Source organism: Schistocerca americana, chromosome 2 (genome assembly GCF_021461395.2).
Source record: "Schistocerca americana isolate TAMUIC-IGC-003095 chromosome 2, iqSchAmer2.1, whole genome shotgun sequence".
Lineage (NCBI taxonomy): Eukaryota > Metazoa > Arthropoda > Insecta > Orthoptera > Acrididae > Schistocerca > Schistocerca americana.
This window is the reverse complement of record NC_060120.1, coordinates 373,036,829-373,181,007: the sequence shown is the minus strand read 5'-3', so window position 1 is coordinate 373,181,007 and position 144,179 is coordinate 373,036,829.

Below are 144,179 nucleotides of genomic sequence, written 5' to 3'. Positions count from 1 at the left end.
CTTAACAGTGCCAGATTTGCACCTGGTGGCCAAAACTGGGACAATTTTATTCCAGCGTAAATCGGTTTCGCATTAAAACGTTCGCATATTTGCCAAGTTCCGTCATACGATAGTAAAAGACCACATTGGACCCCCGTCAGTACCTGCACATCGACTATAACCACCTAGTATATTATTCACTTGACCTTAGAGAATAATACAACTACGTCGCGTACCTTGAGTTTACAAACGGACTTTTTCGCAGAAAGAGGAGTATTTGCACCGCCAGTGGGACGATGTTTGGAGCGGCGCTTGTTGCCATCATAGCGGGTTCCCTAGACGCGGCACCTGTCGGATGTGTACCAACCAACGACAACACTAGCGCAAGAGTGACACCACAGCGTCTTTTCAGTCGTAAGCCGCTTCGGGGTACAGTATCGCGATGGATGTATTCGTCTGCAAAGTTTGAAAAAGAAGTAAAGTTGCCAGATTCAATTCGTCATTGTTATACGGGCCTAGCATCTGCCATGACGGTATGGAGTGATACTGTGTAAACAACACGCATATCCGATAATGTGTGAAGCAGATATTACATTTCTGACGTTGTATCGTATCTTGGAGGTCTCTGTGACGCTATCATTCAACAGAATAAGACAAGACCGTATATACCCTGTGGAGACCTGACCTTCCTGGAAACAGAGAATGTCTGCTCATCAGCTGCCGAGAGAATGGCACGCAACAATTGCGACTTGCTACGTTTGACGTAATCTAGCATATGGCAAACGTAACGTGAAATCACGTGCCAGTATCAGTCCTAAATGGTCAGTTCCTATCGATGGCCAGTCGGGCAAGTTTCTTTTGATGGCATTGCCCTTTTGGTTGTCATCTGCGGCACCCGTACTGCGACGATATTCGAATTCACGTTTTGTTGCCTTCGTGGCAAGCAATCCTGATCCTACAGTTCAGTAAGATAATGCCCGTCGGCACACGGCGACTGCTTGTCTTCGTACTTCCAAACCCCATCTTGACCAACAAGATCGCTGCATCTCTCCCTAATTGAGGATTTTTGTAGCATTATGGGCAGGGCCCTCAAACATCTGGGGATTTTGACGATGTAACACGCAAGTTGGACAGAATTTGGAACTACCGGGTTAACAAAAAGTCGGTATAAATTTGAAAACTGAATAAATCACGGAATAATGTAGATAGAGAGGCAGAAACTGACACACATTCTTTGAATGACATGGGGTTTTATTAGAACCGAAAAAATACAAAAGTTCAAAAGTGTCCGATAGATGGCGCTTCATCTAATCAGAATAACAATAATTTGCATAACAAAGTAAGACAAAGCTAAGATGAAGTTCGTTACAGGAAATGCTCAATATGTCCACCATCATTCCTCAACAATAGCTGTAGTCGAGGAATAATGTTGTGAACAGCACTGTAAAGCATGTCCGGAGTTATGATGAGGCATTGGTGTCGGATCTTGTCTTTCAGCATCCCTAGAGATGTCGGTCGATCACGATACACTTGCGGCTTCAGGTAACCCCAAAGCCAATAATCGCACGGACTGAGGTCTGGGGACCTGGGAGGCCAAGCATGACGAAAGTGGCGGCTGAGCACACGATCATCACCAAACGACGCGCGCTAGAGGTCTCTCACGCGTCTAGCAACATGGGGTGGAGCGCCATCCTGCATAAACATCGTACGTTCCAGCAGGTGTTTATCAGCCAGGCTGGGGATAATACATATCGGCGTGCCTCTCACCCGTCATGGTAGCAGTTGCTGACGTTTTGCTGTGCAGCGCCATCTGTCGGACATCTTGTGAACTTTGTTTTTTTTTTTGTCATTCCAAGCATGTATGTCAATTTTTACCACTCTATCTACATTATTCCGTGGTTTATTAAGTTTTCAAATTTGTACTGACTTTTTGATCACCTTGTGTATCCCTCACAAGGACATCCAACAACTCTGTCAATCAGTTCCAAGTCCATTGACTGTCAGTATAAGGACCAGAGGTGGAACAACGTATTACTGACTTGCTCAGTTTGTGAAGCTCTTTTTGTTGAATAAATAATCCAGTTTCTACGGATTTCCGTCGCAGTCGGGCAATTCCTTCGCCTGGTGAAACGTGCCTTTTTGACGACAGTGCTTTATTGTAGCTTTGGGAGAAAGGACTCTGCATTATCATTCATTTTAGTTCCGGAAGTCTTAAGGCAACAGGATCAAATACGTATCTGCGTAAGTTTGGTGTGTAAGTAAAGTTGCAGATGTGCAATGCATCCTGCCCAGATGCGGATAGAGGATACTTTGCGGCATAACCACTGTGCAGTCTGTGTTCCAGACGATTCCTATTTTGGTAAATGGCAACGCTGGAGAAAGCACAACAGTAGACAACTACTTCTGTTTATGACTATCCTTATTAAAAAAAAAAAGTAAAAAATTGCTGAGTGCACTATTTCTTTCGTTCTTAACGTAAAATGTATCGTGCTTTTCGTTCTTAACGTAAAATGTATCGTGCTTTTCCGTAACAAACATTACCGTCGCTAAACGTCATCACCTTACATCCAAGACTAAATTTTCTCCACACATTCGGAATTTATGCGGAGGCAGGCGTACCTGAATAAAGATACAGTGCCTGGAGCGTCATGCAGTACACTGCCCCTCGCCACCACGCATCATCCAGCTACGGCCCTTCTTGCGTGCACAGCACCATAACGAAGAGCAAAATAAAACGTCTCTAAGACGGGCGTGTCGCCCTAAAATGGCTCTGAGCACTATGGGACTCAACTGCTGAGGTCATTAGTCCCCTAGAACTTAGAACTAGTTAAACCTAACTAACCTAAGGACAACACAAACATCCATGCCCGAGGCAGGATTCGAACCTGCGACCGTAGCGGTCTTGCGGTTCCAAACTGCAGCGCCTTTAACCGCACGGCCACTTCGGCCGGCCGTGTCGCCCTACATCTACATCTACATACATACTCCGCAATCCACCATAAGGTGCGTGGCAGAGGGTACCTCGTACCACAATTAGCATCTTCTCTCCCTGTTCCATTCCGAAACAGAACGAGGGAAAAATGACTGCCTATATGCCTCTGAACGAGCCCTAATCTCTCTTATCTTATCTTTGTGGTCTTTCCGCGAAATATAAGTTGGCACCAGTAAAACAGTACTGCAGTCAGCCTCAAATGCTGGTTCTCTAAATTTCCTCAGTAGCGATTCACGAAAAGAACGCCTCCTTTCCTCTAGAGGCTCCCACCCGAGTTCCTGAAGCATTTCCGTAACACTCGCGTGACGATCAAACCTACCTGTAACAAATCTAGCAGCCCGCCTCTGAATTGCTTCTATGTCCTCCCTCAATCCGACCTGATAGGGATCCTAAACGCTCGAGCAGTACTCAAGAATAGGTCGTATTAGTGTTTTATAAGCGGTCTCCTCTACAGATGAACCGTATCTTCCCAAAATTCTACCAATAAACCGAACACGACTATCCGCCTCCCCCACAACTGCCATTACATGCTTGTCCCACTTCATATCGCTCTGTAATGATACGCCCAAATATTTAATCGATGTGACTGTGTCAAGCGCCACACTACTAATGGAGTATTCAAAAATTACGGGATTCTTTTTCCTATTCATCTGCATTAATTTACATTTATCTATATTTAGAGTTAGCTGCCATTCTTTACACCAATCACAAATCCTGTACAAGTCATCTTGAATCCTCCTACAGTCACTCAACGACGACACCTTCCTGTACACCACAGCATCATCAGCAAACAGCCGCACATTGCTATCCGCCCTATCCAAAAGATCATTTATGTAGATAGAAAACAGCGGACCTACCACACTTCCCTGGGGCACTCCAGATGATACCCTCACCTCCGATAAACACTCACCATCGAGGACAACGTACTAGGTTCAATTACTTAAGAAGTCTTCGAGCCACTCACATATTTGGGAACCAATCCCATATGCTCGTACCTTAGTTAGGAGTCTGCAGTGGGGCATCGAGTCAAACGCTTTCCGGAAGTCAAGGAATATGGCATTCGTCTGATACCCTTCATCCACGGTTCGCAAGATATCATGTGAAAAAAGGGCGAGTTGCGTTTGGCAGGAGCGATGCTTTCTGAAGCCGTGCTCATGCATGGACAGCAACTTCTCTGTCTCTAGGAAATTCATTACATTCGAACTGAGAATATGTTGGAGAATCCTTCAACAAACCTGTTTCGGTCGCCTAGACCGCCTAACTCCTCACCCGGGCGCCTGCGGACAGGCGCGTAGACACAGCAAACAGCGGAGGCCACGCCGGGGGCGCAGGGCGGCGCGGCGCGGCGCGGCGCCAGGGTTAGCCACGCGCACACCTGTTTAATTCGGGGCTGCGGGGCGACACTGCGGCCAGCGCTGTTTGCAGACGTGCCCGGAATGTGGCGGCGGGCAAACACGGTGCCGACACCACAATCAGCCGCCGCAGCCGCCACCGCGCCAAAATAAATACCGACGGCGGCACACGGGGGACCGGCCGCCGGTCCATTTCCTGTCACAAAAGGAGGCTCAACGGTCAGCGCGCCCTGCCACGCACAGAAAACAGGGCTGTTTTCCTGCCCCTGCCACGCACAGTCCACAAAGAAGTGGCTCCGGGACACGTTTGCCCGAGACATCGCTCTGAGCGGCAGCGTACAAAGACATGATAGGAGGTGGGTCCTTAAGGCGTAATCTTGAGGGGAAAGCAGCCCCGAACCACCGCCCGTTACAAGACTCCGTGTGGACTGCAGGAAAGAGCAGCAAAAGTGGAAGTGAACTCTTGGGGTAGCGACGGAAGTACACTAAACAATGCACTGCTTTTTTTAAAAAAAAATTCTTAATTATTTTTTGCCGGCCGCTGTGGACGATCGGTTCTAGGCGCTTCAGTCCGGAAACGCGCTGCTGCTACGGTCGCAGTTTCGAATCATTCCGCGGTCATGGATGTGTGTGATGTCTTTAGGTTAGTTAAGTTTAAGCAGTTCTAAGTCTCGGGGACTGATGACCTCAGATGTTAACTCCCATAGTGCTTAGTGCCATTTGAACCATTTAATGAATTTTTATTTTATATTTGTTCAACTAACGACTATAGTACAAATGCCGAAGTTTCCGGAGTACTCGCACGACTCTTCCGTTTCCTCCAACAGACAGTGTAGCTGCGGCAATGTTTCGAGATGATATCCGTAAAGGAGGTACGTCACAAACCGATGTCAACGAGAAGTACAAGCCATGGCGCGTACTTCACAGCCACACGTCTTACAAGTGCCAGCAGCCATCTCCTGCGGGGAGCTAGTAACTATTTCAGATGTTTAATAATGACTGAACATTTAAATATTTAAATGCATGCAGGCTCTCGATAGTACACGACTAAGTGGAGACCTTTAGTGCGTACCTTTTCAGTGACGTGCCGAGTGTTAGCGAAGTGTGGCGGACAAGCCTACTTGTGTTAGCGTCACAATGGCCCGTAATTCACGTGCGCCCCAGCTACAAGCAGCGTATCGTCGTTGAATTTCTCACTGCGGAGAAAGAAACTTTCGGAAATATATTAATTTTATATATATTATATTCAAATACGTTTGAGTGCACCTTTCGGAGCATCAGCAGTCACCGTAAGTACGGTTAGTCGCTGACGACAAGTCCATTACGAGAAGGCCGTTCGGCAGAAAAATTTGAAAATTTGTGGTAATGTTCTATGGGAGCAAACTGCTGAGTTCATCGCTTCCTAGGCTTACACACTAATTAATGTAACTTAAACGAACTTACGCTAACGACAAACACACACACGCACACACACACACACACACACACACACACACCTATGTCCAAAGGAGAAGTCGAACCCCCGACGGGGTGAGCCGCGTGAACCGTGCAAGAGGTCCTTGTCCGCGCGGCTACCCAGCGCGGCGGTTCGGCAAAGCTCTTAGATTTGCAGCGTTCGGGGAGGCTATCCATGGCTGTCACATGTCGCAAGATTCTGATGTGTTCATTTGCGAGGACCGACGCATAACGATTCTGCAGTCGGCACTGAAGCCGTCAATCAGCAAAGGAAGTATACATACAATCATCCGTGCTCCTGATAACTCAAAAATTGGTGCACGATGTGTACCGCACTGTCTCTCAGAAAATAACTGCATCTGAGCAGCTGCAAAATTTTGAAGCCTAGAGGGAAGCTTTCTTATCCTGGAATGTCACAGGTAATGAAACCAGAGGTCACCATTTTGAGCCCAAAACAGAACGACTATCGACTGAATGGTGCTATCGTCACTCTCCACAGAAGAAAAATTCAAAGCAGTTGCATCCTCCAGTAAGATTATTATCTGCGTATTTTGGCACTGTGGGGGTGCCATACTCATCGATGTGATGCGGAAAGGCAGCACCATTAATTCTGAAGTACATGTGAACACATTTACCAAACTCAAGAACCGCTTCCAGCGACTTCGGCACCACACCAACTCAGGTGATTGTTTGAATCAATATAATAACGCTCAGCTTCACACAAGCTTGATGACTTCGGAACAAATCACTAAACAGGATTTGGCAGCGTTACGTCACCCCGCAGCCCTGACAGAGGTTATTCTCAGACTTCCGCTTGTTTGGGCCATTTAAGGCTGCCATTCATGAACGACATCTTGAGTATGCCGAAGAGGTGATTCGCAGAGTGAAGAAATAGCTTCGTGACCAGAACTAGTAGTGGTAACGATAGAAGCATACACACCCTAGTGTCTATCTGGAAGAAGGTCATAGAGCGTGAAGGAGATTACATCGTCAAGTAGGGAGAGCAGAAGAAACATCAATCTCTCTTCTGTGTTCAATAAATAATTGTTGAAAGAAAAATAAATGCGGTGCATTACTTTCCGGGCGAGCCTCGTATTCCGGGCGATCCATGTATTTCACGCATTATAGCAGCAGTTTCTCTTCCGTGAGAGGTTGAAACTTCACTTTTTTATTCAGTATTTCATTAGTCTTAGTGCCCTAGAGGTAATGTTGCTGACTGCTTCAATGGAGGTATTGAGTTAGATCCCTGGGTTGAATGTGTCTATGAACCACCGCACAGCAATGCGGATGCTGAGTTGGTATTTGTAACGTATGAAACGTCCCCTTTAAACAATTATACGTGACTGTGCTTAAACTGACACCCAATATTTTTAGCGCAACGCAATCTGACTTTCAATAAACCCTACAAAAGAATGGCCCTGACTAACATTAAACTATACCTTTCACAAATCACTTACCTCGCAAAAATCTTTGTTACTCGAACTACTGCAATACAGCGAGTGCCACTACTGCCAGCTAAATAAAAGATTCAAACTACGGAAGGCACTAACTACTGATAGGCATAGTTAGCAAATGAAAGATTTTAATAGAGAACAAACAATGTATTTACCTTAATAGTGTTGAAAGATCATAATATACATAGCAGTTCATGACATCCAGTCTTACAAATTTCAAAACTCCGCCATTTCTCTCCCCACATCCACCACTGCTGGCGGCTCACCTCCAACTGCCCAGCGCTACGCGCTGTTAACATCCAACTGCCCAACACTACAATGGCAGACAAAAATGCAAACTGGCCACAGACTGCACACAGCACAGCCAGTGATTTTCATACAGAGCGCTACGTAACGTTGCCAATAAGAAAACATAAACAGCCTACTTACACGTATAGCGAGCAAGAAGACTATAAACTGAAATTGTTAAACGCAACGATGAAAATTTAGTCACCACAGAAGGCATCACGCTTATAACGTGTACATCCAGTCTAGATTACGGTCTCAAATCAACGATGAAGGTAATCCATAAGTTTCTGCAGGTACGCCATATCTGTCTGAAGCCACTCTCTGATGATTAGATTTCGTAAAGTGGTTACTTTTTAACCCTCTTGCAAACAGACCAACAAATTTTCTATGAGATTAAATCTGTGGTGATTTAGCAGCGCTGGAGGTGAGGTGGGGTACCTAAGTGTTCGTGAAATCAGAATGTATGCTTGCTGCCCTGTGAATACGGCTATTGTCAACGCGGAACACGGGAATGTCCACTGCATACTCGTTATGAAGATGTAAGAGAGAGTTAGACACTGGTTAGACACATTTGAATAAATATTCAGATTCATATTCATAACAAACTGAATAAGCTGATCCATGTCATAAAAGGAAAACATTACCTAAATACCGTCGTTCTGAGCTACGCTTCAACGCAGACTGCAGGGTTAAATGCTTCATTTGGCCATCGATCCACTGGAGGCCTTCCACCGTTTGGAAAGAGACAGCATCACGCACCGTCGGACCGCTCTACAGCCTTCGTGTCATTTACTTTCCAGTTTCTGCGTTGTATGGTCCACTGCAGATCTTGTGACCTCCGAATTTTCATCTAGTCAGCCATCTTTGAGACTTAGATTTATTTTAAAGTATACATAACACTTTTAACTGCTGATTGCCAGTGCACAAATTTTCGCTTTTGTATTCTTCTGTTCTTTGATTCTTCATCTAATCTGGGTCTATAAAGTCCTCATACTGTCTATTTCTGGCAGTGACAAAGCTAATGCACACCGTGCAGAGGCAACAGCTGTGAGGAAGGTGGAAGGCAGTGTAAGAACACAACTCTTGCAGTTGTTTTGTTGGAGAACGGCCCTCAAATGGTCTCCCGTGATTATTCACTATTGTACGAAATTAAAGTAATTTTGGAAGCAAACGATTTTTTGTAGAAGAACCCTTCTCTCAATGAGTTTCTGGGATTTGAATAATAAATGACGTTACAGATTTTGATTTACAAGTGAAAAAAGTAACAACAAAATCCTTCTACTATCTTTCCAGAAGCTTTTTTACTTCGCCAGTGTACTTTTTGATGTCACAGCTTCATCGACAGAGCTTCAGTTGTTATTGAAACGCCTTCAGCTTCCAAAAATAATGTACGTTCAGATCACTGTGTGGGAATTGTTTCATTGTGATGTCATACACAACCAAAATCTGTAGTCTTCACATCGAAATGAAGCCCCTGAAATAACAGCTGAAACCATGATGATGAGGCTGTGCCTTGGAAACCTACCCTGCTCGTTGTAAAAACGTTACTGACAAGTGTGTGGACGGAGTTTGTTCTTAAGTTTCCCATTCATTTCACTGTCTCTCGTTTGGTAAGAATAGCGAACACGACTGCCATGACATTCAGTTAAGGAACATTTGACACTAAGACAAAAGTTTTGTTGTCAGTACTTCTCCACATTCACACAGTGTAGACTCTTGTAAGTACCCCCCACAACACTAGGTTGTCCTTAGATTTGCCATCGTCCATTCTAACCTGTTCCACGATCTTCATGTGGTCAAGACCAAGTTGCATCCGGCTGTTGAACATTCTGCTCGCCTTACCCCTGGTTGGATTTTATTTTTTTCGACTGCCTACAGTTTCTCTGGCTTCCTTGGCTGATGTATTTAGTGGAAATGTTGACCGTAAAAAGCTCTTCCTAGTCTCCCACCTAGGTATTGTCGGAGTACGTCCATGCAATAACTGTAGCTGTCGCTTCACCCATCTTCAAAGCGTTAATGCCAAATTCGAATTATCGTTATTAACTGTTGCCATATATGTCGTTTGGTGGACAGGTATGTCTACCGATTTTCTGCATCTGGCGATTTCTGCGACATAGAACTACCCCTCAGTTACACTGCTGTAAAATTAAACGCAGTAGAGGGTAAACCGAATGACAACAATCTCTCGCCTTGAGCAATGAATTATAGTACCAGATTATTTATATTTTTCCCCACATAGATTAATATAATTAGTAAAAGTGACCAAAAGCATGCTGTCTAATTGAAAAAGTATTAAATTCAAGATAATGACTTATTTATTTCCGAAGGACGTGAATGACATGGGGCACAGATCAATGTGATTACACTCATGCTCCTCTTCATCAAAATGAAATGTCTACCGATGTACAATTGACAAAGGTGGAAAGAGGGTGGAAAATTTTCTCTAACTCTGACTTTAATTGTGGGTAGTGGGAACTCACTGTAATGTATTCATTTAACAATGACTCTGAACTGATAATCAGAAAGCTACTACAATATGCTTAAATCAGACAAAAACTGCCGCTGTTGTAGCAGAAAGCTTCAGTTGGTGAAATTCACCTTGAAGATTCCTACTGCCGATGCTTCGAAATGCTCACCGTATGCTTGTAGGTGTCTCGAATGAGGTGTCCAGTGCGTGCGCCTTTGCTCAAACAGTGGACCTCTGCCTTCTTCAATAGTCCGGATCCACCTTCACGCCCTGAGTCCGAATTGATCTCTTCTTGCTCATGGCCACTACCCGGTTCTACTCTCCGACACTCCTCTCTCCCTCATGGCCGCCGCCTGAAACTCAGCTTCCCCTCTTTTTCACTCAAGCCCTCAAAACTCTGCACGTGGAGTAAGTGTCAAAAAGCTAAGTCATAACACCCCTTGTGTCTCCCCAATAGATACAAAGATGCCGTTTGAGCACTGCATTGCAGGGACAGGGGCTACTTGAATACATCACATTTCATGTTTGTGCTATTTTTTATTACAGACATATGAGGCCATCTTTGGTTTTTTAAATGGAACCCTATGTTAAAATGTAGCGTAACACGATGGGCTTAAAAAGATGGTTTCAAATCTGTGTATATCATAATATTTAGGCGAATAGTTTTTGAGACACAGATATATTCTCGTATCGTGTTCATCCTTCGAAGCAGCGTTGCCCAATGCGACTTTTCCTGTTGTGTAGAGTACATGGTAGACGTCGCGAGTCCGTCACTACACAAACACGCCCATTTAACCGACAATAGTAATACATACTGCGATATTTTGCGCAAAAATTAACTGATGATGTCGCACAAATATTATTCAGCTATTTGACAAGTGTGATACCAAAATAGTAGAAAGCATACAGCATTAAAATACTACAACATGTTAATACATTTTAAGTAACAGAAATGCAAATGTAAATGAGGAGCCCCATATTGGTCACAACTATTTCGTATTTGTTTTATATTTGAAAAGCCCATCATGTTACGCTAAAATTTAACATAGGGTTCAGTTTAAAAAACCAAAGACGGCCTCATATCTCTGTAATAAAAAATAGCACAAACATGAAATGTGATGAATTCAAGTAGCCCCTGTCCCTGCAATTCACTGTCCAAACAGCATCTTTGGATCTATTGCGGTTGGGGAGACACAAGGGGTGTTATGACTTATCTGCCTCACCCTCTATATTTTATGTTTAAGTCAACATAATGGCATACATTTCGAGCATCATCTGCTCGTCTTCGCACGTTTTGACCAATAAATACAAAAAATATGTTATTAAATGTCTTAACTGCACCATATGAACACTTAAATCTTAAAGCTGCAAGTTGTGAATCGCTCTGATGATGGTGTGGGAAGTAGGCAAGGGCATGTGGACGATAAGGAAGGTAGGGTGAGGAGTGGTTACAGACACTCCATCAATAGAACAGGGCACGGACTTGTAGATATAGCAAAAATAATGTTCAAACGTGTGTGAAATCTTACGGGACTTAACTGCTAAGGTCATCAGTCCCTAAACTTACACACTACTTAACCTAAATTATCCTAAGGACAAACGCACACACCCATGCCCGAGGGAGGACTCGAACCTCCGCCGGGACCAGCCACATAGCGCATGCTGCAGCGCCCTAGACCGCTCGGCTAATCCCGTGCGGCCAGATTTAGCATTTATGTGTTAATTTAGATTAGTTAACACATTTTGTCATTTAGTAACATATATGTCTGTATGCATAAAAGACTGAAGATGAGCGGACAATGCCCGAAATGTGTGGATATAAATGTGACTGGTAGCAGCTTAATTAAACGTAATTATCTTATTCGGTTACCTGCTCCGTGCAATGTCTGATCTCGCTGACCCAAAAAGTGTTTCTCTATGTGATAGAAATTTGGTGGCACACTGAAGTCTCTTTCAGGACGGAAGAGAGAGAGAGATGGCGTGGGCTGGGGGATGGGTGAAGTGAATTGCGGGGGGGGGGGGGGGGAGAGCTATGGCTGTGGGAGGAGAGAGGAGCGGCCGGTGTTTGTTTCGCCATTAGGCAGGTGCCGCGACGGGCTCGGTCGTAACAACTGATTCGCACCTAAGGAGATTTCCATACATTAATATCCGCGCCTGCCGTTATTATGGCTGTCTTTAAGCGAGATTTATCGCCGCTCATAAGTTGGGCTATAAATCACGCGCTCCCGTCCTGTGCTGTCCCGTCGCGCGCATACATTCAGCGGCGCTGCGCAGGCCGTGTTTATATTGCACGCGCACGGCCGCGGGCGCCGGCCGGCCGTAATATATGGCGCTACGTGCCACGCCCCCTCGTAATGCGCCGTGCTCCCGCGGGACGCCCTCGTCTTCACGCTGCGCTTCCTGCGCTCCGAGACGGCACTACGGGGCTCCCAACATTAGCGCTGTGCATACCGTTCTAACGTACCATATCCGACCCTATTTCGACAGGCTTTCATGGCAGTGGGCTATCCGGGTTTCTCTTCGGAATGTGGTAATTTCGGGACATTAGCTGCAGCTCGAAATATAGGAACCGTATGGTTTATGTTCTGTTGGCAGAAGAGCCAACACCATGTTACCAATGGAGGCAGAGATGCACGCGTTTTAGCTCACGCAGGCTGGCGTGAGGAAAATGGCTCTGAGCACTATGGTACTTAACATCTGTGGTCATCAGTCCCCTAGAACTTAGAACCACTTAAACCTAACTAACCTAAGGACATCACACACATCCATGCCCGAGGCAGGATTCGAACCTGCGACCGTAGCAGTCGCGCGGTTCCGGACTGAGCGCCTAGAACCGCGAGACCAACGCGGCTGGCCTGGCGTGAGGAGGGAAGAACTATACTGACGTGAGGTCTGGAACATGACAAGGAATTAGAATTCAGAAAGCGGATGCAATTAGTTTGATACTTAACTTTAATCCATTAATGATGAACGTCGCTCTTGACGGTACATGATTCACAATATTGTCTGTTCAGAATACATTCATAGTAACTGAATATGGCGCCTTGCTAGGTCGTAGCAAATGACGTAGCTGAAGGCTATGCTAAACTGTCGTCTCTGCAAATGAGAGCGTATGCAGTCAGTGAACCATCGCTAGCAAAGTCGGCTGTACAACTGGGGCGCGTGCTAGGGAGTCTCCAGACTAGACATGCCGTGTGGCGGCGCTCGGTCTGCAATCACTAATAGTGGCGATACGCGGGTCCGACGTGTACTAACGGACCGGGGCCGATTTAAAGGCTACCACCTAGCAAGTGTGGTGTCTGGCGGTGACACCACAGTTTTATTTTTTTCTCATTTCACGGCAGGCACTCTTTGAGTACCCCACAGAAACCCTTTGCCTTCTCTGCGATCGATTTCGCAAGACATTCTCTAAAATTGGAAGTCTTATTTTTATAATTGCTACATTGTTCTATTAAGTTGTGCAGTAGCCAGAGCCACCCACCTTGAGTTCATTACCACCGCAACTACAGGTAAATTCTTCCTAGGTATGCAAAGATTTGTTAGCATACAATTTACACTGAGGTGACAGTCGTGGGAAAGCGATAAGCACATATACATATGGTGGTAGTATCGCGTACACAAGGTACAAAAAGGTAGAGCGTTAACGGAGGCATCATTTGTAGTCTGTTGGTTAATGTGAAAAGATTCCGACATGATTTCCTGGTTCAAATGCCTCTCAGCACTATGAGATTTAGCATCTGAGGTCGTCAGCCCCCTAGAACTTAGAACTACTTAAAAGTAATTAACCTAAGGACATCACATACACGCATGCCCGAGGCAGGATTCGAAAGTGCGGCCGTAGCGGTCGTGCGGTTCCAGACTGAAGTGCCTAGAACCACTCGGCCACACCGGACGGCACGTGATCTCTCCCGCAATATGGGAATTAACAGACTTTGAAGGCGGAACGATAACTGGAGCTAGAAACATGGGACATTCCAAATCGGGATTCGTTACGCAATTCAGTATTACGAGATCTACAGCGTGAAGAATGCCAAATTTCAGGCATTACCTCTCACCACTGACAACGTAGTCGCCAACGGCTTTCACTTAATGACCGAGTGCAGCTGCTTTTGCGGAAAGTTGTTAGTGCCGACAGACAAGCAAAAGACGGCCGACTCGAGTGCCTTTACTAACACCAGGGGATCGCCTGCAGCTCCTCTCCTGGGCTTGTGACCATATCGATTGCACCAGAGATTACTGCAAGACAGCGTCGTGGTCAGATGAATCCTGATTACGGTTGCTGGGAACTGATGGTAGGTTTCGAGTGTGGCGCAGACCCCACGAATTCATGGACCCGAGTTATCAACAATGCACTGTGCAACCTGTTGGTGGCTCCGTAATGGTGCGGACTGCAGTTATATGGATTGGACTGGGCCCTCTCGTCCGAAAGAATCGATCGTTGACTGAAAATAGTTATGTTCGGCTTCTTGGAGACCAGTTGCAGTCACTCATGGACTTTATGTCCCAAACCAACGATGCGCCATGTCGGTGCCCACAGTCGTTCGCGACTGGTTTGAAGAACATTCTGGACATTTTGAGAGAGTGCTGTGGTCTCCCAGACCACCCGACGTCAAACCTATAGAACATTTAAGAGACATAATCGAGAGGTCAGTTCGTGCGCAAAATCCTGCACCAGCAACACTTCCGCAGTTACGGACGGCTATAGAGGCAACGTGGCTCCATATTCCTGCAGGAGATTTCCAACGACCTGTTGAATCCATGCCACGTCCAACTGCCGCACTACGCCGTTATAAATGAAGTCCGACACGATATTAGGAGGTATCCCATGACTTTTGTCACCATGACTTTTGTGCCCTGACAACGCTAAGACCTTACAGACAGATAACCGAGAATTCTCGGAACTTCCGGCAACCCTTAGGGTTGATCGAGCCCACGGGTATTTCGCCCAAAAATGTATCACCTGAAGTTCATTGCTCAACGTTTAACTTGGTGGGCAATCTGATGGGAGAGATTGGTTGTCTTAGTGAAGCGATGACTTCGCAAAATACTCGGGCAAAGCTGTATGTACAAAGAGAGACATCACACTGTTCTTGTACTTATTGAAGCTGCACTCGATTCGAAATCTGTCTGCAGGCTTATGGCGAAGCGCTCACACTAGCGCACTTTCTGGCAGGAGGAAGACTCACTGCATTACCGAGACGAATCGAGCCCTGAAAGTCAACTGATTTCTTAAGAGAGTTCAAGCGTCAGCAGAAACTATCGGAATTATTCTGGAATCGTTGGAGCAAGGACTACTAACTGCTAATCAGGAGCTTCCATCAAGTTAAGAACATCGGTAGAAGCCAGAAGAACAGAATCAGCGACGACATCGTCCACTAAGATGATGTCTTGCCCCAGCATATCTGGAAAAGAGCGACGGTAGAAGACATGAATTGGCCGGGACGGAATTCATAGGACATCTTTATTACTCCGGATCGAAGAGAGATAACAATACCAAACCAACTGGTTATACCATGGTGGATGACCAGTGTGGAGAGGATTCTGCGGCACATTAAGTACAATTTTGTTTGTATGACTCACTGTGTTGCTCTCTTTTGGAATAAATTGATCTGAAACCAAGCAGCGAGTCTTACTTATTTGCTAGGAGATACATGTAACCTGTTTTACCATCACTGAAATAGTGGGGTGCTGAGAGTAGTGTGGCACTCAGAACAGTGTTGGAAGAATTATGATGGGGACGACATTCAACTTAGGGCGCTAAATAAAACAAACTCTAATTATGTTCTTATAAGCGAAACTGCTGCGGCGATTCATCGAGAACGTATGTTACATTTTATTTAGAATAACTGGCTTTGTAGCTTCATCACTAATACAATAATTTATTGATTATGTTGTCATGCCTAAAAATCCTCCAGTCGTTTGTATAAAACATCTTTGTGATAACACCATTGTTATATGGATGGCTGATCATTTAAGTAAAGAACCTGGACCAAACTATTCGCTTAGAGTTCAATGACCTCCTCGCCCGAACACTTTATGTAGGGGGCTGACATCTCACAAAATTTTAAAATCCGTGATACTATGTTGCCGTTATCAGCTACGACGGTGGACGGGTTAACAGCCAAGCAGGGGATAGCCGTTATGTTGACATATGAAATAACTTGTTAAAATACAGGGTTTTCCAGATATATGTGCAGATATTGTGGTCAGTGGTACCTCAGTATGTACCACTTTCAGCGTTTTTTTTTTATCTCACATAATTTGCTACCTGATGTTTCTTGCATGGAAGTAGCTGTACCACTAAGTGTAATACGCCTGACAGTGCACGAGTAGAATAATCGTTTTGCGTCCGTGCCGTCAAACGTGACCACCTGACCCGCTGCCCACGTGGAAGTCTACTCCTAGTAGTTACAAATGAAGGAAATGCTGGTGTAATGTTGTTCAGTACACCCACCTGTAAAAATATTTCCACATATATCCAACACCCTGTATATTCCACTAAAATTTATATTCCACAAGCTAGGGACGAATATCAATATCTAACAGCCCGTCGACAAAGAGGCCATTAGAGACGAATCAGAAACTGGGGGAGGGGTATGCTAAGTAATCCGTGTGTCTGTTTCAAAAGAACCTTCCCACGTATTTCCTTTCGTGGCTTAAGAAAATCCACCTTAGTCCTTGCTCCACTGAAAGGACGAGGATTTGAATGGACAATCTCTCGAGTATCTTACCACTGTGACAACTCCGCGTGTCATGAAAGTTTATAGGGATGGTAGAATACTCTTTCATTGAATTTATGGGCTCTGTCCGTCAGTGCGAACGTCTGAAGATTTCACGTAAATAACAGCACCATGTAAACTGCTAGTAGATAGAACCAAACACAGGGTTATACTCGTAGTTCGCGAAAGAGAGTGTAGACTCAGGTGGACCCGCCAGGGTAGCCGAGAGCGCTAACGCGCTGCTTCCTGGACTCGGGTAGGCGCGCCGGCCCCGGAATCAATCCGCCCGCCGGATTAACGACGAGGGCCTGTGTGCCGGCCAGCCTGGATGTGGTTTTTAGGTGGTTTTCCACATCCCGCTTGGTGAATACCAGGCTGATCCCCACGTTCTGCCTCAGTTACACGCGTTGCAGACATTTGAAACGCGTCCGCACTATTTCACGATTTACACTAGACACAGACCGTTGGGGTACTCTGATTCCGTCCTAAGGGGGGGGGGGGGGGGTACGGGGTGGGGGCAGGAAGGGCGGCCGGATATCCCTAACGCTAACATTGCCAAATGCGTTGTAACTACGCCGACCCTGCGATCGCTGCGGGACTATGGCGTAAGCGACAGAAAGTGTAGACTCAGTTGGAATACTCGTGATTTATAGAGAAGTTAACCAGTCTGACGGGAGTGCATATTGTTCAGTTACTCTTTTTGGAACAACCCTTCGAAAAATTTGTCGTAGATCCTAAATGAGAATCGAAGGCAGGATTTGTTATCCAGCAGGACATGGGCGTGAAGGAGATAAATGTCGGCGGTTTTTCAGTGCCATAAGATACGAGACGAGATTGGAGGTTCAAAATGATCATCAGACTTGTATTGAATATATGGAGAGTATTATACACACTGGCATAACTTCCATACAAGCCTCATTGTCCATGAGAAACTAGGACTCACTGCTACTGCTAACATCTTTCAAAGTTCCAAATACCAGTGATATACTGCAATGTACCTGTGTAACCGAGTGTAAAATATTGTCTCACCATGCACTGTTCTCCAGTGTCATTTCTGTAGTGTTCGAATGTTTCAAGCAGCAAATTGTCATACTTGCGATTGATGATGCACTGCAAGTCGTTGATAAATAAACTATTATACATCTAATCTCGTTGCCATTTAGTGAAATGTTTGTTATAAACAAGTTTAAAATTAATTATTATTTATAATAGTTCCTCTGTTACATCGGAGACCGCCATTCTCTTACACATCGCTACAGTTACCGGTAGATCATTAAACCTCTTTTAAGTAATTGACGATCGTAAATATATGTTTACTAGTATGAAATTGGTAAACCCAATTGTGTCTGATATAATGCAGAGTTCCATTCTCTTGGTAATGGCCGAATAATACATTACGTTACTTTTTATACGCTCAACATTGTCTACTTATAGATGATTTCGAGGCTGTTTATTTTATTCCTTAGGGAACGTCCTGTTTTAATTTTTCCTTCAACATTTACTAGAATATACTAAATGCTTGGTAAATGGTACATTTGTGATCTAATGTTTTCTTTAATTTTGTACATTTCCCCACAAAAGATGTTCAGAGAGTCCACAGTCAACTGCAATACATTTTGCAGCTCTTGTAGACAGCTCCTGCTGTGTTGCTGATTTGCCCTCGTTCGTACGGCCCTTCGATGAGCACAAGCGAGTAAAATATGAGTGCAAATGAAGTACACGTCGAAATGGTTAGTATAAATAGCATTACGTAGCCTCATGACATTTTGGTTGTATTCATACGTGAGTGCTCGTGCGTAAGGTCACGCAACTAACGCCCGTGATTTTCAAACAGCTGTTTGTCGGACACGGTTAAGAAAAGGGCGTATGTTTGATTGAAGTTTTTTCTTCGCCATCACCAACATCCTCGCCTCTCAAAGCACGTACCTTTCCTTCTGATGTACACTGTATAAGTACCAAACCCTGCGATTTACAGAAATTAGCATCTGATATCAATGCTAAAGGTCTTTAACAGCTGGCGTGACAGATTTGCAGGAAATGAAACTGCCAGGCACGAGCCCGGCTGTTGGAATCTGGAACAATTTCATTTCCCGGAGGCTGTGACACGGGGCATGTTGCCAGCAGGTGCCGTATCTGTCAGCGGTGTCGCATTTAAAGTGCGCCCGCGACAGCCGCAACAAAAGGATGGCAGCATGCATGAATGCCCCAGCAAACTTCCCCTCCGCCACCCCACGCAAGGTAATTAAAATCCTCGCGTCCTCTAAAACACGTTTACACCACGCACTACTGAACATTTCAGGGTGAAAGCAATTCAAAAAGTTTTAGGTTGGAGCATTTTGTAGAGTGAATGGGTGTGAAACGCAGTATGCAGGATTTCAATAGGAATACCAATTTTTGTGTGAGTAGCCTCAAAGATATTGAGCTATGTTTATGACTAGGAAATACCGATTTGTAACACACCTCATCACCAGTGTTCCTATTTTAGATTCTGGACGCTTCAGTCTGGAACCGCGCGACCGCTAAGGTCACAGGTTCGAATCCTGCCTCGGGCATGGATGTGTGTGATGTCCTTAGGTTAGTTTGGTTTTAGTAGTGTTAAGTTCTAGGGGACTGATGACCTCAGATGTTAAGTCCCATAGTGCTCAGAGCCATTTGAACCGTTTTTTTGTTCCTATTTACTGAAGAAGAAATTAATAAATGCGGAAAGTTTGACTAGGGTGGGATGCCATTCTAGCCAAGCTGTAATTGAAAGAACCAGCATGATATCCTGAGTATGTAAATCTATCTGCAGGGTGGTCCATTGATAGTGACCGCGCCAAATATCTCACGAAATAAGCGTCAAACGAAAAAACTACAAAGCACGAAACTCGTCTAGCTTAAAGCGGGAAGCCAGATGGCGCTGTGGTTGGCCCCCTAGATGGCGCTGCCATAGGTCAAACGGATATCAACTGCGTTTTTTTTAAAATAAGAACCCCCATTTTTATTACATATTCGTGTAGTACGTAAAGAAATATGAATGTTTTAGTTGGACCACTTTTATCGCTTTGTGCTAAACGGCGCTGTAATAGTCACAAATGTATAAGTACGTGGTATCACGTAACATTCCGCCAGTGCGGGCGGTCCATATTAACAGTGTGTTAATATGGACCGTTTACCAATTGCGGAAAAGGTCGATATCGTGTTGATGTAAGACTATTGTGGTCACAATGCCAACGGGCGTGTGCTATGTATGCTGCACGGTATCCCGGACGACATCATTCAAGTGTCCGGACCGTTGGCCGGATAGTTACGTTATTTAAGGAAACAGGAAGGGTTCAGCCACATGCGAAACGTCAACCATGACCTGCAACAAATGATGATGCCCAAGTAGGTGTTTTAGCTGCTGTCGCGGCTAATCCGCACATCAGTAGCAGACAAATTCCGCGAGAATCGGGAACCTCTAATACATCGGTGTTGAGGATGCTACATATGGCGTTAATGGGCTATGCCACCAGACGACCGACGCGACTGCCTTTGCTAACACTAGGACGTCGACTGCAGTGCCTCTGTTGAGCTCGCGACCATATCGGGCTATGTTTACATCGAGTGGAATGGATCCTGGTTCTATTCGGCTTCTTGAAGACCATTTCCAGCCATTCATGGACTTCATGTTCCCAAAAAAACGATGGAATTTTTATGGATGACAGTGCATCCTGTAAATTTGCCACAGTTGACCGCGATTTGCTTGAAGAACATTCTGGATAGTTCCAGCGAATGCTTCTACCACCCATATCGCCCGACATGAATCCCTTCGGACGTTCAGGGGACATGACCGAGATATTAGTTCGTGCACAAAATCCTCCACCGGCAACATCTTCGCTGTTATGGACAGGTAAGTATCGCTGCAGGGGCTTTCAACGACATTTTAAGCCCACACCACGTCGAATTACTGCATTAAGTCGGGAAAAAGGAGGTCCGACAAGATATTAGGACGTATCCTAAGACTTTTGCTACCACCGTATGACATTCACGGAAAATATTACTCACGCTCCCGAAACAACATAGCACAGTAACTGCACTAATCAAAGTAACTGAAAATGTTAAAACGCCATGGATAAACGTGAAACGTTTAATTTAACACTGCTTGATTTCAGCTAGGGTTTTGGTGTCGTTGATTTCGGTAAGTTACTTACCAAAATGAAACAGCTGAATGTCTCAAACAGTGCTGTACTGCAACTCGACAGTTACCTCTAAAACGAATGGCAAAGAGTCTTCTGTGGGTCGGAGAAGTCGTCAGGACACACATTTTCTCTCGAGTGCTCCACTGCTCTTCTCGTTGTATACCTCTCATCTCAAGTAATGCTTGTATGCTCAAGATCTTTAGTTTCATTTAAGCATCAGCCCCAAGAGCAATGCTGCCACCTTATCAGATATGAACGACGATCTTTGTTTAGCATAACGATGGGCACAGGACCCGGTCGATAATGAAATACAAAATGGTCACATGACATCCTCATCTCGCACTGACAGTTAATATGCACATTTTCGTGAAACAGTTCCTCCATTACCAGCAAATACGACCCAATTACCGTATTAAAACAAAATTAAAACAGCAAAAGACTTCCGAATAATCTTGTATGAGTACGTCGAATTAGGCAAAAATTAGAGCTGTCTTTAGTATTTCCACATATTTACTACTGTGGTATACATGAAACACAGTCTCAGATGCGAATGTGGACTATCATGGAATTACGACAGTGAAAATTTGTACCGAACCGGGACTCGAACCCGGAATTCCGCTTATCGCGAGAGTTCGCCTTACCGTTAGGTTATCCGCGCACGGCTCACGGCCAGACCCAAATTTCTGTGTGTTGTCATCCACGAGTCTACAATCTGCAGTCGTACATCCATTATGTATGTGGTGACAATTATTGAACTGTATGAAAAAACGTAAATTAGTTTCAAACTACTGCGTGCACACACTTAAAATATATTAAACATCTAAACATCACTACAGATATTCGGATCTAGGTTAAGACATTTTCGATATGCCTGCCATCATTAGCGATAATGTGGCGCAGACGAATAGAAAAATTCTGCATTACCGGCTGAATTATCGGAACATCGATGACCTCCTGAATGGCTGTTTTCAGCTCAGCAATGGTTTTCGTGTTATTGCAGTACACCTCGTCTTCAGTATAGCTTCACAAAAAGGAATCCCATGTGTTCAGATCCGGAGAATATGGCGGCCAATCGAGGCCCATGCCAGTGGCCTCTGGGTAAACCAGAGCAAGATCACAGCCTCCGGAGTGCTCCTCCGAGACATCATACACTCTTCTGCTTCGATGGTGTCGAACTCCGTCTTTCATGAACAACATCTTGTCGAAGTCAGGGTCACTTTCGAAAATTGGGATGAAACCGTCTTCCAAAACCTTTACATGCCGTTCGATTGCCACCGTCCCAACAAGGAATACCGAACCGATTACTCCGTGACTGGACATTGCACGCCACACGTTCACCCGTTGAGGGTGGAGGGACTTCTCGATCGTGAAATACGAATTCTCAGTACCTCAAATGCACCAGTTTTGCCTACTGACAAACCCATCAAAATGAAAGTGTGCTTCGTCGCTAAACCAAACCATAGATGCGCATACTAATTCCCCTCACGCACCGCTGCCACCGTGCTGCTTCAACGTTTTAACGCAAACCGTTCAGAAGTTGTGATGATTTCATTTCATATACACACACATCAGAAAACGTTTTGCACCACCCCGGTTCCCAGAACCCCTGAAGACAGACATTGTCTGTGGGTATTGTATCACAGACACAGTCCCTTTGACTGATCAGAGATGTCACTAAACACGCCCACAGATGTAAACAACCATGCATGAACAGCGCCTATTAGACGGAAGGGATCCGACATCCAATCAATTCCAGTCATTCCACCAGGCAGGAGGTACACGGCTCGTGTGGTCTGTAGTTAAACCATGCCTAGACGGTCGTTACCGCGGTTAGATCGCGTCCGCATTGTTACTTTATGCCAGGAAGGGCTCTCAACAAGGGAAGTGTCCAGGAGTCTCGGAGTGACCCAACGCGATGTTGTTCGGACATGGAGGAGATACAGAGAGGCAGGAACATGCCTCGCTCAGGCCTCCCAAGGGCTACTACTGCAGTGGACGACCGCTACCTATGGATTATGGCTCGGAGGAACCCTGATAGCAATGCCACCAAGTTGAATAATATTTTTTGTCCAGCCACAGGACATCGTGCTACGACTCAAACTGTGCGCAATAGGCTGCATGATGTGCAGCTTCACTCCTGACGTCCATGGCGAGGTACATCTTTGCAACCAGGACAACATGCAGCGCGGTACAGATGGGCCCAACAACATACCGAAGGACCGCTCAGGATTGGCATCACGTTGTCTTCACCGACGCGTGTTGCATATGCCTTCAACGAGACAATCATCGGGGACTTGTTTGGAGGCAACCCGGTCAGGCTGAACATCTTAGACAGACTGTCAAGCGAGTGCAGCAAGGTGGAGGTTCCCTGCTATTTTGGGGTGGCATTATGTGGGGCCGACGTACGCCGCTGGTGGTCATGGAACGCGCCGTAACGGCTGTATGATACGTGAATGCCATCCTCCGACCGATAGTGCAACTATATCGGCGGTATATTGGCGAGGCATACGTCTCCATGGACGGTAATTCGCGACCCCATCGTGAACATCTTGTGAGTGTCTTCCTTCAGGATAGCGACATCGCTCGATTAGAGTGGCGAGCATGTTCTCCAGACAAGAACCCTATCTAACATGTCTGGGATAGATTGGTAAGGTCTGTTTATGGACGACGTGACCCACCAACCACTCTGAGGGATCTATGCCGGATCGCCGTTGAGGAGTGGGACAATATGGACCAACAGTGCCGTGATGAACTTGTGGATAGTATATAACGACGAAGACAGGCATTCATCAATGCAAGAGGACGTGCTAGTGGGTATTAGAGGTACCGGTTGTACAGCGACCGCTACCAATACGCGGGATATACGGGCTCGAGTTTCAGTCCGTCATGAATTTTCATTGTTGTCACCCCATTATACAGTTTATGGTTGTCCATATTTGCAACCACGAATATATTTCATATATTTCATAACGGCTGTAGTCGCCGCAGTGCCTGTTCCTTTGCACTTATATGCATTCAAAAGGAACATAGCATCGTAATGCGGAATAACACCGACACTACAATATTGCATTTACTAACGTGATGTAGATAAAAAAAGCTCAAATATTGAAAACTTCAGATGACTCGAGGTAGCTACCAATACTTGCATAAGATACGTGTGTGTCGTTTATGACCTCAGCGTTTCCTTTACTTAGTTCGCCTGGATGCTACAGGATACATAATGCGATTTTCACACGGTGTTTTTAATTCATCACTTACTGACTGGCGTCCTCAGTACCTCTTTTGACATATCAAGAACCTGTTATGATTTCACAATCGTAACACCAGACCGGATACGTCCAGCGTCTTGGCTGTAGCTCCACATAAAAGTTGGACCATACGAACATCGAATAAACTACTTTGTATCCAAAACCGTTGTGCATTCAAGACTAGATCAATGTTTTGCCTCTTACCATTGGCGTAGATTCCCTCTCGGCATATCCTTTTTCTTTCTGCCCAATAGTGAACCAGTGTCTTTAGAACTAACCATGCTCTTGTCATCCCTATCTATTTCTGTTTTTTCCATCCTACCTGCTAATCAATTTCTCTCTTCCTCTGACCAGTCGGCTTGTTCTAAACGGTGATTCCTTCTCCACCAAAGCCATACATTTCTGTTAGATGTCATTACTCATATATTACAAGAAGGCAACGTAAAAAATGCTTTGCATATTGTAACAATAAAGACTTTTCTTAAATTCTACAAATAATTCACAGTATAAATAGTTATTATTATTATTGTTATTATTATCGTATTCTGATGGTATACTGAACAAATTGTAATGTTGTTTCATTAAATACAAATACGTTTATACACTAATGACCCAAAACATTATGATAACCTGCTTAACAGCTTGTTGATCCATCTTTGGAACGAAATACATCAGTGATTATGCGTATTTGGGATCCGACAGTTTGTTGGTAGATTTGTGTAGGTATGTGGGATTAGATATCTACGTATTGGTCACGTAATTCGCGTAAATGAAGGGCCGCTGATTTGCGTACACGTTGATGGCGCCCGATAGCGACCCAGGTGTCTTCCACAGGATTTACATCAGGAGAATTTGGTCGCCGAGGCATCAAGGCGAGTTCACTATAACGCTTTGCAAACCACTTTAGCACTGTTCTGGCTCCGAGAAATTGACAGTTATACTGCTGAAAGACGACAACGCCCTCGGTTGTCTTCGATTACAACCACAGGTCCTATGCAAGTGCAGGAGAATGTCTCGCATAGCATAAATACTGCTCCCACCAGCCTGCATCCATGACGCGATACACGCTTCGAGCCACCGTTCACGTCGATGAAGACGTTTGTTGCGACGGCCACCGACTTAGTATAGCAAAAAGGTAGTTCTCCCGAAGAGTCGACACGATTCCATTGATGGACGGTGGAATCCCGATGTTCTCGTGGCCACTTCAATCGTAATTGACGATGTCGTTGCGTCAACACGTGAAAACGTATCCAAATTTTTCATCCGTCCGGGTGTCTGCTACGCTTATATACATTTGTTACCGCGTCACGTGTCCACCAGGCGGCATCCACCGACGCAGTGCGCTGCGGTCATAATGTTTTGGCTTGTTAGTTTATTTATTATCATTTGTTCTACTGTAGAAAACAACGGAAGGGTCTAAACAAACCTTCCTTAATGAGTTTATTTTAAGATTACACGACAATTCACCATTGTCGTACCTGTGTGTAAGCCGTAATACTAACACAGGATGATGCAAGGTGGGTGATAAACGAGGGAAAACTCGAAGTTAAGTTACTGTACAACAAGTAACAATAACAATCTATCATCTGAATCATCTTAGCCACTATTCACCAAATTGTTTCAGACTTTAACTACTTAAAAATATTACTTCTCCTCGTTATTATTTCATTTATAGGCCATTTTAACCACTCAGATCTTCCACATTGCTCTCCATGTATATATACTGTCAGTATACACGAGGTATGTCCACAAAGTAAGTTCCGTTTGGTTATATAAAACAAACGTGTACAGATACAGAAAAAAATATTTACTGTACAAAAATCGACAACTGTTAAACTACTTTTCTACATAGCTTCCTAAATTTTGTACGCACTCTTCACAGTGTGGCAGAAGTTTTTGTACGTCTTCTTCATAGAAGGTTGACGTCTGTGTATTCAACCGTGTGGTAACAAGTTCTTTCAGCTCATCATAATCGTTGAAGTGTTGAGCACCAAGGACATATTTTAGGTGTAAGAAGAGATGAAAGTCGCTAGGAGCGCTGTCCGGGCTGTACGGAGGATTATCAAACGCGTCCCAGTCAAATTCCCGTAAGAGTCGTTTGGTCACATTCGCCGTGCGAGGACGGATATTATCGTGGAAAAAAAAACCCTTTTCACAGTAATCCCCAGCGCTTGTTCTGTATTACGCTGCGCAATTTCTTAATGGTCTCGCAGTAACGATGTACATAGATTGTTTGGCCTCGTGGTAAGAAATCAATCCGCGAAATGCCTTTTCTGTCCCAAAAACGGTGCATATGACTTTTCGTGATGTCAAGATTTGCTTTGGCTTAACCTTCGTTGGGGATGAAATGTGCCTCCATTTTACTGATTGCCGTTTCAGGGGTGTCGTACGATACCCAGGTTTCATTCCCCGTGACTATCCGAGAAAGTAGACCATCGTGTTCTTCATTGTAGCGTGTCCAAAACTGAAGTGCACTACCCATCCGTTGTTTTTTGTGTTGTTCAGTAAGAATTTTGGGTGTCCAACTTGAGCAGTTTTCGAAATTTCAGTCTTTCAGTATCGATTTCATGAATTAGTGAGATTTGCGGAACTTCCATAGCAAGGGCAATAAGTGTAAACTTACGGTTGTGCTTAATCTTCTCTTCAATTGTGTGAACTAGTTCATCAGTAACCACAGAAGGGCGTCCACTTCGTTCGTCATCGACATTTCATCACGTCCATCATTGAACAGTCTGATCCATCTTTTAACCACTGAATCACTCACAGCATTTTCTCCGTAAACCTCGCAGATTTGCCGATTAATTTCCTTTGGTTTAACTTTCTTTGCTTCTACAAAACGAATCATAGATCTGATTTCACAAGTGGCGGAATTTTCAATTACGGCTGACGTTATAAAGAAGCACTACAAAGCACACGTCGACAGCAGCAATCTGAAAATGGCATACGTGTCTTCTTGAGTCAGAGTAACTGCCAAGTATGGTCGGGACTGCGATCGTAGCGCTGCTGTGGATGGAAATAGAAACGGAACTTACTTTATGGACGACCGTCGTAAAACGTTCCACAAGGAGAAGGTCATTGGGGGGCATACATTATCTGATCAAAAGTATACACACACCCCTATATAATTCGGAGCTGACCACTAGTCATCACTATAGGCAGACCCGCCTGCATAAAAATAGGCGGAGAGTACTGTATGGTCAGCAGAAAAGAATTAACTGCAGAATGGCTCTGTAAGGAGAGTTAAGTGACTTCGAACGTGGACTAGCTATTGAACGTCACCAGAGTAACAACTGCATCAGAGATATTTCAGCCCTTCGAGAGCTAACCAAGTCACCTGTTGTTGATGTGACTGAAGCGAAAACGTGAAAGCGCAGGCATAAGTAAACCAAGGCCACCGAGGCCTCATGCACTGACTCAGAGACCGTCGAACATTGCGCAGGGTGGTTGCAAAAAATCGCTTGTAACCATCAGAGCTATCACTTGTGAATTCTACAGTACTACCAGTCGTCCAGCTAGCACAATCGCTGTGCGTACGGAGTTAAAATGAATAGGGTACAACGATCGAGCAGCTCCACAAAAGCGGCAAATTTTGTTAGTCCGCGTTAAGTGGAGCTTCAGGTGATGTAGACAGTGACGCCCCTAGACACGCAATGACTGGAAACGCATGAAGTCCAGTGGTGAAACCTGCCGTTCCCTTCGGCACTCCGACAGAAGGATTTGCGTTTCGCCGTGCGGGATTAGCCGAGCGGTCTGGGGCGCTGCAGTCATGGACTGTGCGGCTGGTCCAGGCGGAGGTTCGAGTCCTCCCTTGGGGATGGGTGTGTGTGTTTGTTCTTAGGATAATTTAGGTTAAGTAGGGTGTAAGCTTAGGGACTGATAACCTTAGCAGTTAAGTCCCATAAGATTTCGCACGCATTTGAACATTTGCATTTCTCGAATGCGTGGAGAATGTTACTTGCCCTCATGTGTAGTGTGAGTAGTGAAATTCGTAGAATGTGGGGTTAGTGTTACGGTATAGTGGTGTTTTCCGTGGTTGCGGTGCTGTTCCTTTATTGCGCCTAGGAAAATCCTAAGTGAGGGAGGATATGAATACATTTTACAGCATTGTGTACTGGGTACAGCAGATGAACAGTTTTGAGGCGACGGTTGTGTCAGCATGACAAAGCACCCTGTCACGAAGCAGCTATTGTAAGGCAACGATTTGTGGACAGCAACATTCCTCAAAAGCATTGACCTGCTCAGAGGCCCGACACCATTTTCCTGTGTCAACACCTCCTCAAGTTATAACGACATATTCACAATACATCTACATTGTAATCAAACGAAGTGCGACCCGTGAAGAAATCAAACTGTTGTCGATATAAGAAACGTCTTCTTACGTACGTCTTGACGGCTGTGGTGTTACGCCTGTGGGCAATATAGACAAAGATTGTTCCTCCACGCGTGAAATTGAACACATTTGGACAAACAATAGCGTATGTCATCTTTAATCGTTGTATTTACAGTGCCTCTAGAATAGTTTGCTACACAAATGTGACGTATATAGAAGGCTGACAAATTTGCAGCGGACTTTATGTATTCGCTGCGCTCGTAAGAAGACATGCATGGCTGTTAATCGTATTATAGCGTTGAGTGTTATGGAAACGAGACTTGCACTTTGATTTGTTTACAAGCTGATGTAACAACTGGAGGGCGGCAGACGTAAGTATTTGTCGGTTTGGATTCAAACTAAAAAATTAAACCTTAGAAATCCAGAAGACACTGTGGATGGTAATACCATCGAGTGGATCTCTGTTTTATATTAACAATTTAAAGAACAACGTAAATTGTGTCATGGTGACACTACAGACCATCATTGATTTCTCGTTTGATAATTTTTATTTCAGGGGGTGGAGCTGTCGCTATGAATTATATTGTACAGCAACCTCAAGTCGCTTATAAATGTCCTCAATTCTTGCGTGTGTAGCTCGACTAACCCAAGATTCTTCAGAAATTACGTAGCCAAGGACCGTTATTTACATTAAGATGCATACAGCTCCACCGTCCTACATTACGTATGAGCCGGCCGCTGGTGGCCGAGCGGTTCTGGCGCTACAGTCTGGAACCGCGCGACCGCTACGGTCGTAGGTTCGAATCCTGCCTCGGGCATGGATGTGTGTCTTGTCCTTAGGTTAGTTAGGTTTCAGTAGTTCTAAGTTCTAGGGGACTTATGACCTCAGCAGTTGAGTCCCATAGTGCTCAGAGCCATTTAAACCATTACGTATGACGTTAAGGCTATACACAGCTCGATATATGTGACGTGCGACCCTTGGCTACGTAATCTCCGAAGTCGAGAGAAAAATGCCACAGTAATAGAAGTTAAATGCCAATTGTGGCAGCTCTACAATTTGATTAATTTTTTTTTCTTTCAGGCTTCCACGCTCACTTCTTAGTTGTCCACGATTCCTTTTGAACCGTGCGTTATGTGCAATCACACTTCATGCGCTTGGAATTTTAATAACTATACTAAAAATTCATATGCTTCAGTAGAGATATTATCCAATTCTGACAGCCTGTTAGCACTGTCACCCACCTTGAATTATTTATATTTTTTGGTACTGATTCAAACTGCACCAATTAAACTTATTCTGCATGTCGTCGCGTAAACGATATGTCATTCTAATTTCTACCTTTCCGTATTGTTTGGTACTCGCAATAGTATTGTGCAATAAATATCAAGTATCAGTCCAATGCAACACGTTACTTTGACGTACACGTAAATCATGGGTGTACTAAGCGACAAAGAAAGAAATCTTAATACCGATTAGGAAGTGTAATCTGGAAATAAATCTGCCACTTCAGAGGAGGGGGTATTATGATCTTTGGGTCCTACTGATTCTAATTTACGCCTGTGAGAGTAGTAAATCTAAATTCATTTGATAAAATGCTGTGATTGTCTTCCATTTTAACATTTCGTTTACTGAATATCACGTTTTTCTGTTTCGAATGGATGAACATCGAAGCTCTTGTGGAACGTTTGCTACAAATTTATATCTGAGTTTAGGAAAAGTCTTTCGTTGCTACCGTTATACTAGGTATGATTAACTAATGGTATTGTTACATAGGTTCCTATAAATTAGGAAATATTCCCAAAATTCGAGTAGTACACTGATACGTGCTCCTGAGTAGACAAGACTGGTTGCTGACGCAACAACTTACATCTGAAGATAATCCACAGGGGTTGAAACATCTAATCTAATTAAAAATGTGCGAATGACACGAAACAATAAATGATTATTTTGAAAGTCAAAGAATGTGGTGCCCATATTAGTCACTCCCAGAAATACTCGATCGGTGGAGAGATCGAAGACACTTTGGAAAGAATAATAAATGAAACTATTTTAATCTCCTAGGGTGAATATCTACAAAACTATATGCAATAGAAGTGTCTCTCCTATGCTGTGCGATGTGCCTACACGACGAATACTTGAGATTAGCAACTGCGATAAGACGTGGGACCCTACTGGGCCGTTGTCGCCGGCATGTGACGGCTCGCATGCGCTGATGCTGCCGGCGTGGAGCGCCGCGACGAAACTGCTCGTACTGCCGACTTGAGATGTATGGCGTAACTGATACAGTACGATACGGCGGTGGCCTAAATAGTTGGGGTAGGACGGATATCCACTTGACGCTGCTAGGGCACGTGACCCGGCTTAGCAAAATAGGGCGCTGCCGACAGAACCTCTTGTGCGACACGCTTGCCATCTGTCGGCGATGCTGGCACCCCCAGCCGCTGTGGAGGCTGCGTGCAACCACGGAGTAAACAGCTCTGCCCATACAAGGAAATGTGACAGCCGTTTAGGCACGTCCTCCTGGCGGGGCGGTTGCTAGCAATGCCTGCATGTTGTGACAGGCAGATACCACATGCTCAGTACTGACTGATCAGAGGCCCACGAGAAAGACAGGCCGCGGCGAGAACGTCACAAAGGTAGGTCTCAACTCGCTCACTCGTTCTGCACAGGAGACAAATCGCGTTTCTAAACCGGTTAACTCGAAGCTGGTCGTCTACGTACTAACGGGAATGGCATCTTCTACTGGAATCTGCTGTTATGAAGTCTTACTGATTAACAGCACTACAACAAAATTTAATTTAAGATCAATACTAGACACAAATGGTATAACGGCTTGTTTACAGCACTTAGTCCCTTCTACTTAACAGTGCTCATTTCATACAAGAAGTGATGCCTTACGCAACTGGTAATCATTTTGGTATAGTTTTAATAAATTGTACCCCAGAACAGCCGCAACAAATTTTAAGGAGGCCTGTGGACTTCCGATCATTGTAGGACTAATAACAGTAAGACTCCATAATAGCGGATTCCAGTAGAGGATGCAATTCTCGTTTTTACGTACACACCTATTTCACGAGTTGACAGGTGCAGAAACGTAGTTTGCCTACTGAGTTGAGAGAGCAGGCCTACCTTTCTGACGTACACCCCGCCTGTCTTTCTCGTAGGCCTCGTGACTGATCTTGCTTCCATCAGCTAATAATACACGCCGAACACACACTGCTGACCTTTAAAATTCCAGTGCCGGGAAGGATAGCAAATGAGGAAATTTCACTTACTGTCCGTATACAGTATAGTGAGAATAATTCATAATAAAATTTGTTGATGGTATAAGATAATATCGAATACACAGAGCTGTCACGTCTGTTATCAACAATGCTCTGAACCCAGTTGCGCATTGAGTTCCGTTGAGCTTGGGTGACAGCTGATCAATATAATACCTCAGTTACCACAACGAAACATTGTCTCAAGACCTGGTAGAAAATCCAGAGAGATCTTGGTCTTACGTAAAGTATACTAGCGGCACGACAGTCAATCCTTTCCCTGCGCGAAAGCAACGGAAATACTATCGACGACGGTGCTGCCAAAGCAGAATTACTTAACACCGCCTTCACCAAAGACGACAAAGTAATTACTCCAGAATTCGAATCACGAACAGCTGCCAACACATGTAGACATCCTTGTAGTGGTAAATCAACTTAAATCACTTAATAAATGGAAGTTTTCCGGTCTTGTCAGTATACCAATTAGGTTCCTTTCAGAATATGCTGATGCGATAGTTCCATACTTAACAATCATATACAACCGCTCGTTCGACGGAAGGTCCGCACCCAAAAGCTGGAACTTTCACGAGAGGTAGGAGGAGTAATACACTAAATTACAGGCCCACATCATTAACGGCGATATGCAGCAGGATTTTGGAGCATATGTGGTGTTCGAACATTATGGATTACCTCGAAGAGAACGGCATATTGACGCATACTCAACACGGATCTAGAAAACATCGTTCTTGTCAAACATTGCTAGCTCTCTACACACACGAAGTGTTGAATGCTATTGACAAGGGATTTCAAATTAATTCCGTATTTCTTGTTTTTCAGCAGACTTTTGACACTGTACCACACAAGCGACTTTTGGTGAAATTGAGTGTTTATGGAATGTCTTCGTCAGTTATGTGGCTGGATCCGTGATTTCCTATTAGATAGGTCACACAGTTCGCAGTAATTGACGAAAAGTCATCGAGTAAATCTCTGGAATTCCCCAAGGTTGTGTTATAGGTACTCTGCTCATCCTCATCTATATGAACGATTTAGGAGACAATCTGAGAGCCGTCTTAGCTTGTTTGCGGATGCTTCTGCCGTTTATCGTCTAGTGAAGTCATCAGAAGATCAAAACAAATTGCAAAACGATTTAGAAAAGGTATCTGTATGGTGCGAAGATTGGAAATTGATCCTAAATAATGAAATGTGTGAGGTAATCTACATGAGTGCTAAAATGAATCCGTTAAACTTCGGTTACCCGATAAATCGGCAAAGTCTAAGGGCCGTAAATTCAACTAAATACATAGGAATTACAAGTACGAACAAATTACATAAATTGGAAAGAACACACAGAAAATAATATGTGGCAGGCAAACCAAAGGCTGCGTTTCATTGGGAGAACACTTACAAAATGCAACAGATCTACTAAAGAGAATACCTACACCACGCTTGTCCGTCCTCTTTTGGAGCACAGTTGCGCGTTCTGGGACCCTTACCAAGCAGGACTAACGTAGTACATCGAGAAAGTTCTAAGAACCACAGCCCGTTTTGTATTATCCCGAAATATGGAAGGGAGTGTCACGGACATGATGCTGGATTTGGGGTGGACATCATTAAAACAAAGTCGTTTTTCCTTGCGGCAGAATCTTCTCACCAAATTTTAATCATCATCTTTCTCCTCCGAGTGCTAAAACATTTTGTTGACGCGGACCTACATAGGGAGAGACGATCTCATAGTAAAATAAGGGAAATCAGAGCTCGCACGGAAAGACATAGGTGCTCGTTTTTTCCGCACGCTGTTCGAGATTTGAACAATGGAGAATTATTGTGAAAGTGGTTCTATGAACTCTCTGCCAGGCCCTTAAGGGTGATTTACAGAGTATGCATGTAGATGCGTTCATCAATAGTAGCGGATGGACAGAGGCTGCGTGCCAGTATCTCGGCAACCTGTGACCAGATGTTTTCAGTGGCTGAGAGATCTAGAGAAAAAGCTGCTAAGGGCAACGGTCGAATACCGTCTGTAACAACTTAAGTCGGGATAGCACGAGAATCCTGTGGGCTTGTGTCATCACAAATGGCTCTGAGCACTATGGGACTTAACTTCTTAGGTCATCAGTCCCCTAGAACTTAGAACTACTTAAACCTAACTAACCTAAGGACATCACACACATCCATGTCCCAGGCAGGATTGGAACCTGCCACCGTAGCGGTCGCTCGGTACCAGACTGAAGCGCCTAGAACCACTCGGCCTCTCCGGCTGGCGTGTCATCACAGAAACTTCCAATGTGGCACACAGCCGCAGACGTTAATACCTCCCAATAGTGATGCCTGTCGCTCAAATTAGATATTTTGCGAACCACAGTGTTGCGTAGCCAACAGCAACTCGTAATACCACACCGGGTGCTACACCAGTATGAAAATGGAGAATGCAGACAGACAATGTTCGTTGGCATCGAGCCTCCGCACATGACTGTGCCCAAAGTGATGCTGTACTGCGAACTGAGATCGTATCTGTCTGATTCGATCCTCCACATCAATGTCTGCTAATGTCAATGTTGTTCCACATGGCTACCTTTTACCCTGCGTGCATAATCGGTTGACACGTTAACACACAAGGAACAGAGCTTACAGTGATAGCGCAAATCTTACGATAACTGGTTGTTACATTACCATGAGCTATAGTTCGTCACAGATTAAAATGCAAATAATCACAAAAGCACAGATCACAGATGTTAGCGGACGTAGGTACTAAGAGACAATACCTGTCGGCTTTGTTGTATGACATTCAATATTTATTACTTGTAGTTATTGGTTTAATGTTTGAGCGGAGTGGAGACAAGAATCCCCAGAAACCAAACGAAGAGTCAAAAGTGGACAGATGGGGTACCCAATAGTGTGTGTATGTGTGTGTGTGTGTGTGTGTGTGTGTGTGTGTTTGTGTGTGTGTGTTGTGGTTTTGGGATCTTATGGGCGCCCAACGGCGAGGTTACCAGCGCCCTAACAATGATTAAAATAAACGAATGTGGATAAGAACGAAAACTGTCGTACACACATGCACACGAAATGACCACACAATTACTCTATCGCACAGGCACTCCCACATGCACTAAAACCAATGAGGAGGCAAGATAGCTAATCAAGAAATTAAGACTGAGGGAAAACAAGACACAGAAGAGCTAGAAGACCAGCGTCAGGTCTAGTTATGAAAAGTAATTCTTAATTACTTTAACGTAGTCAGGAAAGTAACATAAACTTCATTAGCCAATTGAGGGATATTTGTGTTTTCAGAACGCTGATAGCGAAACGAACAGTAGAAAGTAGACAAATGTGGCATCAAATTGGCCGGCCAGTGTGGCCGAGCGGTTCTAGGCGCTTCAGTCCATAACCGCGCGACCGCTACGGTGCAGTTGCGAATCCTGCCTCGGGCATTGATGCGTGTGATGTCCTTAGGTTAATTAGGTTTAAGTATATCTAAGTTCTAGAAGACTGATGACCTCCCATAGTCCTCAGAGCCATTTGAACCGTTTTAGCATCAAATTGACGAGCGTGAGCTCAAGCTTCTCAAAAAAAGGATACAATCGCTTAAAAGTAATCAGGATAATTTAGATAACTTTGTGATTTTCAGGGAAAATTGAAATATTTCAGGAACAACTGCTGCTAGCTAGGTAAGCGTTGTATCAAAAATTCATCTCTTCAGGGCCTAGTTACTTTGCACAAAAAGTTATATTGGCATCGATGTGGTGGGATTTTCTTTGTTTCATGCTGAAAAAACGAAATAAATATCAAATTAGAGCATAAATTGAAATTTTATTACTTTCTCTTGATGTACATCCTTTTGGTAATAATAAAATTCCGATCGATATTTAAATATATTATACAGTATTTCATGCTTGCCGACTAAAACTTGAAACTAAAAGAAATTGAAAACAAGTGTCATACGGTTTGTGGATATATTTGTCTAAAAGTAAGACATAAAATAGGTTTGATGACAGTCTTCTGCTGTACATGTTTTTAAGCATCATTCAAAGGTGCGTAAAATGTTCCTCTAATCTATTTTCTTAGTCACCTTTAGACAAATCAATTAACGAAACGTTTGGCCGCTCTTTTAATTTTTTTATTTGCTCGATTTATAAAGTCTATGTTATGGACACAAAATCTGTTTATCATGTATGCGTTTGCTAGCAGCTAATGGGCATCTTCTTTTCTTTGCTGTTACAGGTAAATCATCCATCGGAGGAATCCGCCACAGAATTACTGCGATGTCATCTAGTATCACGAACTCCGTGTTCTAGCCACATAATCGGTGGTTTATTTAGGGTTAAGGCGTCTGCAAATAATTATACATAGAAAGACCTTTTTGCACCCAGTGTTTTCCTTCGGTCGATTCTTTTCCTTTACCTTCTTTGTTATTTTTTTTTTATTATTATTATTCTCTCGACGTGGACGTTTCGGTACGGTATAGGTCTCTGATCGGTTTATGGTTCCGTTAATGCGAGGCAAGTAAGACATTCTGAGAGCAGTTTCGGCTGCGGATAGACAGTCGGTGGGACTCGGAGTGTTAGGGAGTAGCGTGAGTGACAGTGGAGAGGAGCAGGGCGCTCAGGATGCTGCCGACGACGCGCATAGGCAGCGCCGGCAGCGGCGCGGAAGACTCGCGGGAGCTGTCGGTGTCGAACCCGTCGAGCGGGCGCGGCTACGGCCACGGCTACGCCTACGGCCACGGCTACGGCAGCTACCCGCACTACAGCAGCCGGCAGCCCCCACCGCCCCCGCAGTACCGAGCCCGCCGGCCGGCCTCGCACCACCAGCAGGAGGCGGCGTACCGCGGCGGCGCCGGGCCCGGCTGGCACACGGCCGACGGCAGCTACCGCTCCTACCAGCAGCAGCCGCAGCCGCAGGCGCACCGCCAGCAGCAGGTGACGCCCAGGCAGAGCTGCAGCTGCAGCCGCGGCGCCCCCGGATACGAGAACGGCTCGTGCTGCCGCCGCAAGCAGCAACAGCAGCAACAGGTGCACCAGCCGCGCCAGGACCCGATGGCGGCGGCCGGCCTGTACGTGCACCACACGGGCACCGCCGCCACGGCCATCGACGACGACGACGACGACGGCTTCCTGGCCGGCGGGCGCGCGGCCACCTACCGCTACCACCAGAGCGTCGTCAACCTGGGCTCGGACGGCGCGGCGCACACCGCCGCCGTGAAGCAGACCGAACAGAAGCCCGACGTGACGCTGGCGCCCTCTGAGGAGCCGCGGGCCGGCTGGCGGTGTTGCGGACCCAGGCAGCAGCAGCAGCAGCAGAACCAGAGGCCGCCGGTGGTGGAGGCGCGCCGCACCAGCGTGGCCGGCGCGGGCTGGTGGCGGCCCACCATGCTGCTGCTGCTGCTCGTACTGCTGCTCGTAGTTTTCGTCCTCATCTCGGGCATCTTGCTCTACTACAACTGTACGTACTCGCCCACCCATGTCACTGTAGTAAATCTGCATCACCTTATCCTCCCCCTACTTTTAATGGCTCTCAACCAAGACAATCTTTTTTCTTTTAATGTCATCTTCCATTGCACCAAACTGAGGAGCAGGACTCCATGGTCATGGCACGAATCACTACAGTCACTAAAGCGGAGTTACTAAATACAGTTTTCGTAATAACTTCACGCAAGAAGACGAAGTAAATATTCCAGAATTCGAAGACAAAACATCTGCCTGATCGACATTAAAGCAGATATCTTAGGTTTTGCGAAACAACTGAAATCACTTAAGAAAGGCAAGTCTTCCGGTCCAAATGGTATACCAATCAGGTTCCTTTCAGAGTATGCAGACACAATAGCGCCTTTCTTAGCAATCATATACAACCGCTCACTTGATGAAAGGTCTGTTCCTAAAGAGTGGAAAGTAGCACAGTTCACACCAACATTCAAGAAAAGAAATAGGAGTAATCCACTGAATTACAGACCCATATCACTGACCTCAATTAGAAGTAGGTTCAAAAATGGCTTTGAGCACTACGGGATTTAAGTTCCGAGGTCATCAGTCCCCTAAACTGAGAACTACTTAAACCTAACTAAGGACATCACACACATCCGTGCCCGAGTCAGGATTCCAGACTGAAGGGCCTAAAGTCACTCGGCTGTTTTATTCGAACATGGTCATACAACACAGGAAGACCTCACAAAAAGAATGTCTGCTGCCTGCAGCTACGTGCAACCACCAACGACATCAACATAGGAAATACCCTGAAGAGCCAAAGGAACTGGTACACCTTCCTAATATTGCTTAGGGCTCCCGCTAGCACACAGAGTTTCCGCAACACGACGTGGCAATGACCCGACTTATGTCTGAAGTAGTGCTGGAGGGAACTGACACCATGTGTCCTGTAGGGCTGTCCATAAATCCGTAGGAGTATGAGGGGTTGGTATTCTCCTCTGAACAGCACGTTGCAAGGTATCCCAGATATGCTCAATAATGGTCATATCTGGGAGTCTGGTGGACAGCGGAACTGCTTAAACTCAGAAGAGTGTTCCTGGAGTCACTCTGTAGCAATTCTGGACGTGTGGGATGCCGCATTGTCCTGCTGAAAATGCCCAAGTCCGTCACAAAGCACAATGGACACGAATGGATGCAGGTGATCAGACAGGATGCTTACGTACGTGTCACCTATCAGAGCCATATCTCGACGTTTCAGCAAGGTGTATTTCGAAACGTGAAGGGTGCAGCACAATGTGTGAGTTGTATGTCCTCGGACTGCTCTGGAACTTTTTGTATACATCGTCTATCCATTACAAATATGCGTTTTACATACGTTTTGAATGTGCGGAACCTGTATAGGACACGCTTCTATTCTTTTGTAACCTAATAATGTATGATACAAAGGCAGAAACTTTAATTGCCATATGTGGGACGAGCACTTAGTACTTCATTGCACATCTCTTATACAGCATGTAAGTCTGCTTATTAACATAATATTTTACACTTTGGCAGCTATGATGGAAAATAAGTAAAATACAAACTTAATATTCCTATTAGTTGCGTAACTTTTTGAGTTTTTGTGTATAATATAGTTTTACAATACAAACATCTTTTATTTTCACATTTGGCAACTACACATTGAAACGTCCCCTTTGAACAATTATACATGACTGTGCTTAAACTGACACACAATATTTTTAGCGCAACAGAATCTGACTTTCAATAATCCCTAACATTAAACTATACCTTTCACAAATCACTTACCTCACAAAAATCTTCGTTGTTCGATCTACTGCAATACAGCAAGCGCCACTACTGCCAGCTAAATAAAAGATTCAAACTACTGAAGGCACTAACTACTGATAAGCACAGTTAGCAAAAGAAAGATTTTCATAGAGAACAAACAATGTATTTACCTTAATATTGTTCAAAAGACATATATATCAGTTCATGACATCCAGTGTTACAAATGTACTGCCTCTGATGGACACACGTCCAGATCATCCACTCTCAAAAATCCGCCATCTCACTTCCCCACATCCACCACTGCTGGCGGCTCACCTCCAACTGCGCAACGCTAAGCGCTGTTAACATCCAGCTGCCCAACACTACAATGGCAGACAACAATGCAAACTAGCCACAGACTGCACACAGCACAGCCAGTGATTTTCATACAGAGCGCTACATGGCGTTACCAATAAGAAAACCTAAACAGCCTACTTACAACTTTATTAATAACTTCCTACCAAAATAATATGTCGTAAATGTTCAGGCAATTTGATTAAGCAAATGCGGATGAGATCTGAGGGGTTGTAAGGGTTTGACAGGTACTGATTCTTGTGCAACATGTCTTCAAAATATTTAACAAGACTGGAAAATTCAGATTATTCGAAATGTTTCATCATTATGATGCTATGTTTTGCTCGGTCTTGTGTGGCTTGAGACCAATATGCTGAGAGGAAGGCATGGTAAAATTCTCCTTCACTGTGGCAATCGTGAATGACCGATCGCATTCTTGCAGCTGGTTCATTCTCTAAATATCCACACATAAATTGTAATCTGTGCTCTAATGACCAGTTGGGAGGAAAACAATGAGAGAATTGATGGAGCCACGCCTGTGGATGAATGTCGTTGCCAGAATTCTTAAATGTTTTGAATTTACGTGTAGTAAAGAACAGCTTATATTCAAAATGATCATGTCGGCGAGTCGCATATCGGTCATTGTTATATCGTGTCGGCGGTTCCATCTCAAAATTCGGTGTACCTTGCCAATTTCATTCATAATTTCCTAAGTGCCCCGTGTTATTATTTTGTGGTTGTTCCGTATTTCTATGTCCCTCTTCCCATATTGGAGCGCGAGTGTCCTCTGAAATACGTAATTTTTGTATTACTTGTGCCAACTGATCTTGTACTTTCCGGATTTCTCTTTTGTGTTGCACATTAATTTGATTTTGATTATGTTTCAATATGTTAATTTGTTCATACTCTTCTGTGTCAGTGAAGGCTATGGGTCTTGTGTCATTCAGATTATCGTCTACCTTCGTAGATAAATTATTTAGCTGATCCGAAAGTTCGACTACTTTCTCCGGTAGTGTACTTATTTCCTCAGCGTGTTTTTGTGAAGCAACTTTCAGAGTGTCCATTTGTGTTGAAATCGTATCTACTGTGTCTGTTGTGGGCTGACAAGACAGCCAGTCCACAGTGACGGGTAACCGAAAGGCACGCGCTTAATCTCGGCAGGCTGGCGTGAGGTCTGAAAGAGGATACGTAATGAATGCTATAAAGAAAAGTACGTAGCTGCTGGAATACTTAACTTTAATCCACAATTGGTGAACATTGGTCTTGTTGATACAGTATATGCGTCATTAGATACATAGCAAAGGATAATTGGCGCCTTGCGAGGTCTTAGCAATTGACTTAGCTGAAGGCTATGCTAACTATCGTCTCGGCAAATGAGAGCGTAATTCTTAGTGAACCATGGCTAGCAACGTCGGCTGTACAACTGGGGCGAGTGCTAGTCAGTCTCTCTAGACCTGCCGTGTGGCGGCGCTCGGTCTGCAATTACTGACAGTGGCGACACGCGGGTCCGTCGTATACTAATGGACCGCGGTCGATTTAAAAGCTACCACCTAGCAAGTGTGGTGTCTGGCGGTGACACCACAGTGTCCTTTAAGTTTTCCTGAGTTTTTGCAAGTTGCGCAACCGAATCGGTAGATGCAAATGAGTCAATTTTAGCTTGCAAGGTCTCATGATTTTCATGAACAATAGTTTGCAGTTCTTTTATGGCTGCTTCGTGATTCTGTAATGTATTTTCATGCCGCGAAAAAATAGGTTTTATGTAACTCGGTAGTTAAATCTTCACGTGTTTGTTCAAGCGTGGTGTGAAGATTTTGTTCCATTGCGTCTAACTGTTGCTGTGTTTGTCTCTGGTGTTGTTCCATTGTGTCTAACTTTTGAAGATTTTGTTCCATTGTGTCTAACTTTTGTAGCCTTTGTCCCATTTGTTGCATTAACTGTAATAACAATGCACTGGTGTCTGAAACATGTTCCTCAGTGCTTTTCGGCAGTGAAGTTGCACCGGCAACATTCACATTTTGACAAGCAGAAAATTTGTCTTAAGTTATTTGAGAAAACGGTGAGGACCCAAAACCTGAATCTGCAGTATTTGCAAGATTGTGTCCTGTCATTCCCGATTCCTGAGGCGGGCTGTTGCCGACCGATCGATGGATAATGCTTCCCTGTTCACTAATTGTTTCACTGTCTACACCATTGTTTGCCGCCCGCTCCATTTCCCTGTGCACAATTACCAAATTAGTATGTTGGACATTAGTCAATTCATTACACGGTGGCGCTAACACACCGCTTTCGTCTCCACTACCATTTCTCAGTTTACTTAGGAGCCGAATGACGTTTTTCACACGCCATAATCATCACGTATTTCACACGATAACACGAAAAGCACAATTTGAAGAGCAAAAATAAGAAAACACATTAACATAGCACTGAAAATAATATCTAGTTAATTGCAAGTGCAGCTGAGAAATACTTGGTGCAAATCTACATGCATGCCACAACTGTTTTACTGTACAACAATGAAAGACTACAACTACAAAGGAGATTCTCTCTACAATTACGAGCTAGCAATAAACAAAAGCTACACTAATTACACAAACTACAAGAAAAAACCAGAAGATTCCAGTGAGGTAACCTCGGCTAAGGGTCGACATATGAAACGTCTACTTAGAACAATTATACATGACTGTGCTTAAACTACCACGCAAAATTTTTTGCGCGACGGAATCTGACTTTCAATAATCCCTACAAAAGAATGGCCCTGACTAACATTAAACTATACCTTTCACAAATCACTTACCTCACAAAAATCTTCGTTACTCGAACTACTGCAATACAGCGAGCGCCAATAAAAGATTCGAATTACGGAAGGCACTAACTACTGATAGGCATAGTTAGCAAAAGAAAGATTTTCATAGAGAACAAACAATGTATTTACCTTAATATTGTTCAAAAGACATATATATCAGTTCATGACATCCAGTCTTACAAATGTAGTGTCTCTGATGGACACACGTCCAGATCATCCGCTCTCAAGAATCCGCCATCTCACTTCCCCACATCCACCACTGCTGGCGGCTCACCTCCAACTGCGCAACGCTACGCGCTGTTCACATCCAGCTGCCCAACACTACAATGGCAGACAACAATGCAAACTAGCCACAGACTGCACACAGCACAGCCAGTGATTTTCATACAGAGCGCTACGTGGCGTTACCAATAAGAAAACCTAAACTGCCTACTTACAACATGAATAATAACTTCCCTGTGGTAATCCGGATATTAATTTTTAATCTGTCGATGTAGTTCCGTTAAGCGCGGCGTGTTTAGTTCTGTCTGCAAGAAAGTCTTGAATCCAATCGTAAGTCTACTCCGATACTCCGTAAGCTCGTATTTTTTTCATTAAACGCCAAGGCAGGACGGTGTCGAATGTCTCACTGAAATGAAGGAGCACGGCATCAACCTGAGTGCCATCGTCCACATTTTTTATTGTCACATTTGGCACCTATACATTAATAATAAAGTAGGAAATTTAATGACAGCCTCTTCATAATCTTGCTTTGAAACAACAACAGCTTCACTTAAGTTAGAAGGCGATTCAGTTGCTCAGTGGTAGGAACAAATTATGAATATTTAGTTACACACTACTTAAAGCATCACCTCACCTGTACATCAGTACAAAGATGAAGGGTCATAATATAGTGTTCCCATAGTAAAATTCCAGTCAGTTTTGACAAGATTCTCATGTGCCTTATAGACATGTGAAATCGTTTTCTGACACTGTTTGGCTGACTTATATGTCAGCTGTATCAATCGTAACTTTCTCGAAACGGGACTAGTAGGTGTGTGTATAACGATGTACCGTGTGTATGTTGTTGATGACAACGATGATATAAAGGAGAGATTGAAGCTCGATGGCGGTACATAGCCTACCTTCGGCAGTAGTACAACTGGGCTGCTGATCTTTACGTTTCGGTCCAACGAACGTATCACAGTCAACACCTCAACTTGTCCACCATGAAACGCTATGTAGACATTCATCTACATCATACTCTGCAAGCCACCTAATTGTGTGTGGCATAGGATACCATCGGTACCACTACCCGATCGCTCCAACACGGTTTCACTTGCGAATAGTGCATGGGAAGAATGATTGTCAGTAAGCCTCTCAAATTTTCTCCTCGTGGTCAATACATGAGATGTATGTGAAAAGAAGTAATATGTTTCCAGACTCCTCCTGAAAAGTGTTGGCCGGCCGAAGCGGCCGTGCGGTTCCAGGCGCTGCAGTCTGGAACCACGAGACCGCTACGGTAGCAGGTTCGAATCCTGCCTCGGGCATGGATGTGTGTGATGTCCTTAGGTTAGTTAGGTTAAATTAGTTCTAAGTTCTAGGGGACTAATGAACTCAGAAGTTGAGTCCTATAGTGCTCAGAGCCATTTGAACCATTTGAAAAGTGTTGTCCCGAAATTTCAGTAGTAAATCTCTATGTGATGTACAACGCCTCTCTTGTAGCGTCTGCCAGTGGAGTTTGTTTAGCATCTCCGTAACGCTCTCTTGCTAGCTTAACGATCCCGTGACGAAACGCGCAGCTCTTGGTTGGATCTTCTCTGTCTCCTCTATCAGTCCTACCTGGTAGGGATCCCAGACAGAAGAACAATACTTAAGAATCGGGCGAACAAGCGCCTTATAAGCCACTTTTTTCGTGGATGAGCAACATTTCCTTAAGATTCTTCCGATGAATGTGAGTCTGGTAGCTGCTTTTTCCCCTATCTGTTTTATGCGGTTATTCCACTTAAGGTCGCTCTGGATAGTTACGTCTAGAGATTTTACTGCAGACGCTGTCTCTAGCTGTTTGTCATCAATAGTGCCGTTATACAGTAATGGATTTCTTTTCCTATGTATGCGCAATGTGTTACATTTATTTACGTTCAGGATCAAGTGCCAGAGCCCGTACCAGTCGTCAATTCTAAGTAAGTCGTTCTGCAAATTCTTACTTTCCTCTGGCGTTGCTACTATGGTATAGACAATTGCATCATCTGTGAATAGCCTTAAAGATCACCCGCGCTTTCTACTAGACCATTTACATATATCGTAAATAGCAAACGGTCCTATCAGACTTCCCTGTGGTAATCCGGATATTACCTTTACATCTGTAGATTTAGTTCCGTTAAGAGCGACGTGTTGAGTTCTATCTGTAAGAATGTCTTGAATACAATCGTAAGTCTGCTCCGGTACTCCGTAAGCTCGTATTTTTTTCATTAAACGGCTATGCACGTCGGTGTGAAATGCCTTACTGAAATCAAGGAGCACGGCATCAACCAGAGGGCCATTGTCCATTGCGCTGTGGATCTCATAGAGAACAGAACGAGCTGAGTTTCGCAGTATCTCTGTTTGCGAAATACATGTTGTTTTTTCTATAGAGGAGATGTTCATTTTCCATAAAACATTATGACTCTTTATCATAAAACATGTTCCATAATTCTACAAGAGATTGATATCAACGATATAGGTCTATAATTGTGTGGATCTGCCTTACGGCCTTCCGTATAAACGGGAAAGACCTGCGCTTTTTTCCAGTAGTTAGGTACCTTTCGTTGCTCCAGCGATCTACGATAAATTACGACTAGAAGGGGACCAAGTTCTTCCTTATGATCATTATAGAATCTTAAGGGTATCTCATCTGGTCTGACGACTTTCTACTACTAAGTGATTGTAAATTCTTTTCAATTCCGCGATCGGTTACCTCACTATCTGCCATTTCGACGTTCGTAAGACGATTGAAAGGAGGGACAGTGTTACGATCTTCCGCGGTGAAACAACTTCGGAAGACCAAATTCAGTATTTCGGCCTTCTCTCTGTTATCTTCCGTTTCGGTGCCGGTGTGGTCGCTGAGTGAATGAACAGATGATTTTGACCCGCTTACTGATTTTACATACGATTTAGGGTTTTTACTCAGGTCGGTTGATAACGTCTTACTTTCAAAATCATCGAAAGCTTCTCTCATTGCTCTTCTTACGCTAGTTTTCACTTCGTTCAGCTTTTGTTTGTCAGCTAGATTTTTACTACTCTTGAATCTGAGGTGAAGTGCTCTTTGTTTACGTAGCACTTTTCTACTATTGCTATTAATGCGGCTATTAAACTATGGTGGCTCTTTCCCATCCCTTAAAACCTTAAAACCTTACTCGGAACATACTTATCTAGAGAATACTGAACGATGCCTTTGAATTTTTTTCCCATTTGTTCTCCACATCTTCGTCCTCAACACCGCAAGTTTTTGATGCTGACTGTTGAGATATTCTAAAATTTGTATGCTGTCACCCCTACTGAGGAAATATATCTTCCTACCTTTCTTAACAATCCTTGCAGGACCCGTCGACATAGATGCTGTCACAGCCTTATGATCACTGATACTTTCGTCTACATTATCTGATTCGATAAGTTCAGGTCTGTTTGTTGCAGGAGGTTCAAGGTGTTACCCTCACGAATTGGTTCTGTGTCTGCTCAAGATAATTTTCGGACAAGACATCCAGAATTATGCCACACAAATCGCCGCCTCTGGCACCAGTTTTGGTGGCATAACACTCCCAATCTATACCTGACAAGTCAAAGTCACCCCCTATTACAACGGCATGATCATGAAAATTACTAATGATATTTGGCAAGACACTGGCGAAAGACGCAATTGTTTAGCAGTTTACGTCAACAACACACCTCCTTTCTTCAGCCAAATGCTTATTGTGTCAATTTGTTCAGCCACCAGAATACGAACTGGCTGTCTCCATGTCGAGTGTCAGCAAACCAGCGTCCGTCGGCAATCTATGTAAAGAGGGCCTGTATTCCAGTCAGCGTTTCAAAGAGACACTATTCGTCATTCATTATATTCTAAATTATCGTGCACAGTTATTATTAGAAATTTTTTACGTACTGTGGTGGTTTTAAAAGAGCAAATTACTTTTGTTCAAATTATGGTGTAACTTTCCTGTCTTTTATGACAGCTAAGCTTGATAACGGTGATTGACCGAAACTAGTAGCCAATTGTGCAAAATAAATGACAGCTAAGGATTTCACCACGAATTTTAACAATTATTTGGCGGCTGAATATCCCAATCTGCAAACATACATGAATTGTCGCAGTTTCAAAAATAAATAAATAAATAAAAATAAAGTGTTATACACGTATCTGTTACGCACAACGTCCGTTTCGCTGTTGTTTTGCCGAAAGTTACAAAGAAAAAATCACGACAGATACTCTGAAGAAAGAAGACTGAAGTGCTGGTCAGTTACGTGTATCAGATGATACGTTTAGCACTATGCGACACATACTCGCTCAAAGCACAAGCGATCCAGCATCAAAATCAGGAAAAGAATTTCCGTTTTAATTCTTTTCGTATTGCACTTGCTGCTCAAGTCGACCGTACACGTCATCGAATATTTCTCTGTGCAATGATATGCACCAAGTGCATTTTCTTTTGTCATTTATTACACATTGAAACTATGTTTATCAACTGAATGACGCTGTACAGCAGTCTGCATCAGCATTGTTAAGTGTAGATGTTCGTATCGACGCCTTTACGGGGACCACACCACGGTTCAGGTCCAAAAAAATCGATTTTCGGTTTTCATCATATTTCGATAGATAAAGGTTTTATTTAATTACTCTGAAAAGGACTTTGCTGAAAATTTTTTTTTGAGCATTTAAAGAGCATTTTCCTAAAACGTGTGTTTATGTGGCACGCCCACTTCGCTGTCACTCACTTTCCTGCTTATATTTTAGATCTTTATTTCCACTACATTGCACATAAAGGCTTTTTTTTTTACTTCCGAGTGTGTTGGCTATCCTTGGAATGCAACGGTCGGTATTCTTTTGTTTCTGATGCTTTTAAAAAAACACGCTTTCACACACGTGGTTAGTTTTGTTCAAGTGTGATTGCGAGTAGCTGTAATAGGAAAATTTCGGGTATACTATGGGGAGGCAATTAACAGAAATAAAGAAAATCTGGAGGCAATAAAGAGAGATGGTTGGGGCATATTCTTCCATAAGTCCTCTACTGATGATAAGCTATGCCATGGATTGTGTCCATCAGTAGAAAATTCGTGGTACAAATACAATAGGACTCAGGCAGCAGGAGAATCTTATTCTCACCAGCATTCTCTTCCTGCTGCTGCTATTACAGCAATTAAACCTATTTCCAGAGAGTTGGCTCATCCTGACCTTCTAGGGAAATGTCTGCATGGGCAGACACAAAACCCAAATGAATGTTTCAACAGCATAATTTGGAACTGCCTTCATAAAACTGTATTTGTAGGCATGTATACAATGAAACTAGCAGTTCATGATGCTGTTATTACATTCAATTATGCTACTATTGGAAAGTGTCGGGTACTGAAAAACCTGGGAATTAATCCCGGTGAAAATATGATCACTGGGCTGCAACATTGCGATAAGATGAGGATAGCCGATGCAGACAGGTCTGCATCTAATACGGCCAAGAAAGCAAGACAAACATCCAGGAAGGTGAAAAAGATGCTGGAAGACCTGCTAGAGGCCGAAGAAGGGCCATCATATGCAGCAGGACAGTTTTAATTAACTGTAGGTAACAAATTTCAAAAGTTTTTTCTTTAAAGTCAACGTCCCGCAAACTAAAATTTTAAGTACATATGCCCCATTATACCAGAAACTATAACAGATAAATGAATGAAATTGTCAGATACTCTGCATAACATAAAAAGCCACCTCTGGTACTTCATTCATTAATATTCCCCCATTAGGAAGTTCACAAAAAAATATTTTCTGCAGAAAAAAATTAATATTTTTTGTTAATAAATTTAAAAACGTATTTCTTAAAAACTATGAAATGGATAAAGAAGAATTTAGTACAGGTAACTCTATTAGCATCATGTAACATACAGTAAAATTATTAAGGTCCTGCATCAAATAGTTTTTTTCAGAAATGGGTCAAATACTTGCCTAAATTAACATTGGTTAAACAGGCAGGGTGTGGTCCCCTTAAATATGCCGCTTTTTTAAGGTGTCGTAAACATCGCCATCGACATCAAATTTTAACAGTTAGTTTTTAATGCGTAGTCTTTTATCCAAACTGTCCTTTGTTTTTTCAAAATTCTACGAACAAGAGAGTGGTTGGAGTTTTCAGAGAAACTTCCTAGACTCTTCAGGGCTTGTTAATGTGTAATATCTACAATTTGGAAAACGCACGTGGCACTACATAAATCAAAGCCATGAGGAAACATAACCGCACCGTGTGATTAATACTGCAGGAGACAGCACACTGCATTCGCATCTGTCAATATGGCGGCGACGCATTCCGCCTGTCTCCATATTGCATGCTCCTCAGTTCACGCTGGCACAGTGGGTAAGCCCAGGCTTACACCTGCATTACGTGACATCCGTGCTTAGTATCTTGAGCCGTAAATACGAGCACCAGTGTAGCACACCACAGAGTACTTTCACCCGATATGAGAGCAAAATACAGGGCATAGCAAAACTATTATTTCAGAATTCATACTGTGGTAGTGTGCTTTGTAAGCCACTATAGATACAAAACGCTACACAACAGGTACCAGATTGTCTTCTTTCACATTCTATCACTACTATCACGGTTAGATGCCTCAGGTAAAATCTGCTTCGGATCCCTAGATTAAATACGAGTAAATCTGTTTCGTCTGTTGGCCGGCCGGGGTGGCCGAGCGGTTCTAGGCGCTTCGTCTGGAACCGCGCGACCGCTACGGCCGCAGGTTCGAATCCTGCCTCGGTCATGGATGTGCGTGCTGTCCTTAGGTTAGTTAGGTTTAAGTACTCCTAAGTCTAGGGGACTGATGACCTCAGATGTTGAGTCCCATAATGCTCAGAGCCATTTGAACCAATTTCATTGACGTACCGCTGTGCTGTAAGGATGCCACCGATAACAACCAAAGGCGGTCCTGTTATGAAATGACACGGCGCCCCAGACCATACTCCTAGTGTCGGGCAGTACTGTGCGGGGCAGTGAGGTTGATATTCCACCGCTGTCCGGGGTGACTCCAGACACGTCTTCGATTGTCATTGGGGCTCAGTTCGAAGCAAGACTCATCACTGGAGACAATTCTACTCCAGTCAGTGAGATTCCAGGCACCCTACCGAAGATTTATTTGCATGCAGGGAAATAGGAAAAACATCTCAACGGATACAAAAGTGTGTGTCGAGTGTTCGTTAAAGGTCATTGCAGCGGAAAAATAAGAGGACGACTGTTGCTAAAGTCACTACAGCACTGGATGTCATACCACGAATCCTGTCTGCACAAAAGTGTCACGAAGAGAGCTCCTTAAGCTCGAAACCGCAGGATGAGTTGGAATTTCTAAATCACATATCAGAATGCAAATGTCCGTAACACGAAAACGTGGTTCCGAAGACATGAAAGAAAGAATTTACTCGGATCGGTCTTGTTTCTCAATATTTCCAACTTCTAGCCGAGTTTACCGTTATGAGTGAAATATGGTGGGGGTTCTGTGACGAATTGGGCAACCGGGTCATGGTATTCCATGCGCCATATCGTGACTCGGAAAGGTCACATTATTGCCAATGATTCTGTGACCGATTCGGGCTGATCAGGTCCATTCCATGGTACAATGTTTGTTCCCCATTGCTGATGGTGTGCTCCAAGACGAAGGGCGCCTGTTCACAAAGTTCATCTCGTATGGGACCGGTTTTGTGAGCACAGGAATGAATTCTCTCATCTCCCGTGGTCACCTCAGTCCCCAGATCTGAATGTTATTGAGCCTTTGTGTTCTACTTTCGAGAGAAGGGTGCATAAGTGTTGAGCACTTCCGTCATTGATAGGTGGACTTGCTATTATTTTGCAGGAAGAACTGTATAATATTCCATTGACAACGATACAAGACATGCATATATCCATTCGGAGACGACTGGAAGCTGTTTTGGATGCCAACAGTTTTGCGACACTGTACCATGCGTGGTAATGTGGTCTGTTATTCATGTTTTCATGTTTTTATACAATCCCCTGTATACTATCAATATTATGGGTCGACAGCTTCTCTTTGATCCACGAGTCATGCTTCCATCGACCATTTCCTGACAACGCTCATAGTCCTCTCTGTATGATACGGCTTCCTAGCCACACTGTCAGAAGTTTCTTTCCCAGAAGTTGTTAGGACACGACGAAATCACCTTCCCTTGAAAACTGCATGTTTCGCTCATAAAACCACCCACTTTGCTTGATTAGGAGAAGACTGATCCTGAATCTCCAGCATGGAGAATAGTCCCAGGCTCTAGGAAACTGAAAAACCAGCTCTGATATTCACAATAACTGCCACAAGCAGCCGATCACCTCGTTCGGGAAATGATATGCTACAAGTTACATTCGGAACGCACTACTGCACGCTAATAAATCGTCAAACGCGGACTACATTCATCCTGGAACAGCTGATTTTGATGCTACGCCGGCGGAGTTACGGAAGTGACCGCATTTAAATTGGCGTTGCTACGACACACCTTTTCAAAAATGAAATTCCGTGATATTACTAAATTATATACGTGAATAGAGCAGCAACGCATACATCATTACGGCCCCACAATAAGCCACAATGAATCGTGTACACTAAGTGGACGAGGACAACGTCAGTTTGATAAATCGTATGATACATTTTATCACACAACATTTCCCGGCGCGGCAATAAAATTACGTAAAAAATAGAAATTTTAGAGGGCCATTTACCTGCGCGACCGCATTTTCGTACAGTTACTCAGTTTCACGATAACTGACAGATTAAGCTGCTGCGTTCATACCCGTGAAATACTGCCAGCGCTCTTAGCTATATACGAAGTGATACCATAAATGATAAGCGATAGACTTATATTTTCCCATAATTTTCTAACCCCTACCGTCGTAATTTTCTCACTGGTAGCCGTAAAACACTTGTATGTTCATCTAACAAATGCGAATGTGAAATCCGTATGGATTAAACAAATACGAATTTTAAAGTCTAAAATTGCACTTAGTACGTACGCCTATACCTCTTTAGATATTTTGAAAATGGTTTGTAGTTAGAACGGTTTGTGCTTTGTCTCGTCTCATCATAAGTTCTTGTTATGTTCAGTGTTTGTATACCCGCTGTTTTGAATATTTTTCATAAGACGTCCATACTCTCATTTCAACAATCTGTTGCGTCTGTAATACCAGTCTGTCATTTCTTGAACATTAATTCAGTATTTATTTTACTGATGTAGCTAGCACAACTGCAATTTTAGCCTACTGTCTGTTTTGTATATCTAATCTCTACACATTCCGATGTACAGGGTAGGAGAGACATTTTCAGAGAGGAAACCCTGGCTATTTTTCACGAAGCAGAGAGTAAAGACACGATCCGACGCACACCAATTTCAATGTTGGCGTGACCTCTACCCCTCTGTTTTCTTCTCTCAGCAAATCGGAAGAAAAACATTGGGACTAAGAGAAACAAAGAGAAAGTGGGTGGAATGTAACCCCCAACACGGTCTCACTGTCGGCCGAATAGCGTCTCATAAGCCCTGATATTGACTAGACACGAAAGGATGTGACTTTTTGTCATCACTGGAATGTCAGAGAGTAAAGGACGGGGAGCTCGTGGAAGTTGATACTGAATGATTGAAAGAGAACTGTGTCACAGACAGGTCCTACTGCACTACCGCGAGTCACTTGTAAGAACAAATGCCGCAAGACACTAAAGACATACACACTGAACGAAGTAGGCCGATGGTGTGAGGATACAATCATTGACTGTCTTTGTCGTTTTGAAACATGAAATTATACTGAGCAGCGAATGGTGAATCCTGTATTAGTCGTAGCTCTTTTGTAAATTCCGTTCCTACGTAACAAAACAAACTTTCTCAATAATTCTGAAATTATGTAATAATTCATCCATTGAATCATGCATTTCGAATTGTCGAAGTAGCTATTACAGTCAATTACTACTCTTTGGATTTATCTATCATTTCTCTCTCTTGCTGTTGTCCCAACGTCCTCAAAGTGCATTTTTTCCGCCATTCACTTGGTTTTTTGCTTTCAAATAGGCTTCTCTCCATCTTTTCTTTCAGTGGCATTTATATTCTGTTTATTTGGCTTTCCTTTGAACCAGCTGTGCGAGAGCTAATCGGAAAGTAAGATCCTATCGGGCGCGAAATGGAAACCACAGTGAAATACGATGAAGCTTTGCACAGATGTGTTGGACAGTGTATTTAGTGTCCCCGTCGATCACATCACGTCGCACAGTGAGCGCGTGAAGATTTCTAGGACAATGCGGTCTCCCACCAGGTACGGGGACCTGGAGAGAGCTTTCACCAGATGTTGTGCAGCCCACATAACGTAACTGTTACCAGTGTTGTAATTCATGACAATACTCGATCACACTTTTGTAGGGGCTATGAAGATGCAGCGTCTTCGGTGGGAAGTGTTTGACCATCCACAATACAGCCCGTAACTGTTTACTCTTGAGTTTCGTCTCTGCTCAAACGAACCGCTGGTTATGAAGCCAACAGTTTGACTCAGGCAACAAACTGTAGACCAGCGTAGAGAACTGGCGGAAAGCAGAGGCGGCTGCCCTGTGTGATGAGGGCATTGGAAAATTGGTACAAAGCTACCAAAAGTATCTTAGTCGGAGCGGCAACCATGCAGAAAAATAGCTGGAAGGTGTAGCTAACTGTTGCAAATAAAACATCTTCGATTTTCACAGTGGCATGCAATTCGCGACCGATAGGACCTTATTTTCCGAATAGCCCTCGTAGTTCTTTTCCGCCGTTGTTTTGTTTTTGTTGCTCCCAATCGCGTCTTTTCGGTGCAGGTACAACATCGGTTCAAATGGCTGAAATGGCTCTGAGCACTATGGGACTATGGGACATCTGAAGTCATCAGGCCCCTAGAATTAGAACTGATCAAACCTAACAAACCTAAGGACATCACACACACCCATGCCCGAGGCAGAATTCGAACCTGCGACCGTTGCAGTAGCGCGTTTCCAGACTGAAGCGCCTAGAACCGCTCGGCCACAGCGGCCGGCACAACATCGGCAGATGACTGTAATCCACAAAGATGATTTTGTGAAGAAGTTCCGTATTTCTACATTCGTAGAATATATTTGTTAGCAGTGAATGCTTGCTTCACCAGTGCTACTCCGTACTTTTCTTAAGCGCCCCTTAGCTTCTGCACTGACACTTCTGTATTAAAAGAACGGCCTTACTGATTAATTGTAGTTCTATTAGTCACTGTTTCTATATTTGGCATTTTAATATGTCTTATAATGGCTACTAATGTAAATGGCACTTGCCACATTCCTTTTATTTATTTTTTAATCTGCAAATATCACCTTGTCGTCGACAATGAGATTCAAAGACCATTTTCATTACATAATTTAATTCTCTTTTTCCTTCTAGAGTTCTTACCTTCCTTTCAGAACATATTAAGCGTTTGTGGATTCGAAATACCAGCCCTATCTTTTTTTTTTTTTTTTTTTTTTTTTTGGTCATCAGTCTACTGACTGGTTTGATGCGGCCCGCCACGAATTCCTTTCCTGTGATAACCTCTTCATCTCAGAGTAGCACTTGCAACCTACGTCCTCAATTATTTGCTTGACGTATCCCAATCTCTGTCTTCCTCTACAATTTTTGCCCTCTACAGCTCCCTCTAGTACCATGGATGTCATTCCCTCATATCTTAGCAGATGTCCTAGCATCCTGTCCCTTCTCCTTATCACTGTTTTCCACGTATTCTTTTCCTCTCCGATTCTGCGTAGAACCTCCTCATTCCTTACCTTATCAGTCCACCTAATTTTCAACATTCGTCTATAGCACCACATCTCAAATGCTTCGATTCTCTTCTGTTCCGGTTTTCCCACAGTCCATGTTTCACTACCATACAATTCTGTACTCCAGACGTACATCCTCAGAAATTTCTTCCTCAAATTAAGGCCGGTATTTGATATTAGTAGACTTCTCTTGGTCAGAAATGCCTTTTTTGCCATAGCGAGTCTGCTTTTGATGTCGTCCTTGCTCCATCCGTCATTGGTTATTTTACTGCCTAGGTAGCAGAATTCCTTAACTTCACTGACTTCGTGACCATCAATCCTGATGTTAAGTTTCTCGCTGTTCTCATTTCTACTACTTCCTAATACCTTCGTCTTTCTCCGATTTACTCTCAAACCATACTTTGTACTCATTAGACTGTTCATTCCGTTCAGCAGATCATTTAATTCTTCTTCACTTTCACTCAGGATAGCAATGTCATCAGCGAATCGTATCATTGATATCCTTTCACCTTGTATTTTAATTCCACTCCTGAACCTTTCTTTTATTTCCATCATTGCTTCCTCGATGTACAGATTGAAGAGTAGGGACGAATGGCTATAGCCTTGTCTTACACCCTTCTTAATACGAGCACTTCGTTCTTGATCGTCCTCTCTTATTACTCCCTCTTGGTTATTGTACATATTGTACATGACCCGTCTCTCCCTATAGCTTACCCCTACTTTTTTCAGAATCTCGAACAGCTTGCACCATTTTATATTGTCGAACGCTTTTTCTAGGTCGACAAATCCTATGAAAGTGTCCTGATTTTTCTTTAGTCTTGCTTCCATTATTAGCCGTAACGTCAGAATTGCCTCTCTCGTCCCTTTACTTTTCCTAAAGCCAAACTGATCGTCACGTAGCGCATTCTCAATTTTCTTTTCCATTCTTCTGTGTATTATTCTTGCAAGCAGCTTCGATGCATGAGCTGTTAAGCTGATTGTGCGATAATTCTCGCACTTGTCAGCTCTTGCCGTCTTCGGAATTGTGTGGATGATGTTTTTCCGAACGTCAGATGGTATGTCGCCAGACTCATATATTCTACACACCATCGTGAATAGTCGTTTTGTTGCCACTTCCCCCAATGATTTTAGAAATTATGATGGAATACTATCTATCCCTTCTGCCTTATTTGACCGTAAGTCCTCCAAAGCTCTTTTAAATTCCGATTCTAATACTGGATCCCCTATCTCTTCTAAATCGACTCCTGTTTCTTCTTCTATGACATCAGACAAATCTTCACCCTCATAGAGGCTTTCAATGTATTCTTTCCACCTATCTGCTCTCTCATCTGCAGTTAACAGTGGAATTCCCGTTGCACTCTTAATGTTACCACCGTTGCTTTTAATGTCACCAAATGTTGTTTTGACTTTCCTGTATGCTGAGTCTGTCCTTTCGACAATCATATCTTTTTCGATGTCTTCACATTTTTCCTGCAGCCATTTCGTCTTAGCTTCCCTGCACTTCCTATTTATTGCATTCCTCAGCGACTTCTATTTCTGTATTCCTGATTTTCCCAGAACATGTTTGTACTTCCTCCTTTCATCAATCAATTGAAGTATTTCTTCTGTTACCCATGGTTTCTTCGCAGCTACCTTCTTTGTACCTATGTTTTCCTTCCCAACTTCTGTGATGGCCCTTTTTAGAAATGTCCACTCCTCTTCAACTGTACTGCCTACTGCGCTATTCCTTATTGCTGTATCTATAGCGTTAGAGAACTTCAAACGTATCTCGTCATTCCTTAGTACTTCCGTATCCCACTTCTTTGCGTATTGATTCTTCCTGACTAATGTCTTGAACTTCATCCTACTCTTCATCACTACTCTATTGTGGACTGAGTCTATATCTGCTCCTGGGTACGCCTTACAATCCAGTATCTGATTTCGGAATCTCTGTCGGACCATGATGTAATCTAATTGTAATCTTCCCGTATCTCCCGTCCTTTTCCAAGTATACCTCCTCCTCTTGTGATTCTTGAACAGGGTATTCGCTATTACTAGCTGAAACTTGTTACAGAACTCAATTAGTCTTTCTCCTCTTTCATTCCTTGTCCCAAGCCCATATTCTCCTGTAACCTTTTCTTCTACTCCTTCCCCTACAACTGCATTCCAGTCGCCCATGACTATTAGATTTTCGTCCCCCTTTACATACTTTTGTACTCTTTTATTTTAGTCTCTTTTCCTAACCCATTTCCATTACTTTTTCTGATCGCTTTTTGCATAATAGTGTATTATTCCTTTATCCTTGTTGTCCTGATCTGTATCGTTCATAGTGATAAAAGCAACTCCTAGTTCACACTATTAACATTTTTCCGATCCAATGACAGTGAAATCCATCAGCATGTTCAGATCTAATCCTCTTACAAAGCATACCCGATATGTCATAACTGCCTGTGTTGTTACACAAACGGTTCTAGTCCCAAGCTGGTGTGCTTGAACATTTAGTTGCAACATTTATTGAGTCTAATCTTATGTCACTCCATATATGAATTATGCACGTTTCAATATTTCAGTACATCACAGAACGTTAACAGTATTGTGTTCACGATGAGTACAGAATATGGAGGTGAATGCAAATAGAAATATGTGAGTAGGCTCTCTCATCGATTTTAGTTTAATACGTAGACTAACTAACACAGATTCATGGTGCAGTGTATAGTCAGAACTTTAACATACAACTATCTATGCCTGGCGTTCTTTGCAATACTTACTTTTCTTTCTATGGAGCTACAACTTTACAAAACAGATATTTTTACAAGTACGTAATAAATAAGGACTACGACTTTTTGTACGTTAAATTAAATTTGAAAAATATTATTCAAGTGCTCACTATTTTTCGCCTTTTCGTCTTCTGCAAAAAAACAAATTTTTCTGTTGTCTCAAACTGGATTTTCCAGATTTCATCCACACACTTGAAGCGATTGATCTTGTGCCTCGTTAATAATCTACGAGAATGAAAGGTCGTTTGAAATCAGATGCCATGTCGGTGGGAATGATGGGAAGACTTGGAACCAGCACATCTGCTTTTTTCTATTAGCCATTCAAAACAGTCGCCTCGGTAACATTTGACATCAGTTTTTCATTTTTCACAGCTAGCCTCGTTTCACTGCACAGTCATAGTGGATTTATTTTGAGCAGAAGTATTATGGGTACGCCGATTTTGAGTGACAATCTGTGCGCTGTCACGCCAGAGGGATTCAACAAATTTAAAAACATCATCATCATCATCAGTTTTCTGCTATATTAGCAGGTCCTATCGCTCTCCGTTTTCTGCGGTCCATTGGTTCCTTCTTAAGGCTGCTGTAAGTTGTACCGTCCATCAAGTCATCCAGTATCTGAAATCTCTTCCTTCCTCGCTTCCTTTTCTCTTGTACATAACCTTCTAGAACTGTTTTTATATATCCGTCATTCTTTCTTATTATATGCCCAATCCAATTTCTTTTTCTTCTTTTTATTACATCTAGTAATTGTCTATTGTCTCCCACTCTTCTCATTACCTCTCAATTTTTTACTCTGTCTATCCAACGTATTCTTTCCATCCTCCGCCATGTCCACATCTCAAAAAACAAATATCTCTGCCTTTCTTCCTAAAGGTCTATGTTTCAGCACCATAAATAAGAACACAATTTTTAAAAAAATTAAACCACAACTGGATAATTTATTTAAAATCTCGCACGCATTCATGTTCCTGTCAAGAAATTTCAAGGTGACAGAATCGCCAACTTCGTTAGTGGATTGCGTGATTGATTATACTGGCTTCAGTGGTTTTTGCTGCCAGAATATAACGTTCGCAAACCCATCAGCGATTTTTGTAGTTAGTGGCAATTTATGAGAAAAATTTCTGAATTAAATTAAGTTAAGTGGAACTTAAAGGTACTTCTGTCAGCAGCAACTGGTATCCAATATGTGTTCTGAAAATATGATTGTTCATTGCACTGCAGATATAGGCTTATACTGGTCTGTACGGTGATTTTCTGAACATATGTCATCCGTATCTCCGGTTAATTGATCCCTACGGTTCCATATGAGTTCTGAGGAAACTTGTAATTTTGCCAGTGATTAATTGTCGTTTCAAGAAAAAGAACCATCGTTCTCAACTGTCTGATTCTCCGCTGTTCTACACCACGCGACTCTAGAGAGGGCTTGTTGCTTTATCTTTGCCCCCATTACACGCCGGAAAAGTTATTAGCTCACCGCAGTGTATTCATGATGCGGTTGACGCACTGAACAACGAATTGAGAGACAAATTGCACTTCAAACTTTTAAAGTAATCCAAGGCATTAATTACACGAAAGAAATGCTAGTTGGTCGTTTTCGGACGTTACTACATGTCACTCCTTCTCGTCGTGACATCCAGCCCTAACTGTAGTAGAGATATACGTAGATACCAAATTTGGTTGAAATTGCTCCACGCTATCCTCAGTTATGCTTCTATGTCACGCCTTTCCACCCCAAATATTCTACAATAGAGGCCGTTGGGGTGTCTAGCTGTGACAGTAACTTTTTCTGTAACACATATGCCGGTTTTGGTAGATATTCCTTGTGGTATTACATACATATACTCATATTTCACTGTCTTTGCCTCCTCCCTTTTCCCCAACTCAAGCGGTGAAACGCCCTAGTATCCACAATAAGTCTAGCAAACCACAGAACTGTTAATTTCATACTAACATAGGTAATTAGCGAATATTTTTGCATGTCACATCTTCTGGCCTCTCCGCTCCCCCTTTGGAGTGGTTGTGGTGTATTACCCTCCGTATTTTCATACAACTATCGAGTTACGTCTGTACAATATTTGATTGAAACTGATCCAGACATTCTTGAGTTAATCTTCTATGTCAACCCCATTTTATCCCCACATCTAAATCACCCCACAAAAGTCTTTTCGTGCGTGAACAGAACCACTCACCAAAGTTTCGTAGTCATCGAAAAATGGTACAGGAGTACACAGAAGATGAAGAAATAAGTTTTCATTTTTGTATATTTCACTAGCGCCCACCCCAGTTTTGCACGGGTAGCAGTAAATATATACGACCGAACGACTCGTCTGGCGTTGTGATAATTCCGTTGATGGGCCGCTGCACTCATTTACGAAGAAATTAAGACAACGTCAGGTAAGTGAATATCATTACTTTAGTATAACTTAAGCAATTTAACCAGAATGCACGAGAAAACTTCTCAGGAGGTACGAATGTTATATGTCCCATATTTGATTAAAATTTTGAGGGATATTTCTTTTCAACAATGGGATCTGTGTGCTACCTTCTCACCGATTCCGCACGACTGCAACCCCAGTTCGGTATGAGCTATATACACATCCCATACATTGGATAACATGGCCAGTATGGTGCAGGTCGCCCGACCACACCAGACTTTCACGCGAGCTATGGCCATTTGTCAACCAGCTGACTGCAGCACCAGTTAAAAACGGGCTACATTTTTAGGGTGACATTTCCCTGCATTTCCGAATGTAACACCGCTACAAAGCGCCCTCTGCCATGCTGCATCCATAGGAGGGACGCACTACCCATGGTACAAAGCACTCTCTACCACGCAACTTCAGTGTAAAGCACACTCTGCCACCCAATGACAATATGCTTTCCTCTCTGCCATGCAACATTGGTACAAAAAACCCGCTGCCACACAGAATTGGTAAGACGCACTCTCCGTCACACATCACTGGAACGCAGCAACTTTCGCCGTGTAACATAGATATGAATAACGCTTTGCCACGCAACATCGGTACACAGCACCGTCTGCCACTTAATTGCAGAAGGATGCATCTTTTATCGCGTACAATTTGTATGTAACGCCTTCTCGCTTACAACATCGGTACTATGCAATACTGGTGTGAAGCACTCTCAGCACACAAAATTGGTATGAAGCAGCTTCTGCATTGTAACATCACTTTGAAGTACCCTCTACCACACAACATCGGTAGATGCACTCTCTGTCACAAAATATTGGTATGAAGTACGCTCTGCCATAGAACATCGGTACAAATCACCCTCTGCCATACAACATTAGTATGGGGCAAACGCTGACGTGCACAATCGTTAAAAGAGCACTCACCACTATGCAACGCGGTATGTACCGGTCTCGGCCATGCAACGTTGGTACAAAGCACTCTTGCCGATGCAATAATGGTATGAAGTACCCTCTGCTAAGCAACGTTGGTTTGGAGCACCCTCTGCCACGTAACGTGAGTACAGAGCAACCTCTGCCATATTGTATGGCAGAGAGCACTCCATGCGCCGCAACAAAGCAGTACTGCCTCCTGCCACGAAACACTAGCACAAAGCTGCTTCTGATGTGTGACATGTGACATTCCCCCTCTGCCACTCAACATCGTTACAGAACGCCTTCTCCCACGTAACACTGATACAAAGCAAGCTCCTCCACGCAACATGATGCGGAGCATCGTCTACCACATAGCTTCAGTACAAAGCACCTTCTGCAACGCAGCGTCAGTATGGAGCATCCACTCTCGTCTGCACGCGACATCGCTACGAAACATTTATCGCCATGCAACGTTGGTGCAAAGTACCGTTTGCCGCGAAACACTCGCACGAAGCACACACTGCCACGTAACATTAGTACGGAGCACAGCGCAAATGCCATAGTTCCACACATTTCTGCCATTCACCATTAGGGGACAACAGCGTCGTTTGTAAAGTAACAACAGATTTTAATTCGTCATACAGATAAGCCTAGTTCAGCCAGTGTATATACAAACATTCCTCGTAAATCATTATGTCAGTGAAAAGCGCATCGAAATCCCTTGAGTAATTCGCGAGACTAGCATGACGATACGGATATAACCGTGGCAAGCAACGTCAATTTATGTGTGTATACATTGAAAGTACAGGAATGTAGATAAATAGAAGCGAAAGAAGAACAAGAAGGAAGATAGACAGGTAGAGGAGGAAGAAGATAGAAGTAGATACATAGAAGACAGATAGAAGGATCGAAGAAGAACAGACAGAAGAAGAATGAAATGGATATATTGATTATGCAGTAGGTGTCAGTGAACTGAGTTAATGCTACACTGAAATTTTCAAGAACAGTTTCGAGGACGCTGTGACGAACCTGATCTAAATGTAATAAAATTCCTTCACGCAAGTGACAACAGTTTCATGTTCAGTACAAAATACAAACATAGTTAACCATGGTGCAGACCTATAGTTGAATGTACTCAGCCAAGTGACAGAACTCTGTTCATAGAAGATGTGACTGTTTTTGGAGGATACAAATACATAGAATAGAACCATCCTCATGATGAACAGCGGAAGCAGCAATTTGAGAACCACTTGTGTAAAAAATTTTCCTCCTAATCTCTCTTTTTGTCAGTGTTTTCAGACACGCGCAAACATATTGGTGCTGCGTTTCTCTATAGTAATTCAGCCAGCTTTCGTTAGGGGGTTGTCTCTATCTTTCAATCCTTTTTTTATCTCTTCATCAGTTTATCACTGAATTTCTGACTAGATGTCCGAACTATCTAATTTAATTTTAACATTGTCGTATTTACATATTTCACTCCAGTCCATAACGCAATTAATTTTGTAACGGGTATATCAAGGTTACTGAACGTAACTTTTTAGTAGTTCTAGCGTTGAAAGTTGCGACTTGACGGGCAGGGAATGGTGAATGGACGTACCAAAAAACATTGCTACCTCAAAACAATTTTTAGTCAATAACTTGTGAGTCCCCGCATGCAACTGCATGAATAATAAATTGTAAATCTGAGAGTTACGGATTGCAGGCCTCCTAAATGCGTACTTGGATTTTATATTGTTGGCTACGCTACAGTCTAGGGGCAAACCAACACATTTGTCACTTTAACCCTGAAAACATTATCATAATTTCAAATAAATGCAGGTAGGAATTTATGGTAAAAATAATGTTCACTGTTCGTAGAGTTTTAATGTGATAGTTCAGCAGTCTTCACTGAGACCTATCTACAGACACATTTTTAAGGCGTTGTCGAGATATTAATTTTTAAAGGTGACTTTATACGTAAAACATATAACATTAGATAGCATAGACCACCCATGGTTTAGGGTTAGTTTCTTTGATTATTTAACAAAATGTCCTCAGTAACGGATTGGAACCCTGCCACCGCTTAGATTTTGAATAAAAATCATCAGCGTTGGGACGCAATGACTTCCGGCATACGGTGACCCTCATTCCGCCAACGGCCTTGTCAAAGATGGCGGAGGAACAGACACAGGTTCGAGGCACGCTCCTACCTTGGGTTGGGAAACTGCCCCTAAAGGCGGAAGAATAAGCGTGATGGTGCAGAAAACAGTGGGAACCACTGCTTTAAAGACACCCGATATGTATCCACTGGACATATGTCCTATAATTGAAAACAGTGACATGATGATCTCTCCATTGGCATTCTGGAATAGTCCCCCATTCGGATCTCCGGGAGATGACTTCCAAAGGGTGGTGACAGTAAGAAAAAGATTGAATAATCAACGGAAGGATAACGTTCTACGAGTGGAGGAGTGGAATTTTAGAAGTTTGAACGTTGTAGGGAAGCTAGAAAATTGAAAAGGGAAATTCAAAGGCTCAGCGTAGATGTAGTGGGGGTCTATGAAGTGAAATGGAAAGAAGAAAAAGGATTTCTGGTCGAATGAGTACATGGTAATGTCAACAGCTGCAAAATATGCTGTAATGAGATGATGATTCACTATGAATAGGAAGGTAGGGCAGAGAGTCTGTTACTCTTAATATTTCTGTGATAGGGTTGTTCTCATCAAAATCGACAGAAAACCTACACCGACAACGATAGTTGAGGTATACATACCGACAACATAAGGTGAAGATGAGCAGATAGAGGAAGTATACGATGGTGTAGAATGGGTAATTAGGTATGTAAAGGAAGACGAAAATCTGATAGTCATGAGGGACTGGAAAGCAGTTGTAATGGAAGGAATAGAAGAAAGGATTATGGGAGAATGTGGGATTGGTGCAAGGAATGCAAGAGGATAAGGTTTACTTGGGCTTTGCCATGAATTTCAGCTATTAAAAGCGAATACTCTGTCCATGAATCACAAGTGGAGATGGTATAATTGCGAATGATGTGGAGATACGGGAAGATTCCAGTTACATTACATCATGGACTGACAGAGATTCCGGTATCAGATACTGGATTGTAAGGCCCAGATACGCAATTAAGTCCCTACTATTAAATGTCTCAAGCCCGGGAACTGTACTCTGCAATAGTTAACCAATCGTTACCACATTGCACAGCATCAACTTTGGTAAGGTTTGGTAAGAGTCTTGATGATATTCTAGTTCTGACTCTTGCTTTTAATGGGGGACTTAATATTTACCACACTATAGAAAACCACACTTCTCGGCTTTTGGCAATATCAGGAGGGAGGGGAGGTGGGGGGGGGGGGGGTGCCCCAGGTTGCTGCGGCAGTCGCACGAGCACAACAGCATGACTTTGCGCTAGCATATGAGGGGGACTCTTGGGCGCACCACACCCCCTTCCCCCCCCCCCCCCATTCAAACTACACATTGATCTTGCCGAAAGCCGAGAAGCTTAGTTTTCTATAGTACTGGACATATTAAGTCCCCATTAAAAGCAAAAGTCAGATATAGATTCTGATCACAACTTAGTAGTGATGAAGAATAGCCTGAAGTTCAAGAGGCTATGCAGGAAGAATCAATGTGCGAAGAGATGGGATACGGAAGTCTAAGGAATGAAGAGAAATACTTAAAGTTCTCTAAGGCTGTAGATACTGCGACAAAGAATAGCTCAGTAGCCAGTTCGGATGAAGATCAATGGACATCTACAAAAAGAGCAATCAGAGAAGCTGTAAAGAAAAAGATACGAGTATGTCCAAAGGTTGTAACTGCGAAGAAACCATGGTATCAGAAGAAATACTTCGGTTGATTCATAACAAAAAGAAGTACAAAAATGTTCAGGGAGATTCACGACTGCAAAAATACAATTCGCTGAGGAATGAAATAAACAGGAAGTGCAGGGAAGCTGTGACGAAATGGCTGCATGAAAAATGTAAATAAAATTGTAAAAAGAAATGATTGTCGGAGGGATTGACTCAGCATATAGAAAAGTCACAACAACCTTCGGTGAAATTAAAAGCAAGGGTGGTAACACTAAGACTGCAGAGAGGAGAGTAGATAGCTGGAAAGACTGCGCTGGCGACATATATGATGGGGACGGTTTGTCTGATGTGATAGAAGAAGAAACAGGAATAGATATAGAAGAGATACAGGGTCCAGTAATAGAATCAAAATTAAAAGAGCTTTGGAAGACTTAAGATCAAATAAGGCAGAAGGGATAGATAACATTCCATCAGAACTCCTAAAATCGTTGTGGGAAGTAGCAAGAAAACGGTTATTCAGGTTGGTATGTAGAATGTATGAGACTGGCGATATAACATCTCACTTTAGGAAAAACATCATCTACGCAATTCTGAAGACAGCAAGCGCCGACGTGTTCGAGAATTATCACACAATCAGCTTAATTGCTCATATATCCAATTTACTGACAAGAATAACATACAGAAGAAAGGAAGGAAACTGGATGTGTGTTACTTGATGATCGGTTTGGTTTTAGGAAAGCTAAAGGCACCAGAGACGCAATTTTGGTTTTGCTGTTGATAATGGAAAAAAGACTGAAGAAAAAGCAAGACATGTTAATAGGATTTGCCGACCTGGAAAAAGTATTCGCCAGTGTAAAATGATGCAAGAAGTTTGCAATTCTGAGGAAAACGAGCGTAAGCTAAAGGGTGAGACGGGTAATAGACAACATGTATAAAAGCCAAGAGGGAATAATAAGAGAGGACGACCAAGAACGAAGTGCTGGGGTTAGAAAGGATGTAAGACGGGGATGTAGTCATTCGTCCTTACTCTTAAAACTGTACATCGAACAAGCAGTGATGGAAATAAAAGATAAGATCAAGATCGGAATTAAAATTCAGGGTGAAAGGATGTCAATTATAAGGGTTGCTGATAACATTGCGATCCTCCGTGACAGCGAAGAATAGTTACATGATCTGCTGAATGGAATGAACAGTCTAATGATTGCAAAATACGGATTGATGGTATATCGAGGAAAGACAAATGTACTGAGAAGTAGCAAAAATGAGAACAGCGAGAAACTTACAATCAGGATTGATGGTCACGAAGTAACTGCAGTCAAGTAATTCTGATATCCAGACATAAAAATAACCAACGACGGACGGAGCTGGGATATGTCAAAAGCAGACTAGCACTAGCAAAAAGGGCATTCCTGGCTTAGGGAAGTCTACTAGCGTCACACGTATGCCTTAATTGGAGTAAGAAATTTCTGAGGCTATACATTTGAAGCACAGCACTGTTTGGTGGTGAAACATGGACAGTGGGGAAACCGGAGCAGAAGAGAATAGAAGTAGTTGAGATACGGTGCCACAGACGAATGTTCAGAATTAAGCGGATTTATAAGGTAATGAATGAGGAGGTTCTGTGCAAAATCAGAGAGAAGAAGAATTTATGGAAAACATTAACAAGAAGAAGGGATGGGACGATAAGACATCTGTTAAGACATAAGGGTATAACTTCCACGGTACTAGAGGGAGCTGTAGAGGATAAAAACTGTAGAGGAAGACAGAGATTGGAATACATCCAGCACACAATTAAGAACGTAGGCTGCAAGCGCTACTCTGAGATGAAGACGTTGGCACAGGAAAGGACCGCATCAAACAAGTCAGAAGATTGATGACTAAAAAAAAAGAACGGGCGTGCTATCATCTCTCAGCTCGTCTTATAATTGTCTTTGTAATAATATTGCTGGCGTCTCTGTCAGCTGTTGGGTTTAGTTTTTATTCGATTTGGTCTTGTTATTTTATTCTGACCAGTTAGTTGCGCCATGGCGGTTACGCTTCCATGTTTCATGTCAATTACAGGGTTTTCCCAACCACGCGGCTAGAGCCCGCACTTGTCTGACCTAAAATCTAAAATTATCATACTTAGAGCGTCTGCCAATCTTTGCGCTTCTAAGGGTGCTGCCATGTGTTAACGACAGAGCACGTCTCGCGCACTTATTGAGCTATGCCCGGCTAGGCGTCCATACCACCCTGGCTGTAAAACACTCTGTGGTTCGGCCGCGCTTGCTCGTAATTGCTGATACACAACATCTGTAAACTTGACGTTAGTAACGTATCGGAGATTTAGTTCTAAGAACTCTATTTAGTTTTTAAAAGGCACTCCAGCCTATCTTCGCTTTTCTACACTCTTATTTCGCTTTCCATCGAGTTGTCGTCATCAGCTGCGCCATATACGTAATTTAAGATCTGTTGTATGTTGTATGTTATCTGAGAAGGGGTTTGGTGGTTTAGAATCCCTCTCTCTGACACGCACACACACACACACACACACACAAGCAGTCACAGTCATATACCCCCCAACAGAAATTTTAGCACGTTTCCTGTATACGTCTATCCACAACAGTCTTTCCAAATACCATGTAAAACATATCAGTGAGTGACCCCTTCAACATTTAGTGTTAGATCATAAGGATTATTTTATAACAGATACATGAGATGCATAATGATCTGAGGAATCAACACTAAACAAATAATTTTAAAATTAATCTTTGGTAGCCTCTTATGTTGGGAATCAGTTGAAAGTACGCACTCTAGCTTGTTGAATTACAGGTACATTCAATACATGATTCATCCTGCTGGAACTCGCAGAATAGGTAAAAGAGACACAACAAAGCCTACATAAAAATAACAGTTTAGTCATCCAACACTGAAAAAAATACTATTAAAGCATTTTTTCGCAAGAGTCGAAACAATTACATGGGATTTTTTTCTGACCTTAAACATCATTAAATCATCTGTACGTATTTAATCCGAGGCAATAAATAATGTTCCGAGCTGGAAACTGAATATTTCGTGCTGGTAAATATTTGAACCATATCAAAAGAGAACTTATAATTCATGCTTGTGCGTTTCGTAATAAGCCAACTGACTTTAATATTGACACATTGCAATCATGGAACACATTCAAACAGCGGATTCCAGTGCTGTGTGCTCAAATTTATGTAAGATTATGATCAGATTAACAGAAATCTGCGAGGGGGGAAAACAGACTGCAGTGCCAAGAGTGTAACACAGTTACGGGAATGATAGTAGAAGAACAGAAAGAAAAAAAGGATGCACAATCGAATAATGACAATTTTAATTTTGGAAAACGTTAATTACATGCAAGAAGCAATTCGGAACTTAACAGTGTAAGAAAGTGCTCCGGAAAAACTTAACTCCAGTCTGTTGGTGAACCTATAAAAATTCTTTGCCATTGCAAAGTGGAACAATCGCGAAAACAATGGAAACAATGGTTGGAGGCGGTTGGTTTACAGTTCACAGTTACTATATATCGAATCTTGCCCTTACGCGTCTCTGCCAGACCGGGGCCCACAGATGGTGCGAGAATGTCGCGTCCTGCTAGAGTTAGGCGCCTGTCGGCTAAAGATCAGAAGTAAGCTTCGTGTTCTGGCTTTAAACTCGCTGGCGAGTCCTGTGACCTCATTTCCGAATCCGCCATCTCCGTGAGCTCGTAGACTCGATTCGTGAATCTTCGCCGCTGCTTACGTGTCACCTGCATCTGTTGTCGAGTACAAGTGGACTCGATTCGCTCAGAAAGGAGAGCGAGTACTCGTGGCATTCCCATTTTGAAAGAGTTCCGCCATTAAACTATAAATTACTATTCTTTAATTTTACACACTCATGATTTCGGCTTTATAGCAATTCTCAAATGCAAGTTGAAATATCAAAAATGTCTAACATACCAAAATGACAGAAGCAACCATTGGGCATGATGATTATCATATACCATTATAATGAATGATCAGCAAGCAGTGAATATTGTTCTATTTATACATATTTATCCAGGGTGGTCCATTGATAGTGACCGCGCCAAATATCTCACGAAATAAGGGTCAAACGAAAAAACTACAAAGAACGAAACTCGTCTAGGTTGAAGGGGGAAACCAGATGGCGATATGGCTGGCCCGCTAGATGGCGCTGCCATAGGTCAAACGGATATCAACTGCGTTTTTTTAAATACGAACTCCCATTTTTAATACATATTCGTGTAGTACGTAAAGAAATATAAATGTTTTAGTTGGACCACTTTTTTCGTTTTGTGATAGATGGCGCTGTAATAGGCACAAACGTACAGGTACATGGTAACACGTAACATTCCGGCAGTGCGGACGGTATTTGCTTCGTGATGCATTAACCGTGTTAAAATGGAAAAGGTCGATATTGTGTTGATGTATGGCTATTATCTAAATGTCCAACGGGCGTGTGCTATGTTTGCGGGACGACGACAGATTTTTTGCACGCCTTCTACGAGTATTTAGCGACGAAGCGTCATTCAGCAACAGCGGTAACGTAAACAGGCATAATATGCAGTATTGGGCAACGAAAAATCCACGATGGCTGCGACAAGTGGAACATCAGCGACCTTGGCGAGTTAATGTATGGTGCGGCATTATGGGAGGAAGGATAATTGACCCCCATTTTATCGATGGCAATCTAAATGGTGCAATGTATGCTGATTTCCTACGTAATGTTCAACCGACGTTACTACAAGATGTTTCACTGCATGACAGAATGGCGATGTCCGGCACATAGCTCGCGTGCAGTTGAAGCGGTATTGAATAGCATATTTCATGACAGGTGGATTGCTCGTCGATGCATCATACCATGGCTCGCACGTTCACCGGATCTGACTTCCCCGGATTCCTTTCTGTGGGGAAGTTGAAGGATATTTGCTATCGTGATCCACCGACAACGCCTGACAACGTGCGTCAGCGCATTGTCGATGCATGTGCGAACATTACGGATGGCGACCTACTCGCTGTAGAGAGGAATGCCGTTACACGTATTGCCAAATGCATTGAGGTTGACGGACATCATTTTGAGCATTTATTGCATTAACGTGGTATTTACAGGTAGTCACGCTGTAACAGCATGCATTCTCAGAAATGATAAGTTCACAAAGATACATGTATCACATTGAAACAACGGAAATATAATGTTCAAACGTACCTACGTTCTGTATTTTAATTTTAAAAAACCTACTTGTTACCAACTGTTCATCTAAAATTGTGAGCCATATGTTTGTGACTATTACAGCGCCATCTATCACAAAGCGAAAAAAGTGGTCCAACTGAAACATTCATATTTCTTTACGTACTACACGAATATGTAATAAAAAATGGGGGTTTCTATTCAAAAAATCGCAGCTGATATCCGTTTGACCAATGGCAGCGCCAGCTAGCGGGCCAACCATAGCGCCCTCTGGTTTTCCCCTTCAAGCTAGACAAGTTTCGTTCTTTGCAGTTTTTTCGTTTGACGCTTATTTCGTGAGATATTTGCACCGGTCACGATCAATGGACCACCCTGTATAGATAAAACATTCTCGAACAATGCTATAAATGGATTTTATCATTTAATACCTATTCAGAGAATGTCTAACAAATACGTAGACACCTACACACTCCCTAGGTGTTACCGAGCCTCTAACTGCTCTACCAGAAAAGAATGACACGAGGATGAATTGCAGTCTCTAAATAGTGATTAAGTATTAAATTAAATTGCAAAAATGAATGACAAGCTACAGAACTCGCTATTAGACAAGTAGCCATGACAAAACAAGTACAGAAACCGCGAACTTTTTTGTCGCATGGATATAACAGTGATGATGCTGAGTGCACAGTTTCCGTTTGACGCAGACCGTATGTTTTCTCACGGTGGACTTGAAATAACCAGTACAATCGTTTTGTTTATATTAGACGAAAACTGTATGTTTTTCGTTTGCATCTTGGACTATAGCACCAACCCTATCACCAGACATCACTGCTCCTCTAGGTGAACACATTTGTAATTGTTTGCTTTGCATCAGTTAGTTTTCGTCGTACATCCCTCACAGTCTCACAAAACACAGCTTCGTAAAAGACAATCTTACCCCGACGATCGATCATTTCACCTCGTCAATGCTACTTTACAGCAGTAATATCGTGTGCGCATCTTCCGTACTATCAATAAGTCATTGCTAGCCTTACCCTGCATGCTTCAGTTAATCAAATGAGTTGACGAATATGAAACGACCGGTGCGCTACAGTTCTCAGACTCGTCATAGACGTGTAACAACAGCGGGAACGAAGAAAGCCTGTCAGCATTGATATAACAGCGGCTCCTTAATTTGTGAAGTATCCATCTCGCCACACTGGACTCGCACTCAATGCGTACCTTATCTCTGCCTGGCGGGCGGCAGTTTGTATGAAGGTGTCTGCAGAGCGAGTCGCAGGTGAGTGCGGTGTGCACAGTCGCGTTTCAGAGTGCGGTAAGTAGGCCCAGACATTGACAATTGTTGACTCACGTTATTTTTGTTTGAAATGAGACCACATTTAATATTTTACGCTGACTGTAATGAATTAAAAAGGCGATGACACACTCGAGTGGAGTTGTCGAAATGCATGAATGCTAACGTACTATGAATGATCTTCAGAAATCGTACGAACGATTTTCTATTAACTTAAAGTATAAGAAATACAGTGTCTAGTACAAACCGTTCTGATTTCAAGATACCTTTCTCATCATTTTTAATGTGTACAGATTTAGTTTCGTGGACACACTGTCAAGAAGTTTATTACCGTGATATGTGTACGTTGGGAGTAAATCTACCCGCCAATACTGTTAACATGTACGAGCCCAAAGCAATTCGACAGGAAACCAAAGAAACCGATATTCTATAACAAACCGGCCTGGTGATTTACGATCTCGTGCTAAAAGGCGATTAAAATAGAATTGCAGATCCCTGCTGTTGTTATTTAGCTCGTATGCCAAAGAGGCAGTAGAAGCAGTGAAAGATAATTTAAAGGATGAATAAAATATTAATACCCTTAGGCCCACGGATGACTCAAATGTCGTGACTGAGGAGCTGTAATAGAAAAGAGAGAGAATTTTTAGTAACTGTAGCTAAGAACTCAGTAAGAATTTTGGGATACTTTATTCTGTAGCACTATGAAAGTGAATACATAGCGTGTGAAATCTTGCATAACCTAATTAGTATTGTGACATTACAAACCAAGGAAACAGGTGAATATTTCCTGATGAAGAGCTTACCTTCCACGTGAGAAACAATTACGTATTGACCATAAAATCTCACAGAGCGTGGAAACGTACAATCAACGTTAAATTAAAGATATAATGAGACAGTTATTAGTGGAGAATACCTGTAAGAATCTTAATGCCTCATTTAATGAAGTCAAGGTTAACAGAAAGACTCAAACTAAACGACAGAAAATTTAACAATGACGCTGGAGTCTCGTAGAAGACAATACAAATCACACAAAATGCGAAAAATGAAATATTGTAGCTCCAGACCAAAGACCTCTCGTACATAATTTTGTCGTATATATCTGAACAATGAGTAAGAAAAGATTAAGAACTCAAATCCTTAATTTATTTGACGGAAAGGGAAACAAACAACTTAGTCAAATATAGCAAACAGATGCTCGTAACTCAAGCGCCATTTAAGCTTCAACAGATTGTACGAGAGGTTTTGGAAATATAGTTAAATCTACGACCCAAATTCTAGGAACATAGGAGCTAACAAGAACACATTGTCAGAGAGCGCAGAATACTGCACTAAAATCACGATCACCAGGAACAAAATGAGGGGAGAAATCTGGTTCGACATTTAGTCAAACTTGCTAGAAATTGTTTTCGGAAATGTTTTTCTCTTGATTACCCGTCTTGTCTGTTGATGCCACATGAATTCGTAATCCATGTCCATACATATTATAAAAGTGAATATGTGTGTATATGTTCCAATTTCTTCCTTATCCAGTCGATCGATTTCAACCAAATCTGGTACACATATGACTCACTGTTAGGAAAATAACCAATACCTCTACAAGTGCTAAAGTTGTGGGTGAAAAAGGAGCGTAACCCACGACACACAAATAGCCAAACTATATTCAACCGTTGTTGGAGGACGAGAGCACTTAGTGACTTGCAATTAAATTTACACATAATTTCAAACATTTACGAGAGCTTTTCTTGCTGACACCCCAACACAAAATGACAAAAGAAAGAAAGGTTATGACTTCCTACATTTTTGCTGTTGGTGCAGTAAAACTGCCGCGTCAGGGATGGCGTTTTAATTTATTATTTCCTTACTATTAACATTATTTGTAAAAAAATTTCAGATAGTATTCATTTACCCCATTGAATGTATTTACAAAATTATATCATTGTAAGACATATAGTACTGGAGACACGACTTCTTAAACACTGAGATGTGCGAAGAACTGCCGCATCATGCATGATGTTTTAATATAGTACTTATTTACTACAATCTCTTTGCACAATATATTCCGCAGACTGTATACACACATACCATTAGATGCACCTGCAGAATTATGTCATTGTAAGTCACATAGTTCAGGAGACACCATAAACTTTGAGTTGAGTGAAAACGAAAGTGCAGGGTGAATTTCGCTACAGTTATAGGTGAAATATGTATACAGATATGTGTGATACGTGTTAAAAATACGTAGCATGTGCATATGCAAGCATATCCTAGGTAGAAAGCTCCTCCTAAAACTCTGGGTCGATACAAAACAAACCTCATACATATATTACTTATTAGCTGGAAAGACATACTAAGTGGAGGTAAGAACCAGCAACCCCCTAATGAGGGCAGGGTGATAACGTGGAGATAGAGGAGGGAGGAAGAGGGGGACGGACAGAAAAGGGGAAGGAGATTGACGCCCACATGGGGAGGAGACGATGGACAGCAGGAGGCTGAGGCAGAAATTGACATAAATGGTAGAGAAGGAGATGGACAGAGAGATGGGCAGGAGCACATGAACAGAGAGTGGGATTGGAGGAGGTGGAGATAAAAATAGACAGAGAAAGGAGAGAAGAGGAGACGGACAGAGAAAAGAAAGAGCAGGACATGGACTTCGAGAGGGAAGAAGGAGATGGACAAACAGATGGTGGAGGAGGGATAGACTTATATATGGTGATGTGGCGATAGACAAAAATGAACAGATGGACTCAAAGGGAGAGGAGGAGATCTACACAAGAGAGAGGAGGGGATGGAGAAGGACTTAGAGAGGTGTAAGGAGCAGATGGACAGAAGTCAGAAGAGCCGATGTACAGGAGGGAAAGAGACATGAGGGAGTGAAGAGGTGGAGATGTGGGGGGGGGGGGGGGGAGAGGAAGAGATGGACAGAGAAAGGAGAGAGGATGAGATGTATACTGAGAGTGGGAGGAAAAGATGGATACCGAGAGCGATGAGTAGATGGACAGAGAAAGGCGGTGAGATGAACAGAAGAAGAGGAGGAAACGGACAATGGAAGTGAGGAGGAGGTGATAGTCTTAGAGAAGCTGAGAAGGAGATATTGGGAAGGAGGAAATGGATTTAGAGCGGGCAAGAAGGATATGGAGAGTGTGGCGAGGAGCAGTGGTCAGTGCGTTGAGGACTAGATGAACAGAGAGAAGGGGTAGGAGTAGATGGGCAGAGAGAGGCAGATGGATAGAGAGAGGAGATGTATAGAGTGGGGGTGGAGGAATGAATAGAGAGACAGGGAAGGAGATGATTGAACTAAATATATACCTGGGCAATACCGGATACTCATATAATGTTCAAAATATATGCATATCACACACATCCAGATTATAATTATATTTGACTATTTAGTAAACAGTTGGTTAAGAATTGGTAACTCAGAGGTCAGTTGCACCCAACTTTTCTTTTTTAGTTTAAGGACTCGTAGTCAGAATTAGAGCACATCCCTACAGAACGGGCTGCGGCTTTCCTCAAGGAATTGTCCACGCTTTGGTTTACTTAAAGATATATCTATCAAAGGTGCTAAGCAATTAGAAGAAAGTGCAAGTCAACCCCGTTTCCAAGAAAGGTCGTGACAAAAATGTATGTCTACTACACAGTAATGAAGCATGTTTTATCCTCAGGCATCATGAGATTTTTAGAAAACGAAAAACTGTCGTATAAAATCAGCATCGGTTTCATAAACAGCAACCTTGCGGAACTCAGTTAGCTCTGTTCGTACTTATGTTCCAGAGCGCCGTTAAAACGGCGCCCAGGCTGGTTCCGTGTTCCATGACTACCGGAAAGCTTAGATTTAGGTGGGCACTTTCGTTTCTGTCGTTTAGTGAACAAAATACACGCTTACTCTAATGGAATGAATAGGAAAGTTACAATTTGCGGGTCTGTTAATGATCTTCTGGATAACGTGGGAGGCTGCGTTGGACTGTTCGCGGACGAAATTGTTGTTTGTATGCAGGTAACAAACGCAGAAGTCTCCAACGAAATGCAAGAAGTTATGCAGAGCATCAACGATTGGTGCAGGGACAGGTACTTGACTTTGAACGTAAATAAATGGATCGTAAGGCGCACAGATAGGCGAAGAGATCCACTGACGTTGGTTACATACGACGATACGAAGAGCTGCGCGTTTCGTTGAGTCGGGGGGAAATTGTTAAGGAGATTTCACCAAACTGCAGTAGTAGCCGCTGAGTGATGCTGTGCATCACGAAGAGGTTTACTGCTGAAATTCCGAGAGCGTACGTACCTAGGAAAGTTTTGCCAATATTGGCACTTACTTCCGTATACGCCTGACGAAATGACTACATCAATAAAACGACAGTAATCAGAGCTCATACGGTGATATACCGGGCACTACTCGCGAATGGATCAGGAAAAGGGGCGGGGGGAGGGGGGCAACGGATAGTGGCTCAACGAAAAGTACGATCTACCACACACCATAAGGTGGCGTGCTGAGTATATAATGTAAAGGTAAGGTCAGAGAACTGGACTTGTAATATTTATGTCTACTTGTAACTGACGAAACTGATTCCAGAAATCCTCTTCCCACTCAGCTTTTGTGATTTCTGTCCATCCATTTTGCTTTTATCACTGTGTAGCTTAACAGCCAACTTGAGATTTTTAGCAGCAGTAATTGAGAAGCCACTTAAAAAGTGGCTGAATACTTGTTTCTTGTATAATTACTGCTACTGACCCATACATTTTTCGTTCGTAATTTAAGTACGAAATGAAACAAAAATCCTGCTGCCTCCATGTCATGTCTGGAAACTATAATATTTATGTAACTATTTCCAGAAGGCTTAAGCAGCCTTTTTTATGTCTGCCTTAAATCTTAACGACCACAAGTAAACTGTGGTGAAGCTCCTGACTTTGGGGGTAGTCTCTCCAGGCCACAAACTTCTCGCTACCCGCCAGAGACAAAAACGCTTAATGAAGCAACCAGGACTCACTGTAACTTTGCCGTAGAGTTATTTAACGTTCTGTACAAATTTTACAGCAGCTGCTCACTACTTGCAACTCATGAATGTTATAGAAAGGTTTATTTACCGACAGTTAATTCCTAATTATGTTGAATTTTACTCTCTTTGAATATGCTCTTTCCTCGAGAGTGAGATTAACTATGATTTTTTAAAAAAAATTAGTGATGCTTTCAGCTGACATTTTCTTTATTTGATGTACGATTGTTTAATTTCGGCCTTAGGCCATTTTCAAGGACCTAAAACGGAAACCTTATACGTTGGAGTTATTAGTATCACTTTTGAATTTAACATAGGAACAAGACATATCCCAAGATATATAAGGAGGATTATAACTTACTTTATGAACAATGCTTTATTGGTACATTATTCCATGTATGTCCTTGCTCCTAGGACTGCATGTAATTGTCATACAACAAATTAGAAACAGTTTTTCGTTATTATAGAAACATGTTACTTTTTAGCAGTTGTTGCAAAGTTCTTGTATACAATGTCGATGTTTTCAATTTACTTACACTGGGAAGATTATGATTTTTTTTTACAGAAATTTGTATGCGGCTGGTCCTGGTGGAGGTTCGAGTCCTCCCTCGGGCATGGGTGTGTGTGTTTGTCCTTAGGATAATTTAGGTTAAGTAGTATGTAATCTTAGGGACTGATGACCTTAGCAGTTAAGTCCCATCAGATTTCACACACATTTTGAACAGAAATTTGTTAATTAAGCTGTATGAGTCTTTGTTCTCAATTATGTTTAATTTTTATGTGATTTGTTGTTACAAAACACTTCTTCCTATTTCTGCACTTGCTATTTATACACTCCCATCAACATCCTTCATCTTCAGCGCCGTTTGAATCTTACTTACAAGTATGTCTTTATATTTTATTTATTTTTCTCGAATTACTGAGGACAATTTGCTACACTAACAATCGGCCATGGAATGACTTACACACTTTTGGCATCATCCTAAAAAATTAAAAGCATTAAAAAACAATATGTTAAGATATTTGAAATATTGTGTACAAATTGAGACCAATTTTATAGAAATAAACCGCATTTTAGTTAGACGAAGGAACTAGCTCGTTTTAGACGTGGATACACCACAACTGACCATCGTAAGTGATGGACGAGTATAAATTTCTTGCGTGCCTAAGATTCATAACTTTTGAGTAAGCTTTTGGATCAGTTACGTCGGAACTGACAGTAACAACCCGTTGGAAACAAAGATTTCAAACAACACACGTCATTATTATGAATAACAAGCCAATTACCCAGTATATCCACCTTTGGCAATGATAACAGCGGCGACGCGTCATGACATGGGAGCAGTGAGGCCTTGGTAAGTCGTTGGATGGAGTTCGCACCACATCTGCACACACAAGTTACCTAATTCCCATAAATTCCGGGGAGGGGGCTGTTGTGTATAGGAATCCTGCACAGTCGGTTCACTAGACAAACAATCACACAACTCGTATTAATGAGTTTTATTACAACAAGACAAGTTAAAATTATTTACCTTTGATAGACATGTCGCAAACAAAGGGGACATACAAAACAATCAGTCTTCTTCAGAATAGAGGAACAGTAGTCTGTGCTAAATAGAGATAGGTAGCGAAATGGCTAACGTTGAAGCTGCTATCCAGGTGGGCTGCCACCAGTCCGACGCAGCGCTTATGTCCTCTTCATATGGGGGCCGCTGCTGTCGCGTTATCGTCCTGGAGGGAGGTTGGTCAGCGCGCTATTGGCTGACTTCTTTTCATAGCCTTCTGTCGCTCCTGATTGGCGTGCCGGCCCTGACCTTATGCCATAACAGGGGCAATGAGCTCTGACGCCGCATTCAGTTACACCCCAGGTGTGTTCGATCGCGTCCAGATCTGGAGAGTTTGAGGGTGGGGGGGAGAGCAGAAAATCAATTATAACTCTCCACTCTGTTCCTCCAACCACTCCGTCACACTCCTGGCCTTATGAGATGGCGCATTATCTTGCTGAAAAATGCCACTGCCGCAAGGAAACATGATCGTCATGAAGGTGGTCTGCAACAAGTGTGCGATACTCCTTGGCCGTCATGGTATCTTGCATGAGCACCACTGGACACTAAGATGCCCACGTGAATGTTCCCCAGAGCATAATGGAGCCGCCACCAATTGGTCTCTGTCCTGCAGTACAGGTGACAAGGAGTTGTTCCCCTGGAAGACGACGGATTTGCGCCCTCACATCGACATGATGAAGAAGATATCGGGATCCATCAGATCTTGCAACACCCTACCGCTGCGCTATCCATGGTCACGTGCCCACTTCAGTCGTAATTTCCGAAGTCTTATGTTAAAATTGGCACATGCAGAGGCCCATCGTCAGGAGTGTTCGGTGCACTGTGTGTTCAGACACGCTTGTACTCCCCCCAGCACTTAGTCTGATGTTCATTCCGCCGCAGTTCGCCGCCTGTCCCGTTTTACCAATCTGCCCAGCCTACGACGTCCGACGTCCGTAATGAGGGATGGCTACCCAATCCCACGTCGTCTGGACGCTGTTCACCTAGGTTTCCCCAAGTGTTGAAGACACTCACCGTAGCACTGTTCGAACACGCGACAGGTCGTGCCTTTTTCCAAAATGCTTGTGACGAGCCACCGGGCCATCAAGATATGCCCTCGATCACATTCAGATAGATTGCGCACCTTTCCCATTCTACACAAGGACACCACGCTCACAAAAACTACATGCACTGTGCCTGCTAAACCACAGCTAAACCAAGACCCAGCCGACGTCAAGTTCTGACGAACAGGGACCGTCGATCGTAAAGGAGAGTGGCCACAAAAATAGCTTGATACCCGCGGAAGAAATCACTCATGAGCTCCAAGCAGCAGACGCATTGACGGTGTGAAGGGCATACAACAGAATGGGGTACAGTAGTCGAGCACCTACTCATAAACCACACATTTCCTGTCAGTACTAAGCGATGCCTGAGTTGGTGCAAAGAGCGACGCCACTGACCGATGGAAACGAGTGTTATGGAGTGATGAACCACGCTATACCCTACGCGAATCCAATGGAAGGGATTGTTGTTGGCGAATGGGTGGAGAATGTCACCTGCCACCATGTGTTGTGCCAACAGCGAAATGCGGAGGAGGTGGTAATGGGGCTGCTTTTCGCGGTCCCCTTATTCAGATTGAGCAAACGCTGACTGCCGAAGAATATCAAGGCATTATAGCCTTGTGTGTAACATGAAGTTGAGTAACTGTTCGGTGGTGGTGGTGGTGGTGGTGTGTTGGGGCTTATGGGAGCTCAACATCGAGGTCATCAGCGCCCTGACACACATTAAAAGGAACGACTGTGGACAGACCTAAGAAAACTAAAGCACACACTCAAAGAAAGCGGGAAAAGAAGGAAAATGCTACATAAGAAAGTAAAACCTAAGGAAAGGGGAAACATAGCAACAAGAATGTCACAGGAAATTGTTATTGGCTGGCCACTTACATAAAATATGGGCGCGCTTGTCTCACAGTGAGCAGATTAAAATCCTCTCCCTAAAACATTTGGCAGGGCACAGAACTTTAAAACTTTAACCACATTCGTCCGAGTGTTGCCTAAAAGAGATGGCAGGTCCGCTGGCAAGTCAGCCGCGACCCGCTGGTCAGAAAATAAAACGCAATTCAATAAAACGTGGCGCACAGTGACCTGGACGCCGCAAGCACCGCAAATTGGAGGGTCCTCTCGCCGGAGCAGGAAGCCGTGTTTGTATCAGCATGTCAGTGCACTGTGTCATAAAGCCGTATATATGGACAATAATGGTCCTAAAATGGACTGGCGTGTCCAGATTTCCGACCTAAACTTAACGGCATACCTTTCGGATGAGTTAGAACGTCGACTTCGCTCGTGACACACATTCTCTGGTTTCGGCTGTTTAGGAAGAGTGGGCTGCTATTTCTCCACAGGCCCACTGACAGTGTCCCAGCAGACTTCAAGCCGTTATGAAGGCGAATTGTGGACACACCTCATACCATTGTCCACTAGTACATGTCGGGATATCTGTGATTAGATAGAGTGGATGCCAAGAGTCGAGGTATGATTTTATACTGCCGGAATAGTACATACGGGTCTGTGTACGTACCTGGGATATGTAATAGTTATATACACGTCAAAAAAGTTTTGCATCATCTCGGTTCCGAGAGTTCGGGAACATGTACAGAAAATTCGAATAGAGATCAACATAAACCCCATTTCCGCCCTTTCTATTGCTCATGAAAACCACACATTGCATGGTATACTACCATACAGCGAGACCTTCAGAGGTGGTAGTCCAGATTGCTGTACATGCCACTATCTCTAACATCCGGTTGTACGTCCTCTTGCATTGATGCATGCGTGTATTCATGGTGGCATACAATCCAAAAGTTCATCAAGGCACTGTTGGTCCAGATTGTCCCACTCCTCAACGTTGATTCAGCGTAGATCCCTCAGACTAATAGGTGGGTCACGTCGTCCATAAACAGACCTTACCAATCTACCCCAGGTATGTTAGATAGGATTCATGTCTGGGAAAGGTGCTGGCCACTCTAGTCGAGCGATGTCGTTATCCTGAAGGAAGTCGTTCACAAAATGTACATGATGGGGGATCAAATTGTCGTCCATGACGCCGAATGCCTCTCCAATATGCTGCCGATATGGTTGCACTATCGGTCGGAGGATGGCATTCACGTATAGTACAGCCGTTACGGTGCCTTCCATGACCACCAGCGGCGTACGTCTGCCCCACATAACGCCACCCCAAAACAGCAGGGAACCTCCACCATGCTGTACTCGATGGACAGTGTGTTTACGGCGTTCAGCCTGACCGAGTTGCCTCCAAATACGTCTCCGACGACTGTCTGGTTGGAGGCATATGCGACACTCATCGATGAAGAGAACGTGATGCCAATCCTGAGCGGTCCATTCGGCATGTTGTTGGGCCCATCTGTACCCCGCGGCACGGTGTCGTGGTTGCAAAGATGGACCTCGCCATGGACGTCGGGAGTGAAGTTTCACGTCATGCAGCCTATTGCGCACAGTTTCAGTCGTAAGACAACGTCCTGTGGCTGCACGAAAGGCATTATTCATCATGATGGAGTTCCTGTCAGGGTTTCTCCGAGCCATAATCCGTAGGTTGCGGTTATCCACTGCAGTAGTAGCCCTTGGGCAACCTGAGCGAGGCATGTTATCGACAGTTCCTGTCTCTCTGTGTCTCCGCCATGTCCGAACAACATCGCTTTGGTTCACTTGGAGACGCCTGGACACTTTCCTTGTTGAGAGCCCTTGCTGGCACAAAGTAACAATGCGGACGTGATCGGACCGCGGTATTGACCGTCAAAGCATGGTTGAACCACAGACAATACGAGCCGTGTGCCTCCTTCCTGGTGGAATGACTGGAACTGATCTGCTGTCGGACCTCCTCCTTCTAATAGGCGCTGCTCATGCATGGATGTTTACATTTTTGTGCGGGTTTAGTGACATCTCAGAACAAAGGGACTGTGTCTGTGATACATTATCCACAGCCAACGTCTATCTCTAGCAGTTTTGGGTACAGGGTTGATGGAAACCTTTTTTTAATGTGTGTATTTCCTATTTTTGAAAGGCACTTTCTAGAAGAATAAATCGAAAAATAAAAAAAGTCGTATCTAAAATGTTCAGTACGATAGATTTCAGTGCTAGCGTGAACTAGTGGCCTGTAGTTGTCACGGAGACACCTGAGGTGAAAGAGTGGTATTGTTAAATTATCACATATAGCTGCTAAAAATCTGAGAATAACTTCGAATTGTGTTCTCGTATTTCTACAAGTCAGCGTTCAGTGTTTCGTCATTCAGTGTTTCGTCCAGCAAAGTACTACTACAATTATCTAGCACCATACCGGCTTACTCAAAGTTGATGGAAGAATGGATGTACTTTCATAATTTTTCTTTTGATTCTGAGGTATTATGGGCATCCTGTCGATGTTGAGATTATCAGCGGCATTTATGGGTTATTGGAACCCAGTAGAGCATATGAAGTGGTAGCTGCAAGATTTCCTAAACAAGCAAGCCATATTTTATTCTCCTTGGCACTGAAGTTGCCATGATAGAAAAGAGCATTAGGGATAATCTTATAAACAAACACGCTCAAATTGATATTGAATAATTAGCTCTTCCACGTCTTCTCAGAACTTCTTCATGAGTCGACTGATGGACTACCCCTGTTCATTTGACATCACTCATAAAGGTTGTGGTTTTTGTTGTTGAACAGGAAGTTTTGCAGTGTTGATCAGTAGTCTGAGATTTTCATGGTCCTCTATTATGTCTTCTTTGATGTTAAATCTTCTCAGTTCCCTTCGTGTCACTTCCCACCATCCCATGAAATTCTTATTTTCGAAATGAAACAGAAAATTTTCTAGGTTAGCTTATTGTCACACATTGTACGCATATGACCGTAAAACTTTAATATTCTCTTCTTCAAGGTGTCTTTGATTGCTTCTGTATAAATATTCTTCTCTCCTTTCATTTTTTTTTTTTTGTAGTCCTCATATTTTCAAGAATTATTTCCGTTCCACATATTCTTGTCCATCTCTTTTATTTAGTGTGAGGCATTCATTGAGCTTCCGGTTTAATTACTGTAGCGTAGAGTTTAATTCTTGCCTGGAGCGATTCTGACCTTTTTTATACCCACTTTGACTGAGTTAGTATGCTAATTCCATTTTCTTTAATCTTTCTTTATTTGTGGTGACACCTAATCCGTTTGACTGAATCCATTAGCTCAAATGGTTCAAATGGCTCTAAGCACTATGGGACTCAACTGCTGAGGTCATTAGTCCCCTAGAACTTAGAACTAGTTAAACCTAACTAACCTAAGGACATCACAAACATCCATGCCCGAGGCAGGATTCGAACCTGCGACCGTAGCGGTCTTGCGGCTCCAGACTGCAGCGCCTTTAACCGCACGGCCACTTCGGCCGGCTAATCCATTAGCCTGAATACTTAAACTTATCAACTACTTCGATATTTCCGTATTGTTTTTGTATATATTTCTCTCTCTTGTGCTTATGTTCAATATATTCCGTTTTCTTATATGACAGTTATAATGCGGTTTTAGGTCAATTTCGTGAAGTGTTTCTGTCATTATCCTTGCATCTGTTTTGTCCTTAGAAATTACTGCAATGTCGTCGGCAAAAGCGAAACTTTTCACTTCGAATCTTCCTCTTTCTTGGCCCAAATATATTCCTTCGATGCTTTTCTCTCGTAGTTCTTTATCCCACTCACTCATGACTATGTCTAATACCAAACTGAAAAGAATCGGTGACAGTCCATAGCCCTAAAGAACTGCTGTGGTTACTGTGAAGGGTTGAGAACCTTCTTCTAGGAGTAAAAATTTTTTAGTCCTATCTGTGAGTGTCTCATCGACTTAATGAGTATCGGTTTTGTCGCTGCGTGCTCCTTCTGGTGTTAAGAACACTGTCTGTCTGTCTACCGGATGTGGATGTGGTACTTTGGATATATTTTGTAGGCAGCTGAAATTAAAGATGCGATTGTAGTTGCTGATGCCCGTTCTGTTTCCCTCCTTATGTAGTGGACAGGTTATGGCTTTCTTTTCAATAGTCAGGTATTCTTCCTTTCTCCCAGCTATCTTCAATAACCTCACAAATGGTTTCTGCTGCCCGCTTTCCTCCAAGTTTCCATTTATCAACTAATATACTGCCTTCTCCTTGCGCTCTGTTATTTTTCAGCCCAACGGTATTTTGTTCACCTTGATGCAGTGACGGTGGTTCTCAATACGGGTCTTCATTTTGTAATTTCTGAAAATTAGTCATTCGTTGGTTCCGCTTGGTTCCTCGTAGCTTGAGTATAAAATATTCACAAATATCATAAACTGAATTCCATAGAACCACTGCAGTTCATAAATCAACAGCATTCTTTGCGATTACGGGGGTAGTTTTCGTTAGTTCGGCCGTCTTGATTTGCATCAATGTTCTCTAGAGCAGTCTGTTACTTTGATTCTAGAGATTACTCTTCGCGTTAAGAGTTCTCACTCTCGACTGTGTGGTAGGGTTAGAAGAAGTACATGTAGACGGAACGGCACGGTAGCAGAACACGGTTGAAAAACAGCATGGCAAACATGTTGAGCGAGAAAAACAAAAGACTAACGTGCGGGTTCTAGTCCCGCTCCTGACCACTTTTGATGGAGAACACCTTTGACGCTCATTGCTTTCATATTAATTTAATATATGAATGCTTTGAAATTAAATTATTTTAGAAGTGTTATATCTTTAATTATTTATCTAAGATATCATACTTCTCTCTGGAGAAACTAACAAATTATATTCCTTTCCACCAAAGTAATCTAATTTGTTTTTCAAGTGAATAGTGGCATCAGGCATTGTCATTATGCGAAATCTGGAGGGTGGTCCATCTGAAGTTTCGGATGAGATTATCTCGAAAACTATACACCAGGTAAAAATAATGGACAAGACAAGTTCGTAAGCTGAAGGGGGGACATCAAATGATACTACACTTAACCCCCAGCACCCACCCCCTTGGGTGGGGTGGGGGGCAACTTTTAAATCTTAAATGGAAACCCTATTTTTTATTGCAGATTCGGATTCTCCATAAAAAAGTAATCAAGTTTTGTCTGAAACATTTTTTACACCATTGACAGATGGCTCTGAAATCGAGAAAAACGTAAAATTGGGAAATAACTCTGATTTATTTTGAATTATCCGAGAAAGACGCATCAGATCGATACAAAATGTGCACCAATTCCTTCATTACGCCAAATTAAGCTATTTTTTTTGCAAAATGCATCCTACCCGCCACAGTTTTTATCCAGTGAGCAGAATGGTATTAAAATCTCGTTAGGGAACTCTTCACAATTGCATTACTCATCCGACTGTGGCGCTACCATGGCCAAACTGCAAACTATGGCTCAGTATAAAGGTCGGTGCAATGCGATCAAATGTCACTTAAGTTTCAGATTGTGAACCGTGAACATGAACTGACGAAAGCAAATTACTCTTTAACGAAACATGGCTCACTATCCTCCTACAGAGATTGTTGACATGGTGCTTAGTTTAGGTGAATGCCATAACAATTACGCTGCAACTGCGCAATTGTATGAGGATCGTTTGCCAAACAGACGACATGCAAGCGAAAACATTATTCGAAATTGCACTCAATGAGCTCGAAATGCATACGTGCACTATCCACCTCATCATCGCGTATGCAATGAAAATTTCGCTCGTACCCTTATCGCTCTCGCCTGTGTTCAACTGGATCCCGAAATTAGCAGTCGTGCAATTCAGAGACACAGTGGAATACCGAAATCACCTGTTTTGAGGATTTTGAAGGCACATAAATATCATGCGTATAATATCACACTAACACAGACAATATCGCCAAAAGATATGGAAATATGATTGCATTTCTGCCAGTGGGCCTCGGAAATGATAAGAGGTGTCAATGCTTTTTTAGATACGTTATGTTCACCGATGAAGCCACATTCAAAACCAATGGCGAATTAAATGGTCATGATTGTCATTATTGGTCTCCACGCTGGCACAGACTCGTTGACAATCAACACAAACGGCCGTTGATGGTCTGGTGTGGAATTTTAAACGGTTACAAGATATGACCGTATTTTTTTTGACCACAATGTTTCTGGGGGATCTTATTTACAACTTTTCCGCGACGATTTGTTGGAGCTAATGGAACATGTTGATTTAGAAACCAGGCAACGGATGTGGTTCCAACAGGATGGAGCAGCTCCCCATTATGCAAAAAATGTGCGGAACGTTTTAAATTTACGGTACCCTGTTCAGTGGATATGGCACGGCGGACCAATTCCGTGGCCTCCACGTTTACCAGACCTACCATCTCCTGATTTTTTCTGGTGGCGTTTTTTAAAAAAATATTGTTTATGAAAGACAGCCCACAATCAGAAACGATACGGAGCAATGCATTCGAAGAGCGTGTGCAGCCATACCACAGGATGTGCTGTTCAAAACTGTGGACAACTTTCGCAGACGATTGACTATATGCATTGAAGCAAATGGGTATAATTTTGGACAATTTCTTCGAGGCTGATTTCATTAATTAAGCACCCCAACATGTGAGAGGCAAGGGGACTCACACTAATGAAGCACCCCAACATATGAGAGGCAAGGGGACTCACACTAATGAAGCACATCATGAGAACGTCATTCTACTACGTCCATGTCGTTGTTCCTGGGTAACGCTAAGAGTAGGATACAGTACATTTTGTACAAAAATAGCTTAATTTGGCATAACGAAAGAATTTGTGCACATTTTTTATCGATTTGATGCGTCTTTCTCGGATAATTTTAAATAAATCAGATTTCTTCCGCAATTTTACGTTTTTCTCGATTTCAGCGCCATCTGTCAATGGTTTAAGAAAATGTTTCAGACAAAACTTGATTACTTTTCTCATGGAGAATCCGAATCTGCTATAAAAATGGGGGTTTCCATTTAAGATTTAAAAGTTGCACCCCGCCCCACCCAAGGGGGTGTATCATGTCACGTGTAGTATCATTTGATGCTTACAAACTTGCCTTACCCAATATTTTTACCCAATGTATAGTTGTCGAGATAATCTCATCAGAAACTTCAGATAGACCACCTAGTATATATTATTTAAGAAAAGAACGATTTAAAATATTTTACAGCACGCTGTCATATGCATATGCATTCTCTGCATTATTAGTATTTAGTGAGAAATAACATCTCATTCAATAACGGAATTTCATAGAGTGGAAAGCCATCTCTGCCTACCCTGTAGGGTAGCAGGCCGGTGTTCGCCAGTGTGGCAGCCAATCACAGCCGTCCCCTCCCTGTATCCCTCTCCAGAAGTCTTCCAGCTCAATCACTCACGTCGGATACTCTGCGATCGGTTGCCGATACGGACCTCATCTAATCAGCGTCCGCTCATCCTCCCCCGCTACCGTAATGAAGAGTATCGGCTGAGCCGAGGGGAATCAGCTATCTCTTGCCCTAGATCAGTAGCAGCGACGAGTGGCGGAGAAAAAGTCCTGCCGATGTCCGCACTTGAGAAGGAACCTTGAGGCTATGTAATGCAAATACGCTGCATTGCGTGTCGATGTCGTTCTCTTATACTTCAGCAGTGCCCGTATCCTAACGACACTTGGCAAGTATTCTCCGTTCTCCGTAAGAAATGGAACACTGAGCTGGTGTCAGCGAACGGCAAGATGTATCTCCATTTCCTGTCTCAAAGAGTTTGATCAATAATTTACTGTATTACTTTAGCCTTCACTCACCCTTAGGGCTGATACATATATACATAGATAACTAGATCCCACTGGCATCACCGAAGTATTCAGAGCCCTGAAAGACATTTCTTGTCATTTGTGAGTCAAACGAGTCAGAACTTCTTGCACAACACGAACTCATAATTTACCGACAGATCGCTGTTTCAAGCAAAGGCTGCTGTATACTAAACGAAACTGAGAATATCATTTAGTCACTGAAGCGCAAAGTCCGGGTGGTCACGGTCGAAGGAGGACAGCAAAGACTTGTGTAATTAGCAGCATATTTACTTACTTGTGAAATATGTCTTTCGAATAACGATTTTCCAGACAAATTTAAGTATTTGGCAGTGAGATCATGGGACAAGCAAAAGATGATGTTATTAATTGCAGATCAGTGTCATCGTTGTTTATGTTTTGAAATATTTTCAGAAAGGCAACGTACAATAGAGAAGTTGCCTTTTCGTCTGAGGAGTATTTGTTGAACGAGTCACTTTATAGTTTTACAAATAATTCATTTCTCCACACCGTAACACATTTCTCCTTATTTGATATTGTAAAAGGTAATTATTAATAATCCACAGCTACTAGATTTCTTTTTGCACTTCCTGTGGGCTTGAGCCAGTGTAGATAATTGTATGTTGGTATGTTGCTAAAACAGAACACTGCGGATCTTTTTTCCGGTATAACTTAGCAGGATTGTCCGGAAGCTTGTTTTACACTATCATAAAACAAAAGATGCGATTCCTTACAGCTGGGGTACCTCTAGATGCGGTGTTCTTAAAGGTTTCATGTAAAGCCCGCTTTTTCCATAATACAGCTTAAAGACTTTATTTTATCCGTAGTGATCACCGTCAAGCGTTTTCGTCTGTAGATTATGCAAGTATAAATGTTACAGATTCAAGTCTGGTGCTTAATTTTACAGCGAATCTCGTTATCTGAAAGAATAACGCTTCGTTGACGCCTCAGTAGGTTGAATGTTATGTGAAACAACAGTCGTATTTAAACTTACGATATTGCAGAGCCTGCGTTATCCACATGTACGATGTAAAGTCCCAAGAGACATGCATGCATGTCCGAAGGAACAAGCACTGCGACGACTACAGCCGTTATGAAATACATGAAACGTATTCCTCGCAGTTGCGAATGTGGACGACCGTTAGCTGTATAATGGAATGACAGCAATGAAAGTTCGTGCCAGACGGAGAGTTCCCGTTTACGTGCACTCATATCCAAACAAAATATTGCATCGTACTTATGAACAGCAAAGGCACTGCAACGTATTCATCCGCCGACGCCAGACAAGCAACTTTCAATTGAAAAGTTTCCCTGGCAAAGGCAGTGCAACGTATTAATCCGCCGACGCCAGACAAGCAACTTTCAATTGAAAAGTTTCCCTTATACTGGAATATGCTTAATGGATGAACAAGTGCAGGCTGTAAACGCATGGATCATGCAATGAGGGAGTTCGGGTCTGGCGAGAAGCGTGCTCGGATAACCTAGTGGTAAGGTGATCGCTCAAAGCACAAATTTACATTGCCGGCTGCGGTGACCGAGCGGTTGTAGGTGCTTCTGTCCGGAACCGCGTGACTGCTAAGGTTGCAGGTTCGAATCCTGCCTCGGGCATGGATGTGTGTGATGTCCTTAGGTTAGTTAGGTTTAAGTACTTCTAAGTTCTAGGGGACTGGTGACTTGAGATGTTAAGTCAAAAAATGGTTCAAATGGCTCTGAGCACTATGGAATTTCTCAGGTCATCAGTCCCCTAGAACTTAGAACTACTTGAACCTAACTAACCTAAGGACATCACACACATCCATGCCCGAGGCAGGATTCGAACCTGCGACCGTAGCGGTCGAGCGATTACAGACTGTAGCACGTAGAACCGCTCGGCCACTTCGGCCGCTATGTTAAGTCCCGTAGTGCTCAGAGCCCTTTGAACCATTTGAAGAAATTTTCATTGTCGTCATTTCACTACACAGCTAATGGTTGCCCATATTCAGAACTACGAATACATTTCCTGTATCTTTCGACTTGGCATCGTTGATGGAATCGTGAGATGCAGCCGTATGATCAGTTGAGAGTAAGAATCATTCAGGCGTCGATGATTTGGTTTCTTCTGCCGAGGAGATATCGATGAAAGTGACCGACCACGTATCTACAGATGAGTGTGAACTACTGTCTTCCGCAGTGACTGGCAGAAGTTCAAGTGGAAACATCAAGAACATAAAATCTGATGGATGTCATTGGTCTAAAGTGCAAATGCTTGAATCTAATTTTTTTTTTCATCATTCCTCTGAGTGGGCAGTTTTTGCCGTCTAGCGTCCCTCTAGTACAACGGAAGCAATCTCTGATGTCTTATCACACGTCTTATCATCCTGTCCCTTCATGTTGTCATTGATTTCCTCATATTTCCTCTTCACCTATTCTACGAAGGATCTCCCCATTTCTAATCAGCCCATTTGATTTTCATCATTCATGATGATAATGAGTAAGATTAGGGGAAACATATCGTTGCAGACACTGGATATTTACAAAAGCAGCAACTTAAAAGACAATGTGGAAGTACGATGATTGAAACGTGCGAACAGTTGGAGATAAACACCACGATAGTGGCGCACGGGCCGTGCCAGCGGGCTCTGCTGGGACGGCGGCTTAGGTGTAGCGGCCGTCGGAAATCACGGACAAAGCCGACAGCGCGGCGGATGCATTAAAAGCGGAAGAGCGGGCCCGGCTTATCGACAGCGGATCGACGGGAGTGAATGCTGTTTGTCGGGCAGCAGGAAACACTGTGCACTGTGCAACACTGTGCTCTGGCCGGACAAATGGAGCCTCGGCTGCCTTCTGCCTGCTCGGAAATTCGGCTGTCCGCCCTCCCCTCGCCATTCTCTCGCCCGTGCTGCCCTGGCCTGGCCTGCCATTGACTGATGGCGCTACACGGCTCGCTACGTTCTCCACCCACGCCGCAGCCTTCGCAGTTTCGATCGTGTTCGCTACAAACGTGCGGCGCTTTACTTCTTCGAATATTTAACACTCCCAGGTATAAATTCATTGACGGAAAAAAATCGCTACATGAGGAAGGAGTTGTGCGACATAAACGGAAGTATCTATTGAAATTTTGCGCCAGTAGCGTAAGAGTTGTGACACTATGAGGATAAAGATCATGTTGGCTTTAAATACACGGTGTAACGGTCGGAACGTCAGTTGATTTTGAGATTGGACGTGGTGAGTTGATGCTAGTCAAGAGTCAGGTGACAAAGACAGTCGTAGGACCAGGTCACGAGGGTCAGCACACAAGGCTATGGAGTGGGAGCATTAGCCCCGCAACAGCAACATCATTCATAGTCTGCATGATGAAGATTTATTTTAGACAAGTTTTGAGTGCATGGACACAACTAAGCAAATTTCTTCCAGTATGAAATACTCGAATGAAATGCTGATTGTACTGTAAACAGTTGGTAGTTAAGAGAAATAGGACACAACACTTACTAAAGCAGATGTTTATAGGAATTTCAATAAATTTTAGATTTAATAAAATATGGGCCTAGTGATTACTAAACTATCTGTTAATATCAATTTTCCTTTCCAAAACGATTTAAAAATCTTGAAAGTTAAGAAAACGCTCACCTGGCGCTTACCAAACCATCTGTTGATAACAGTTTATCTTTTTAAAACAATTTGAATAATATTTGCAGTTTTCCAAAAGGCGCACTTGGCACTTACCAGACACCGTTAATAACCTTCCAATTAACAACTGTAATTGAGAAATATGCGCCGATGCACTCACCAAGTCTTTAACTGATAGCAATTCAGGTTACATGATATTTGCCGGCCGCGGTTCCCGAGCGGTTCTAGGCGCTTCAGTCAGGAGCCGCGCGACTGCTACGGTCGCCGGTTCGAATCCTGCGTCGGGCATGGATGTGTGTGATGTCTTTAGGTTAGGTAGGTTTAAGTATTTCTAAGTTCTAGGGGACTCATGACCTCAGATGTTAAGTACCATACTGCTCAGAGCCATTTGAACAATTTTTTTACATGATATTCAAGATCAAATGCACCAAGGTGCTCAACAAATGATTAATTGAATATCAACAGGTCATTATGAACGTAGCTCCAAACATGAACGTTTACGTCCATCAGAATAAAGTCTCAACAAATGATTAATTGAATATCAACAGGTCATTATGAACTTAGCTCCAAACATGAACGTTTACGTCCATCAGAATAAAATCAGCCCGCATCTCGTGGTCGTGCGGTAGCGTTCTCGCTTCCCACGCCCGGGTTCCCGGGTTCGATTCCCGGCGGGGTCAGGGATTTTCTCTGCCTCGTGATGGCTGGGTGTTGTGTGCTGTCCTTAGGTTAGTTAGGTTTAAGTAGTTCTAAGTTCTAGGGGACTTATGACCACAGCAGTTGAGTCCCATAGTGCTCAGAGCCATTTGAACCATTTGAATAAAATCAGATGTGTTTAAGAGAGTAAGATACATACATTTAAATTATTACTGTTTTGCAACTCCGGACTCGAACTGTGAGGAGACCGACATGAGATGGCTCGGCCCTTTCTAAAACTTGTACGTCGGTCGGTCGGTCGCTAAGAAAACAGCTCCAGAACCGTAACCGACCAGGGCAGCAGAAACATTCCCTAAGCTCTCGCCCGTTAACTGGGGAGATGACACAAGCCCATGGATGGACTGAACTACAACAGAGTAAAATTATAAATCAACTAATTGTTAAAGACAAGGATAACGAATTACAAATGGGGAACAGACCAGTTCCACTTAAGGTAAGTGAGACCGATGTTCCTACATTGGCCCATTCAAACAAGTGTCTGTACACATTAGCGATGGTTTTCAATTTAAGTTACAAGAAACTCGGAACTCGACCACAAGTCAGGCAATTCATATTGTTCCTGGAATATTAATAACGGCCAGCATGCTCAAGGTAGAATGCAATCTGCCTAACAGTCACGACTACGTTAGCTTTTGACTGTCACGTATTATACTCCTTCGGGACATTGGCCATCGTAAGTGACGGCTTATTACGGCTCAGCATAAGGTAGAAGTCTTGTCCTGAAGCTTCACTAGAACTCCAAAGCAGAGCTGGACATTTTTCTTTAGATGTAAATATGCTTTTTCCTGACGAAATGTCTCATCAGATTCAGATACTGGAATTGGCCGTATGGGTTGTCCCAGAAGTGCTGGATGGGGATCAGTACGTGAAGGTTGTCTCTCCTCCCAGTGGTGATTTATTGACTTGATCAATTTGTGAAGCTCTTTCTCCTGAATAATTCATCCAGTTTTCCTCAAAATGTAATAATTTGTTTTGTCTGTACATGTAAATTACATTTACCAACTTCCATCCCATTCGGGTAATGCCTTCTCGGTGAGTCGCATTTTCTGTCTTAGAGTGCATAAGGCCTCAAATGGTATATAGCATACAAAATAAATACATAATATCCTATTTTACGCCCTAGACTGACAATACCAGACTGGCGGGAACTGTGAATAGGTACCAACTGCAATTATAGATTTTGCGATGGTTTAGTAATCTGCGTTTAATTAGGTAACTTTATTTTTTCGAACTGATAATGACATCTACAGCTCGTGTACCTGTGTACGTAGATGTTAATCCGATATGTCTCATCCACCGATATTACATCTGACCCTGTTTTCTGTTCTTGGTGTCCAAACACAAAACGACAACACGAAGGCAGCGCCCTGACCGATCAGGGCACGGTCTCTCTCCTCGGCTCTGCACACGACACTCACCGCATCTACTTTAAGATCCTAACTGTCTCTCCTTTTCAAAGTGGGGTGCCTCCTGTATATCTCGCAGCCTCACTCACTGCCGACATTCTACTCGTGCTCTCTCTCGGACCTTCGTCATACCACCAGCCAGCCCATTCTATATGCAATTTTCGCGAACCGGACCGCCAGATATGTATCGAATCAAAAGCCACGTCACAGACGCTATTATCATCACTCCACTGAATTTGAACGACGTCGTGTAGCTGGACTACGGAAAACACGATGATTCTTCAGCGATACTGCAGAAAGACTTCGCACGAATATAGCCACTGTACGTGATTGTTGGCAGGGATGGCTACGAGAATGCATGGTCGCAAGAAGACCGTTGTCTAGGTGGCCACGCTGCACTGCTGAGAGAAAAGACCAGGTTTTCACTGTATGGCTCTGGCGCGTCGTACAAAGTCTGCAGCATCAATCTGTGCAGTTATTGGCACCACAGAGACACAACAAACTGTTACAAATCGGTTACTTCAGCGACAGCTCTGAGCCTGACACCCTGTAGTGTACAATCCACTGATCCCAAACCGCTGCCACTTGCGGCTGCAGTGGTGACAAGCGAGATCCCATTAGAGGGAAGGATGGAAGTCTGTTGAAAGCTGATTCTGCCTCGGTGCCAGTGATGACCGTGTGTTGATAAGGAGGAAGCCAGTTCAGGGTCTGCAACCAACCATTTTATGTGCTAGACACACAGGACCTAAACCTGGAGTTATGGTTTGTAGTGCGATTTCGTATGGTAGCAGGACCACTCTTGTGATTATCCCACACACCCTGACTGCAAATTTGTTCTTCAGTCTGATGACATGGGGCATCACCAGACAACTCTAGTGTTATCCGCTAACAGTATTACCCGCGTCTGTATTTAACGACCAACTGCAACAGGCATGCAACTCCACCCCATAAACTGACATCCGGCACCTGTACAACACAATGCATGCACGTTTGCATGCTTGCATTCAACATTTTGCGGACTATATCGGTTATTAATGTATCAAGATTTCACATTTGGAATGGCTTATCTCGCGTTTACATTAAGTTGTTATCTTGCTATGTTAGTCATAGATGTTACCTACAGAAATGTATTCCTGAAATTTCATTACTCCACATTGATTATTTTTTGGTGTTGCGTTTCTTTTACGTCAATGCGTTTCATTCTATGCGTTTCATATGAAAACGTTTAGAACAGAAAACAGTGTCAGATGTAGAAGCGGTGCATGAGACATATCGGATTAACATCTACGTACACAGGTATACGAGCTGTAGTTGTCACTATCCGTTCGAAAACATAAAGTTACCCAATTAATCGTAGATTACTAAATCATCGCAAAATCTGCGATTACAGTAGGTACCAATTCGCACTTCCCGCCAATCTAGTATTGTCAGTCTTGGGCGTAAAATAGGACATTGTGTACTTATTTTGTAAGCGATATACCATTTGAGGCCTTATGTAATCTAAGACAGAAAATACAACACCGCGAAGGAATTATCCGAATGGGATGGAAGTTGGCAAATGTGATTTACGTGTACAGACAAAACAAATGATTACGTTTTCAGGAAAACTGGATGAATTATTCACGAGAGAGAGCTTCACAAATTCAGCAAGTCAATAATACGTTGGTCCACCTGTGGCCCTTATGCAAACATACAATTAGTGATATAGTCGAGGAAAACTTCACAGCGAACCACGGAAATATTTGCTTTATTAGTACTCCAGTCTTAGATCACAATGTTTGTCTGTAATCACGTTATAAATTTTGCTCAGTAATGACCATCTTCAGATCTACGTAGGAACTTTTTTCCTTACACATATCAAACCATTATTCATAATGATGCAGTGAAAATCATTAGCCATTTCTGTTTCCACAGATAAATAAAATTGTGGTATGAAAAGAGCTCCAATGAAGTGTACATACTGCGAATGAAGACAGACATGTTTATACTCATGAAACATAACTAATTTATACTCGTAACTCTTACCAAGCTATAACTGAGTCTCTCCTCACGTGCAGTATGTACATTTTACTGGTGCTCTTTAGATAACACAATTTTATTTGTTTCATAAAGCCGAAATAGTGTGATACCGGGTGACAATAATGAACTATATGAAAATAAACGTAAATGAGTTACAAACTATGGCGGGCACACACCTCATTCAACATGTAAAGGGCACAATAGATATTCGGATTTAGGTTATGACATGTTCGATATGCCGGCCATCATTGGCGATGATGTAGTGCAGACAAATAGCGAAATTCTGCATGAGCCGCTGAAATGTCGATGACCTTCAGTATGGCTGTTTTCAGCTCATCAATGGTTGTTGGGTTATTGCTGTACGACCTTGTCCTTAATAAAGCCCCACAAAAAGGAGTCGCATGTGTTCAGATACCAAGAATATGGCTACCAATCGAGGCCCATGCCAGTGGCCTCTGGTTACCTCAAAGCCAGAATGCAATACCTAAGTACTCCTCCAGGACCTAAAACAGTCTCCTGCTTCGGTGAGGTCCAACTCTGTCTTGCATGAACCACATCTTGTCGAAATCCGGATCACTTTGGATAGTGTGGATGAAATCATCTTCCAAACATCTTCACGTATCGTTTTGCAGTCACCGTTACATCAATGAATATGGCAACGATTATTCCGTGACTCCATATTGCACACCACACAATCACTCGTTGAGGGTGAAGAGGCTTCTCGACCGCGAAACGCAGATTCTCAGTCCCCCAAATTCGGCTATTTTCCTTATTGACGAACCCATCCAAATGAAAGTGGACTTCGTCGCTAAACCAAACCATCCTGCGTATACCAATTCCCATCATGCCACGCGGCCAACAGTGCAGTTTGAGCGTCCTAACGCAAACCGTTCAGAAGTTATGACGATTTTATTTCATACAGTTCAATGAATGTCACCCTGTATGTGTAATGCATACTCATGTTTCACGATGGTCAGCACGATGATCCAGGACTGGAACTGTACTAAAGCTTAAGGACTCATTTATTCGGCTTAGCATTGACTGATAGAGTTTCTGAGGGATATCGTGCCAGATTATGTCCTACTGGCGCGTTAGATCGTCAAAATCCTGTGCTGGTTGTAGGGCCCTGCTCATAATGCTCCAAACGTCCTCAATTGGGGGGAGATGCGGCGACCTCCCCGGCCAAGGTGGGGCTTGGCAACCGCGAAGACAAGCAGTAAAAACTCTAGCCATGTGCGTTCAAATGGCTCTGAGCACTATGGGACTTAACTACTGTGGTCATCAGTCCACTAGAACTTAGAACTACTTAAACCGAACTAACCTAAGGACATCACACACATCCATGCCCGAGGGAGGATTCGAACCTGCGACCGTAGCAGTCGCGCGGTTCCGGACTGCGCGCCTAGAACCGCTAGACCACCGCGGCCGGCACCATGTGCGTGCGTATATTATCCTGCTGAAATGTAAGCCCAGATTGGCTTGTCCTGAAGGACAACGTCACTGAGCGTAGAATATCTCTGACGTACCGCTGTGCTGTAAGGGTGCCGCTGATGAAATGAAGTGGCACCCCACACCATCACCCCTGGTTATCAGGCCATGTGGTGGGTGACAGTCAGGCTGGTATCCCCCTGTTGTCCAGGACATCTCCAGACACGTCATCGCTAGTCATCGACGGCCAGTTCGAAGCGGAACTCGTCACTGAAGACCTAGTCCAGTCAATGAAACTCTTGGCCGAATATGTTTGGCACTGCTGCAAAGGGGCTTGTTGTTTTAGAGAAGCCAGTGGTAGTCGGCTCAAGGTGCGCCGTGAGCCGTCCATTAATGGTTCAGTTGCCCATCGGATAGATTATAATGATGAATCTGGGTCTCTGATTGCATCTCTAACGATTCCTTCCTCTCTCGTTCTATCGTCTCTCTAGGTCGACTGCGCCGGCCGCTGTGGCCGAGCGGTTCTAGACGCTTCAGTCCGGAACCGCGCTGCTGCTACTGTCGCAGGTACGAATCTTGCCTCGGGCAGGTGTGTGATATGCTTAGGTTAGTTAGATTTAAGTAGTTCTAAGCCTAGGGGACTGAATACCTCAGATGTAAGTCCCATAGTGCTCATAGCCATTGGAACCATTCTGATCTAGGTCGACTGCTTCCTTATTGACGCCGTGTTACGCCGTGGTTCATCCATTCCTGCCAATATTATCGAATAGTGCCACCGCTCGTGTTCAAATATCGAGCACTTCCCCTATTACTCCAACCGATGTCTCTCAACCCCAACTGCGCATCCTCTCTCAAATGCTGCTGTGCACGAGCCATAATTACTGTCTGAATACATGGAACGAAATTCGCAAAGACTTATACCGTGATATCGACATGTCCCCTCTTGACTATCTTTCCCAGATCCACAGTGAAATTGCGCCGCATCGTCACACATTCATCCATCGGCTGACAAAGTTTACAGTTTTGCATTTTCCGTTGTGTGATGTGAATATCAATTTGATACCAATTTACGTAACTCCCTTATAGTTTTTTTTCTTAGGATGTAATAATTGTGATAAACTAGTGCAAAACAATAAATTATGGTTTTAAACATTTTTTTTTGTTGCGATTTTCAGCTTTCTTAGAACAGAATTCGAAGCTGCAAAATTTATGAAGGTTTAGTAACAATGTAACATTTTCGCACTTGTAGTGTTTTAGGATTCATGCCCGTACATGCCTGCAGTTATGTTACACAGTGAAATCATCGCGCCAGAGTACCGTAGCAAGCGCTAGAGGAGACGAAACAAGCTGGCGCACCACTGAGCTGAGACATTTTCTTTTGGCTTCTCTTGTGGCGTGCTACGATACCAGCAGTAGAGGCCACCGACTTCTTATCCAGTTATTCCCAATTCGAGGTTGTGTTATTTTTAAAAACTTCATCATCGACGCCACATTAAACGCTACTCGCATTTTTCTTTCAACTTCGAGACGAGACGTTATTTCCACTAAAGGAATAAGGAATTTAGGAAAGCACACACAAAAATATTTAGTTGGGAATCTTAACGGCCAAATGATTACACATTGGCTGTCGTCAAGCACCTGTAAACATAATCGATGGAAAATGAATCATGTTTAGAATTATTTTCTTAAATGAAATACTGAGCGACAGTGAATCGAATCTATATACATGAAATATAAATATTCGTTTACACAAAACTGTAAATCTCCGAAAGTCCCTTACCGATTGCATTGACATTCTGACACAACGTTTCATTCGAATACTTGCGTGTTTTCGTAGACCTTTTATATATATAATGTATGAATAAATATGCAATACGTAAAACGAATACTTTGCTATCAAAAATCTCGAAAAGATCTTGACCGATTTACTATTTATATAGTGGAACGTTGTTAGGAAACAGTAAAATTGTATTTATGGCTTAACGGCTGACGGATTATTAGTACAGAATCTGAATATACAATGACAATAAACAAGGCTCTAAGAAAGAGGGGGGGGGGATATGAACAGAGGGATGGGAGGAAATGGAAATAGAAAGCACAAAGATGGAGATGAACAGAGAGAGATAGAGCAAGAAGAGATGGAGAGAGGGAGGGAGGAAAGATGGACAAAAAGAGAGGGAAGGAAGATGAGAACAAAAAGAGTGGGAGGATGAGGTAGACAGGGACAGGGGGCAGCAGAAGGAGATCAGAATGCGTTTCTAACTCCCAGACTTGTTGGAAACGGTACTTTCTGTTTTCTTTGGTTCAAATGGCTCTGAGCACTATGGGACTTAACTTCTGAGGTCATCAGTCCCCTAGAATTTAGAACCACTTAAACATAACTAACCTAAGAACATCACACACATCCATGCCCGGCGCAGGATTCGAACCTGCAACCGTAGCTCTGTTTTCTTTCTTTACCATTCAACCAGGCTGAGCCACAGCAACGAGTGGCCAATAACAGTTAGTCTGATGAAATCCAAGTACCATTTGGTCAAAAATATTATATGCCGGTCTTAAGACGTAATTAAAGTTTCTTTGTCTGTAGGGAAATTTTTATGTTCGTTCCATCCACCAGCATTTGCTGAACGTGCTGCGCACCAAACTTGAACTGAGATTTTCCAATAAAATTTCAACGCCCTTTGTTAAGTAAGTCAGTGAATACTTTTATCTCCCAGGCAGTTGTTCACGTACGCAGGAGAGTTAAAGATTATATTGCTCACACTACGGCGACTACAACTATATATCCGTGAATATTATTCATACATGCAGAATGACTGATTAAAGAGAAATTAAAACAATTTTAATACAGTGATTCAAGACACCTGCGGGATGTACTGTATCACTATGATCCACTGGTGACACGGTCTACTTTTGTAGTGAAGCGAAATGATCGTAGGCCGCTACTGGTCGGACGACAACGTGTGCGTTAGAAGTCTTTCTATTGTACACGACTTGCGCACCTTTGTGATGAAGAGGAGATGAAATAATTAGGGCAACACAAACACAAAGTCAGCGAGCGAAGAAAATCTGCTATCCAGCGGGGAATCGAAACCAAGACCCCACGATCTAGAGGCAGGAATGCTAAGCAATAGCTCACGACATGAGGACTACTTTGGTAGTAAGTATCAACGTTTTCTCTTAAGAAAAGATGCGGTATCAAATTGTAGAAATTGTATAAGAAGAACAAATATTATCAAAGATGATGTGTTCTTCAGGCCATTTGCATCTTTGCCGAATTTTCCGTAGACTGCAGCAGTACTAACTTACTCATGGATGGAAAAAAACGTTTCAGGTTGATAACAACATATCTCTCGATCAAATTTTGTGGTCCTGAACGTCAGTTTACTTGCAATAAATAAATATCTTCAAAGGTTTTTAGTTTTGTATTCGTTACAATTGGAATGATTAAAAATACTAATAACTAACAGGTAAATCGAGTGCTACGAAAGACTTAATGTGAAAACTCTTCATTGTGAATGTCTTGCAACTTCACGGGAAGAAATTGCGAATCTTAATCAAGGACACGCCGGAATTAACAGCCTGCAACAACTTTGAGTAGTTATATGCGAAATCTATAGGGGCGCTAAATTATAACGTAATTTTTATGTGGAGGAAGGTATAGTGGGCAGTAGGTTGAAGCTTAGAGAAACGTATCATTCGGATTTGGATAAATTTTCAGATTGAAAACGTTTTACATTTGCGTTGATCCATAATCATAGTAACTAGTTGATGCACATTCTATTAGTGTAGATTTGCAGAACAATCCCTTCTAAATATGTTAACTCTGTGTACATTAGACCGCCTGTATGTACTGCTTAATCTGTTGGTTATTAGTAATTTTAATGATTCTGGCTGTAAATTTTCATGATAGTAACTCGATTCAGTTAAACTTAGTTTCATAAAGTTTCTCATCAAGACACAAACACACACACACACATACACACACCCACACACACACACACACACACACACACACACACACACACACACACACATATATATATATATATATATATATATATATATATATATATATAACTGGCCATTAAAATTGCTACCCCAAGAAGTAATGCGCATGATAAACTGGTATTCATTGGACAAATATACTAGAACTGACGTGTGATTACATTTTCACGCAGTTTGGGTGCATAGATCCTGAGAAATCAGTACCTAGAACAACCACCTCTGGCCGTAATAACGGCCTTGATACGCCTGGGCATTGAGTCAAACAGAGCTTGGATGGCGTGACAAGGTACAGCTGCCCATGCAGCTTCAACACGATACCATAGTTCATCAAGAGTAGTGACTGGCGTATTGAGACGAGCCAGTTGCTCGGCTACCATTGACCAGACGTTCGTGAGACATCTGGAGAATGTGCTGCCAGGGCAGCAGTCGAACGTTTTCTGTATCCAGAAAGGCCCGTAAACGACCTGCAACATACGGTCGTGCATCATCCTGCTGAAATGTAGGGTTTTGCAGGGATCGAATGAAGGGTAGAGCCACGGGTCGTAACTCATCTGAAATGTAGCGTCCACTGTTCAAAGTGCCGTCAATGCGAACAAGAGGTGACCGAGACGTGTAACCAATGGCACCCCATACCATAACTCGGGATTATACGCCAGTATGGCGATGACGAATACACGCTTCCAATGTGCTTTCACCGCAATGTCGCGAAACCCGGATGCGACCATCATGATGCTGTAAACAGAATCGGGATTCATCCGGAAAAGTGACGTTTTGCCATTCGTGCACCCAGGTTCGTCGTTGAGTACACCATCGCAGGCGCTCATGTCTGTGTTGCAGCGTCAAGAGTAACAGCAGCCATGGTCTCCGAGCTGATAGTCTGTGCTGCTGCAAACGTCGTCGAACTGTTCGTGCAGATGGTTGTTGTCTTGCAAACGTCCCCATCTGTTGGCTCAGGGATCGAGACATGGCTGCACGATCCATTACAGCCATGGGGATAAGACGCCCGTCATGTCGACTGCTTGTGATACGAGGCCGTTGGGATCCAGTACGGCGTTCCGTATTACCCTCCTGAGCCCACCGATTCCATATTCTGCTAACAGTCACTAGATCTCGACGAACGCGAGCAGCAGTGTCGCGATTCGATAACCCGCAATCGCGTTAGGCTACAATCCGACCTTCATCAGAGTCGGAAACGTGATGGTACGCTTTTCTGCTCCTTAAACGAGGCATCACAACGTTTCACCAGGCAACGCCGGTCAACTGCTGTTTGTGTGTGAAAAATCGGTTGGAATCTTTCCTCATGTCAGCACGTTGTAGGTGTCGCCACCTGCGCCAACCTTGTGTGAATGCTCTGAAAAGCAAATCATTTGCATATCACAGCATCTTCTTCCTGTTGGTTAAATTTCGCGTCTGTAGCACGTCATCTTCGTGGTGTAGCAATTTTATTGGTCAGAAGTGTATATTTTTCGTTCGTTCTCATTATTAAGTGCTGCTGCAGTCCCAGGTAGATTCTTTGAAGATGCAAATGACCAGAAATTTCCATATAATTGACACCTGTAAATTATATCTTTTCTTCTCTCAACATTTCTACGTTTGGACAGGGCTTAACTACAAAGGTAGATCTCTTCACTAGACAGTCACTTCGGTTCAGCATATCCTGTCAGTACCCTGAATCACAGTAATAATCTTTTTTTCTGTTTCTATTTAACCAACCAATCTGCACATGTGAATCATATTGAAAGAGATGTGATTTTAGTCATCTTAATATCAGCGATATAATCTTGAACTCTACTTCACACATGAACAACTGCCTAGCAGACAAAAAAGAGGTCTTACTTTGTTAAAAAAAAAATAAAGTAAAAAGGAAAAGGGCTTGAAATTTAGAGGAAAATTCGAGCTCAAGTTTGGCTCAAAGCACGTTCAGCAGAGCGTGTTGTATGGCGGTAAGAAAGCAGACGTTTATCTCAGCGTGATCCGGCGCGCTGTTAGCCGGCTGGATATTGAAGCGCGCAGCGCGAACGGGCGCAATATTTTATAACTGTGTGCACTCGAGGGCGAGGGCGAGGCGAGGGCGCCCTCCTGGCGGGTTAGGCTAGCCCGCCGCGCTTCGCAGCACAAAATTAAAAACTGCGGCCGCGCTGCCAGCCCCAGCCGAGGCGGGCAACTTTCCACTCGCGCAAGACTTCCTCACTTCATCGACCTCCGTACCGCTGAAATTTCATCCCTGCCTAAAATTATGTTTTGAGGAATGAACATCAACTGCACCTGCATAACAGACTGTGCTCTTGTCTGTACTTTTGCACAGTTTCCGCTACAAATTCAGGACCTTAAGTAACACAAAGCCAGGTGGTACCATTGCCTCGTATTAGAGTCATTTACTGTATTCTCAAATATAATACCTTCCACCGTGTTACAGTTGAAGTCTTCACGATGTGTTGCGCGATCGTTATTCTCAACATTGCCCCGTAAGTGATACGAAATGAGAGTTAAAGAGTCTAATCATAGCGGAAAAATTAATTCCCACTGACTAATAAAATGTACGTTGTTGCTACATAAATTCGTAGCGTTCTTTCACAAGTGTAATAAACACAACACACAGACATAACAGAGACTTAAGTCGTCAGTACTGATTTAGGAAGAGGCGTGGAACATACACGCATATGTACACTACTGGCCATTAAAATTGCTACACCACGAAGATGACGTGCTACAGACGCGAAATTTAACAGACATGAAGAAGATGCTGTGATATGCAAATAATTAGCTTTTCAGAGCCTTCACACAAGGTTGGCGCCTGTAGCGACACATACAACGTGCTGACATTAGGAAAGTTCCCAACCGATTTCTCATACACAAACAGCAGTTGACCGGCGTTGCCTGGTGGAACGTTGTTGTGATGCCTCGTGTAAGGAGGAGAAATGCGCACCATCACGTTTCCGACTTTGATAAAAGTCATATTACAGCCTATCGCGATTGCGGTTTATCGCATCGCACATTGCTGCTCGCGTTGGTCGAGATCCAATGACTGTTAGCAGAATATGGAATCGGTGGGTTCAGGTGGATAATACGGAACGCCGTACTGGATCCCAACGGCCTCGGATCACTAGCAGTCGAGATGACAGGCATATTATCCGCATGGCTGTAACGGATCGTGCAGCCACGTCTCGATCCTTGAGTCAACAGATGGGGACCTTTGCGAGACAACAACCATCTGCACGAACAGTTCGACGACGTTTGCAGCAGCATGGACTATCAGCTCAGAGACCATGGCTGCGGTTACCCTTGACGCTGCATCACAGACAGGAGCGCCTGCGACGGTGTACTCAACGACGAACCTGGGTGCACGAATGGCAAAACGCCATTTTTTCGGATCAATCCAGGTTCTGTTTACAGCATCATTACGGTCGCATCCGTGTTTGGCGACATCGCGGATAACGCACATTGGAGCGTGTATTCGTCATTGCCATACTGGCGTATCACCCGGCGTGATGGTACGGGCTGCCACTGGTACAGTCTCGGTCATCTCTTGTTCGCATTGACGCCAGTTTGAACAGTGGACGTTACATATCAGACGTGTTACGACCCGTAGCTCTACCCTTCATTCGATACCTGCAAAACCCTACATTTCAACAGGATAATGCACGACCGCATGTTGCAGGTCGTTTACGGGCCTTTCTGGATACAGAAAACGTTCGACTGCTGCCCTGGCAGCACATTCTCCAGATCTCTCACCAATTGAAAACGTCTGGTCAATGATGGCAGAGCAACTGGCTCGTCCCAATACGCCCGTCAATACTCTTGATGAACTGTGGTATCATGTTGAAGCTGCATGGGCAGTTGTACCTGTACACGCCATCCAATGCCCAGGCGTATCAAGGCCGTTTTTAGGGCCAGAGATTTTTGTTCTGGGTACTGATTTCTCTGGATCTATGCACCCAAATTGCGTGGAAATGTAGTTACATGTCAGTTCTAGTATAATATATTTGCCCGATGAATACCAGTTTACCATCTGCATTTCTTCTTGGTGTAGCAGTTTTAATGGACTGTAGTGTAAGTTGATACATACACAATGTTTTACAATATGTATGGATTACAGGAAAATTTACAAAAACAGTAGTTGACAAACTTGGCATTTCCACGAAACTCATTCTGTCAATTTTCTGTTAAATACAAATGCAAAAAGTGAACTGTTACCGTAATGTAATGTTGAAAAAGTTTCATTTCCATATAATCTTGAAGACGCCTTTGAAATCGTGAAACAGTCTTAACAAAAACATGCATAATTTCCGTATGTTGAAGTGCAGTTGTTTCGCGTGTCTACAACGTCCCTTTGACAACGCCTCTTCATAGTTCTATAAACAGCTGATGTTTCCCCCTACACCCGTTGGCGCTTCGCGGTTGAAAACTACTGAAACACCTTCCAGGAGTCAGGGATTTCCTTCAGTTGACTCGACTGAAGGAGTGTCTCAGTAGTAAAGAATTAATGTGTTAAAACTTCATGCATGACGTACCATTTTTTCACGCATATCAGTGTTTGTGACATCATATCTCATGGACTAAGTGTCGTACAATGATATATTTTTGTAGATACATTCAGCGACATACGTTGATATTGTCTGCGAACTTTATTGCGAATAGAGTTAGTATCACAGAAGTAACAAACTTAAAAGGTCAAGCACGATGCGGCAGGTTTTTGCACATCTCATTGTTTACGATGTCATAGCTCCTGAACTATGATAGGCAGGTGGTTCTTATCCCAGCATGGATCGTTTCCTGACAGTAAGGATGTGTGTACGAATTTTGTCAGAAATCGCTGTTGTGGTATAGGAGATCTGGAACATCGACACATATATCCGTTTTTTATAATTTTTTGTATGGATACACACGTACTCTAGCTACTGCTCCATCAGCGCAGAAACATCTGCTCTGCTTGCTTGACTAAAACATCGCTTCATTTCTTGTAACCCTTTGTTTTATTTTCATTTATTTACTATTTCGTCATCATGTTCTCTTTCATTCAGTTAGTTTCACTCCTGATTCCACGTTTTTGCTAGAAGGAACAATTTTGTTTTGCTTGCCATACTGAAAAAGCACCGTTAACAACTTGGAATTTTTTCATTCACAGTTTGCCATCTTGCGTGCTTTCATCAAAACGCATGATAGTTTGGTTTACATGTCAGTTGCCTCTACGAGTGGTGTTCACCGGAGACAGACGGTGATAATATATTTCCCATGCTGCTATTTCACGGCACCTCATCTGTAAACCAGTGTATCGTATCGTTTGTTTGATAAATATATGCAAGCCGCCTGGCAATGAATGTAAATTTCGAAACTAGCTACGGCGCTTTTTCAATAAAGATAACGTAAAATTGAACTATGATTGGTTTCAACCGTTTGTTGTCTCACTCGTCCCGAATCCAAGTCCAGTGTGTCGATACTGTTCCATCTTTTTCGACTGTTCTGTTATTATATAGTACATATGTTTAGAAATAACGAGTTCTCCTGAATTGAAAATGATTGTTATGCCTAGTTATGTTATACGTTAGTCTGTATTTATCTTTCTTGAACATACATTGAAAGACAATTCCTTATTTCACTTTGTCTCTTACACAATCACTGCAATTTATACGAAACTACCAGCTAATTTCTGCGAGTGCTATCTTCTAGTGCTACTTGAATCGTCATAATTTTACATCGTCACCCTGTGTGTGCGTGTGCACAAAAGTCCGCTTGTCGTAATAGCCTCGAACGACAGCTTACAATAAAGATCGCAGCTTACAACTCCGTCAAGCAAGCTAAACTTTCAATTTCAATGCTTGAAAAGGTTTTTTAAAGTTTTCATTTTTATAGAATGCACTCCGTCTTCAGACCACAAGTGGCCCATCGGGACCATCCGACCGCCGTGTCATCCTCAGGAGAGGATGCGGATAGCAGGGGCGTGTGGTCGGCACACCGCTCTCCCGGTCGTTATGATGGTTTTCTTTGACCGGAGCCGCTACTATTCGGTCGAGTAGCTCCTCAATTGGCAACACGAGGCTGAGTGCACCCCGAAAAATGGCAACAGCGTATAGCGGCTGGATGGTCAGCCATCCAAGTGCCGGCCACGCCCGACAGCGCTTAACTTCGGTGATCTCACGGGAACCGGTGTATCTACTGCGGCAAGGCCGTTGCCTATTTTTATAGAATGACTTACTTTAAATCTTCTTCTTTCTCTGCTGTTGATTATTTGTTCGATTTTTGTACGGTAGTTTGAATAACTACTTCCAAGGCGTCACCGCATTATACGAATTATACGTCTTTCTGCTGTCCTTCTCTAGGTGCTCCTTTGCATTACGAGCCGTTAGTCTCAAGCAACTATCGGGAATTCTGCTGCTGTAATTTCTAGAAGCGTAATATTTGTAATTTGAGCCGAGAGATTTCTGCTTGCTTAACAGCATCGTCGTCTCTTGCAAGCCAGGAGCCACGCTTGGCACAGGCCTGGAATCTCTGTGTGTACAGAAAATAAGAGGAGCAACGAGTGTGCTTTGTGGTCCCGCAGGAGCACGTAAGAGAATTTCGTAACTTGTTTGCATTCGCTGGAGCGTTGTGCAAAGAATTTTGTGAGAGTCCTGTTTAAAGCGAGCTAGCCACCACGGTCCTGGTAGCAATGTTTTACCGGGAAAGCATTTCTCTTTCCTCTGGTTCGCTTTTCCCTCATTCTAATTTGTTTGGAACCTGTCTTGTCCTACTAAAACGTAGCTATATTTCAGTGTAGGGAAGAGTTTTTAACATGTAGCTACATATTTATTTTCACCTACATTTACATTTACAAATCCACTCTGCAAATCACATTTAAGTGCGTGCCTGAGGGTTTATGTTGAAGGTCTCCGTTAATATTCCATGGTCCTGGTGGTTGCCTGAATATTTGTCGTTTCTAGCTGAGAAACTAGGGAAAATTTCAGTCTGTTGAATCCTGGTGATATATTTCTGTCTTTGCCCATGGCCCTTAGAAGTTCGATATACCAAACAGAATTTTGAATATGTTTCTATTATATACCGTAACGCCTTCACTGGACAAATCCTGTCAGCCAGGTGGAGAATTTCGAATCTTTATGTCCAAACAAAAAAAAAAAAAAAGACAAAGTCTCTATTTCCTATGCGTACAGCACTTCATATGTTTTGATGGCTTCGCTCTATATATAAGAGATTTTTAAAATTATTAATTTTTACTACAAAATCAGAGTTTTAAAAACTAAAACGAACAGTATTAAAGCTGCACTGTAAAATTTATTGTGAACTGGTTTTACGCTTTCAGTTAGAGGTTCTACCTATACAGAAACTGTTATTTCCAAAGATAAGTAATGATTTGAAGATTATACATCTACATGAAAAATAAAAAATTTCAGTGCGTAAATCTGACACTGAAAAACTATAAATATTGTGTAATGATGTACTGAGTGTTTTCAACTCTGAAAATATGGGTAGAAAACCCTGAACCCATTATTTGAATGCCATAAACATATTGTAACAGGGGGAGCCAAGTGAAAATTTTATAATCTTAATATGATTATCATTGCAGTAAGTGTACGAGTGGAATGTGAAGCTATAGTAGATGCTACCCGCCCAGGTCATGCACAATACGCCGTGACAACAGTCTATGGCAGGAGCAGAATCAACGGTGATGGGCAATCGCCGTATGATATCTGATGAAATGGATGTAAATCCGAACAGTAATCGTGGCTTAGCCCATCATATTACTCACGGCGCTCTCAGGTTTCGCAAAGTGCCAGCACGGTATCTCACTGTATAACCGAAAGAGTTGCAAGTTGACGTCTGTTATAAACATTTGCGGAGCTTTGTTTACTGACACCAACACGAAACCAAAAGAGCAAGCAAGGAATGCACCTTTCATCGACACCAAAAATCAGGAGGTTTGTCACGCAGCCATTTCAAGGGAAGGTTATGCTGACTTTCTTTGGGGCGACGAGGCTATATCGTAGAAAACTACTCACCTAGGAGAAATACTGTCACCAGTGCATTATTATGCCATATTTTGAAAAATCATTTTCGGTCTTCCATGACATCAAATCGACAGAACGTCTGACTATTGGTCTCACTTAGCAACACACCAACACTCGACGTAATTCTGCTCGTACAGAAGTTACAACAATCATTGATCTTTACTTTGATAATATTCCACATCCACCATACTCACCAGGCCTATCCCTAAGTGATTACCACATGTGTGCAGGAAAGAAACATCGTTCTACTGAAGAACGGCACCAGGTGTCATTTCAAGGCGAGAATAATCTTCATTGTCTGACGCTTCTTTAACAAGGTTAACTGATTTAACTGGATCTGACCATTAACGATTAAATCAGGTGTGATTCCTGTTTGCTGATAGCCACAATTTCCAGTAATGTTTGTTTTCAGCTTAGCCTGATCTATGAAAAACAACACATCTAACATCATAAAAATGGCATTTATTCAGAGCATGTTAATTTTTTAGTTTACAGATTCAGTCATGTTCAATCAGTATAGTGATTATGGCCCTATCTGATCGAAATACGTATAATTTCCCGCCTATTCCTGGACATTCTGTAAATTCCACTCTGTTTGTAAGGTGTAATCCGGTCTTTAATGGTGACCTGAATGCAGACAGCATTATTTCTACGACAAAATGCTGAAGTATTTCCTAGATTTTAGCTTGTTGACAGATTCTTGTGAAGACCTGTTCATATATAGTGATACCGGGAGACAATTATTGAACTATATGAAATAAAATCGCAGTAACTTCTTTGCGTTAGGACGTTAAAACTACACTGTTGGCCGCGGGGCATGATGGGAATTAGTATACTCATAGTTTGGTTTAGCCCACTTTCATTTGGATTGGTTCGTCAATAAGCAAAACTGGCGCATTTGGGCGACTGAGAATCCGCATTTCCCGATCGAGAAGCCTCTTCACCCTCAACGGGTGAATGTGTCGTGTGCAATGTCCAGCCAGTCACGGAATAATCGGTGCGATATTCCTCAATGTCACGGTGACTACCGAACGGTACGTGAAGGTTTTGGAAGATGATTTCATCCCCATTATCCAAAGTGACACTGGTTAGACAAGAAACTCCATCGAAGCAGGAGAGTATTTGATGTCCGGAAGGAGCACTTTGGGGACCGTATTCAGGCTCTGGGGCACCCAGAGGCCACTGGCATGGGCATCGATTGTCCACCATATTCTCCGGATTGGAACACATACGACTCCATTTTGTGGGGCTGTATTGAAGACAAGGTGTACAGCAATAACCAGAAAACCATTGCTGAGCTGAAAACAGCCATTCAGGAGGTCATCGACAGCATCGATGTTCCGACACTTCAGCGGGTCATGTAGAATTTCGCTATTCGTCTGCGCCACACCATTGCCAATGATGCCAGGTATTTCGAATATGTCTTAACCTATATACGAATGTCTGTAGTGGCGTTTAGATGTTTAATATATTTTAAGTGTGAGCACGCCGTGGTTTGAAACTAATTTACGTTTTTTTTTCATGTAGTTCAATAATGTTCACACTGTATCATCGAATGTCTTTCAGAAAAATGGCTCTGAGCACTATGGGACTTAACTTCTGAGGTCATCAGTCCCCTAGAACTTAGAACTACTTAAACCTAACTAACCTAAGGGCATCGCACACATCCATGCCAGAGGCAGGATTCGAACCTGCGGTCGTAGCGGTCGCGCGGTTCCAGACTGTAGCGCCTAGAACCGCTCGGCCACCACGGCCGGCGAATGTCTTTCAGCTGAGTATTTCATCAGTCAGTGTACGACTGGCAGTTCGCTTGATTACACTGAGCAGTACGAAGGACCAATTTTTTCAAAACACCGTAATCGTCTTCCTTCGCGACGCACGAGTTTGATATTTGACTTGAGGGTGCCTACAAACTTCTTTTGTAATTGTGCGACAGTGTGACGTCCTGCGACCTCACCCTCTGGCTCGGAGACGCTTCAAACAACAAGGTATCAACACAGCCGTAGAAAGGCCATGGCTCACAAGCTCATGTGAGGTGTAAGGTCACTTAGTTATGTCACATTGACTGCAAATTTTGGTGCAATTCTGGTTAACGGTAACAGAGATGTCTCAGACGATGGAAAGGTCGTCACACCCCCTCTTACGAGCATTTTACCCCTCTCATGATGCCTCTGACAAGGACGTCAGAATCGCGATGCCTTGTGTTGAAAGCACGTTCTTTTCTTAAGAGCGGACGGGGATAACATTTGAGACACGTTGCCACTAAGAAAAGACACGAAAATGCTTAAGGAGGTGGCATAAAGGGTGTCAGTTAACCACCCCTTCACGTGGGAAGTTGATTCCCATACAATTTGCGGTCGAAAACGAACTCTGCTCGCACCTCGCGGACGCTTCAATTATTCTCTGAGGACATCGTGGGCCAGCAGTCCCATTGCACGTGATGATACTCATCTGGAGTGCAGTGTGGCTGCAATATTTGCTCTTGTTTGCAGGGTGGAATCACTAGGGACCGTTAAATACTATTCTACGAAATTTTTGCGTGAGCCGAAGAAGACAACGGTGTTTATGTTTTCTAGCCCTTCTGTTTCGCGCTATCTTGTGGCATGTTCTTGGAGAGGTGCGACACAGACACATGAGCAAATAAAACGGCCAAGGGTCCCCCTAAGACCACCCTCCCAAGCTGAGAACATTAAAAATATACCTGCATAGAGACAAACTGTGGCGATGTCCTTGGCCCTGGGAGACAGGCAGCGCTCTAATTCTGGATGGCCTCATAGCAGGGGAAAGAGCAGCAGTGTGTCCGCCTACCACCCCGAGATCATACCACGGCAGGATGCCTATCAAGCTGAAAAGACACAAACACCGTTTGCTGCTTCAGATCATTTACAAACTTCTTAATGGTTCTGAACTGTTCCTAGTGGCTCCACCCTGTACACCAGAGGAAATATTTCAGCCGCACTGCACTCCAAAGGGGTGTGATCACTTACAGTGTGGTTTCTTGCCCTCTATGTCCTCAGAGAAGGGGTGAAGCTTCTGTGAATTGTGAGCAGTATCACGGATTGTTAAGAACATAGACCTGATGCTCATCGCACTGTAGACTGTCGTTTTTGACGACGAAATGTGTGCGAATGTGGGTAACAGGGGTCGCATCCACCTTTCCATCGAGTGAGGCATTTATACCTTATATGAACTTCTGAAATCTGGACTTTTTTTTAGGATGTGTCGATACCTTACTGTCTGAAGCATCGCAGAGCCTGAGAGTGACGTCGCAGTATGCCACGCATTTGCACCGTTACCGAAGAAAGTCGTAGGCATTTCTGAACCAAATTACAAACTTTCGTCGATGAGGGAGACAATCACAAAGCTAAGAAAAAGTGGTCCTTTAGTTGTTATGCGCATTGTATTTATAATTTATTTTGAAAGTTTTATTTGGTGTGTGGTATAGACGGAAGGCATTGTAAGACCCAGTGGACCATTGGATTGCTGCAAATTTGTGTGTTACACAATGGTGGGAATCGTCAGGTATTACTGCGCTGCAAGAAGATATTTTCCAGTACATCTTAGATTTTTTTTTGTTTTGTTTCATAATTTCAATGGTAAGGTCTAAGAAGTTGGTTTAATCCCTTCCCAGGATCACTATAACTTTAATTATAGTGTCAAGACACAAAGGAATTAATGAAATTAGCTGCCAGTGGGTCCTGATTTAAATCAATCAAGAAAGTTGAAAATTTGTGCCGGACTGGGATTGATCCTTCTTGCCTTAATTTTATATGTGCCGTCTGTTCTTTCGAACATTACTTCAGTGCGGATGCACACCACTCTTGAACTCTCACGGAGATCGGCAAACTGCTGCGAGTAATGAGGACAATGGACAAGGGGCACTGCATCCGTAGTGAGTGGATAAGTTGAGAATTTGGGTCTGGTGGGAAGTGTGCTAGGATAGTCTGTGCAATTGCGGTGACCAGTGTGTCCCGATGACGTAGTGGTCAAAGCACCTTTCTAGTGAGCAGGAGACCTGGGTTCGAATCCCAATCCAGCACAGAGATCCAACATTCTCGATTGATTTAAATCAATGCCCACTGACAGCTTATGTCATTGATTACTTTGTGGGTCCGCAGCTCGTGGTCGTGCGGTAGCGTTCTCGCTTCCCGCGCCCGGGTTCCCGGGTTCGATTCCCGGTAGGGTCAAGGATTTTCTCTGACTCGTGATGACTGGGTGTTGTGTGATGTTCTTAGGTTAGTTAGGTATAAGTAGTTATAAGTTCTAGGGGACTGATGACCATAGATGTTAAGTCCCATAGTGCTCAGAGCCATTTGAACCGTTATTTTGTGTCTTGCCTGATATTGTCTGGAGGATCAGACTGGCGTCTGTTCTTTCGGACATGTCAAAAGAAGACATACCACATATATAATTTAATTATACTGCTGTGTGAATTTAAATATTGAACAAATTTGCTTAGTTATTTGGTGGTATCTCCCCACACATATAGCGTATATCCCACTTACATTGTCCCGTATTGTACGAGGGTCGTTCAATAAGTAATGCAACTCATAATTTTTCTGAAAGAAGGTTGTTAAGAACATAGCCCTGATCTTCATCGCATTACAATACACCACATTATTTCTCTTCTCTTTTGGCTACAAAACCCTGTTTATCAACATAAACTCCTTTCAACGTGGCGACCTTACGCGATGTTCCTACGATGGTCCATGTGCCCGCGTGGTACCATTTTGCTAGTCGACGTCAAAGCCTACAACTTGCTGCACCAGCAACCTCCACGTCCTCCACGTACTGCGTTCCGTGGAGTTCATCCTTCATTGAGCCCAACAGATGGAAGTCGGAAGGTGTGACGTCTGGGCTGTGGGATGGATGAGGGGGAACATTTCAAATGTGGATACGTGAACTCCTCTCGGGTGCACAGACTTGCGTGAGGCCTTGGGTTGTCATGCAGGAGAAGAGGTTCGTTTGCATTTTTGTGGTGACGAACACGCTGAAGTCGTTTCTTCAATCTGCTGACGGTATCGCAATACACTTCAGAGGTGATCCTTGCACCATGAGGGACAAAATCAACATAATAACCCTTTCACAGTCCCAGAAGACCGTCACCGGCTGAGTGTGCAGCTTTGAACTTTTTCTTCGGTGGAGGAGTGGGGTGGCGCCACTCCGTGGTTCGCCGCTTTCTTTCTGAGTCAGTGTGATGAACCGATGTTCATCGCCTACGATGATGTTCGACAGAAAATTGTCACGATCAGTCCCATAATGCCCGTGCACCTCGTCACAGGTGGTCCTTCGTTGCTCTTTGATGTCTTCCGTTAGGTGGCGAGGAACCTAGGGTTACATTGCTTTGAGTACTCAAACGGTAGACGAATGGGTCAGCACTACTATGAGAGAAGTCTAGGTGTGCAGCAAGGTGTTTGATTGTGATCCGTCGGTCACCTCGAATGACAGTGTCCACACGTTCAAACACTGCAGGAGGCACAGCTGTGTGCCCCCAGCCAGCATGCAGGTTATCGAACATGTTGTGTGACCTTGCTACAACGGTGACAGACGCCCCACCCAACAACTCAACGTGCTTTTGTTGGCTGCCAGGCCTCACTAGACATTCTGCATGCTCTGGTTTTCCGCCAAAAGAAACTCAATGAAAGCTCTCTGGTTTGAAACCACCTCCGTCACAGATCCAACGTATCGGAACTTCATAAAACTATAGGGGCTGAAGCGGGAATACTGCACGATGTTCCGCAACAAATTTCGCGTTTTCTCAATCGAAATTTTCCATGGAAAAAATGTGTCGCATTACTTATTGAAGCTCTTCGTATTTTACGACTGAGGGGTTCTTTATCTAAAAATGTTGGTTCAAAATTGCCAATTTCAGCTAATAAGCGGTTGAGAGGTGAGCCCATTTCCGTCCCATCGTACTGACTGTACAGATCCGCTTGAAATTCGAAATAATTTTCTTTTAACATGTCGTACTAGTTATTCGTATGTTCTCTCTATTCACTTGTTTTGTTCTAGTTTTATATGGCAACTTTGTTCAACTTTTCATAGCCTCTCGCATAGGAATAATGCTAAATAGGTTGCTAACATCAAATAAGACTAGCTTAGCACTAGATGGAATAGGCAAACATTTTAGTTTTTTAAGTGATACAAGAGAATTAGTTACTCCGAATTTTTGTTTAATTTAAGTTTTTGTTTTAGTTAGTAAATCTAACTCTTTGGTGAGTTTATAGCAAGCGCTAAAACGGTAGACAGTACACGTCTTACTGGAATGGCTAGTTTGTGAAGCTTACGAAATCCACACAATCTGAGTGGTATCAAATTCATGTTTCTGAGGGATTTTGAGTTACTGTGAGTAAATATGAATTTGCAGGTTATAATAGAGCTCGTCACTCCCCTAGCATATTTAATTGTGCAGTCTTCAGACTGGAGGATTTCTGCATGGTTGACGAATGTAGGCATTTTTCCAACATATTCAGAATTATTAACAATAAGCTGTCCCCCCTATTTACTTTCGTGGCAATCACATCTTGAGAGAGGCTTTCTTTTTAATGCGGCCAGCACTCTTCGTAACCTACGACTAGCCATTAGCTTATCTGTATTTAGAGTTTTTAATTCGTGTGGTATCAAATGTTTTGTTTGACAAAGCACATTCAAGATCCACTTCCTGTATGTCTACCTATTTCCCGGAAATATTTGATCTGCCTATCTGTTTCCAGGACATATTTGATTTGGGGCATATGTTTATGCCCTTATTTCAAATCTGAAATTCTTTAGAAGGTTTTAACAAATCCCAAAAGCAGTTGATATTTGTCGAATGTTAGACCTGCTTTCTCTTTAGATAACTGCTCGATTTTTTCTTTATGATGGAGATACATCTGGATTGTTATGGCAAGCGAATCCTCCTGGACAGCACTACCAAACTCGTCACAATCTCTAGTGTGTAGGAGAGTTCTATGTTTCTGTTATAATGGCACTGTTTACAGCTGAACAGCGCGAACGTTTATATTTTCTTGGGTAAAAGACTAAACTACATAAGTAGCTGTCTCCACGCTACATCACTGTGATCTAGTACAAAAATTCTCGAAGAATATCAATGGAAATTCTATAAGATGAAGGCCGGGATGATGGTAACGCGGTAGTTTTGATTGCTTACGAATGGAATTTGATGTACATGAACATTAAATATACTTCCAGATACTACACTGAGATGCTATATTGAAACACAACAGATGTCTACAAAGATAATATACGCCAGACAACTTTAAGGGCCAGAAGAGATATCTAGTCACACCCGAATACTGGGAAATCGGTAGATGATTTTCGGCCTTGAGAAACGTGTACAAAGTACACGCCTTCATGATGGCAATCATATTAAGTATCTAATTATCATTCAATAATAACTGCGGTGCACAGGAAAAGAATTACCTCGTTGGATTTCTTTCGCAGCCGGTGGTGAAAGTAGGCGGCTATATACATTTTGTGAAGTGAGATGTAGCGGAGAACCAAAAATGTAAATGGAGCCTATATCGCTGCTTAGGGTCGCCGACCATATATCTCTCGTGAGTTGTACGAAGAAAGATTTAAAATGGTTGAGGAAACATGGAAGTTACTTAGCGCAGTATGGGAGTACCGTACAAAAAAAATTGAATTGATGAAAATGAAGAGTGGTAGTAAGGTAACCAGTGAAAAGCTTAACTTCAAACCTGGGGCATGACAGGTTAGTAGCAGGAGTGAAGGAGTTCTACACCTTCTGATCAAAAGTGTTTGGACATCCTTAATGGTTAGCTTTATGACAGCTTGAACTCTGCTGGAGAGACTTTAGATGAAGGTTCTAAATGTCTGTGGAGGAATGGTAGATTATTCTTCCTCGAGAGCCGAAACCGAAGAAGGTAGTAACATTAGACACTGCGATGTGGAGTTAATTTGACGTTCCAAGTCATCCCAAAAGTGTTACACTACTTTCAGTTCAGGGCTCTGGCCAAATCAATCCATTTCAGGAATGTTACTGTCCTCAAACCATTGCCTCACAGATATTCCTTTATGAGAGGATGCACTGTCATCCTGATGTAAGTTGTAATTGTTTCAGAACAGTTCCCCTGCTGTACGGAGTACACTATGCTGTAAAATCCCTATGAATTTAGCGTTTTCTTAAACTCAATGAGAGGATGACAATCTTATGGTGGGGAACACTCTCACACAATAACACCACCGCCTCTGTATTTCACTGTTGGCAGTACACCATGGTGGTAGGTAACGTTCACCAAACATTTAGCAAACACAAACTCTTCCATAAGATTGCCACAAAATAAAGTGTTATTCATCACTCCAGATCACTCGTTGCCCTTGACCTACTGTCTATTGTCGTCGTGCTTCACATCACCTCAATCGTCGCTTAACATTGACTGCGGAGATATGCGGGTTGCGAAGAGCTGCTCCAGAGTTGCACCACATTATTTTTCACTTCCTACACACAGCTGAACTGCTGATAGCATTTTGGAAGACACGAGTAATTCCCACCGCTGATTTCGTGTGACTTCGTACAGTCAACCTCTAAAACGCTCAACTGTCCCTGTCCGTCAGTACAAGAGCTGTACCTGATCTTTCTTTAGCTGACTTGATACATTTCGTTTCCACTTCACATTCACATTATCAGCAGTCCACTTGGGCAGCTTTGGAAGGGCTTCAATGTCCCCGACGCTTTTGATACGCAGGTGTCATCAAGTCCATGTTCGAAGTCAGTAAGATCTTCAGATCTATCCATTCTGCACTTACTGTTTTCCTACTACGTCTCCTTTTTTTGCTGTGCGTTCGTCCCGCGTCTACACGCCCCACCCACCCCCCCCCAGCCCCACCCCCACCCCCACCCACTCACCCACCCACCCTCTCCCCTGTGAGAGACAATATTTATGTCCCAATTGTCTGCGACTAGTACTACCTATGGGAATGTCTGTTTTCTAGATGTTTGCGAATAGTGTAACTGAGGCAGGATTTTGTTACCAGCCCAGTATTCTCTCCGTCGAATGTGAGAAACTGACTAAAAATCACAATCAAGGTGGCAGAAACACCAACTCTCGTCGTTAATCCGCCGGGCGGAGTCGGTCGGCTTGCCGCACCTGCGCGAATACCCGCAGCAGATTGCTAACAGATGGGACTATCCTGCTGGGTATTTCTGCTTCTCTACTGACAAGACTATACTCCCCAGTTTCTTTCGTACTGGTGGGTCCACATCTCAAGACATCTCTTGGTCAATTCCACATTACACAGGGGTTCAAAAATGGTTCAAATGGCTCTGAGCACTATGGTCATCAGTCCCCTAGAACTTAGAACTACTTAAACCTAACTAACCTAAGGACATCACACAACACCTGGTCATCACGAGGCAGAGAAAATCGAACCCGGGAACCCGGGTACACAGGGGTGACCGAACACTTTCGATCAGCATGTTTCCAGAAGATCGTAAAAATGACGTAATGCAATGGAAAGGTACTAGAAGGAATAGGCAAGCGAAGGAACGCATGGCAATCTATTATCAGAAGAAGGGACGGGTTAGTGAAATACAGCATAAAACATTTAGGAATTTGTGTAACACTGGAAGAAGCAGAAGAGCGGAAGAAATCATAATGTCAGAAAAGGATTACTGTACAAAAAACAGATTAACGAGGCTGTTTTCTGTAGCCGATACGTAGATGTTAGTACAGGGTATGAATTATAGAAAGAAATGAAGAACGACGGCAAAAGGAGAAAAACGAATCACCTAAAATAAAAACGTCACGAATTCAGGAAATTTTGTTTCCGATCCATGTCTTAATAGTGTTACATCGGAAGATGCATTTTTTTTTCAGTCATCCGTCTTCCGACATTATCTTCGCTTTCATGCCAAGTCAGAGGAGAGGTATCTTTGCGTCATCACTTCCTTACTGGTTTGATGCGGCCCACCACGAATTCCTCCCCTGTGCCAACCTCTTCATCTCAGAGTAGCATTTGCAACCTCCGTCCCCACTTATTTGCTGTATGTACTAATCCCTGTCTTCCCTTACTGCTTTTACCCTCTATAGCTCCCTCTAATACCGTTGAAGTTACTTCCTGATCTCTTAACAAATGTCCTATCATCCTGTCTCTTCTTTTTGTCAGCGTTTTCCAAATATTCCTTTCCTCGCCGATTCTGCGGAGAATCTCCATATTCCTTACCTTATCAATACTTCTAATTTTCAATATCCTCCTGTAACGCCACATCTCAAATGCTCCGATTTCTTCTGTTCCTCTTTCCCCACAGTCCATATTTCACTACCATAGAATGTTGTGCCCCACACACATTCTCAGAAGTTTCTTCCTCAAATTAAGGCCTATGTTTTATTCTATTAGACTTCTCTTTGTCAGGAACGGCTTTTTTTACTAGTGCTAGTCTGCGTTTTATGTCCTCCTTGTTGCCTAGGTAGCAAAATTCCTTAATTTCATCTACTTCGTGATCGATTCTGATGTTAAGTTGCACGGTATCCTCATTTCTGCTACCTGTCATTACTTTCGTCTTTCTTCAATTTTCTCTCAGTACACAATCTATGTTCATTAGACTGTTTATTCCATTAAACAGATTCCGTAATTCTTTATCACTTTCACTCAGAACAGCAATGTCATCAGGAAACTTGATCATTGATATTCTTCCATTTTGAACTTTAATTTCACTCTTGAACCATTTTTTTTTATTTCCACATCATATCTTCAATCTACAGATTGAACAGCAGCGGCGAAAGACTGCAACTCGGTCTTACATCCTTTTTAATCCGAGCACTTCTCCTTTGTCTTCCACCCTTACTGTTCCCTCTTGGTTCTTGTACATATTGTACCCTTCTCCGTCCGAACAGGCCATGAAGGCCCAACGGTACAGACCGGCCGCCATGTCATCCTCAGCCCACAGGCGTCACTGGATGCGGATATGGAGGGGCATGTGGTCAGCACACCACTCTCCCGGCCGCATGTCAGTTTACGAGATCGGAGCAGCTACTTCTCAATAAAGTAGCTCCTCAGTTTGTCTCACAAGGTCTGAGTGCACCCCGCTTGCCAACAGCCTCGGCAGACCGGATGGTCACCAACCAAGTGTTAGCCTCGCCCAAAAGCGCTTAACTTCGGTGATCTGACGGGAACCGGTGTTACCACTGCGGCAAGGCCGTTGGCATTGCCCGTCTTCCCCTATACCTTATTCCTAACTTCCTCAGAATTTCAAAAATCTTGCACCACTTTACAGAGTCGAACGCTTTTTGAAGGTCGACAGATCCTGCGAAAGTGTCTTGATTTTTCTTCTGGCTTTCTTCCAAATCAACCGTAACGTCAGAACTACCTCCCTGATATCTTTACCTTTCCTAAAGCAAAACTGATCATCGGCTAACAGATTCTCGGTTTTCTTTCCGTTCTTCTGTATAGTATTATTGTCAGAAACGTGGATGCATGAGCTGTTAAGCTGATTATGTGAGAATACTCGCACTTTACTGCTATTGATGTCTTCGGAATCGTGTTGATGCCGCTTTGCCGAAATTCTGACGGTACATACCCAGTGTGTACATTCTATAAACCAATGTGAATAATCGTTTTGTTGCCATTGCCAACAATTAATTTAGAAATTCCGAAGGAATATTATCTGTCCCTTCTGCCTTATTTGATTTTAAGTCTTGAGGAGCTGTTCTAATTTCTGGTCTTAATACTGGAACATCTATTTCTTCCCCAATGACTTCTGTTCGTTCTTGTATCCCGTCATCAGAAAAGTACTCCCCTCAAAGAGGCCCACAACGTAGTCTTTCCACCTACCCGTGGAATTCCCATTCCGCTCTTAAATGGTTTTAATTTCAGCGCAGGTTGTTTTGACTATTCTATATGATGAGTCCTTCCTTCCAACAACCATTTCTTTTTCGATTTCTTCACATTTATCAAGTAGCCATTTCCTCTTAGATACCCTACACTTCCTATTTACTTCATTCTTCAGTGACTTACATTTTCGTACTCCTGAAATTCCCTAAACATTTTTGTACTTCCTTCTTCCGTCGATCAACTAATATATTGATGTGACTTTTCATGCTTTCCCGACGGATCTGGCGCGCCTTGCAGCAGTGACAGCAGCAGCTACCACCACCTGATGATGTCGAGCAGTTGCATCGAAGAAATATTGTGCGATTTACACAATACGATCCGGCGGAAATCCCGAGAAACGTATTTGCAACTATTATATTTCTTCAGTAACCCACGATTTCTTCGTAGTTACCTTCCTTGTATCTACGTTATTCTCACCAGATGCTGTGATTGCCCGTTTTAGAGATGTCCGTTCCTCTTCAACTGAACTGGCTACTGAGCTATTCATTGTCGCAGTATCTATTGCCTCAGAGAGCGTCTAGCGTATTTCTTCATTCCACAGTAGTTATGCTTCCCACATCTTTGCGCACTTATTCTTCCTCACTAGTCTCTTAAACTTCAGCCTACTCTACATCTTTACTAAATTGTGATCTGAGACTATGTCCGCTCCTGGGTAAGCCTTACAGTGCAATATCTGATTTCGAAATCCCTACCTTACCATGATGTAATCTAACTGAAATCTTCCTGTATCCCTCTGTCTTTTCCAAGTGCACTTCCTCCTCTTGTGATTCCTGAACAGAGTATTCACTATTATCATCTAAAACTAGTTGCAGAACTCGATTAGTCTTTCCCTAAGCCCTTCTTCTACTCCTTTCCCTACAACCGCTTTCCAATTGCCCGTGACTGTTAGATTTTCATCTCCATTTACTAACTGAATTATTCATTGAGTCTCCTAATACACTACGTCTATTTTTCATCTTTTGCTTATTACGTTGGTATTTATACCCGGTCTTTCGTTGTTTGTGTTTGTTATAGCTATATCTGATTGAAATATATATAATTTTGCCATCTTATTACTGAAAATTCTATAAATACCGCTATGTTTTAAGATGAAATCTCTCTTTAGTGGTGACCTGGATGCAGACATTATCGCTACTGTGGGAAGCTGGCACTTATTTCCTAGATTTTAGTTTGATGAAGTTCTAGTATAAGTTATATATGAACTGTCACTCTTTGTATTTTACCCTTGCTAATTTCAGAGTTTCAAAGAGTATAACCCAATCAACACTGTCAGAAGATTTCTCTGAGTCTGCAAATGTTATAAACGGAGTTCTACCTTTCTTCAACCTATTTTCTAAGCCGTGGGATCAACATTTGCTCGTGTGTTATTACACTTCTCCAGGAGGTAAAATGATCTCCTTCTAAGTCGCATTCTGCCAGTGTTCCCGTTCTTCTATAAATAATTCTTGTCAGTATTTTGCAACCATGACTTATCGAACAGACAGTTTGATGACAATCACAGCGGTCAGCGCCAGATTTTTGTGGAATTGAAATTATAATTATTATATACTTCTTGAAGTCTGAGGGTATTTCCCCCATCTCACACTTTCCTCACACCAGGTGGAATAGTCTTGTCATGCCTGACAACACATATCAGTGTTTGGAGGCAATATCGTCTATTAACACACACACCTTAATTCATGAGGTAAAAGCTAGTGTTACACCGTTCATTCGTTTCTCAAACTCAATCACAACAGATGACACACTACCGGCTAACATCAGAATCGTAAATGACGCTGGTGATGTTTGATTTCCATATCGTGTACCGCGCTGCAAATATCGAGATACGGTCCGCTGAAAGACTCGCGAGCCACTACGATTAGTTACAGCATAATGCTGAAGCAGCATGAAATGATGTGTCATTAAGAAAGAATTCAACTCGTTGGCCAGCTGCGTTATAACCATTGTTGCTGGCAAACGCTGCAGTGCAATGTGCTACACTACTGGCCATTAAAAATGCTACACTACGAAGATGACGTGCTACAGACGCTAAATGTAACCGACAGGAAGAAGCTGCTGTGATGTGCAAATGATTAGCTTTTCAGAGCATTCACACAAGAATGGCACCGGTGGCGACACCTACAACGTGGTGACATGAGGAAAGTTTCCAACCGATTTCTTATACACAAAGAGCAGTTGACCGGCGTTGCCTGGTGAAGCGTTGTTGTAATGCCTCATGTAAGGAGGAGAAATGCATCCCATCACGTTTCCGACTTTGATAAAGATCGGATTGTAGCCTATCGCGATTACGGTTTATCGTATCGCACATTGCTGCTCGCGTTGGTCGAGATCCAATGACTGTTAGCAAAATATGGAATCGGTGGGTTCAGGAGAGTAATACGGAACGCCGTGCTGGATCCCAACGGCCTCGTATCACTAGCAGTCGAGATGACAGGCATCTTATCCGCATGGCTGTCACGGATCGTGCAGCCACGTCTCGATCCCTGAGTCAACAGATGGGGACCTTTGTGAGACAACAACCATATGCACTAACAGTTCGACGACGTTTCCAGGAGCATGGACTATCAGCTCGTAGACCATGGCTGCGGTTACCCTTGACGCTGCATTACAGACAAGAGCGCCTGCGATGGTGTACTCAACGACGAACCTGGGTGCACGAATGGCTAAACGTCATTTTTTCGGATGAATCCAGGTTCTGTTTACGGCATCATGATGGTCGCTTCCGTGTTTGGCGACATCGCGGTGAACGCACATTGGAAGCGTGAATTCGTCATCGCCATACCGGCGTGTCACCCGGCGTGATGGTATGGGGTGCCAGTGGTTACACGTCTCGGTCACCTCTTGTTCACATTGACGGCACTTTGAACAGTGGACGTTACATTTCCGATGTGTTACGACCCGTGCCTCTACCCTTCATTCGATCCCTGCGAAACCCTACATTTCAGAAGGGTCATGCACGACCACATGTTGCAGGTCCTGTTCGGGCCTTTCTGGATAGAGAAAATGTTCGACTGCTGCCCTGGCTAGCACATTCTCCAGATCTCTCACCATTGAAAACGTCTGGTCAATGGTGGCCGAGCAACTGGCTCGTCTCAATACGCCAGTCACTATTCTTGATGAACTGTGGTATCGTGTTGAAGCTGCATGGGCAGCTGTACCTGTACACGCCATCCAAGCTCTGTTTGACTCAATGCCCAGGCGTATCAAGGTCGTTATTACGGCCAGAGGCGGTTGTTATGGGTACTGATTTCTCAGGAACTATGCACCCAAATTGCGTGAAAATGTAATCACATGTCAGTTCTAGTATAATATATTTGTCCAAAGAATGCCCGTTTATCATCTGCATTTGTTCTTGCTGTAGCAATTTTAATGGCCAACAGTGTTAGTTTCGCACTCTATCTATACCAAAATTACATACAAATTTAATCATTTGGTCACTCTACTATAAGAAACATGCAGAGTAAGGAAACTTTTGTTATTTGTTGTCCACCATGGCGCTATAATTTTCAAGGCCAGTAGTATATTTGCTGTGTGAATAATAGTGACTTAGAAGACGAACAAAGGGCCGGCCTATTGGCATCAGCTTTGGTGTGGCTGCGTGGGGGAGGGGGGGGGGGGCGCTGAGCTCCCGCCAGTGCCGTGAAGTGTAAATTCCGGTTAAAACTTTATTGGCTGGCTGGCGTAATCCGCGGCCGCACTCGCTAGCCGCAGCCCGCTACCCGCTACCCGCTGCCCGCTGCCCGCTACCGCCTAATCCGCCCGCACGTGCCGTAACTCTGCCGGCGAAGATTATCGCAGACGCCGGTGCAACTGTGGCCCGCAACGGACGACGATGCTATCACCACGAGGGCCGAACGTCCACCAGGAGCGGAAGAGTGCGATTACCGTGATGTGTTGTCTGTGTCACTCACGGACGTTTGTTCAGTCTGTAGTAACACGTCACCGTCTACTTGACGTGCTTCCACAATCCTCAGTCTTGTCACCGGCCGTTCTGTTTTTCGACCGGCCATTCATACAAGCGAAATTGCACAGTACGTAATACACTAGACACGTATTTAGCGGTTAACGGATCGTATATGTGAAGGCCGTTCAATAAGCAACACATTTTTATTTTCTCGGCCAGTTTCAGTTCAAATGCGGAATTTCTTGCGAGACATAGTGGAATATTCTCGCTTCAGCCCTATAGTTTCATGAAATTGCGATAGTTGGCGGCGTTTTACTTAGCCTTCAAAATAGTGTCTGCAACACGCATGCTTTCCAAGGAGACAGCTGTGATTGAGTAAGTCGGCCGCTGTGGCCGAGTGGTTCTAGGCGCTTCAGTCTGGAACCGCGCGACCGCTACAATCGCAGGTTCGAATCCTGCCTCGGGCATGGATGTGTGTGATGTCCTTAGGTTAGTTAGGTTTCAGTAGTTCTAAGTTCTAGGGAACTGATGACCTCAGATGTTTAGACCCACAGTGCTCAGAGCCATTTTTTGTGATTGAATATCTATTATCGGAAAACTAGAGAATCGCAAATATTCATAGGAGCTAGCGGAATGTCTAGGGACACCCAGCAGTGAACAAAAGCACGGCGAGTCGTTTGACGGGGCATCTGTTATCATTGCAGAAAGGTCACCCGACAGTTCGGATCTCACACCATCCGACTTCCACCTGTTTGGCCCAATGAAGGACGAACTGCGCAGGAATATGCGCGTGGACGATGGGGAGGTCACTGATGCAGCAGGACTTGGCTCAGACGTCGACCAGCAGTATGGTACCACGCGGGCATTCAGGCCATCCCTGTAGGGTAGCGTAAGGCCCTCGCACTGAACGGAGATTATGTTGAAAATGAGTGGGAAATAAAATTATCTACTGGGAACTGAATAAAACCATGCTGCCTTCAGAAAAAAAATGTGATTCATTAGTTAAGGAACCACCTTCGTACACCTGTCCATTATTATTTAGGATTTCTACCCTATCACTGAAGAATTTTATAGTTTCAAACGGGAGCTCGAATGGTTCCTCAATGATACCAAAGCTGCTTTACTCTATCTAAAATGACCTTGAGTTCCATCTCTAACGACATCGACCTTAGAACAGAACCAGTAGCTGAAGTTGTAGTCCATGTAGCCTGTGCAGATGTCGTCTACGGGTGGATCGTCAGTTTAAATGGTGAACAATCCCTCTCTTTGCAGCGGACTAAGGAACAGAATAAACAAACCCAGTCGTGTGTGATGCAGCTAGTAGACTTTTTTTCATTAGCATGATATTTCCAAAATTCAATCGGTCTTCAAACTCGCTTGCCTGCATAAAAACAGCTGTGGCCCATCCTAAAATGTACCTCTAATGTGTCGGAACGAACCGAATAGCACTGTCAGGGGATATCAAACATGTAAAAATAAGGGCAACACCTGTGGTCCCAGGTTTGTTCGACTCATGAGAGAGAATTATGGAAATGCACATAGGCCAGAATTCGCAGATGCTTGGAGACATCTTGTGAAAGACTACTATCACTTTTTAAGAAATGATATTCACTCAGAATCTACGAATATCTCTACGTATCGCTCCCATAGGGAATACTGGGACGTGAAATACCAGAGTAGCCAGTACAGCTGAAGAGGAGTCAGCATCTCTAAAAGGGGCAGTCACCGATCTTTGACAGCAAACATAGGTACAAGAAAGGTAACTGCGAAGAAACAATGGGTAATAGACGAAAGAAGGAAGTACAAAAATGTTCAGGGGACACAGCAAAATACATCCCTTAAAAATGAAATAAATATGCAGTGCAAGGAAGATAAGGCGAAATGGCTGCAAGAAAAATGTGAAGGAATCGAAAAAGAAATGGTAGTCGGGTGGACTCACTCGGCATATAGAAAAGTCAAAATAAACTTCTGTGAAAATAAAAACAAGGGTGAGAACATTGTGTAACGGGAATTCCACTGTTAAGTGCAGAGGGGAGAGCTGATAAGTGGAAAGAGTAGACTGAAGGCCTCTGTGAGGGGTAGAAACTGTCTGACGACATTATAGAAGAGGGAATAGATATGAAAAACATGGGGGATCCGGAATTAGAGTCAGAATTTAAAACTGCTCTGGAAGACTTGATATCAAATAAGGCAGCAGGGATGGACAACATCCCATCGGAATTTCTAAAGTCATTGGAGGAAGTGGCAACAAAACGAATGTTCAAGTTGGTGTGTAAAATATACGAAACTTGAGATATAACATCTGACCTTGGGAAAAACATCATCCATACAATTCCGAAGGCAGGTAAAGCTGATGAGTGCGAGAGTTTTCGCACAATCAGCTTAACAGCCCACGCATCCAAGTTACTGACAAGAATAATATACAGAAGAATGGAAAAGAAAACGAAGGATCTGTTAGATGTTGATCAGTTTGGATTTAGCAAAGGTAAAGGCACCAGAGAGGCAGTTTTGACGTTGCCTTCATAATGGAAGCAAGACCGAAGAAAAATCAAGACACGTTCACAGAATTTGTCGACCTTGAAGAAGCGTTCGATATTGTAAAATGGTGCAAGATGTTCGAAATTCTGAGAAAAATAGTAGTAAGGTACAGGCAAAGACGGGTAATGTACAACATGTACAAGAAACAAGAGTAAACAATAAGATGGTAAGACCAAGAACGAAGTACTCGGATTAAAAAGAGTACAAGACAACAATTTAGTCTTTCGCCCTACTGTTCAATCTATACATCGAAGAAGCGATGACGGAAATAAGAGAAAGGTTCAAGAATGGGTAAAATTCAGGGTCAAAGGATATCAGTGATAAGATACGCTGATGACACTGTTATTCTTGGTGAAAGTGAAGAATGGAATGAACGATGTAATGAGAACGGAATGTGTATTGGGAGGAAGCCGTAAAAAGAGAAAGGTGATGAGATGTAGCAGAAATAAGAATAGCGATGAAGTTAACATCACAACGGAAGATCACGAAGTATACGATTTTAAGGAATTCTGCTACCATCGAAGCAAAACAACTGAAGACTGGCGAAACCAGGTGGACATAAAAAATCAGAGTAACACATGCAAAGATGGCATTCCCGGCCGAGAGAAATTTAGTAGTATCAAACGTAAGCCTTAATTTGAAAAAGAAATTTCTGGAAAGATAGGTTTGGATCACAGCATTGTGTTGACAGTGGGAAAGCTAGAACCGGAGAGAATCGAAGCATTTGAGATGTGACGCTGCAGAAGACTGTTGAATATTAAGGGGACTGATAAGATAAAGAACTAGGACGTTTTCGACAGAATTGGCGAAGAAAGAACGTATGGAAAACACTGAGAGGAAGAAGGGACAGTGTGATAGGACGTGTGTTACGACATAAGGTAATACCCGTCATGGTACTAGAGGGAGCTGTTGAGGGTAAAAACGTAAAGGAAGATAGAGTGTGGAACACATCCAAAAACTTACTGGGGACGTAGGGTGGAAGTGCAACTCTACGAGGTGGACACAGGGGACGAATTTCTGGCGGGCAGCAAAAAAACACTCAGAAAACTGATTATAAAAAAGAGATGCCTCACACAATGTTAGAATAGCTATAGTGGGCAAAAAAGCATTTAACAATCATTTTTCTCGCATCCATACGCGAGTTAAATGCGAAGAAGGTCCAATAAGTTATACAGTGGGAAGTGCAAATGGTTCAAATGTCTCTGAGCACTATGGGACTTAACACCTGAGGTCATCAGTTCCCTAGAACTTAGAACTACTTGAACCTAACTAACCTAAGGCCATCACGCACATCCATGCCCGAGGCAAGATTCGAACCTGCGGCCGTAGAGGTCACGTGTTTCCAGACTGAAGCGCCTAGAATCTCTTGGCCACAATGGCCGACTGGGAAGTGCACTCTGCCATTTACTTCACAGTGGTTTGCTAAGTAAGGATATAAATGTAGATCTAAGTATTGAGGTAACAGCTGTTCAGGTTTACGACTCTTACTGCTGCTACGCAATGTATTTGCATTCTTAGGAATGCCTCTCTTGTGCCTTAGCGCGAAAGTGGAGATAAAGTGTTAACCACACCAATTGATTTTGTTCCAACTACAGTAGGTAGCTAACTCAACAAACTTCAGATTTATTAGTTGTTGAAAACTACTTTTTACACAACATTCTAAAGTGTAAATTTACACCTGAACTGGAATTATGCTTGTTCTGAAACTAGATTATGTGTGCTATCTATGAAATTCTTAAATTTCAGAAGACGAGCACAAAATAATTAAAATAAAATACATCGGCCACAGTCACCATAAATTCAGAAAGGCAAATCCTGATGGTTATTACTTGGTTATTACTTTCATACACTCCTGGAAATGGAAAAAAGAACACATTGACACCGGTGTGTCAGACCCACCATACTTGCTCCGGACACTGCGAGAGGGCTGTACAAGCAACGATCACACGCACGGCACAGCGGACACACCAGGAACCGCGGTGTTGGCCGTCGAATGGCACTAGCTGCGCAGCATTTGTGCACCGCCGCCGTCAGTGTCAGCCAGTTTGCCGTGGCATACGGAGCTCCATCGCAGTCTTTAACACTGGTAGCATGCCGCGACAGCGTGGACGTGAACCGTATGTACAGTTGACGGACTTTGAGCGAGGGCGTATAGTGGGCATGCGGGAGGCCGGGTGGACGTACCGCCGAATTGCTCAACACGTGGGGCGTAAGGTCTCCACAGTACATCGATGTTGTCGGCAGTGGTCGGCGGAAGGTGCACGTGCCCGTCGACCTGGGACCGGACCGCAGCGACGCACGGATGCACGCCAAGACCGTAGGATCCTACGCAGTGCCGTAGGGGACCGCACCGCCACTTCCCAGCAAATTAGGGACCCTGTTGCTCCTGGGGTATCGGCGAGGACCATTCGCAACCGTCTCCATGAAGCTGGGCTACGGTCCCGCACACCGTTAGGCCGTCTTCCGCTCACGCCCCAACATCGTGCAGCCCGCTTTCAGTGGTGTCGCGACAGGCGTGAATGGAGGGACGAATGGAGACGTGTCGTCTTCAGCGATGAGAGTCGCTTCTGCCTTGGTGCCAATGATGGTCGTATGCGTGTTTGGCGCCGTGCAGGTGAGCGCCGCAATCAGGACTGCATACGACCGAAGCACACAGGGCCAACACCCGGCATCATGGTGTGGGGAGCGATCTCCTACACTGGCCGTACACCACTGGTGATCGTCGAGGGGACACTGAATAGTGCACGGTACATCCAAACCGTCATCGAACCCATCGTTCTATCATTCGTAGACCGGCAAGGGAACTTGCTGTTCCAACAGGACAATGCACGTCCGCATGTATCCCGTGCCACCCAACGTGCTCTAGAAGGTGTAAGTCAACTACCCTGGCCAGCAAGATCTCCGGATCTGTCCCCCATTGAGCATGTTTGGGACTGGATGAAGCGTCGTCTCACGCGGTCTGCACGTCCAGCACGAACGCTGGTCCAACTGAGGCGCCAGGTGGAAATGGCATGGCAAGCCGTTCCACAGGACTACATCCAGCATCTCTACGATCGTCTCCATGGGAGAATAGCAGCCTGCATTGCTGCGAAAGGTGGATATACACTGTACTAGTGCCGACATTGTGCATGCTCTGTTGCCTGTGTCTATGTGCCTGTGGTTCTGTCAGTGTGATCATGTGATGTATCTGACCCCAGGAATGTGTCAATAAAGTTTCCCCTTCCTGGGACAATGAATTCACGGTGTTCTTATTTCAATTTCCAGGAGTGTATTTATGTGGTACTGTTAATCACGTAAAGGAGAAGTTGATATAATGTTATGTTTAGCTGGATCACGGAGATAAATACTAGAAATTGGCTATCCCTGCCTTAGAAATTAGTGTCATCACTGAAACATGAGACATTAAGTACAACTTAGATGAAGCTTTGCAATGGTTTTTACTTCGAATCTACGTAGATACGTTCATTTCTGAGATATAATTACTAGTATAGAATAAAATGAACACGAATAAGTGGTGAAATTAATATGGGTTTCTAGTTCTTTTCTCCATCTACACTGCCGGAAAAACATTAGTACACCCTTTTAGAGGTTGCAACAGTGCATATGGAGTACATGAAATAGCATTTACAGATCAATAGCACAAGCGGATCAGAGGTACCAGGTATCGACCTATGCTGAAACACCCATTTTAGTATGTGGTGTAGCCTCCATGAACGGCAATGCAGGGGCTGACTAGTCGACCGTAGAGGTGACGAACTGTCCTGGGATACGTTCTGCCACGCGCGCTAGACTTGTTGTCATAGTTCTGTAAGAATCATTGGCTGACGAGCCGCGCAAGTCACTTCTCGTCCCATCATATGCCACACGTGCTCGATTTGAGACCAGTCTGGAGATTGTGGTGGCCAGAGAAGTTGCTCTACGTCTTGCAGAGCACGTCGAGTTTCACGAGTGGTGAGTGGGCGAGCATTATCCTGTTGGAACAACACATCGCCTTCCTATTACAAGAACGACAAAAGGACGTGTCTATCAGCATTCTTCAAGTACCGAGCGCCGGTTAGCACAGTTTAGGTGAAAGAGAGTTGTAGCTTATCGCACCCTACACTATGCGGCCTAGGGGGAGGGGATGGGGGCAATGGATCTCGGATGAATGCACTATTCCAGACATCGCTCAACAGGTCGACATCGTTCGTGCAAACGACTGTCACTTGCGAACAGGCAGAAACTGCTTTTATATCTAAAGACCACGGCGCGCCAATCTTCGAAGTGATCCTCCGATTGCACGAGTCGGGCGGCGCACGTCGATGATGTGGCGTGAGTGAAAGATGGGCTAGAGGTGTATGTGCCCATTGTACCACTGCCAGTAACTAGTTCGCAACAGTTCGGGTTGACACATCTGGGCTCACAAGCCCTTTTACCTGTGCTGTGGTAGCTGTACGATCTGCCACTGCTGCCCTTACAATACGACGATCCTGGCAGGCGTGCGTGGACGTCCAGAATCTCGTCTACGGGTAAGAGAATGTTCACGTGACCACTGATACCAGCATCTTCATATATCCATATTTAAATTGGATGATGGTGGCTCATCAGCTGGTATAATATTTATCCCGCTGTACTTAAAATTTCATATTTATAGTTTCGAAGTTGCATCAACGCCATCTTCAGTCACGTATGCTATGATGAAATCAATTGTGTGTGGCTGAGTACTAGAAGTCCACAGTGAGACCAGTAACTAGTTACTGCCCGCCGTCCATGTGGAGCACGTAACAAGTTGCTGCTCGCCATCCATATGCAGCACGTAACTAGTTACTGCCCACCATCTATGTGGAGCACGTAACTAGTTACTGCCCACCGTCCATGTAGAGCTCGCAACTAGTAACTGCCAACCATCCATCTGGAGCACGTAATTAGTTACTGTCCACCGTCCATGTGGAGCACGTAACTAGTTACTGTCCGCCGTCCATGTGGAGCACGTAACTAGTTACTGTCCGCCGTCCATGTGGAGCACGTAACTAGTTGCTGCCCACCGTCCATGTGGAGCTCGCAACTAGTAACTGCCAACCATGTGGAGCACGTAATTAGCTACTGTCCACCGTCCATGTGGAGCACGTAATTAGTTACTGTCCGCCGTCCATGTGGAGCACGTAACTAGTTACTGTCCGCCGTCCATGTGGAGCACGTAACTAGTTGCTGCCCACCGTCCATGTGGAGCTCGCAACTAGTAACTGCCAACCATGTGGAGCACGTAATTAGCTACTGTCCACCGTCCATGTGGAGCACGTAATTAGTTACTGTCCGCCGTCCATGTGGAGCACGTAACTAGTTACTGTCCGCCGTCCATGTGGAGCACGTATTGGTTTCATCGCACACTTCTAGTTCTCAGCCACACACAATTGATAATTGATTTCATCAAAGCGTGCGAGCCTGAAGATGGCGTTGATGCAACGTCGAAACTAGTATCCAAATAAATATGAAATCTCAAGTACAGCTGGAAGAGTTTCATTTTTAATTAAAAGATACCAGCATCGTTGCACAACCGACGCAGCATGCCCAATTTGTGTGGCAGTCCTCCGAAAGGACATCTCGTCTCGTCAATTGACCACTCAGTTGGCTGCAGGAAGCACGAGTGCAACTTCATGACATGGTTGCTTGTTTCCTTCACATGTTTGTACCACACTGTCCGTTCTGCCTGTGAGCATTCCCTTTTAAAGGATAGACACTACGCTGTCTATTGGAGGACGACGTTGAAACCATTATCGCTCAGGTGGCATACGCCGTCATCGGATCAAAATCCTTGAAGGTGCACTAATTTCTTTTTCCGCGAGCCACTTTACAGTGTGTGGCAGTGGATACTTTTGGTAGAAACATATTTACTCACTTCACTTACTCATGCCCGGTACATGAGATGCGTATTGGAGGAAGATTTATGTTGCATGGCCCCTCTTGGAGGCTATTCATCTGGAGTGTTTCCTGAGCTTCTACCAATGGAATTCGCTAAGCATCTGCGTAACGTTTTCGCAGTTAGTAAATGATCCCTTCCGAATGCACTGTTCATCATTGGATATTCTGTATCTCAACAATAAATCAAACTTGTAATGATCAAAGACTGATGAAGAAGAATAGGGCCAAGAAGAATACTGTAAGGTACTCCTTTCGTGGATGCTTTAAGACTATTCCAATGAATTTTTATGTAATATCATTTGGTTAATGAACAAGTAGAAAATATATTATATTCATTTCAGTGTAGTATGCAGTCCTAGAAATATGCAGTGCTAGAAAGTATTGAATACTTACTTGTAGCCGGCCTCGATGGCCGAGCGGTTCTAGGAGCTTCAGTCCGGAACCGCGCGACTGCTAAGGTCACAGGTTCGAGTCCTGCCTCGGACATGGGTGCGTGTGTTGTCCTTAGGTTAGTTAGGCTTAAGTAGTTCTAAGTTCTGGGGGACTGATGACCTCAGATGTTAAGTCCCATAGTGCTCAGAGCCATTTGAACCAACTTACTTTTAATTATGGCTATAGCTATACGAGGAGTCCCATGAAAACAAAAAAGGACAACGCTTAGTATGTTGTGCGGTTTTGAAAAAGGAATTCATGTCCAAAAAGGCACGCTTAGGGTGGTAGAGAGCGTCGGTGTCTGAGTTGTGTGTGCGTTCCACATTACGTCAATGAACCCAACATGGGTACCACATCGCACTGTCTACATTAATAACGGACTTCGAACTGCTTACCTCCCACTTCATTGGAGAGCCTACATGGGCAGTGCTGAGCCTCACGCACGTGATCCAGAGCTTTGAAGCAATTCAGTCGCTCCGTGGACCCGAGCAGTAAAGTGCTCTGTTAAAGTTATATGTATGCCACACATGATACTAGTCATAATACCCCAGTGAAGATAGTAGAGAGGTGTCAGATAAGGCGACTGTATTGGTCATGGAACTGGTCCACCTCTATCGGTCCATCGTTTGGGATATGCGATGTTGAGGTGATTCCGCACATCGACATCAAAAGTGTGCTGGAGCTCCGTCGTGTTACACCCACTTTCCCATCCGAACGTTTAGTGGCACTACATCCAATAGTGTAGACAAAACATCTCTAATAAATGTGAGGCAGATCGGTCCCTTTAGTTTGTTTGGCCGTAGATATGGCCTTATTATGTGGTCACCAATTATTCCGGCCCAGATGTTAGTGTTGCTGATTTTGAGTCACCCGCGCACGCGGATTTTCATCCGCCCAAACATGCATCTTGTGCAAAGTCAATACGCCGTCTCTAACAAACGTGCATTCATCCGCTAACAGCACCAAGCTCGGGAATTGTGACTGGAGTATGCTTTCTTCTAAATATCACTGTGCAAACTCTACCCGTCGTAGATATTCCTCCTCCTGTAACGCCTGGACTTTCTGCGGACGGTATGGGTGGACGCGGTGTTCATGGACATGCCACACGCCACTTTTATTCGTGTGCAGCGCCTGTGCCACCTGCCGACTGCTAGTGGCTGGGTCCTCCTGCTAGTGTAGTTTTCGAGCCGAGTGTGAACGAACCGCATCATATTTCAACACCAAACAGATGACAAAGAGTAGACTTGGGGATTGTATTCACACGTACCAAGCACAAAGTGCTACTACTTTGCAATGGACACACCTTAAGCAGAAAATATTTACGTGCAACTTCTCTGAGGCGTCTCTAGACGGCCGCGAACGTGGAATGATGCGTGATGTATATGTGGGAAACGTTCCGCATACAATCTTGCAGCAGCTCCTCCTTTGCAATCTGCTTCGCCGTACGCAAGCACCATGTCGGCCATTTCCACTGTAGTGTACTGGTGTATGTCGTACTGCCGTCAACAACGTTACAGGATCACTGGCAGATCACACGGGGTCCGCAGTAGGATGCGCCATGGGGCAGTGTGGCTGAATGTAGCAAACGCGGAAGAATGTTGTTCTTCTCAGGTTGTCCATCCGCAATGCACAGATGGCTAAAGGGTTACATATCTTCCACCAAAACGAATAGGAACAAACCGTCACAACCATTCGTTCTCAGACGTGGACGATCTCCAGTGAAAAGCCGTGCACGTCTGGATATGGGTTTCTTCTTGAAAACCGATCATTTTGCCTTCCCACACAATATACTAAGCATTGGCGGTTGTTTTTCTTTCTCTTTTTGAACATCCTGTATATCTCTTTGAGTTATTCATTTTTCGGTCTACCGGACGAGAAAAGTTACTGCATTTCTTTTTTCAGAATTTCTTTGTATTTTGACAGTTACTTAGTTTCATGCTTTTCACAAGATGAAGTTCACACTGCCTAGACGCTACTGGATGCGTTGCAGGCAATTGTTTAAAAAAAGATTTGGAGCAAGGCGGTAGCTTCTAACCTGTAGGAACAGGATCAGTGATCCCTGCTTTGCTCCCCTTGTGGAGTTGGCTTCCGTTCACCTAACGAGGTCCCCCCTCCTTGTGTTGTGGGACGCACTTAGTCTGGCTTCCCTACCGAGCACAGTCCCTGTGAGCCCCGCCGGTCCCTGTGGATAGCTCCCCATCCTCCAGCGGAGCCATTAGCTTCCCAACCTCTACAGCTCGGCGCCTAGAGATGTTACATAACATAACAAACGACGTGTATAATACAAAATCTTCGCCAGTATAGCGGGGTAACGTTAATCAAAAAGTTAAATCCGTTAATCGTTAATCCATTGCTAAGGAAGTTAACTTCGTTAAACGTCGAAGCGTTAACTAGTAATAGTAACCTTTATGTTGTGGATGTGGTAAAATGAGCAACCCATTAGCGTCGCTAAAATAAAAATGTTTTGATCGAGGAAGTTCAGGTGGGACATAGAGGATATAAAGGAATCATGGTCATAAGAAAATATTTTTATGCATTGGTCCACACTAGCTTGAGACATACTGCTGTCAACTGCTGCAGTGGTTCTCTGTTGCATTCTTTTTACCGGTGTATTGGCACTGGCTTCGCTATCGATATCTAAATGACCGAGTTTCGTTTTCGCTCGACAGGACCATGGCGTCATTGTCTCTTAAAGCTGTACATACGGCGATTCATGTGCTCTCCTTATGTGTTGTTTCAAATTGTCAAGGGTTGAAGTGTGAAGCTAAGTTTGATTTTTCAGAATGCACAATCGAAAAATATTTGTCTCTCGATCTGGATACAAGATTAACGTAGTCACTTAAATGCGACTACGGATTTTTATCGGTTGTAGAGGTAGAATCCAATTCCATGATCTAGTTTCCACAGTTAAACTTGTAACAAGAATTAGTACTTAACGCGAGCTCAGGAAACAACCAACAATAAACTGCCAACACCTAATTTTCTAGCTCTCACTCGGTTTTTTTCATCAATATTGCGCGCATCCTGGCTAGCCACACACATGCGTAACCTGAACTCGTCAGAACATGATTTCCACGGGCGGCGCAGAGTTATTTCTGTCATATATAGTAAGTAACTAACGGTTAACGGATTGAAAGAAAGTTAACGGAAGTTAAAGAATCCGTTAAAGTTTATTAAATTTGATTAAAAATTTATCCGTTACTCGAAAAGTTAACTTAGTTAGTTGAAGATTAACAGTTTAACGGTCTTCTGCCCAGTTGTGGTCATTACATACACGAATTTTCTTCTCCTTACCTTGTTATTGTCGTGCTCATTGTAAAATTCCTTATAATGCTTCACCGTAAACGGAATTTGCTGTACGAGCTTCTATCGTCATCAACATTTCTGCAAATCAGGAAGGAGAATTTTTCACTTTGGCATATTTGACACCTACCGAATGTGAGTCAACGGTTACTGTGATCTGCCTATGTCACAGTATACATTTATTTTCTTGCTTTTGTGTGTATTTTACAGGTTATTTGAATTGTTTTAGTAGTGAGTACAGCCGATGGTCATTATGATCTGCCTTTATAACAGTGCACCTTCGTTCTTTACGTTTTCTTTGTAGATTCGTTATATTATTTTAGTAATGAGTAATAGCTTTTTTAACTATCCATGCAAAGATATATTCATTGATCCAAACACTCAGTAAATTACATACTTGTAATGATAAAATTTAGTGTAACTTCCAGTAAAATGTACATCAATATCTTTTCACTATTCTAATAAACTGCTATCATTATAAAGCATTTATTCTGAAAGAGCAGGGTGAATTGCATTTCTATTCCTCTCATTGCATGAATCTTACATCAACATGAATGTAACTGCTAAATTTCCATATTTCCAAAGCGTTTCAGTTAATATCAATAGATTTTGTGAAGCAATTGTCCTTTAAAATTAGCATTGCCCTGACGTATTAACATCTCTTTCTGCTTTCAGATATGACATACACGCCAAGGCCACCTGCAGGTGAAGGTAAGTACTTCATCCCATTGTACAGGTCCTAAAGAAACGTACAATTGTCCTTTGTGTTGTTATTTCTAAACATTTGAAATGTCATCTAAAAGCGACAAAGTGCAGTTATATTTTTCTAGTACGATGTTTGTTGCATTGCATCCACAATTACAGTATGCGTAGCGTATACATAAGAGAACACCCTTGTGGGCTTCTGCTTCAGAGCATCCACAGATTGTTCAGAATTTACGAGGGGGTTTAACTAAGCCTCCAATAAATCCTAAAGCCCCCCATATAAGTGATGCGAGCGACCGTTAAAGCAAACCGGTTTTGGACCATTTATTGTTCATCTTCTGTCGTATACTGTAGCATTACGAGGGCTTAAACTTAACGGCATGCGTGGTGTTTTACGTATAAAATTATATTTAGTCAGTGATATGCGAACGAATTGAAATCATGACAATGGCAAAAACTCTGAAATAGCACCCCCAAAAGAAGTTAGCACGTCAATGTTTATTGGTTCACTTAAAGAAAGGACTCAAGACTTCACTTGTTTTGCGAAATACAGCACTTAAATTTCTGAGATTGCGATTTCAAGTTCTGTAGCTGTGTGGCTATGATATCGCGCTGTTCGTCTAGGAAAGATTTTGGCCCATAGTGCTTAGAGCTACGGCGTCTGTAGCGATGATAAGGCACAAGTTTCGAGTAGCGTGTGCACCTACACCATTTTTTGTATGTATTTTACAGTGGAATAACGGTTCTCTCATGCCGTTCAGGCTTCGTCTATTTCGCATCCTGTGAGATCAGTAAGAATGAAAAAATGATTTTTACTATCTTTAAGCGTGCAGCGCTGTACCACATCAAAATAGGATGTATTTCAGTTTAAGTAGTTTTTGTAAATATATTAAGTAACTACCGAGTTAAATATGTTGTCAGCTAGAGGCCGTGAAAAAATTAAAGGAAATAGGAAGTTTCCATTATGTTGCTATCTCCTTGTAGTATTCACAGTATCTGGAGATCTCCGTTTCATGTTGTATTTAAGCAGGTCACCCTTGCAATACTGAAGTATTTCTTTCCCTTCTTGATGATGGATATGACTTGCATGACATCCTGTACACAATAGTACTTACCTCTCGTCTTTTCAACTGGATTTTTTTCTTCCCCTAGTTGTCATTTAACGTAATAATGTTAGCAGCGTGCCACCACATCCATTTTCTTCTCCTGTTCATGAGGTCTCGCTTTATGACCGTAGCTTTTGAAACTGAATGACACTGTAAAAATAATTTAGTGATTTATTCTTTCTATCTTAAGCAGTAGCAAATTAGGAAGCATATCAAATACGTTTTTTTAAAAAAATTGGAAACATTTAATAAATAAGTAATTGATTGAGCAGCTAGACAGCTAGAGAGATTGTAAATTTAATAAATGTGATGAAATAGGAAGTTTCCATTATGTTGGTATTTCTTTGTCCTTTTCAGAATATTGGAGAAACCTCTGCGTCAAAACACATTTATGCAGCCCGCCCTTAGAACATTTATGCACGACTGATTTTCTTTCGCCACCACGTGAATACCTTAGAAGCATTTTCGTCGCATTATCAACGAGAACTATCTACTTACTACGTTCACTTGTCATTAACTCTGTAACGTTAATAGCAAACCGTCACAAATGCTCGCGAACTCATTTTCTATTGTATTTTTTATAGTTAATTTGTAAAATAAACAGGATTCTCACCTAATACCTGAATGAGAATGTACCGTCACATCAATAAAGGAACCAAATTCTGTGACCGACTATTAGAGATTTTTGCAAATAGCACTGTCTAGCTCGCTTGATGTATTTTGATTTATTACGACATTTCGGCTATTGTTATCATCAGATCAGAACTAAGAACTTTTAAACCAAAGTTCAGGAACAGTTTTAATAAAACCTGTGCCTGAGTTAAGTTCTGATCTCATAATAGCAATAGCTCAAAAGTCGTAATCAATGTTTATAACCCCCAGAGATAAGTACACTCTTTTACTCATGCAATATCTACTAATTCAACCTAATTCGCCGGATGCTTCTGTCAAGGGAAAATTGAAGTCCAATAAAAATAGAAAGACGTGAGACGTTAGAAACTGAACATCCGTCACTTGATAATAACGTGAGAGACTTCAGAGTGTTCCACACGATGTAAGGCACATATCCAGAGGAAATGCTCCGTGTCCGCCATCTGAAACCGGCACTGCTCACAAAATGCCAGTGTATTACAGGATGGCGGGAGGATGGATTTAGCAGGGTCAAGAGGAGCCGAGTGAAGTCGTACACAGAGTCACGCGGCAGTGTTGGGGAGAAGACGGCATCGTAGAGTAGCTCACAATGTTCTGCTTTAGGTGACCGCCCTGAGAGAGCCGTCTTGAACCTGCCCTACAGATGGCTATCCCGCCATCTTCTTACTTCTGCAGGCGGCTGACTTGCGTGGCCGGTGGTCACGTGGCGTAGTTACCGCTGGTTATGGCTGAGCCGTTACGCTTGCGATGTTTATCATCTCTGACATCGATGCGTCTGTGTACATCGATGACAAAGATGTAAGACTTGCGTTACAACGTCTCGGTTACTGCCGCCACCAGGCCAAAGTTTAGAAATTGTAAAACAGTATTCCGTGTCAGTTGTAGTAACATATTTGCCTAAGCGGGGATACTTCTAAGTTCTTCTGTGATGATAAATTAAAATATATTAAACGGTATAGATGGCTTTTATTACTATCCGAATTTGGTCAGCACAGGACCATGAGAAACAAGTGATTTATAACATACCGATACTTCCTCATTTTTACTCTCTGGAAAAAACTTAACATTTTCCTTTTTTCCCTGAATTTATGTCTGTTTTCTATGTGTTCATCTGTTGTGACTTCTTCCTATAAATATTTGTTAATATTTATAAACCATGAAACTAGGGTTTTTTAGGTTTTTCTCAAAGACTTTGAGTATTTTTGGTCAACCTCTTGTTATCTACTCTTTGTAAGTGGTCGTAACATGTAATCGTCCGCTTTCTCATTGCATATGTTAAATTACCACTTTTTTCATATACCTCCTCCTTTTTTCTCAATTTTCATACATTGGACGTGATTCTTTTTCTAATTATTTTTCTTACTATCTTCTCCAAAAAATTTTAGCTGTTTAGCTGTGTTTATGGGGAGGCATTCTGAAGCATCAAGACATACAGCTTTAATCACCAGCTTGTGATGTCTTAGTTCGGTATTAATAGATAAGGATTCTTTATTGTATCTGATCTTTGTTAAGCTGAATGCCATATCTATTTTTCTGGCTCTCTTTATGTTACCTGCTTTGTCCAGACGATTTGGCTGGATTATTTCTCCTACGTATTTAAATTCTGAAGCTTCCTGTTCGTATTTAGATTCCGTGTATTTTGGTGCATGTTTAATGTTGGTCGTACAAACGGTTTCTTCAGACAAAATTTGTGAATCAGTTTTTTCCGCTAACTCTTATTTCGTTATGTCCTGTACGTTATTCGCTAAGATAGCTAAATATTCAGCGAAGACTAAGCAGTTAGTTTCTGGGTTTCTCTTTTTTCTCCAAGTTTCAATTCATTTATTTGCTCTTTTTCCCTTCTTTTTCTGCATCCTCGTGCTTCTTTTTCCGTCTGAATAATAATGAAGCTAGTCCATTCCCCTGCCTCAAGCCTGTTTTGATTTCGAAAGATTCTGAACATAAAAATTTCAATTTGTAAATTGTGTTTGTCACAATTTGTTCAATGATTACCATTGTTTTATTATCAGGTCCAAATTCTTTTAGGACATTGAACAGCATCTCTGTCAACGGAATCATAGGATTTTTAAAATCAACAAAGGATTTTCGACTCGAAATTTTTTATACTTCATTGAGAGCTTTATCTTAATAACTGTTCGACACATGATCCTCCTCTCCCGTACACGCTGTGATATTCTCCTAACCGTTCCAAAAAAATTTCAAATGTGTGTCATTTCCTATGGAACCAAACTGCTGAGGTCATCGGTCCCTAGACTTACACATTACTTAAACTAACTTACGCTAAGTGCAACACACACACTCATGCCCGAGGGAGGGCTCGAACCTCCGGAGGAAGTGGCGGCCAGATCCGTGACATGGCGCTTCTAACCACGCGGCCACTCAGCGCGGCCTAACCGTTCCTTGATTTGATTTTCTAATCTGTTTTGCAAAGCTTTTGACACGATTTTTTACGCCCTTGAGAGGAGAGAAACACGTCGGTTATTGTTTACATGTTTTGTCAACATTTTTGTCTATTGGATGAATAAGCGCTATTTTCCAATCTTCTTGTAATTGTTCTGTCTGTCTGTCTGTCTCTCTTTTCTTTCTTCTTGAAATCTCTTCTTGAAATCAACCACAATACGACACCATGTTTTGTCTGCTATTGCTCAGCTGGTCTTTGTGCTTTCGACGTGGTTCCACTTACGATGTCTGGAGAGTCAAGTTTAACACGAGCGTTTCTAAATTCTGGTCAGTACTATATGATCCCTTCTTTTTCTGCATCCTCGTGCTTCTTTTTCCGTCTGAATAATAATGAAGCTAGTCCATTCCCCTGCCTCAAGCCTGTTTTGATTTCGAAAGATTCTGAACATAAAAATTTCAATTTGTAAATTGTGTTTGTCACAATTTGTTCAATGATTATCATTGTTTTATTATCAGGTCCAAATTCTTTTAGGACATTGAACAGCATCTCTGTCAACGGAATCATAGGATTTTTAAAATCAACAAATGATTTTCGACTCGAAATTTTTTATACTTCATTGAGAGCTTTATCTTAATAACTGTTCGACACATGATCCTCCTCTCCCGTACACGCTGTGATATTCTCCTAACCGTTCCAAAAAAATTTCAAATGTGTGTCATTTCCTATGGAACCAAACTGCTGAGGTCATCGGTCCCTAGACTTACACATTACTTAAACTAACTTACGCTAAGTGCAACACACACACTCATGCCCGAGGGAGGGCTCGAACCTCCGGAGGAAGTGGCGGCCAGATCCGTGACATGGCGCCTCTAACCACGCGGCTACTCAGCGCGGCCTAACCGTTCCTTGATTTGATTTTCTAATCTGTTTTGCAAAGCTTTTGACACGATTTTTTACGCCCTTGAGAGGAGAGAAACACGTCGGTTATTGTTTACATGTTTTGTCAACATTTTTGTCTATTGGATGAATAAGCGCTATTCTCCAATCTTCTTGTAATTGTTCTGTCTGTCTGTCTGTCTCTCTTTTCTTTCTTCTTGAAATCTCTTCTTGAAATCAACCACAATACGACACCATGTTTTGTCTGCTATTGCTCAGCTGGTCTTTGTGCTTTCGACGTGGTTCCACTTACGATGTCTGGAGAGTCAAGTTTAACACGAGCGTTTCTAAATTCTGGTCAGTACTATATGATCGCTGTAGGTGCCCAGTAATTATCGTAATGGCAGTCTGCAAGCAGAGGGCTTCCGTAAGACGTGCGGAACGCTCTGTGACCGGATCAGGGGAAACTGGACACTAAAAGACGGCGGTGGGGGCTGTCAGGCGGTAAATGAATATTGACGCGTTGACGGGGGGCGGTTGCGTCCACTGCTGCCACCGCTCGAGCGCGACCAACTCATCGGAAATGGATGAGCCGCCGGCCTGAAAGGAGCTATCCATAATTGAGGAATCGTTAGAGCCGGCCTGTGTCCACGAGCCGAGGCTTGAGCGCGCCAAGACAGCCGGAAGTCGGGCCCTGACAGGCCGCCGAATAGCCTGCCAGCGCCCTGCTTGAACAACCAGCAGCTGCTCTTCCGTAATGAGACTCAGATTCTAAAACAACAAGAAGGGAGATCACACGGTAATGTACCACTCATATGGAGATCACTTCGCGGAGAACATTACCTCAAAAATGGTTCAAATGGTTCTGAGCACTATGGGACTTAACATCTGACATAATCAGTCCCCTAGACTTAGAACTACTTAAATCTAACTAACCTAAGGACATCACACACATCCATGCCCGAAGCAGGATTCGAACCTGCGACTGTAGCAACAGCGCGGTTCCAGACTGAAGCATCTAGAACCGCTCGGCCACAACTGCCGGCAGAACATTACCTCACATCAATCATAATAGCAGCAGTAAATGACCATTATTGTTGACAAAGACACTATTACAACATTGGTCTATTAAGGGGGAACACCAGGGTAGAATTTTTAGTCTAATTTTTTATTGGCTTAAAATGTTCCTTAGAGAGTCTATTATTTAAAATTCATTCATATAAACTGTTCCATAAATGTCAGAATATGCTAAACAGGGATTTACAGCAGGGAGTCTGGAGCAACTGAGCACTCGAATGCAGCAGACGTAATAGTATAGTGGCAGGGGTCTTCTAAGTTTCGGATGGTATCAATCATTAAAAGCACTCCGTCTTTAGGCCACGAGTGGCCTACCGGGACCATCCGACCGCCCTGTCATCCTCAGTGAAGGATGCGGATAGGAGGGGCGTGGGGTCAGCACACCGCTCTCCCGCTCGTTACGATGGTATTCTTGACTGAAGCCGCTACTATTCGGTCGAGTAGCTCCTCAATTGGCCGCACGAGGCTGAATGCACCCCGAAAAATGGCAACAGTGCATGGCGGCCTGGATGGTCACCCATCCGAGTGCCCACCACGGCCGACAGCGCTTAACTTCGATGATCTCACGGGAACCGGTGTAACCACTGCGGCAAGGCCGTTGCCAAAGAAATCATTAACATGAACTAAAATGCTATTCTCAACAACTTATTTCTTCGTAACATGATTCATTTATCGTATCGAATCTGAAAGCACCTGCTTCCCTTGGTTAATGTTCGATTTCGCTTTTTTTTTGTTTTGTTTTGTTTTTTGTTTTTGTTTGTTTTACTAAGAGTGCTTGAAAATGACAAAAGAACGTATTTATAATGATAGGAAAGGTTCAGATAGCAATGTCAGTTGTACAAAACAACGCTCCGATTGGTAAGCGAAAGCCTGGTAATCGATATAATTCCGTCAAAATTAGTTTGTTTCGACATCGGAAATAAATGGCTCCTTTATTGCCAATCAAAGGTTTGTTAAATTATGCTTTCATTTTTTAATTGTTTTAAAGTTGGTAGGAGCTATTACCTCTGAGATACACATGCACGTACGTTAGACGTCTTTGTAACTTGTGAGTTGGCATCTTTTCTAGTGTAGTACGCAAGATTTTTGCGATATATTTTCATTTAGATATGGTGGTGCACTTTTTCATAAGGAATTTGTGTCGAAAGACATGAATTTTATAACATATTGCGGCCATTCTCTCCAAACATTCTGTATTTAAACATTTCTACGTACTACGTTAGTTAATTGCGTTTCGAGCAGCTTTTGAAACTTTATTCTGGGATGACAATTCTGAGCTCCCACCAGCCGCCCTTGCACTCCGCAATAGCCTTTCGTCGAAGTCGTGTAACGTCCTCTGAGTACAAGTTTTGTGATTAAAAATGCATTGTACAATCTCAAGGATGTGTGGTGAAGATCTAAAGTCAGGTTTATGATTTGTTTCGTACTTTACTGAAAAAGATCATGAATGTCGGTTCCAAAATGAAGCGTCACCGTGATCTAGCCCCGTAAGGATAAATGGGGCCTTAGTTTCTTTTAATACCGTCCACGCCTCTCTATA